The sequence below is a fragment of the Labrus mixtus genome, chromosome 19 (assembly GCF_963584025.1).
Source record: "Labrus mixtus chromosome 19, fLabMix1.1, whole genome shotgun sequence".
Taxonomy (NCBI): domain Eukaryota; kingdom Metazoa; phylum Chordata; class Actinopteri; order Labriformes; family Labridae; genus Labrus; species Labrus mixtus.
Window position 1 is genome coordinate 9,410,069 of NC_083630.1, and position 144,179 is coordinate 9,554,247.

Consider the following 144,179-nt stretch of genomic DNA (forward strand, 5'->3'; position numbering starts at 1 on the left):
TTTTACCTGTCAAAGATGAAGGGATTATCACAGTGCATCATCATTTATTTAAAGCCCCATGTGGAGTTTTTATCTGCGTATGAAACAGACTGAAATGAATACTGATGTCTCCTTGTGACCTACAAAAGCAAGCAAGACCATCAGCGACAAGATTGACAATTTTTACAAGTAAATTGTAAATGCCTGTAAACGCTGCGGCTGGATCGGTATCAGACTAGACAGTTTACAGCACATTGCACAAACAGCCTTTTCTTACATTTTAGACAGCTCATTTTTACAACAAAACCAGGATGAGAATTGACACGTGCAGGACAAGATCAGCAAAGAGATAAGAAGTATCACTAAGTCCACAGGGGGGGCGCCAAAATCGAAACAAACCGAAAGTCCCTCACAGGAGCTTTAAAGGAAATAATAATCTGTATAAGTGAGTTGATGATATTTCTATGGCTCTGTATGAATTGTTGCTGGGATAATTGTTGCTTCAGGTTCCTCTCACTGTCTTCCTCTGTTTGAATTGAAGCCACAGATCTGGTCCCAAGACTTCACCAGCTTCATGATTCACATTTATGAGCATTTACAAATCGTAATATCTGCGATTAACCGGAAAGCAAATGTTGGTCTCTCCTCTTTGAGCTGTTTCAAATCAATACAGAGCTTTGTAATAGCTCAAACGAGAAACATTTTAAAATAGACTCGACAATACCATGCCCCACACACAAACACAAAGACAGCTGAATGATTGCATATTCACACTGATTCGCACATAAACTGGTAAACACACCCTGTTGACAGAGAAGCCTCCCTCTCTAACAAGATGATGTCTGAGGCTGATAGTGAGCAGACTTGTGGACAGAGCAGGGTAATGCTGGGGTAGTGGATGGCTGGTGGCAGACATGGGGCTTGAAAGGCCCTTCTTTGGTATGGAAATGTTGACTGCAGAGAGGAGATATGTTAAAATATCTGACTTTCACATGGAATGCCAGGGGCTGTTTGGACATCTGCTGTGTGCTTTGCAGCTATCTGGCCTTCCTGAAACACTTGGGAAATCAACATGCACACATTATTTCGGGCAGCATAAGCATGGCTCTGTTGTCGACCCACACAGTCGCATGTTTAAAGGCGGAATCCACCCCGAAAAACAGCGACAGGCGACGAACGATGCATCCTTGAACCATTTTGTTCTTGTTCCCACTGATGACTGGCCAATTATAGCTGATGAGATGTCACGACGAGTCATCATGTTGTCTTCAGAATGGACTGTAAATATCAGGTGTCAGTCCCTTTTAGATTTTAAAGACAGATGTTTTCCTTCTGCGCTGACATTCAACAATCATACAGGCAGGAATCCATCAGTCAAGAGGCAGACAGACCTGCTTCTCCACTGACAGGAGCCTTAATAGACCAGAATGCAATGCAGCAGCCACAAGACATGTTGTGTTTGCCGCCCTCGCTATCCTTACAGCTCTCGCTCTAGCCACCTACATGAATAACCCACAGCTGATCAGAAATTCAGTGCAGCCATATGTGCACTATGGACAAAAGGCATGTGAGAACAGAAAGCTGAACTGACTGAACCTGTGTCTCTTATACTTCTACTTTAGGTGAATTTAAGAAGCAAAAGTCATTTTTCAATAGGTGAAGATATTTCATTATCCATGGGCAGAAACTATGTCTTAAAGGAATATTTGCTATAGGAATAGCTCATTATTTTAAGGAAATGCCCTGCATTGAAAGCAGGGGAAACAAAGGTAACACAATGCATTTACAAACACCACTATACCTCACTAATCAACACATCATGTCTCATTTGCTTGAGCCATCAAAACCCTGCCTTCAGTTTATCTTTGCCTGGAGCAGTTGCCAGGTAATCAGCAGAGACTCCAAGAGGTCAGCTGACTGTCAGGTCCTCACTTCTCTGAAAAAATTAGAGAGAAAAACCTTTTTTTTCCCCTGTAAATGACAAGCTTTAATAATGAGAAATGCCATTTGGTGTAAATAAGAAGAAAGTATAGGAACATGGCTTAAAGTATTTAAAGTACCAAAAGTGACACTGATTGGCTTTTAATTTTAAGGTTTTGAAGTTTATTTCATGGCAGAAGATTAACATTTGATCATGTGGGACTTCTTTTTTTTTGCTGGCTCTCTACAAATCAGTGATATCAATTCTAGTGAAATACCTCCCTCTTTTGTTCAGCATAAGAACTGCATCAAGGCATAGAGAAAAAGTGTGATTAAGTGTGTGTGCACGTGTGTATTAATGTTAAATACCAAAATCCTATTACTGTTGCTTTGAAGTCGATGCAAATCATCTACTGTCTTGCATTTAAATCAATTTTTAAGGGTTCTTTTTTGATATTCTAATTTAATGTTATTTATGTACTATTGCCTCATACATATTAGCACATCTCTGGATATACGCTGTCTACATTATGACAAGTCGACTTCTATCTCTTTGTCTTTTGTCTTGTTGGTAACAACCTTGTGTTCATTTGTACTGGTATGTTAACTCAAAGTGAATGCTCTGTGGCTTTGAATATTATAGTTATAATTACACACACACACGACTTGATGTCCCAGATCTGTGTTTCAAAGTTTTATTTGTAAATGGGTTAATATTGGTTGAGTATGCAGCAAAGCTATGTCAATATGGTTACATAGGCACAGCTGTAATGTTGCATATGTCCAGCAGATGGTGCTAAAAGCCCCCTCTATGGAGAGTGTAATATGCAGCTGGCCTCTGGTATGCTCAACAAAGGGTTCATGAGTAAATTCATCCAGATGTCAGCGGTTTGTTGGTCCCTTCTGTGTGTTACATGTTCCCCTTCTCCCTTTAGTCAGCTCCATGAGAAAATGGTAATCCAAGTTTGTTCTGGAAAGACTAAATCAGCCAGCACAGAGATTTAACTTAAACAAATCCAGTTCACTTGAGGTGAAGACCCACTGTGAGCCAGGTCTTATGCACATTATAATTGCTGATCCATCCATGCCAGGTGTTGGCCATGTTCTGATGCAGAAGTAGACGCCTCCAAGAGACATAAATTCAGAGGAAGAAGGTATCCAGCTTTATTGATAGTTAACCACCAGAGCTGGTAAAATAGTTTTTAGATCCAACAAGACTGTATCTGGGAACAAAAGCATCAAGATTTTGTACACAGAACGTGTACACTCAGTCATCAAAAATAAATAGAAAACAAGATATCCGTAGAACAGAAAAAAAAGAAATACATGCCACAGCTGAAACATAGAATGAGGACAGTAGAAGCTGGAGATGAAATGTTCCACTGTAAATGTCTTAAACAATGCAAGAGCAAATGTAGATTTAAACAAATGCACGTGATGAACACCATCTGAAATGAACTGTTAGCATTTTTATTGAGAATCAGAAAACTAAAACAGTATATGATGTGTCCAAAACAAGAGAATTTCTGAAATTGATAGCCAGCTATTAATTTACCTCAACACAAGCTTCTATCATCTGCTCCTCCTACAGAACAAACAGCAAGTCTAGTCATCCTTGTCCTTTTTAAAAGAAATATATAACTATGTATCCTGGAGGTCCGCCCGTATCCATATAAGACAAACACAATCATAAACCGCTACACAATCATCAAGGAAAAGTGGCAAACCCATCCTCACCAGTTAGAATAATCATCCTTGGTGAAACAAAAACCCTTCGATGTGTGGGAAGTATGACAGATCTGGTGACGTTCTTGGGAGAATACACCAGAGATAAGTCAGACAAGTCTACTTCAACTCAAAGCTCGGCCCTCTGAACATCCTCAGTCTTCATAGTGGAAAATGAAACTACAGGTTATTGTCCAATTTATCCCCCAAAAAATAACATACTAGGCTCTGTTCACGTCGATAAGCCAGTTACCAAGTTACATTGTCTGTGTCTGGTTTGTCTGACATCACCAACAGTTATATTTTCATGGAATTAAGATGTATGTATGAATTAACTGTAATTGAATAAAATCTACTTTAATAAGTCAAGTAATCTGTTTAGAGTAATCTGTTTAGAGGTCAGAGTTTGCTCCAAAAGATCTACTTGTATATTTAAAGCTGCCATGAGATGTAGAAACAAGGAAGTCGGCAGCACAGCAGCCTCAATCTCTCAAGTTAAGGGGATCTCCTGCTTATACAGTATTGCATTTCCATAAATGAACCGTTAAGAGTAGAAGGGATGCTGAAAAAAAGAAGATAGAAATCAGCAGATACTTGTGTATCCTGACTTTTAGTACCAGTTAGAAAAAGGGTACAGAAATGTTTGATCTCACATTTCCGACACTGCATGTCAATCACATCTTTCTTTTGACTCTCTTACTGCTAAATTCCACCAGATACATGTTCGCTGTGTGTCCCGTCTACCACGGTAGCAGAGCTGAAAGGTTCTTTTATTCAATGTTTGTGTTTCCGCTGGCTCCGCTCCGCTGCGTCTCACAGCAGATCTGCAAAGGCTGCTATTTTTGCCAGGTGCCGGAGCACGACGCGTCAATTTACCACTGAGCAGAACGAGCGGGACAGGAAGTCACACACCGAAACAACATTAAAATATCCGGTTTATTTTCAGAATGTTGTGTTTATAAGGGGTTTTATACCACATGCATTGTATTATCTCATGCTTTCGGGATGATTTTGTAATTACAGTGGGAATTTCTTGAGTTGACGCGCAACGCACACGTATCTGGTGGAAGTTCTGGGTTATGCATTTCAACTCATCTGTATTCATTAGGTAGTTTGCTGATTCCAATCCTAAAAACTAAGACAAGCCTGTCATCACTTTTCTTTTTCTCTGACTTGACAAAGCTCTACTTGGCCACTGAAGACGTTTTGGAACCTTTTTTGACATGGAGAGGTAACTCCTGAAGTCAATTCTGTACAAAAGTCGGAGTGTTCCTTAAAGTAAATTCTTAATTTACTTCTGAGGGCATGTAGAGGCATGTTCAGAGGCAGGGAGCCACATGTGACCTGTTTGACAAACACTTCCACTAGCTTAGATGCACATGCTGTAAGTGAAATATGTGAACAGTAATGTGAAACAAATAGTTTTAATCGATCAATATGATGAGCAGATGAAGCTTCCTACAGCCTTACTGAATGAGGTTCTGCTAAAACGAACATATGTCAGTTTCTTATTCTTCATGAGTCTTGAGTAAGGTATCTTTTCACAGCACACCGTGTAGAGAGCAGAAAGGAGTGCCGGTTTCACAGTCCTTGAATGTGTGACCTATGTGTCTGTGTGTGTGTGTTTGAGTCCTTTAGGAAGTCCAGCGCCACCACGCCACCTTCATGCGGTCCCAGACGGCGTCTACGGAGTCAAAGGCGGGACGTACATCCAGGATGGAGAACTTGTAGGTTTCTTTGTTGATTTCGCCGTCGTAGTAGTCGATGATGTAGCGCACCTCCTTCCCACAGCGGTCAACGATCCAGTCGTGGCGGTCAAAAGGCAACTCGTAGCTAAAGGACGAGGAGAAGCAACAGCTGTTAATGTTTGAACTGGACGCTGGTATGTGCTTCTTTGAAGCAGCAATGGAAGCTATAACTAATGGGACTGTACGAAAGGGATTATACAATTTAAGAAAAAGAAAGTCACTTCATCTGAGTTGTGACATCTCTGACTTTATTTGTTATTGGTGGTAAAACGTCAAACCAAATGTGCAGGAGGCAGGATTTGGGGTACGTGTGTGGCAATTAACTAATGTGTTGGGTGTGTGTGTGTGTGTGTGATTTGTATTTTACTGTTGCCATCGTCTGCCAAGGGAAACTGATGGAAATTAGCTAGTTAGCTAAACCTGCTACAAAGCTTCTCTTCTCTTCTGAGACTAATGTTTTTGTACAATGTCCCTGATCAAATAAACTAATAATTAATTTAAATGTTGTTTTAATGATGCACACAGCAGCAGCATTTCAATCAGAGTGAAATAACACTAAAACATGTTTGACTGTGGGATCTCCATTGAACATCACAGGATGTTTTTCCCTGAACAATCTTGCCCGGTGCAGTATCAGATCTGTATAGAAGGTACATATAATGTTTCCATGCTTGAAAACTGGGTTTAAGGAAAGGAGAAGAAGAACAGGAAGTAGAACATTCAAACTTTTCTTCAATAAATGATGTCTAAACATCTAACATCCTGCTTCAGGTGGATTAAAGGTTTAAACGTAAACAAAAATAGTTTTAAGTTTAATGTCATCGTGTTAATACAAAAGGAATGAAGACACAAATTAACTATTTCTTAACGTCTTAGTTTTTGGGATTAAAATCAAGGCTGATGTAGTTTGAAGGAGCTCACCCCATCCAGTGACGGACGCGAGCTCTGGGAGAAAACTCTTTGGCTTTTCCACCAAACCTCTTCAAAGTCGGCCCACATGGACATTCCCTGCAGTCAAAAAAAAAAGAAACCATCATTAATTAACGGTCAATATTTCAGGCAGATCATGTACACCCTGAGGTTGTGATGTTGTTATGTTTGTTTGATGCTACGATTGATTCTTCCACTGGACACAGTTGTTTGAAAACAGTGAGGGTAATAATAAGAAAGCTGGCGCCCTTGTTGTCGAGGGCCAGTTGTTGTTGACTCACTTTGCATGCATGGCCTCCCATTTCAGGATCTCCTCCCAGGCCTGCTCATTGTTTGTATTGTGGATTTTAATGATGTTGGTCATGTCCTTAGCAGCAAGGTCATCCTCCCGCCAGCGCCACCTGCAGCACAAACAAGTGAGTGGATCATCATTTACGGCTTTACTGACAAAATGCAACGCCATGGCTCGTCTTATTGTAAATGTCGTGACCATGATCCTTTAACCCAACAATCCCACAACAACAGGTATACAAATTTCACAATAATATTACTTGTTACGCTCAAAAGTAACCCAATATAAGCATCATTTTCTTCAGGAAAAAAAGATCACATCTCTCTCAATGATCTCTTATCATCCTCTTCATGTGGGTTGCTCTGTCTGTATCTGCCAAAACTCAGATTTTGACTTTGATATTTTCTTAATTTTCTGTGTCTTGGAGGGCGTCAACATTTACAAAGTGGTTTTGTAGCCTCCAGCTAATAACATCCTGCACCGTTTGAGGTCAAAAGGTTTTTAAGCTAAGCTTTTGGTGTTGTTGAGGCGGGATGGGGGTTAAAGTTCTGTTCTCAAACCGCAATAGATGAACCTTTTTCATACTGCCTTTAAGATAAATGGACAGAAATGTTTTTTAAAAATCATTTTAAATTCCGTTACAAACTGGGGGTATGTTTCTGTAAACACCTGCAGTGATGAGCTGACATAAGAAAGGCTGAGTAAGGACTGACCCTTTCCGCAGCATGGCGTTCCAAAACATCTGTTCAGAAGGGTAAACCCAGTTCTTCTCGGTGTTGTGGCGAGGTATTTGTGACTCCTCTCTGTTGACAGACAGGCTGAAAGGTTGGTCAGGAGCTGGTGATTGGTTGGGAGGAGGCATCTGGAATAAGAAAAACAGAACAAAACAGGATTTAGACGCAGGACCGCATAGTTTAAAGACACATACGTAGCTTATCCAGCAGAAAATAAATTCAGTCTGCAAGTAACAGCACAAAGGCATGGCCAAGATTGCTGCTTGGAGAAATCAAGAAAATATTTTCTACAAAAAACATTCTTGTTCATAGCATTAAGATCAGTGAAAAGAATTGAGGCTCTATGTTTGATGATTTAACATTTATTCCTGATTTGCTTGTTCTCTCACTCCCCTTCCCTGTCGCTCAACCCCCCTCCTCCCCTTCCGTACCCCATACTGGTAAAGGTACCATGTTTGCAGGGTCGATGTCGCTGTTCGCGCCTTCTGCAGCTTTCATTGGACACTCGACAAACTCATAGGCCCGGTCTTGGTGAGCCGGACCTGCTTCCGCTTTGTGCATTGGACACTCAGGCGGAGGAGTAACTGAAGGACACAAAAGCAACTGGTTCAGACTTAAGAGGGGACAACAAAAAAAAAACTCCAACCATATTAGGCCACAGCTTTAATTGACTGGTAAAGCATTTAAAAATGAACTTTGAGACGAAACAAATGTGTTGTGACAAAAATAATTAACAGGCCTGCATGTCACTGATCTTATAACTGTTACCTTTCACAGGCTGCGATTGATGCATGGGACACTCAGAAGGGGGAGACACTGAGAAAGTAAGATACAGACACATAAAACAACATTATTACATGATATAATATAGTAATATAATGACGTAATGCTAGTTAGGAGTCTCGTAAAGTCACCTTTGACAGGCTTGGCGTCTTGGTGCATGGGGCAGCCCTGAGGTGGGGTGGCCATGATGGCCTCTGCCTGGACTGTAGGGGCAGCTGGTGTAGACATGGAGGCTCCCATCCTGCCCTGTTCTGAAACAAAAACACACAACATTTAGGCTGTCCACACAATTCACCTGAGATATGCTGGGGTGGATAAATATCTAAGTTGCAATAGCGAAAATAATGCTCAGCCCCTTGGACACCCAAGAAAGAACATTTAATTACACAGTTGGTAAATGCACATACACAGTATGTTATCTATATTTAGCCTGTGGTTATGTGTCTTTGAGAACTGAGTTCATATGGCTAATGTAATCGTCACATGTTTGGGTGCATTGAGAAGTGTATCCTCAAATAACCTCAACGATTCAGTCTGGAAGCTTCTACACTCAAGCTTTACAGTGATAATAAACAATTACACACCCAAACACTGTGATTACAATGAGTAAAAGAAACGAAATGCATAAATCAGCCTGCTATTCACGCTAAGCATTTACCCCCATTTACTAATTGTATCCACAGAAAGTCAGACTACCTAGCGGCTATGCTAATGTTAGCGGATAGGTTGACTACATCCTTTAAGATTTAACCTCCTTCTAAAAGTGATACTTCAAAATAACATTTTGGGACACCTCTTTTAGTATCCGTCTGACGGGTTTTCAACATGAGGACGGATATATAACGAGAGCGAGAGAATTAAGGAAACTAACCTTTGGGAGAAGTCAGATGAGAAGTGTTTTCTGTCCGGTTACTATCCCCAATGTCAACGTGCAGGACAGACGACGTCACCCAGAAGTAGTTGCACAACTGAGCTTACGTAAGCCATCACGTCATCACGTCGTCGTCGACGCTATGTAACTCCCATAATATTTAAATAAATAAAACTGTGGTTCTCACACTTTTTCGTTTCAAAGACCCCACAGGAATTAGACTACGGTCCCGTTATGATGTTATATTATCCCGGGGATCAAACATATTTTATAGATTTGTGTTTATATAGTCTATATTTAATTCATAGACTGTAAAGGTTTAATTACATAAAGTGTAGGCCAATAGGCAACCCGCAAAAGTGTCATTCTGTTAGCCTACTTGGGGATGGAATCAGTCTATTTCTTATACAAGAAATGTTTGTAATACTTTGTGACTACAATGAATCTGATAACATATTTACCCTTCTTTTATACATGTATAAATACAACAAGTTCAAAACGTAAGTTAAGCATTTGGCTTTCTTTTACTCTTATAATGTCTTTTTGCCATCAGTTTTGCCAACAATGGAGTGCACTGTAGGATTTAAACCAACTTTCCCATAAGTGTTAAAAGTCCTATTGACATTGTTTACCAAACACGTTCGCACTGACTTGTCCCTGTGTTACTTAACAAGGTTTTCCTGTAGTATATTGGCAAGTCACTAGAGGGAGCCAGAACCAGCGTATGGGTAAAATGTGTGTAGTATCCACAGTGGCACTGTATCAAATCATACTGAAGGGTACACTGCAGTCCTTCTTACATAAGGACTTATTTTTTAAAGAACATTTCGCCAGGTTAATGTAAAAAAAAGTACTATTTTTCCTTAACATCTCTGCATCAGTGGTTCCCAACTTTTGTTCATATGAGCCCCTCAGGACCCACATGAAAAAAAGTGATACCTTGCTGTTTAAAATTTTAAATGTTTTTATTGAAAATCTCCAAACAGAATAGTCCTACACACAACTTTTCTTACTAAAAGACCAACATTTCCAGTATGTGTTTAATCATTATTTCAGTTAATACTGTATGTGCATATAGCCTATCATTTGACAACCTCTGAGCCTTGCCGGGAGTCAATACTCATGAATGATTATGTTTTAACCACAGCTATTAATGAAACAGTAGTGGTACTTTTTGGAAATATATTTCAGTATTTGTAGCCACAAAGCTAATCAATAGGGCTTCATCATTGTATTCATAATATTGAAAATATGTGTTCTTAAATCAACCATTCAACATTTAATCTACCATTAACTTGGACTGAATTTTGCATAATATGCGACCTTTAAGCAGCATTTGGGTAAATGTTCAACTCATGTAGCTAATAATCAGAAAACTTAATATCGACGCAGGGCTTCAGCCTACCATAAAAATAAGGGGTTACATGAAGAGTTGTCTGTACAGGTGAGTTTTTAGTTGCTTCTTGATACTGTTCAAACATTCTTCTGATCTGAAGGTTCTAAGGACCTAAATCCAAAAAAGTCCCAGTTAGTGGCTTAAAAACATGACACAGTTTTGCTAACCTTTTTTCTGTGACCAAAGCTTAAATTTTCCATTTGTTTTATACAGGTTAAGGAAAGTTTATTAAGCCCCTAAAAATACATTTTCTAAGCATGTATGGTAAGTTCATAACATTACAATCAACACACAAGTTTATTCAGAACAATTATCCAGTTGATCCTTGACTTTTTTTAATCTACTTTGCACTGTTAAAATAATTTCCCTCAAACAGCATATACTGTTAAAAGTGTGAGTAAAGTAAAGCCCTATTATGCTTGAAGTTTTTGTGGTTGTGAACGCCCACATTGGAAAAAAAGACTTAACATTGGGACATTACTTGGACACCAATGGATATTGCTTTGGGTTTGGCTCCATTATTTGTTTGCTTGAGTAATTAATCCGAGTCCTTGCTGTGCCTGGAATGAGAACACAAACTCCGCTCACAGTAACGCTCTCCTCCCAAGTGTTCTGCAGGGAGAATTTGTTAAAGCTGTTTGTGATCATACAAAACCGTGATCTTGCATAAAGTTGCAATGTTTTGTATTCAGTATCAATAGGTGTCAGCTGTCTTAATATCGCAAATCCTTCTCTAAAGCAATAGTTGTAGCTTTGATAACGTGACCTTCCTCTCTTCAGAGAATGAACATTTGCGCCACAGACCAAACCTCTGCAAACCCTGCAGACCGCAATTATTGAGAAGTATGTGAAACTTCACACCAGTCACACTGATTAGAACACGGCTGTTCACACAAGTCGCTTCACCCATGTTGAACAGATTGAGGCGGAAGAGTTTCCTAATTTCTTTCAGAGAAATGGAGCACACATACAGAACACTTCCAGCAGTGCCAGGAATGAGACTCTTATCTAATAGTGCCACTTCAATTCATGGAGGCTCAATATATGCAAACTTGTGTCTGACCTGTTGTCAATTAGTACTTGTTCACACATTAGGTGTTCAACTCGCTCATGTCGCTGTAGGACACTTTAGGTTTGATTCATTGAAGTTACAGTCGGCGCTCAACGAGTGTTGAAAGTGGTTTATGTTCACATTTGGCCTGTCACTGTATGTGCAGTGTATCTGTTCTTCTTCTCTCATTTCGTTAGCTGCTATTGTTTGTTATTTTTGTCAGTGTCTTGTGAGCCCATATGGGCTCGGCACCCTTTGGTGTATGGCACGTTGAAATAAATGAATTAACTTAAAAAAAACAGCTGAATGTCTATCTGAGGGTTATAGAGATATATCCTGATGAATTGAATCTATTTGTGGATGTGTTTTTTTATTGACTCAATGTGATTGTGATTTCCCCACAGCTGTGATGCATACTATGAAGTTGTTGCAGTAAACGTTTTATACCCCAAACACACAACCAGCGTTCACTTACAGACATCCGTCATCTGATGATGTGTGTCTCAGGCACAAAACCAGCTTCTGGACTAGCACATACCAAATGGTAAATGGACCTGAGCTTGTATAGGGCTTTTCTAGTCTTCTGACTACTCAAAGCACTTTTACACCATCAGAAGGAACTAATCACTTCATACCCATTAATACGAGGAGCGGGAGCAATTCGGGGTTAAGTGTCTTGCCCAAGGACACATCGGACATGTTGCTGCAGGAGCTGGGGATTGAACCCTCGACCTTCGGCGACTCTACCAACTGCCACAGCCGCTCCAGAATCAAATCAAAGCATCCGTTACATGACATGGAGTAGAACATGCAGGAGGTTCACAATGATTAGGTGTCAGCGTATTAGTTTGGACCCATGTAACAAGACTTGGACACGTCACGCTCAAATCAAAAATCAAATGACTTGAGACTCAACCTACAAATTGAATTTGTCTCATTTTTGTTTGCCCTCATTGTCCTCACCTGTGTTTGATTGCCCCCTGTGTTTCTTTCCTTCTGTGTCAGGTGATTGTCACATTTACCCCGTGTTTGTGTGATAGAGTTTCAGCGTGGCTGTTGGTTTTCTATTCTGGAAAAGTAAGCTTTACTTTTTGCACGTTTGCCTGTTTGTTCAAATGAATCATCAGTTTGAATCTGGATTTGGGTTTACCTTTATTTTTTGGCTCTTGTGACATAACGGGGCTTTTTGAAATTTAGACTTTTCACATTTCATAAAATTGATAGCAAACTAATACCCATTTAAATTATGTCATTCCACTGTGATGACCCCTGATTGTCAGTACTCCTCCTGCTTCCTTGTATTTTGCTGCATTCATGTGGTGTCGGACAAATTGGAAAAACGAGTTTCCGAGTTGTAAAATGCACATGAACACCTGCTCAAGTTGGAACAACAACTCGGAAAACTCGGAAAAGAATGAGCTGTCCGACTTCCCGACTTGACTCATAATCGTCATCAAATGAGGGGCAAAATATGTTTCATTAATGTTAACATACTTTTAATTAATTCAGGTATTGCACATCAACTTTTAGCTCAAATATAACTTTTAACAGTTACATTTCACTGATCTTCTTCATACCATCAACGCTGTTTTGTGTTATTGTTACAACATTCAGACTTTCTGAACTGAAATCACGTGAACACGCTGAAGTCGGGAGAACGACTTCCAAACTCGGAACCTTGGACCACCCGAGCATCACGTGAATGCAGCATTTCTCCCCACTTAGGTTGCCTTCAGGTAGAGAGGGGCGGAGCCACTTAATTTGATATTGTGCACCTGGGCGGTGCACCTCAGTATTTAAGCTTGCTTCTCATGCTCTAGTTTTTCTCTCTTGTCAACTCTTCACACATTCACCTTTACAACCACCACTGATTTACAGATTGCATATTCTTTGATCAGAATGATTTGCCTTAGTTTGCAATAAATAATATCTTAGATCACTTAAAAACTGTGTGCTCTCCCTGTTTGTCCAGCTCACTTGTGACACCACGCTCTCGCTCCACTGTCCTAAACGCCATAAAAGCCCCATTTATTTATTAGACATGTTTTTTTATCCATTGTTCGTATATCAAAAAAATGGATTGGATCCTTAATAAGTATATTGCTTGAACATGGCAGTCTTAGAAGTTTTTACTCTTACCCTGCCACTCAAAACAAATAGATTGCATAATGCTGACAGATCAGGTGTATTTGTGAATTGTCACAGTGTTTAAACCCAGTCTGTAAACAAAGAGGGATTTAGCTGAAGTAAAACAGGCCTCTTCGGGCCTGCATCGCAGACTTTGTTCCTGCTTTGTAGTCCTGATTAATTCCAGTCCATCTACAGCTGGGACTAAAACGATGATGAATGTGTTATTTTCAACTCGCTGTTTTGAGATGTTTCCTTCACTGGGCCTTTTTATCTGTTTTCATTTCCACTAACTCTGCCTTTGATCAGGCACATGGGGGGACAAGCACGTCTGTTTCTCCTGGACAAACTCGACTGGAGCCTCTATTTACACTGTCTGGCCCTTTGGAGGGAGCTCTCATGTGTAGGAGCACAGTTGTGAAGAAAATGACATGCTTTATCTTTACATATTTATGCAGAGAGAACGCCAGAAAGGCCAACATCTGAAGGCAACATTGTTTTATATTTATTCCTTGCCTTAGGACATTATTCATCTTAACTGGTTTATTTAAATGTGATCATACATTAATGTCGATGGCATTATTCATGTATTCAACACTTAGGTTGCCTAATCGAACAATGAAAATATGTTTTCCTAAAAAACATGTTCTCGATTCAGGCTATTTGCCTAATCTTAATCCATAGTTTAGATAAACATTTCCATCCTTCAGTTTAAATTAAAACTGACATCTGGAAACCCATATTTCCTTGAAAAATAGTGATTTATCATAAATGATGTGCACTCAATGACTTACTTGACTTAAGCCTTTTGCTCCTCTTGGGTGCATAGGCCGCTGACGAATATCCTCCATTTCACTCTGTTTGTGGCTTTTCGCTCAAGCTGTCCCCAGTTGAGTCCACTCTCTGACATTTCTGCCTCTACACTTCTTCTCCAGCTGTTCCTGGGGCGACCTCTTTTCCTTTTCCCCTGGGGGTTCCATTTCAGGGCTTGTCGGGTGATGTTTGTGGCAGGTTTTCTGAGGGTGTGGCCAATCCAACTCCACTTTCTCTTTCGGATTTGTAAGTCTACAGGGTCTTGTGCACTCAATGGGCGATGACAATTCCAAAATATGATTCCCTGACAGCAAAGTCTGGGGTGTGTAGTACAATGTGCTGGGTTGTGGTTACACAAAGTTAATAGCAACGCATTTTTCAATAATTAGCTAATGACTTGATCAATGCAAGGGATGAACTGGGGAGTTCCCATCATGAAATGTGCTGCATTGCCTAGCAGAAGAATATAATATATCTCCAAATGGGATGCCAAAAGACCAACCAATACCAAAGGTATTAACCATTTAAATGTCTCTGATTTCACTTTGAAATGAACTTCATAATGTTTGCATTATAACTTGAATAAATTCATGGAGTTTGCATGACTCTCACTTTGTCATTCCTGTTGCTTTTTTAGGTTCTCCGCTGTCTTTTGGAGACATAATAAACATTTCATCTCCTTAGGTGCTGTCTCTTATCAAGCTAGGCGACAGCTTGATGTTCAGCTGTTTTTATGTTTAAAAAAATCTATTTCTATTTAAAAAAATGTTGCTAAAGGTTAATAAATATGTGAGAAGGCATGAGACTGTGCCTACTCAGGGCATCAAATAAATGACACTTGGATGCGTCGGTAGTCCTACTGGAGAAGACTTTGCACACCAATTCCACTGGGCTAAAAAAACACAAAAAAGTCCACAGGTCAAAAATCTAGGTGAAACAGTACAAAAAGGTGGAAAAATTAGCAGCTAACGTTTCAGTCCTTCACTACCAAGCGGCAGAATCTAGAACAAAATCTACAGCACATTAAGATTTAAAGTCAAATTGAAAGCTTGACTTCCCCACTGAGTGGAACATGTTCTCCTAAGTAAGATAAGATATCAATCAAAATGCCTGAAATCATCCACAGAACAAATAAGGGGACATTTTCATCCTGGTAGAAAGTAACAACACATTTCTTTTGGCTGTAAAGTATGTATCTGCCTGCCACAACCAAAGAGAAGACATATGTGTCTCCTCCCTAAACTAGAGCTCTGCTCAGTCATTTTGTGTTTGTTATAGACTTTTGCATTTTGTTATATTGCTTTCTTGTGGGTGTAATGTAATTATCCAATTATATTTAATTTAGCCTTGCCCATTATGTGACTTCAACATTCACGCCAAGGCGCTGACTTGATCTTGACTTTCCTGAAGCAGAAGAGAGCAGCGCTCTATTTGTTGAAGTAAACATGCAGCTTTGGTTTATCTTTTTGTTGTTTGTGATGCTAGACTACATCTTCCAGACAAAGCATAGCAATCAACATCATTGTAAAGAGTCCTTTTCTCAGCATGCGACCTGCAGGAAAAATTATCCCAGCATCAGCAACAAAGGAGAGCACAAATAAAACTCCCTGCTGTGAGGCTCCGCAGCTGCCACTTACCTCAGCTTCAGAGGAGAAGCTGCTTCATAGTGGACCATTTGTCATGACGAGTGACGGATGAGTGAGAGGAGAATGGGGCTTGAAGGACACCTCCTGCCAAAGGGAGAAAGACGCAGACTGTAACTGGGCAAACAAAATAACAAATGTCACTAGCACAGAAATCTGGAGACACAGATGTTAGGGCTGTTGTGCAAAAAAAGGCTTATATGAAAGTATGTGAGTGAGCCATCAGGCAGTTACAATACCACAAGTATAAAGTGCGAAATAAAATGCCTGCCAATAACAACTACCAATCTTACCCAGGTATCATTGATATTGTCACACTTAAAGAAAAAATTGCCTTGCCTTTTTTTTATATTTGTAAAATCTTTAACCCTTTTTTTGATAACTTATTACACAAATATTAGAACAAATTTAGTCAGTCACATTGTTGATGTCTGATACATGAGTTACATGAGACATAAAATGAACGAGGTAAGTTTAGTTTTGTAGGTGACATTGTTTGTGATTGACGTTAAATGCAGGGTTGGTAATTTTCTCCAGATACACTTTTTTAAAATTTGGTTGAGATTGTCTTTCGGTCCTGACAGACATTAATAATTCATTCTGAAAAAGGATCAAAGAAAAACCGTCATCTGTAGCAGTTGTAAGCCTGTAAAAACTTTGGCCAATGTCTGCCACGAGGTACCAATCTGATGAACCAATCAGACGCCTCCCTGTCTCCCTGCTCGTTCCCTACCCCATGCATGCAGAAGCCCACACTCAAAGCATGAGCTGAGGTCCGCTTCTGGACCAATGGTGCTTGAGCATGTTAGTGAGGGGCGTGGCTTTTGAGACATTACCAGCTCAGACTTGTAGCCTACTGCTTGTCTAAGCGTAAGTGTGAGGGAACTTTCTGCTCTGTGAGATTGCTGAGAGAATCAACTCCCTGCAGTCAGGTGTGTGTGTGACGGATTGGCCTTGATTAAGACCAGGTGTGGGGAGCTTATATACTCTTGGACTCCAGTGCTCTGTGCTGACTTATTATCTCACCTTCAGAGGTAGTGAGTGGTTCTCCCTGTGGTTTCTCTTGTGTAAGTCTGGATAAACAGAAACCAACCCTTTCTGTCTTTGCTCTCTGTTGCCAGTCTCTCAGAGTAAACTTCAGGTGCTGGATTTTTGTTACTTCTCCAGCCTTTTGTGTTCACTTTTAAGGTCTCCCTGGCAGCCTTTGCATTTTGTTTAGTGTTTTCGGGGTCTCCTGGACAATTTTGGTTTTGAGTCAGCTGCTTGGCAGCAGTGGTTTAGTTTATTTTCTGGCATTATTTAGATTCAGAAGCTTGTTTTGGCACGGTACGATTAAGGTATTTCCCCCTCTCCAATCTGTTGCTTAAGATTTTTGTGGTTATGCTTCTGGGAAAGCATTGAGACACTCCTGGGTTTGCAGGGTTCGTTGACCGTTGAGCCTAGTCAAAGGTGAATTTCTGTCCCTGACAATAAATGTAAAAGCCTGTCCAATATTTGCTGGAGTATTGCTTCTTACTCAGTCACTCTCTCTTTTTCTCTCCTTAGCTTCATCCATCACTATCGTCTTTTGTCTCTTAGCCGCAGTCATTTTATCAAACATTACAAGACATGCCATACTAGTTTATTTTGGCGGAAGGCTGGTGCGTGTCCTGGTGCCATGAAGCCATACATACTTCTGCAAACTGTGACCACTGCCAAAGTTAGATAGTGTTGAAAACAGGCGACCATGGTGCTCTGTGGATGGGATGGACACCATTCTCCCTGTTGTTTGAAACTACTATTTTTAAGGTGGAACGTTAAATATTGTTGCTTAAAAATGGAGTTAGTCTTTTCACATTAGACTCAATCTACTGGATTAATACTTCTATATTTTTGGTGCCAACAGTACAAGCACAGAACCTTGTGGTACCCCCTCTGATATATGGTTCACTGTACAGATCGCCATTGTTCTGTCAGACCAACATTAAATATTCTCCCAGCATGGTCATCAAATACCGACAAAGACCTTTTTTTTTTTTATCTTGTGTACTTTTTTGTCTTCCTTTTTATTTAAAGATTTATCCAGTCCCTTACCAGTTTTGAATTGATTTCCAGCCTTAACTCTAAGGATTTATTCACTGATTCTGTTTCAATGCAATTTGGCCATGTTTCATTGTACTGATAACTGCAAACTCTCACATGTTATAGTTTATCTACTCTCAAAAATCTTTACAAATGTCATATGTCCTTTTTTATAAATGTGCTTTGTGCATCATTAAGTTCAGTGATGCTGACTGACAGCCGCTTCTATATGTGGCCATCTGATTTGGCTGAAATACATTCACCTTCATGTTGGCAGCTTGCACTTTAAACATCAGTTTTCTATTCATTTTCAAATACAGCCTTGAATGCATCTCAGTTAAATATGATGCTGCTAAAAAAAAATCCAGTTGTCTAAAATATGCATTCCACCAAATGACCTCCACTGAGAACAAACAAAAGAAGAACACAAACAGAAAAATACAATTTGTCTAAATCAAGGCTTTGGCTTATTTCTGGGTTAGAGCGGCATGGCACAGCCTCATTCCACAAGCTTAGTGCTGGTTTAAATATGTTTTTTTTCCTTTTACTGCGGTTTGTATCATTCCAGTTTTAGCTCAGAACTACAGTTTATGTGCTGCCAGTGGATGGCAACCTTGAGGACAAGGGTTTGGCAAAGATGGTGTGGTACACAGCATCAGAGTAACTGTGAGGCATACCTACACTAGTGTGGAAATATAGTCACAGCTATGGTGCATTTTAGAAGAAAACATCAGTCAAATTAGACCCCCACAAACCAACAGCTCTGTGAAAGACTGTCAATGTTAGGTTGCAGATTTTGCTGCCAGTAGATACTTTGAAAATGCACAAATCAATTTATAAGACTCCTTGTCATATAAAAGTTATAACTTGTTGTGTGGAACCTGCAAATAACTTCTCCTGTCCCATTAGTTCTAGCATAGCTACAAAATTAGCGTCTTTTAGCTCTTTGTTTCAGGGCTTTGAATGATAAAGGGTCCTGTTTTTTTCAGTCTCAGTGAACTCATTAACCCGTTTTGAGCAGAGTTAGTCAGCTGCTTCTAAAAAGTTTTTAGCTGCGTCACCAAAAAAAAGGAGACAAACCCCCTGTGCACTAATATGTTAGACAAAGCTAGCAAGTTAACATTTAACATTAAGCAGCTAAAGAGATATTTTATGAGGCACAAGGGCGCAAAGCGGTTGGATTAGGTCCCTTGATTATATGATGGCTACATATGCTTATAGTCTAAAATGAATCAAACCAATCACACGGTGCCATCCCACGTTCCCTTTAAGAGCCAGGTGTGCCTGCAGGCTGGCGGGTCGCTATTTACATCATGTCGGATTGAATAACAAGATGACTGGAGACGAGGAAAACGAAATGCTAAATGTATATATTTTATTTTGTAGCTCTTTTAGCAGATGTATGTTTCCATGCCTCTACAGAAAATATATGTTTGTATTTTTTTACCTACTCTGCTGTCTAGCCCACAAAACACTGGATTTAAGGAATCATTTTAGAGGCAAGGAGTATATAGACATTAATCTTGTGCCATCCACACACAGTGCTAGAATGTCTTCCACACAGACGTGCAGCCAGATGTATCCACCCTATTCATACAGTTAGCGTGCTAAATATAGCCACACACAGAGCAGAGAACTGGTAATTGCTGCCATAAAAGTGTCTTTTTATAGACGTTTTCAAAAAGAGGGTGAAGACTCTGTGGCAAGAAGAATTAGTTGCTGCACTGAATGTATATAACACATGCTGCTGATGTCATCTGTTATGATAAAGCTGTAACCGTTTTTTAGGGCTTGAAGGCTAATCCAAGCACCGCTTTGAACCACCTGAATGGATTACAGACACCGCTATGTTTTAGTTAGCTTCAAAGAAAAGGCACGGTACATTCCTCACCAAATGTCAATGGCTGTATTATAGGAGTCAAAATACAAAATCAAAGTCATTGATATTGTGTATTTGTGTTTTAGTTTTGGTGATATTAAAGCTGAATTAATTAATTTGTTAAATTATATGGCACATCATTTAATCACAACATAATTGAAATCAATTAGGAACATTTTTCACAAACTTTATTTCTTCAGCAACTTTTTTTGACAAACGTTTTGGATATCTCTGCCAGCACTTATTTTTAGATCACTGTCATTCTGTGTCAATTTGCATAACATCTGAGCTTCCATTAGCCAGCTAACAAACAAGGACAACTTTGTACGGAGCTTGTGCCTAATGGTGCTCAATTATATTGCGATCCAATTAATAACTCCTTCATGTGAACGCCAGGGGAGGGTGGTTGAAGGTGTGTTGCTGGAGGAGAGCGGAGGCTTCAGTATGGCGGAGGTGTCACCAAACAGCAGTCTGTTTTGGTTTCTTGCTGGTGCGCAAGGGAGACATCTACTGGCTCAAAAAGTTGCACATTCTTCCTTTTAAATTACAAAATCTCAGAAACGGTTGGAAGACAACTTCTAATACTTTTAGAGAGTTGATATTATGTACACAAGATTATGATTTACATAGTTAGAAGCTGTTTGTGGATCTAGGTTTCCAGGGGCTTTTAGGGTCATTAGTGAGCTACACTTTTTGGAACCATGAATCAAGTATTTTTATAACTCAGGCTACTATAACCTCCAGCTCTTGTATTCATCGCTGGTGTATTGCATAACAGTTTACGATTCCATGCAGTTCATCTCTGTAAATAGAATAAAGCAGTGGACGGCCTCTGATCCCAACAGTCGCCTCAGTTTGAATGAGGGCCATGTGTACGTACATATGTGCTGCCCACATTGCTGTTTTGGAGAGCTGCACGCACATGAAAGGAGGTATTTATTAAGGGTGCATACCACACACACACTCACACACACATTAGCAGATGTGGGCCTCAGAACATTCAATCCCTCTACATGATGTTCAGTATGCTTAGAGGTTTTCCTGAGAGTTATGATGCTTTGGACCTGCTGGAAACAATCAAGAGAACGATTACCTTTTTTCTTTTCCTTTTTTTTTAACACGCTCCTCATGTGTTTTTGCTTGGTTTGAAATCATCCATTAAAGCAGTGTCATTGAAGCTAGCAAGACATTGAGATGGGTAATTCTTTAGTTGAATAATGGAGGGTAGGGTTGTATCTCCACCAGTAGAGCTCAAAATTATAAATAGAGGAGAGAGAAACAATACATCCAAGAAGATGATCAGGAATTCAAAAATAGGCCAAACACATGGGAATTACAGGTGAGTAACAAAGGACAGATAGCAACTGGGTGGTAAAGTATAGATTACTCTTTAGTATTTGGAAAAAATCTCAAAACTTGAATCACTGACTTCAAAGTCCTGTAATTTCAATTTCAACTAGAAGATTGATAAACAAGTTATTAGATCATTTACTTTTGAAGGTTAACTTTGGGCGCACTTACAGTTAGCCCAGTTGCCCTGTAACTGCCCTCCCTCCCCAGCCCCCAGGTGACCTGAGCTCACATTGCTGTAAATACGCCATCGCCTAGTAATACTGGATAGTCTCAGATTTTCCCTAAAGACCTCAGAGTTCTTGTGGGTTATATCCAACTTGAACCCTTCCTACTATGCCACTATTGTTTAAAATGAGTTGACAAGAGGAACGATTAGGATATTCACATGTCCATGTTGTGTACCTGTGCTTGTGCATCAGCAACCATACCAAGCTGAATCACACCTCTTCCAAGTGTACCCGAGCACTCCCACTAGTCAAACAAACTGGACTTTGCGTGTCCAATGCTGTAGGTCACAGTACGGATTGCCTACTGTTAGTGCGCCCTGAAAGCTTTTGTGACAAACTTTGGTTTTGCTAGTAACTTATCCCAGTAACTTATCCCATTCACACACATTCATACACTGTTGATAAAGCAGCATGAGCAATTTAGGGTTAAGTGTCTTGCCCTAGGACACATTGGACATGTGGCTGCAGGATCTGGGGATCGAATATTTATATGTTGGACACTTACTGGCTGGCAGCTGTAAGCACCATTGTCTTAAACCCTGTTAAATAATAGTAAGTTTAATTTCAGGTGGAAAAGCAATGTTTTAATGTCCTTTTTTGAAGTGAAAGCTGTTTGTTAGACCTCTAACCTGTTAATTATGACAAATTTTTTTGTCATATTTACCCTAATGTGAAACCACCCGTAATCAACCCAAAACCATTTCTGATTTAAAAAAAGAAATCAGAAAAAATATTTGGCTGGGTATATTCCATATAATTTCATAAGGAATTACATCCTTTTGGAAGATCTACACTTTTGGCAGGAGTTTGTCAGAGATTATATTCAGATCACTTCACACAGACGTAAAACAGAAACACTGCAGCTGCTGGAACCAGAACTTATTTTTGAGTGTGTTTTTCTCTGGGATCAGCTGAATGTCAACTGACAAGACCCACAAAGAGGGTTAGCCACTTGTTTTTCTGCTCTCAGTAAATGTAATGTGGTTTAAATTTTTGGTTGTCTTTCATGAGACCTCAATGTTTTCAACCCAGCTTCGTAAAAAAACAAGAAATACAGACAGTGAAAATAAACATTTGATGGCCCTAACTTAATAATACGATATCACTAATGTATATTTTTGGAGACTCCTATTTGCTCTCTATTGTTTGTATTTGCGCCATCAACAAAGGTAAGGTATGAGTTTAACTGCAGTGATGTCACAGCAGGTGTTGAGCTGATGGAAAACACCTTCTGTGATGTCATCGACTGGCTTGTCACCAGCAGTGATGCATGCTGGGTTATCAGCATGTACATAGCAGATCAACAGCTGGGCACTCTGAGTTTAGCTTTGATCATCTGTGAACAAAGTGACAAGTCATTCTTAGACTTTACTTTGTAAGCGTTAACTAAGATGGCCTACAGTTGTTTGTTGACTTCTCATTTGCTTAGTAGTGATGTTATTGTCATTAGCCTTACAAGTGTTTTTTTTTTTGTTTTTTTTATCAGGCTTTTTACATTTATCACATGACATCTGTTTGTCGTCCTGTGTCTGCTAGTGACCTTACACAATATAGTTGACTGTGTGTTTTTATGATGTAGCACATTGTGATTGGCTGTTTGTCAGAGAGTTTACAGATGTAGTTTTCACAGGTCTACAGACGGAGAACATGGATGAATGCTATGAATCGTTGGAGAATTTGTAATGTGTCAAAACTGGTGCGAACTGTCATGTGTTTAGGACACAACAAAAAATTAGAGCACATGTTATGTCTGCAAGATGTCAGTATCATTACATGCACATTCAGGTTCTGTTCTGCATGTCCCCATGGGGGGGGGTTAAAGGTTTGCGCTCTCAGCAAAATCTGTGGCACTGATACTGCTGAGAGCTAAGAGCAGAACCAATACCGCCAAATACAACTGTACAAACCATAAGTGCAATAAATGGTTAAATCTATGATGAGAGTATTCCTGACTGGAACACATTAATTTATGATACACTGATGGTGTGTAAGTGTTCAGGGAGAGAGAGAGGAAGGAAATCCCAATAAGCTTAACATGTTGCTTACAGATGTCCTTCTATAATTATCACAGTGCCAGATACCAATAAATGTCACAGGCAGAATGATAAAGTGTTTGAGAAAAAAAAAAAAGATGGTTTGTCTTATCTAGCAGCATTCAGTAAGATATCACTGATAACATTGTTTTCTTCCTAACTTAAATTTTGCATTCTTGAAGCTGAAGCACAAACTAATAAAACAGAGGGAGACATGCTTTATTTATTAAATTGTCTTTCAACCACATCATTAGTGACGTGTCAGCTGGGAACCGCAAAAGACATCAAATCAAAGGTTAATACGTCCCAAATAAGACCATAAACAGGAAGCTGGTGCACATGTGAGTAGACCTTCCATTCACTCTTGCATCAGATGAAATGAGACTCAATCACAAAGTTCCGGTTCATTTATTGGCATCCTGTAACCACAAAGTACAGAGGCCATATTATGGTCTGTGGCCGTGGGCGGGCTATACCTGTGTTTGTGTGTGCACGTCTGCGTGGCATTTTTGAGCACATTTGGTTCACATATGGCCTCAAGGTGTGCACCCCCCCCCCCCCCCCCCCCCCCCCCCACTGCAAAACACATGCAAACTTTACCCACATGCATCTCCCTGTGATTAAAGTGGGGAGTTTGAAGTAAAAATAGCTCTGCTGAGCCTTTCTTTTTTGTTGCCACTAATTTATAGAAATGAACCTTGCCAATCAATAAATATAATATATAATAAATAATATTATAGGTGGAATGTGATAGGTGTCACAGGCTGCATTAGAGAACGATATGCTGATAGACCCATGCTAACTCCACTGTTAGCAGTAAGCTCAATTGGTGGTGCAGAAAACAGATTTAACATGTCAACAGGTGATGGATTTGCATCATTCAGGTTGCTGAAACTTGACTTCACCCCGATGATAAAGATTCTCCAGATTGGATGGTAAATAAATCTGCCAACAGAGAAAGCTATGGAGGCTTCTATAGCGAGGGATTCCATTGTTATACCGCAAATCTTCAAAACCAGTTAAAGTCCAACATTTACTCTTCAGATGTCTGGCTCTGTTTGGTCCAACTCTGGGAACATTTCCATCTCATTAGAAGCTAAATTGCATACTTTCTATGAGAGGTTTTTGGGGGTACAAAATGAAACCCGAATGGACCAATATGGTTCAAATATCCAATTTGAATCAAATATATTTTTACAAAGCACCCTGTCTTTGTTTCTTTCAGTGAAGGACTAGCAAGGCGTGTGATCAAATATAAAATCAAGCTCTAACCTGGAGTCGGAATAACAGGAAAGAGATGGACATTGGAAAGAAGGGGGCCTGATTTCCTTAAGGTGCGTTCCATTTATCTCAGGATCTCAGAGCTGATCATGACGTCTCAGCTGAGTTGACTGCGTTCCAGTTGGAAGTTGGCAACAAGTTGGACAAGCAACATGGCCGCCTCCGGGAGCACCTTTTGTTTTGTTTGCTAAAACCTGGCGATAACAACACAATACATGAACATGTCAACAGATAGAACTCGCACGATCATATCGGTATCTCACACCTGGGCGCTAATGCTGACGCAAGCTCATTTCCTGTTTAAGGATAGGAGCACTGGATGTTAAAATGATAACTTTGTCAGGAGGAATTTAGGAATGACACTTGCGCTGCGTGCCAAGAAACTTTGCTCCGGGTTTGTGACAGGGCCCAGTGTTGGTTCAAATGCATTCCCTTTTTAACCTTATTGTTTCTCTAAATCAATCATTTCTTTGTGTGTCTATCCATTTTCACAATTTCCCTCTTTAGTTCTGGAATACGTTGAACACATAACACCCTCAGCTTACGGTCTTTGCTCTATGGCAGACCACAGGTGGCTCATGTTATTTTCCCTTGCTCAATGGCATTGTATGTCATGGTCTAGCTCAGCCATGTCAAACTCAGCGCCTCGAAACCAAGCAAACAGCCCAATAGTGAAAGAGGATTTAGTGAGTAACAATAGCAAACCATATGTTCCTGTTTCCCATCCATCATGGCTGACACCAAACACTGACAGGGCCCCCCCTTCTTTTCTTTTTCTCTGCTTCTTCTCCCTCTCTGACATGCGAGGGGACCTCAGAGGTTTTACTGTGTGTGCATGTGTGTGTGTGTCTTTGTGTGCCTCATCAACCATGGCGCTAACACGAGGACATACTGTACATGGGGAGCTATCGTGTGAACCTGACAGATGTTGTTTTTGCTTGGGTAAATGCAGGGTTCCGATTCACACCTTTGCTGTAACCCGGGCCTGAGTGCATGTTAGTGCGTGTGTGTGTCTGTGTGTGTGTGTGTGTGTGTGTGTGTTTGTGTTTCCACGTACTGACAGGTGGTGAAAAGCCATGTAATGCTGCCTGGGGGATGGATGCAAAAAACACATCTCTAGAAGCCCGTCTGCACCACCACACACATGCACACACATGCACACACAGACACACACACACATATATCTGTCCTTTAATCACCTTAGTTACTGTACAGGTGTGAATGGAAACCCCACACACCACCACGTCATGAGGAGTATCGCTGTTGACAAGAGAGAAAATGAGGCTTCCTTCACCATCACTCAAACAAGCCTTCACAAGTCAACACACGGGATGTTACTGAGGTGTTTCAACGGCATCACAAAAAGGACTAATGGAGGGCTTTAGTTGATGGATACACCCTTTAGAGGTCATATTGTCGATCCTCAGCTCTTGTGCAATATGGCTGTGAAAACACAGACAGTAAAATACTGTTTAGGACCGGGGGTACAATTTCTTTGGCATGTGGTTTATTTTAAGGTGAATGTTGTGTTGGGAACCAGAGCATGACAAGTTCAGCTTTATGGACTGTTTAAAGTGAAGGACCATCTGTCGGGGGATGATTTGAAGTTGGGAACTTGGAAAGTGAATTTAGCCAGAAAATATATTGTACAGTATGTGTGATGCCTGAGAAACCTTCCAATCATTTTTGAAACATCCCAATACACAAACTCTCCGATTAATGTCTCACCATTAGGACACAACCGGGTGTGAGGTTATAAATTAATAAGGACTGAGTTTATCCCCTAATGAGTCTCTCTTAAACAAAGAGAGAAAAAAAAAATTTCATCAGTGGCACATTAAGGTTAAAACTACGGAATAAACCAATGTGGTTAATTTGACCTCAGTATTCATTCGACTTAAAAACAGAAACAGTTGTTAGCCTGCAGCTTACAAATCGTTTTGTATCTGAAGCCATTGTCACACATTCACTCAGGACAACCTGCGCCTGAAGAAGTCTCCAATCCGCTAAATCAAATGTGTCCCTCACAGAGGGCAGTTTTCCCTGTCGGACCAGAGATGTGGGCGTCTAAGAAGGTAGGACATGACATTAAAAAGATGATGTGGAAATCCAAGCTAGAGGGCGCAGTGAAAGAGTCTGTCACTGTTATGACATTGGTTGTGTTTATATCAATGCTCTGTGTAATTGGATTTAATGGCAGCGTCACTAAATGATTCGAAAAGGACATAACTCACCGGTCACATGATATCAACATCATCACCCCTCTCGCTCACAGACTTTTCCTGAATATTTCTTTCTGCATAATGATACTGAAGATGTTCAGGAGTTAAACCCATAACTGACTGCAATAGCCTTTACACCTGTAACTCTGAATCCTTTTGCGTCTTCTGTTACTTGACATGAGTTGTGGAAGATAGTGACATTTCAGACCACAACTTTGATATCGTGGTTTTTATGTTGACCAAAGACTTTTTTTTAGAATTTCTCGTCAAAATCCTTCATTTTACATTTTGGTTATTTATACACTGGGAAAAAAAATGTTCTCAAGATCTTTCTATGAATTGACTTATTTGCATTCTCTCTGCTTTGTTCTCTTTTTTTTCCTCAATACATTTCATTTTGGAGCATGTATTACTGGGTGCAGATTCTTTTTAAATGTGTTTATTCAAATGTTCTGTCATATCTCAAACAGTTCTTTGTTCCATATACATCCTCACATTCATCATCCTTTTTTCACTGTCCCAAAGAAATTGATCACAGGTAATTTATATATAAAGCTCCTTCAGATTGGAATAATCTTCCCCCCTCTCTGAAATCCATCACTTCATTTATTTTCTTTCCTTAGATTCCTTAGATTTGATTACTTATGTATTTATTTGTTATTTTTCCTGTACTACTACTATAATTCAATGACAAAGCGCTCTATTGCTGCACCTTAAATATGTTGTACTCTATTTCTTTACCTGGTCTTGTTCAGCAGCTGATAGCTGGGGGTGGGGTGGGAGAGGCTGAGAGAGAGCTATGTGTGAATTACTTTGTTTTTGTGTTAGGACCCCCTTGAAAATGAGATGATACATCTCAAGGGGCTATCCTACTCAATACATTCAAATTCAAATATGTGCACTCTGGAAGAAGTCATATAAAGTCGATTTGTACAGACAGACAGACACTTTGTTGATCCTGATTTGAATTCTAGTTTCCTTTCTTGTTACGTTTCTTGAAATAAGATCTTGATCTCATTTTCAGATAACTATCAAGGACATCTTGCTTGATGCTATGGCAGCCAGTTTTACTCAGTACAAACAATTCAGGCCTGATTGTTTTGCTTGTAAAATCTTAAAATCTGGACTTTTCATGTGAATGTGGCTTTTGTGAAGTGTAATAAGATATTTTTGTATAAAAATTAGACAGAGACATTTGGTAAGATATGAGATTTTGCAGTGCATTTCTGCTGATAGATAAGTAAATAGAAAATGTTTATTTTTAGTCAAATTTAAATGCTATACCACCACTTTTGATGTATCTATAAGTAGAGCAGAAATGAGATCCTGAAACTGTGAAGGGAATTTATTGTTTGTTCCATCAGTGAGCTGTGTGTAAGCAGGCTGAGCCTCACATTGCTGAGCTCTTGACTTTGAACATGTGTTTCCTTTATCATTTAGGCCTTTAACTCTTTCCCACTCATGAGATTCATTTCACAATATTCTCTTGCCCTACTGACACCTCGTCAGGGGTTGTGTTACACAGATGCTTATATTTTAAATACAATATAATCAAAAAATCATGAAATTATATAAACCACTGCCCCAACATCAGACATTAAGATGAACCAGTGGTGTATTTTTTGAAGGCCTTTCTTCGTTTTTAGAGGTTTAATATGGGGTGACAATGGCCTAGTGGTTTCCACGCTCTATGAAAGGAGGCTATAGAAGTCCTCACTGACTGTCTGGGTTTGGGTCCAATTGGTGACTACTTTCAAACATGTAATTCCCAAATGTCTCTCTCAAAAGTTCCTGCTGTATCCACTGTCCTTTCTGAATGAAGGCAAAAAGCCCCAAAAAATTAATCTTAAAAAAAAAAAAAAAAGTGTAAGAAGTTTAATAATGATATTTTGACACGTTTATCAAGTTACCTAAGGTAATATTTTTAGTTTTTGTTTTAGAAGAATTTGGGGCTTTTTGGGGGGCTTTATTGGCAATAAAGGACAGTGGACAGGGACGGAAATTAGGGAGAGAGAGAGAGAGAGTGAGGAATGACATGCCAGAAAGAAGCCACAGATCAGATTTGAACCCCGGGCCACCCGCTTGGAGGACGTTAGCCTCCATACATGGAGTGTGCACTAACCACTGCGTCACCAACGCCCAATGTCTTTTTGTTTTGTCTATTTATTTTGGTTTCATTGTTTTATTTTGTACTTACCCTTGTTTCCGTCTTCTAGATCCTGCGCCTCATGTTTAACCGCCTAAGTGTCCTCACCTGCGTTTCATCATCCTGTGATTTTCTGTGTAATCCCTGTGTGTCCTCCCTCCTGTTTCCAGTTTGTTATGCGTTCCATAGTGTTGTTCAGTCAGTACTTATTGTAGGATTCACTAATGGATGACCTGTAGCCTGTTTTTTACCATTGCCATTTTGCATGCACTGATCTGGGCCATGAAATAAACTCACATCTCCCAATCTCTTATCGAACTCTGCCCTGCAGTTTTGGGTCCGTCATTCTTTCTGGTTCTGACATATATATACATATATGCATATTTTCATTCACGTACATGGCATGAAAGACATCCAAAGGGATCTTTCAAAGGACGCCTTTAAGTTATTTATTAGTTTTATGACCAAGAAGAAAACGTGTAAGTTGTTTTACAGCAGGAAATGAAGTAGTAAGTACTCTCTTCTGACTGTTTAATAAATGAACACATTTCACCAATTAGCTGTTACAGAAAGTAAACATGACTTCTATCACAGATGGTGTTTGCATCAATGAACATGTGGTGTTTTAAACTGCTCATCTTGAACAAGATAAAACACTTTCAACAAATTCTTAATTTCAAAGGCCAACTTCTACAATATGATAAAAATCCAATATCCGCTTGGTACATGTTAATTCAGACACCCACACAGTCCACACACACACAGTCACACTTACGGCAGACATCTGTGGACATCAGGGATCTGCTATACACGTAATAACTGAAATTAAGCATCTGGTTAGCGAGGACAGGCACAGAACTAATGGAAAACAACAACACTGAGTTTATCATGATGTCTAACTACATCTGCCTTGACAATGGAGCTCTGTGCTGAAGCTGGGAGCCAGTTGGGCAGTCAGTGACGGATGGAGCCTCAGGGTTTGTACTGTAGGTCTGACTGCAAACAAGAGACTCTCTCTTCTGCAGACACTTTATTCTTCCAGGATGCCGTGTCTCTGAGCGACTGCTGTAGGCACAAGTGTGCCGGGCCTTTACTGTTTGTAGTGATTTTAAAATCAGGGAGAAACACAGCATATTGACATACAAATACAGTGCCATATATTTTAAAAAATGCAACAACAAAAGACCCCCCTGCAATTAATTAAATATTCTTGAATATACAAAGCAAAGAAAAGAACCAGAGCTGTTTAGGACTGAGTGGTGGTGGTGGTGGTGGTGGTGGTGAAGCATCAAAGAGGGAAATTCCTCTTTTAAAATAATGTCAAAACTTTGGCCAAACCTTAAAAATGCTGTGGTAGTACAATGACATGAGTACTGCAGGCTCAACTGAGCCATGTCCTCCTCCACCCATGAGTTGGAGTGATGTTGGACTGGTAGCTTTCCATTTGAAACACATTCATCTGGCTGGGCATCAGGACGAGGTCATGGACTCTTCTAGATGACTTGAAACAAGGAATACGAGTAATATTGCACTGCACTTAACTGCAATTTATCACAGTATGTGTTATTGGAGGGTTTTGTTTTCAAGATATAATAAGCTTAGTTTTTATATGCATTGACGGAGAATAAGTAAATGTCTGTATTATATTTTTCCATGAATTACATTCAGCTGCTGTACAATACTCAGACAATTAAATACAATATTAATCTTACAATTCTACAATTCGTTGAGCAGACGCTTTAGTCCAAAGCGACATACATCAGAGAGTAAGAACAACACAAGCAAGGGTCTAGAGAGGAGGAAACAACGTCAGTAAGTGCAAATGAAAAGCTTTAAGTCTGATTGGACAAACAGGTGCTGACAGGAAGTGACCAGAGGCAAAGCACAACATCAACAGATGTTCTTGAGAGTTGTAATCAGCATAGAAACCATCTTAAAATTGTTGTTATCAAACAAAACATTGTCATTACCATCATCATCATCATGTAAAAACCATCATCATCATCATTAAGGTCGAAAGGTGTTCATGAAAGAACTGGGTCTTTAGCTTTTTCTTAAAGGCGCAAAGGGACTCATGCACGTGGAATGGAGTTTGGTTGTTCATTCCACCACCTGGGGGCGTCAGAGGAGAAGAGTCTATGTAGACGGAACTGTCCGACGGAAAATCTTTTTTTTTTTGTGAACAACTTTTGAGGTAGCAGCGTGTATACATTCACATAAACATGCTCAAAATAGTTCAACAGAGAGTTCATTAAATCGAGTATTGAACATTATCACAGGATCAACACGCAATCATAAAATCAAAATAAATACACAACTTAGCTTGGAGCATACAGTATTATGCAAGTAGTTTGCAGATATGTATTTTCATCTGTGAAAATAGGCAATTAAAATACATCATATAAATCCATGTGAGTGTCCACAAGTACACAACAAACCTACAGTCCAATATACACAACCAAATGCCAACCCCTCATTTCCTTGGTGAGTGACACACATGGACGGAAAAACTTTAAAACTTCTCTTGCCTGAAATCTCAAACTAAGATTCAGTGATATCAAAAGTTCTAGAAATAACTATAAGCTTACTAGGTTAAATTCAAATTGACTCATACACTATTGACCCAGTGCGCCATAGTAGCACTACAACAAAGTGGCTTGCTGGCAAGTAGGGTGCTGAAAATGTTCAATATAACATCATCAGCATTGTTTTTTTGTCAGCTTTTCTTCAAATAAGCTAAATGATGTGGTACAAACTGCCAATCTGCAGCAACATAACGCTTAACTTCTGTGCTGGCATTCTGTTTCTTGACAAAGGTGCCGAGCTGACCAACATCTCCTGTGGCTAATGTACTTACTACTGACAAGTACCTCATACAACCACACTGCAAAACTACACAACTATCCCTTTAAATTGGCTGTATGTGTTCTCAGTATTTATCTTAAGTGGAACTATAAGTATTTCTAATACTATTTCTAAGTGAATGCTTTAAAATAAAGTAATGATGCCGTCAACATGGGACTGAACTTCATCCTGCATCACTTCGACTCCCTGGGGACCTATGCTAGGATCCTGTTTGCGGTTCGGCGTTCAACACCATCATCCCAGATATCCTCCACCAGAAACTCACCCAGCTCACAGTTCTGGCCTCCACCTGTCAGTGTATCACCAAATTCCTGACTGACAGGAGGCAGCAGGTGAGGCTGGGGAGCATCACATCCAGCACCCAGACAATCAGTGCCGGCGTCCCCCAGGGGTGTGTTCTCTTCCCACTGCTCTTCTCCCTAACGACTTGGTGGATTCTGATTCTGAAGACCCTCAGAGAACATTAAAGCTGATTATTATATTATATTTGATAAATGAATAACAAGTCACGTCAAGTCAAAGTTTACTCAAAGATGTGTGTTTTTAAGAGCGGTTTAAAAGTTTCAGTGAATGTAGCGGTTCTGATGTTCACAGGTGAACTGTTCCACAAGTTAGGAGCAGCTGCCAACATAGTGGAACATCCAAAAGCATCTGGTGAGTTGACCGCATTGCTCTGACTGGATCATGCTAGCAAAACAGCCATGATAAGTATGACAGAGCCAAACCATGTCAAGTTTTAAAAAGAAGTTATACTATGCAGTAATCTAAATGACATGTTTATAATGCGTGAGAAACAGTATATTGTTTTGAGTTCATACACTTAATTACATCAGAGTATACAACTTTGTACTACAACTGTGTTACATCAAAATAAAATGTAGTATTTCGGGTATCATGTCATATGTTTGAGCTCAAAGGACTATCTATGTATCCCAGATGACCTCAGTGCATCTGTGTGAATAAATGATTCATTCTCCTGCTCTCTGCCAGCACATGGGCCCTCCTCCCTCGTGGCCCCTCACTATTCATTCCTGTCGACAGCATGATGTAGCCACATGGGGCCAAAGTGCTGACTCCAGCCCCTGACATCCTCCTCACTCAGGACCTTTGACCCGTTACAAGAGAGGATGTCTCCCTGGACAGAGATTTTCCTGCTGTTTGACGTCTGTGTGGCACAAAAAGCCGCCTGGCCCTGTTGACACGGGCATTATGAGGGACAATGAGGGGACAGACTGGGAGGCCCCCCCCCCTGGAAATCAACACTTCCTGTCACTAGATGAATGTATCAGAAAAATCACCATATCATTCGTACCTGGATGGTTATCTTCTCAAGCTGTTTTTTTCCCCTTTCACCAAAATAAAATAACTTTTTAACTTTGTTGGCTGATAGTTGAATTAATTAATTGCATAGATTAATGATTCATTCAGAGGGAGATTTGTGTTTCCTAAGTCCTTTTCGAATATGAACTCTGAACAATTACAAGATAATTTCTAGAAATTCAGGTCCTGACACTATTTGGACTTTTCCCTTTTAGATATATTCCACACAGCAGGAGATTGTCTGTTACGGATCTGTTCTCTCTTCTGGTAATACTCCAATGGTTTAGGTAAGGGATACTGGGTAAAGTTTTTTTTAAGAAAGAGGAATTATCCGTTACTGTAACTGAAGTATACACAATTTAACCCTAGAACACTAACTAACAGTTTTGTAACACCATCACTAATGTAGTGTATATTTTACCCGATAGAATATACCCAACAAAACATACTTCACATCAAAATGTATTAAAGTACAACAATACATGGCACATTTAAGTTATTTTATTTCCCCCTATACAAAGTCTAATAAAACGAAAAATGGGAGGACCCTATAACAAGTCTCTAAAATTAAAAATTATTATATATTATATATAATATTATTAAATTATTATGAAAAATTAGGGAATCGTTAATGAAAAATTCCTAAAAAAATAAATAATGGTCCACTTGTTCCTGGGACATGTGAGCCTTGTCTGGTGAAGGATACGTCTCTCACTGCATTACTGACATGTGTGGGAAATATTTTACTCATGATCAGTAACGTCGGGTGAAAATCACGGGAGCAGGTGCCTGTTGAAAATAAACCAGGGATTGGAGCAGGGAAACATGCCTACCTTCAATGAAGTCAAGGGTCAGCCTGAACCTACCCAAAGACCCACACAACTCAGACAGCAGCAACACAATGACATTCACCTGACCACAGTCGCATGGGTGAAAATCACCCAACATTAGTGTTCTAAGGTTAAACGCAATAGTGGAAAAGCAACTTGTGGAAAATTGATGAGAGCATTAACTAAAATAAAACTTAATGCCCACGTCATGCAAAACGACGCCTCTAGCAGGAAAACTGCGTCAAGTTCAAGCAGATTGGCATTTTGACATGCAGCCTACATGGATAATGTCTGGGTTATTGACTCTTTTACACCAGCTGAACATGACCCTGTTGTTTATATTTGAGCAGTTATAAGTTCAGAGCTTTAGCACAAGAAGGGCAAAGGTTGAAAACTGGATGAATACTTTATAATCATATAAATTATTATATTATAAATATATCCTACGGATAATTCCTCTTCATTTTTCTTGGTTGACTTTCATTGACAAATTTTGGTTTTCACAGCAATAATTCACAAATGATTTGCAAGGCAACAAGAGTGAATGGTTTTAATTGGGGTCCCCTTATGGAGATTTCCTACTGTCATTGAAACATTTGCACATTTTGGGTCACTGCTGTGGTTTAAAGACCTACTGGTCTGGGGTCTCCAAGCAGTTGCCTGCGCTACCTGTTGACAAGCAGCGCTTCTGGGAATGCTGATACAACACACTGATCCTTTGATGTGTTAAGGCAGCAAAACATTCATAATAATGTCTCATCGTTCCATTATTCAAAGTAGGTTTGTGCCGGTGTGTGATGACTCCCAAAACACTCTCTGAAGTCTCTAACAGATTCATGGGCAATCTTCAAGAAAAGAACAGAGGAGAAATGACTCCTTCAAATAAATCAGTGCAGCAGGAACAAAAGCTATGTTGTATGTATAACAGTGACAGAATTCAAAAATATTTATACTGATTGCATGCTTTGTCTCTGTGTGTTATGCGTGGGTGTCCCTCGGGTGCTGCAGTTTTGTGAGTGACTATGTCTGTGTGTTAGTGGAATAGGAACCTGTGCGAAGTGCTTCAAAGTATTTTCTAGCAGCGTAGAGATTGAAGCTCCCCTGTGACTCTCAGTGGAAAAAAGTGTGAATGGAAAAAAAATGGTTATTCACTGATTAAAATGTGTGGAAATCCTCTTTGGATTTTAAAAAGAAATGAAACTATCTCGCTAAACAAGTTCACAGTGATACATTTCAGTCCTGTAAAATCCATGCCGGTTTATTTTATTTTTTTAAACGTGCAATATGTTTATCGCTTAAAAAAACAAACTACTGTACTTCAGAAAACCTTTGTGGACCAAGCAAACCTAACATCTAAAGAACAACACCAATAAGAAATCTCCTACAGATGATATCAAGTGCATGTAAAGTTGATGCCTGTGATGCATCTTTTTTCAACATCAAATGATACATTATGCATCGCACATTTATTTAATACTATCCCCTTAATCCCTGCTGTTTGTATAGGCTATTTACACGAGAAAATGATGCTAATGTAATCCTGTCTCCTGGAGATATGTTTGTTTAACATTTTGTTGCCAGAAATATTTTTCAGGAAGTGTACTTAGAGCCTGGATTTAATTAAGTGGAAAGATTTGTTTATTGAATTGAATTAAATGCTGTTTGTATCAAGCCATTTGTTTTTAAGGGTAGGGAAAGGTCAGTTTCAAGAAAAGTCAAAATGTCATGTCTTGTGTTTAAGAACACTTCTTTTCAACAGGCCAGTTTTCAACAAGAAATATCGACAATAATTTTCTCTTCTTTCACATGGTGCGGCTGTGGATCAGTTGGGTTCGATCCCCAGCTCCTGTACATGACACTCAACCATGCATGTGAATGGGATGAGTTACTTCTGGGTGTGACACTGATATGGCAGTAAAGGCTCTTTGAGTAGTCAGAAAACTAGAAAAGTGCTATACGAGCTGAAGTCCATTTACCATGCAGTCTGTATAAATATTTATTTTTTAGTTGGTGTTTTGAGACTTTCCAGCAGTTAAGTCCGTGAATTTAATGTAATCATGCAAATCTATTGTGTTACAGACAGTCAAAAATACATTGCAAAATAGGTAAACTACATCAGTCAATTTAAAAACACTTTCCATTCATTTGTCACCGTTAACTGGTATGGTTTCCCTTTCTGCGCATGTCCTTAGTGGTCCATACGCACACCGGGGGCTGAGAGAGAGAGAGAGAGAGAGAGAGAGAGAGAGAGAGAGTTAACAGGGGATCTATGGAGCGTGTCACAGTACAAGTGTTTTCTATGTCTTCTTGTCCACGATGCACTTTAGGATTGCAATAAGATGCGTGTGTGTTTCCAGATAATCAGTTTCTTCCTCTCAGTAAACTTTTACTGCCAGCCGCTCCGAGCTCAGGGTGAGTAGTCTGTTTCCATGATTCCAACTTCAGAACTGTTCGTCTACCTCACTCTGTGTCCGCTTTCATGCAGTGCTACACCCTTTAAAAAGACAGAAAAGTGAACATCTTAAGCCTGAATGCCTCTGTTTTGTACGCTTAAAGTTTGGACTAACTTGTTGCTTTAGTGACAGCTGGCATCCTGTTGGTACGATAGATTTCGCTCTCATGTTGTGAGGACATCAAGCCAAACTCCACTCAAAACTCTTGGAATTCAATATTCATTTTACTATCAGTGAACGTATCCCCATCGCAGACAATTTATTCAAATGTTTCTGCAATCATTTAAGTCCTTAAGTCAATTCGGGCCACAAAATGTCCAGCAGCCAGTTATTGTATCCAATAAATCATATACATTTGAAGTAGTTTACAACGCTAGCTACCGCCCACCACAGAGTGTCTACGTTAGGTGTGACAGGACTGTGGGAATAACGGGGGAAAGAAACATTGTTAAACTTCTAATGTATCGTCATTGGTTTATTTATTGCACGCCGAATTAAAGAGTTAATCCTTGACATTCATTTAAGGTTTCTAGTGTTTATTGTTGTGGTTTTTCCTTTGTTGAAAAACACAGCAAAAAAAAAAAAAGCATCAGTAGCATGACGCTGTGTCCGTCGCTCGACGTATGGGGTTAACATCCTGTGTAACAAAAAACATGTTTGAATGAGCCTTAGAAGAAGTTTGAAGTATGGCCTAGTGAATATAAAGTCCAGCCTTCCAGCTTCTGTCGTTGTTATTTGGCTCCCGGAAGGCTGCTATAGTGTTGGAACAAGATTTTTGTTTCGGTTCATTGTGTGACAAATTGCTGGGGATAGGAAGGAAAAAGCTCGTATAGAGATTGAGGGAAAAAAAAAGTAAAAGGGACCGTTACCTCTTAGGACCAACCTCATGTAAAGATGTTTTACAAATAACACACGAGTCTTAAAAAGTAGCCTAAAGCGCTACTATGAACAACTTTACTACATTTTAGGAATCAGCAGACTATTATGCATTTCGGCATAGCCTGCATTTTATAGCCTACTTTAATAATGACGCATTCACTCGCATTAGATACCAGGTAGCTTGTAAAGGTGTGTGTCCAGGCTGCAAGTGTCTTCACTATGAATAAGCCTATTTAAGGTTCATTAGCTTCCATAGTTGAGTTACAAAGAAAACCTGGAAGTAAAACTGCCTCTCGTTTTGAATAAAATCTAGTCGCTAAAAGAAAGAGCTGCACAGAAGCTAAATGTGTATGAATTGCGACGTGTTTACTTTGAGGCTGCAAATTAATTCACTTGGACTTGTTAAGCGACTCAGACAAACACAGAGGTGTGTTGGTGCTGTTGTAGGACAACTAGCCTTGGAGTTGCTTTCACTTGTTAATTGACTAAGGCGACACGGAGTTGCCACATTCTTCAGCCTTTTGGCTAGGTGTCTTCTCAATAGACCTTCAGCAGTTGTTACTCATTGCTATCATTTTGGTAAGTGTGTATTCAAACGTCCTATAGCGAGTGTTTAAACGGGCTCCATGGGCAGGGTTGTAAATTGGTCTAACATGCTGTTGGGTAGCTCTTTGATCTTCAGTCCACATGGGTGCAGGATGTGGATTTGCTCTGGTTAAATATCACTTTGTACAGATTTTTTTTTCTGACACATCTGCCAGGAACATGAAAGAAACAAAGCTCTTAGATCCTCTTTCGGGGTGCACATTGTCTCCGAAAGGCTTGCGACAGTATTAAAGGTCTCAGAAAAAAAAAAACACAAGAACATGTAATGTAGCACCATGCGGCAAAGTGATCAGACAGTAGTGCCCTAAGGAAGAATATGGCTCTTTCTACAACTTCCTCCCACTATTTTGCGTAGGAATTCCATACATTTTTCCCCCCTACAAGAGTTTTGCTAAGTTCTCCCCTTCATTTCTTTCATGTTGCGATTTGGTTATGGAGGCTAGCCGTGAGAGAATGCATCTGGAACCAATTTGACTCCTCAAAGCAGAGGGGGAAGAGGAGGGGAAGTAGGGAAGTGAACGGCAGCCCTCTTCTCTCCATGTCCACTCGGAGCAGGAATGGGCCTGAGTCCCGCAAACTTAATTATAGTTTTGTGAACACAAGATTAAAGTGTAGTACACCCAGTTGAATTTCTTGGCCATCCTTTGGTATAGTGATTGTTGAAGTAACTATGAAATATAGGGCTACAGTTTTTCCAACCAGCAACCCGTTACCCTTGTTTTGTCAAAGCTAAATATATAAAAAGTGAAATACACACAGTGAAATTACAAAGAGTTAGGGTCAGTTCCTTGGTTCGAAAACGTCTCATTATGGTCAATTGAGTTCTATTTGGAACTGGAAGGTTTCAGGATATTCTAGTACAACAGGGAATTTTGCTTAGACTGGGGCTGCTGACCCGCTGCGCTCCCTGGAGACACTGAGTTCAAAGCACTTTGCTATCGAAAGGCAGCATCAGCAGTCTCGTCATAGTTGAGGTTTACACATGCTAGTAAACAGCGCGCAGCAGACGTTTTCAGGACAACAGGAAGACACTCAGGGTGCATGTAGCTGCACATTGTTCAGGCTACATCATATCCAGGTGCAGTTGTAAGGCACAAGCCAACTGCCTGCAACAATCAGTTTAAGATATACGTTATGCAGCTCATTAGTCCTCAACAATTGTGTAACCAGTTTTATTCAATAAAAGTGATGTTAACTGTTGCATATCTGAATACGCTTGGGGGTTTACTGATAACATTTTGGAATCACAACAGACAAACTCTGCTTTTTACGATTAGCTCCACATTAAGCAGATACAGTTTTTTTTTTTCCTACAATCGAGCACTCTGTCCAGGAAAAATAAATCTACTCACACAAAGAGTTTTTCGAAATAAGCCACAAGTCCATGATATTCATTCATGCAAATTATTTTGGCTTACCAGTCACTCCCTGGTAAGTGCTAAGACTAGCTCTTTAACTCAGTAGAATGCCAAAAAGACCAACAAGAAATTCAGCCATTCCCACAGATGACTGGAGTAGATCCTGAAGTATGTATTCAAAAATAGACTTTGAATAATGAATCCAGAATAGTTTTGAATCGAAAATCGTGACCCCAAGAATCAAAAGACACCCAAAGACTCACAGCCCTAATATTCATAAAACGTCTACTTGGTGCTTGAATGTGTAGGGGGTAAAGACAGCTTATTCTGAATGATGGCAGTGAGGATCAGGGTCTGTGTGTCAGTATAATGTGAGGAAAAGCTTTATCGTTGTCATTGTTCTTTGATTTTATGATGAACTGTATGCCCCACTGATGTAGTTTTGTTGCTTCCTATCTGGCTGAGTAAAAAGAGATAAAGAGCTCTTTTTATTTTTCACATTTTCAGACTGTAATGTTTAAATGTTATACCTTTGTTACCCTCAGTCAGTAGACAGAGATGTACTGTAGTCTGACTATTAAAGCTGAAATACATCAAGGACTACTATTCCCTTAAGTCCTAAAAGTGTAGGGACGTCTTTGCCCTTCAGCTATTTATTTTATTAGATATAAGGAAGATGTTCCAGCATAACATCCTCAGCTCATTTCCTGAAAGTCTTCCTTCACTGCATTTATTGTATTTTATATATCCTATTTATTGCTCGTTCTCTCTGATAAATTAATTGTTTGGAAATTGAGTTCCCACGAGTAGGAATTCAATTAAGCAGGAGCTGTATCTGTTGGACCGACTGGGATGAGACTGGTGGAAGGCAGACCCTAAAAAAACAAAATAGATAACATATAGTCCGTCTATAAGTTTATTGTTTGGAGACTTGGAAATTAAAACTAACAGGAAGCAAAGAAAGAAGGATCCCGCTATCTTTTTTTAAAAATGTTATTAGATTCTGTCTTGTTTTTGTTTCACTGCATACCCCATGGTATCAAAACAAAGCCTTGTTTGGTTTGTAGAAAATATAGAAAGGTTATAGTTTGGAGCCACTGTTGTTTGTTTTAGATGCTATTGAGTGTGAGAGCTGGGCATAGACGAAACCTCATCATCTAATTCCTCTATTAGATCTATTCAAATCTGTGCTTTAAAAACATCTGTGATACCTAGCTTGCACAGAGAAGTAACCGCTAAGCAGCTTCCCTGGAGCAGCTGGAAGATACGGTTCTAGTTTTAGGAGAAAGACCAGTACAGAGAGAGAGGAGAGAGTTACAGTATAGGGCTTTCACACTCTATATTTCCAGGAGGAAGTTTCTCCAGCCAGCCCCTTATAGTATTTTTTCTGCAGCAAGTCTGAGTGAGCTGATGTGAGAATGCAGCAGGATATTCTCCGGAGAATTCACCTCCAGTCAATAGCCTGGTCAGCACCGGAATTATGAGTCAGTTGAACAAATTAAATATTTTTATGTGTTGGCCCTCTATGCCGGTTAAATTGAATGCTCAAACTGTAACCCCCAATTCACACATACTCCGTGCACACCGCGGTCCGTCAGCGCCTCGCACTACGGCGTACTTAGCTGCCACTCTAGTCAATCATTGTGTTCACACAGGGCGCGCTGCGGTCCGTCTCCGGGCCACCAACGGCACTACGTCTCTGCTCCGTTTCATATACGCAGCGAGTCTATTTTCGCCGGAGTACGCTGCAGGCACGCGTCAAGCTGGACAGAATATGACAGCCCGGAGAGGAAGTCAGACAAGGAAACGCTCAGAGCATCCGGTCAATTTCAAAATAAAACACAATATACGGACTCGCGATCGTATTTTTCATCACTTTATCAACATTACGTCAAAACAGGAACCGAATTGACAACAATGCATCCTCAGAAAGACAAAGCAACATGTTGTTTGCATGTTTTTGTCTTTATTCCCGCGGGATCTTGTAGTTCTCCTGTGATGTGTCAGAAACGGATCCAGTGTGAGTGGGCGCGAGCCGTCCGACGGAGCAAAACCGTGGCGCTGACGGACCGTGGCGCTGACGGACCGTGGCGCTGACGGACCGCGGCGCGCACGGAGTATGTGTGAATTGGGGGTCACGCCGCGCAAGCTCTGGTCAGTTGGCCTGCTCTCCATGCTCTACCACCCGGATGTAAACAAGCACAGTAGGAGCAGTGCGGTTTGGCTGTATTTTGGTTGAGAAAATTGAGATAAAAATGTAAGTATGGCTGTGTCAGGTTAAATTGGCATATCGACCAGAGCAATGTGTAATTAGCACAAGAATGTGGGCGTCAACATTCAATGAGAACTGAAGGCTGGTGGGGCTAGCCACTGTCAGTCAGAACATTAGCAACAGCAAACACCATTAGGTTGTTTACCAGAAGACACTTTTATATAAATTGTGCTAAATGTTGACTGTTTTCTTAACTTCAGACTGGTCGGTTAATCTGAGTTTAAATTACAGTTTAATAGTAATAGCTAGCTTGAAATTTACCTAGAAAATGTAAACAAACAAAATAACATTCTGTTCTGGAGTTAGTGTGTTAAGTTGGGCTATTACTGGTGCTATAATGCCATAGAGCAATATTTACAGCACTATCTGGCTCCTTGATTCTTTTGAAGTGAGGCTCTGTCGACAGTTATGTCCTTTGCCTGAACAAACATTTCTTAAAGTTTTGTAAAGGAGGGTCCTTGGTTGTTGAGATCGGTGCCCAACATTGCTAACATAAGGCACACATAATTGTACAATTAGGAAAGGAGTCTCACCTTGGTTTTAAGGTGATGTGCTTAATTGGACCAATTTCAATTGTAGTTGTCGTAGACCTTAGCTGAAAGTCATGTTGCATCTTTCAAACCTAAATGGCTGAATGTGACAGAGACACTGAACCTCCCCAAGTCTTCCTCTTTGGTCTCTCCTCTTTGCCACACTCTTCCTGAACACGTGTGTCTCATTATGTCATTTCCCATTACACACACGAGAGAGTTGGTCAGGTCTGCATCCTCCTTTGATTCTGCTAATTGAATATGAAATCAGTGGGAAGGGCAAAATCTGCCATCTGGAGGTGTGTGTGTGTGTGTTTAAGATCTGCTCTTTCTCTGATAGGAGTCAGGTTTTTTGTATTTGTGATTGGTCTGCGATTTAGGTTACACACCTGGTCAGCATTTGCCGGGACTGTCTACTCCAGCGTCTTATAAAACTGTAAACACACTTACACATCAGAAAGTTACTGTTGATTACCAAACAAAAACAACACAATTTCAAATAGGAACTTTAATATAAATACATAATTTTAAAATAATTTTGCTGCTTGTGTTAAAGGCTTTATATGCGATTTTTTGATCCTGCGCCCTTGAGCACCAGCATGAAACCAAAACAACTTGTGGTGCATTGTTGGGTTAGCATGCTAATGCTAGCGATCTTTATTATGCTCGTATCTTCACACTGCCTGTAAATTTACCTGAAATAAGCGTGATCTAGAAACACAGTTAAGCAGTGAGTACAGTATGTTATTCTTCTTTTCTCTAGTCCCTCAATTAAACAACTTTTATACGCGAGGGGATGAGTCAGCCGTCATCCCGGCGATGTAAACAAACTGAAAATATGACTCGGAAAACATCACAGACAGTGGGACTCGGGTGTTACACCCATTGTAGACAGTCATGACTCACAGATTCATTTTCAGAGGATATACTTGATTTCTATTATATTTAAGAGTGAAAAATCACATATAAAGCCTTTAATAAATTTTTTTAAAAAAGATTACATATGGCAAGGAGCAGGAGCAGAATGTAAGGTATTACTTTAATTACCATATTTGGGCACAATCTTAGCAAATGCTAGGTTAGAAACAAGTATTAGCGCTGGCTTGGTTAGCAACCTGTATTGGTATTTAATGTATTAATTGGGCGATCTGCTAATCCATCTGGGATGCATCTGGACTCACCAACTTAAACAGGCTTGACCTCATGAATACTCTTATTTGATGTATTAAATGAATATCACGCTGTATTGAAGAAGAAGTGATCTTGTGTGTCTTTGTATAGTTGTACTTTCTGCAACGATTGAAGCACCATTAAAAAGAATGCAAGTGAAAGGCACTTCAGCAAAGGTGTCCCTTTTTCACAGCCAGAGTCGCATCTATTTATAAGCTGCAGTCTTGAGTGTTACAGTATCAAAAGAAAAAAAAAAATGGACACAGAAAATGTGTCATGCCCATTAACTCCCTTTTTCTACAAACTTCTTGCGCGCCACAGTCCGTAAGTGCCGCACACTATGTTGCCGTTGGCTGCCAGTTTAGTCAATGCTTTTGTTTCCACAGTGAGCGCCGCGGTCCATCTCTGGATCGTGCCAGCAGCGCCACAACACTCTGCCCAGAGTCTATAGCTGGACAGAATAGAACGACCCGGACAGGAAGTCTGATGAAGAAACACACAGAGCGCCTGGTCAATTTCAAAATAAAACACAATAAACAGACTCACAATTGTATTTTCCATCACTTTATCAACATCAAGTCAAAACAGGCACCAAACGAACAACAGATCATATTCAGAAAGACAAAAAAAACATGTTTGGATGTTTTTCTCTTTATTCCTGCGCAATCTTGTAGTTCTCCTGTGATGTGTGTACAGCTGTTCATGGCTGCAGTCTAGTTCAAGAAATGGACCCAATGGGGAAAGTGGCGCGTCGTCGGACAAAGCATAACCGTGGTGCCGATGCACCGCTGAGCGCACATAGTTGTGGAAATGAGGAGTTATGCTGCAATCATTTGTGGAGCAAAAGTTAAGCACTGTGGAATCACCTAAGTGGGTTATTGGCTCACAAAGAATGCATCATATTGCTTTCAAAGTAAATTACGTTTTTATCACAGAGATGACATCAGCTGAGCTGCGGCACCTCACTGTCCTTAGTGGATTACCCATTGTGCATACCTCTCACTTTCTTTTCACCCCGTCTGTTGTTTCTTGACGTCTCTAAAAGTGGAATTGTGAGCTACCCAATCCCACCCCAACCTGACAGGAAAAGTGATGCGTTGAACACAGTTCTGTACATTTGAGAGTCATAAACACATTCACACTAACAGTAACATATCCTTCGGGTCCTGTTAATGTCAGATTTTCACAGAGTTCCAATATTTAAACAGAGCAGGACATTGGCTGGTGGGGCTGATCGTATCTCTCTCACAGATGTCTGGCAGACGATGTAAGTTCTGTATCAAGAGCAAGTAAAGTTCCATTCATCAGAGTCTCCCATTGAACACTGTCAGAGAGGCTTGAAAACCCTTCACTCTACAGCCACAAATATTTTTCAGAGTTGCCAGATGTTACCAAACATCAAAGGTAGAATCAGCTGTCTGACATCTGACATATTTTATGAGATATCTAGATCACTTTCAAATCTTACAGTCCCCTTGATGTTCTCCATGCAACAAGCTCCAGAAATATCTGACCGTCAGGGGCCACAAAATCCTGGAAAAAGAATACATCAGTGTAGTTCATCAACAGAATTTTTTATAATTGGAAAGACATTCTCCTGAATTCCTCTGCTTCTCTAGCCCTGTTGATCCTTCAATGCGCCTTCAGCTCCTTATGGCAAATCTCAATTAATCAATTCACAGGAAGTGACCTTTGGCCTCCATCCATTAAACTCTCCCCCACAGAGTCTACTGCGACTCTGAGGAATGCAGGAAGAGAGTAGGAGCTCTGTGCATGTGTGGCTCCCCACATACTAACATGCATGTCACTGTGCATTTTGTCTAGCGTAATCTTTAAGCTAAGATAAATCCATGTTTGTTGTTTTATTTACCCTTAACTTTGGTTTAAAGCTAAAAACTGTAATGTAATTTGTCATCTGCATTGGTTGTGTTTTCAGACGTACAGACACATTTGCTAGGGCTGAACTTGTTATCTGTTTAGTCTCTGTCTGAATGCTTCTTCTGGCTGATGATGACAACAATGTCAAAGAGTTCTTATAGTTGTCCTCCTGTCATGGAGTGATCTCTTCCTACCCAACCCCGAAGTTAGTCATGACATTTTTTATGACACAGGAGTACAGTAGTAATTTAAAGTGTGTAACTACAGAAGAAAGAATAGCATTCTTGTGTTTTCTCTCTCTCATTTCTCAAATTAATTTGCTGACCAAACAACAGGATTTACCCACTATGTTTCCCCAGGGCCAAAATGTACTATCAAGGCCCTACTCCCTGCTCCCAGTGCACAAGGCTTTACCCATTCTCAGGTGGTCAAAATGAGGTCAGCATTCTTTAGCTAAAACTATGATAGTTTATATAGACTTCTTTTGGTAAGAACAAGTGTGAGTAGCCTTCATCTTTTGGGAGTTTCATCTTCAAAAATAATTGGAATTGATGTTGATTTTTGACAGCAATATATTCGTTTTGTGGGTCCAGGGTTGGGGGTCACCATCTCAAACTATACCCTCCATTCTTGTTGAAAAATCTTGCTAGCTGTAGCTTGTGGAAGAGTCATCCTACACAAGTTACTTCATGCAGTCCAAAAACAATGATTGGAGGGACTGACATATCAAACGCCTGCAACATCAGGAAATTCCTTACAATGTAGGAGACCATCTTTAGTGATCACTGTCGGGAGTAAATGGAATTTAAGCAACAAAGACTTTCTATGAATGTATTTCCTTCCTTAGCTTTACCAAGATTACAACCAGACATGATGTTCTATGAGAGGGATCTACCTATGCTTCGAAAAAGCCACAAGAAGAATTTTTACATTTTGCAGTTAATAAGGTTGAGTTATTAGCCTCTTGTTAGGAAATAAAACCTTTGTAAGGAATGCTCTGGAAAATGTCTGGCAGTGGTGTTTAATATTTATGCACAGCTATAGTAAAGGAATAAAAAAAGTGTTTTTATATGAGAAAACAGTCTAAGACTTGCTATGTGTTTGTTGAGAGTTAACCCAGTTTTAAAAACTGAATGATTGAGAATGATAATAGTATAGTATTTTTTACATTTTCTGTTGGGGCACTCACTCCGCTCTCTGTTGATTGATTATTCTTGACATTGATTTATATCCTGTACCAGTTCATTTCCTACAGTGCTTTTGATATCTTCCCCTCCCATCCAGTGCAGTTATTCATCACCAATGCCCAATGGCTTTTCAGTCATTTAAACAAAACACCATTTCCTTCTTTTTTGAATCCTGCCAATGCCCTGAAAAAAAACGAGTGCCAAGCCTTACGTTCACCTCTTAGCTCAACTCCAACATTACGTCCACCTCTTAGCTCAACTCCAACATAAACATACAGGAAACTGGCTGGCAGGAAACCCAGGGTAATGTTACATTTAAATAGAAGGGGGTGCACTTGAATTCCTTCCCTTATCGTCCCAGCAGCTGGCTCCCAGTCAGAAGTGTGGCTGCTATTTCCAGATTGTTTGTCACAGTTGAAAAAGTTCTTTTTGCCCTGGCCATTTGAAGTGTGGCAGCCCGGTGCCTCTAATGGGTGGCACTTGGAAAAACAGAAGTGAAGAAAAAATTGCTTTCTTTAATAGTCTGCACGCTAAGATGTTGGACTGGTAATAATAAAAACAGAAAAGGCACAGTTAAGTTGAAGTGTGAAAAACCCTTCCTTTTAATTCAATCCTGGTTTGGTTCCTTTTCTGTTCTTATCTGTGTCCCATTTTTGTCCTGGTCATAAAGTTCCTGGAGCTTGCATGTGAGGCACACCACACTTTTTTATAGAACAGTCAGACTATGTTCATTAAGGAAAAACTGTTACGCAATGTAGGGTTGTCATGATACCAGATTTGTAAACTTTGAAACAGATCTAGTGAAAATCAAAGGATACCGCTTTGGTTAACGCGGCAACAAATGTTAGAGAATTTTTTGTTTTTAATTACCAATACGTCAGCAACATGTGATACTGAAACGTTGTCAAAGTAAATTTGTTCAATAGGGACTATTCTCTCTCTCTTCACATACGGCAGCTTCGGTTCAACAATGACTGAAGATCTGAGGCTTTGAGCTTGTGCTGGCTTACACAAAAAAAGAGGGGAATTGGTGTAAATATACATAATTATGTGTAGTATTTAGATTTCAGGACATATGCTTCCATGGTCCATGAGATCAATGATAATCCAACTTTCATTTTATTTTGGCCTTATTTAAATAATAATAATACATTTTATTTAAAGGCGTCTTTAAAAGCACTCCAGGTCACTTTACAAAGCAGAAATAAAAACAACAACAAAGTAACAATCACCATCACATCCTGAACACAATATGCGTCTTCTTTTGGCTGACTGAATATTTCTTTATTGCCACTTCACGCAAAGAGGCAGTCAAAAAAAAAAGCTTTGCTGTTAGTAGTGCTGTGGCTCAACCAACAAAAAGTTGAAGAAATGTATTTTGACAGTTACATTTTCCCCCTGACAAAGCTGATTAATGATCAGTTAAATATTTAATAGGATATTCTGTGGTTGAGAGGATATAACCCATGCTGTTTGTATTTATTGCAGTGAGAATGAATAGACAAAGCCAAACAACGCATCTGAAATGTGAATGATGAGTCTTTCAGTAATCAGTTTACTAAATCAATTAGACTGTGGTGGACTTGTTAATGCATGCTATAAATTACAGCTCCTTTTCAAGTAGAAGTTTCGACTTAAATTGCTGACTTAGCTCAAACTGTGCTCAACTTCTTCCTCTGCAGAAAAAGTTCCCACAAGGACACAAGGATCATAGGGGTGAGATTTCTGTGTCAGAGTAGGAGAAAGAGGTGTGTCTGTAGTTTTGCTGAGATGTTTGTAGAAAAGTTTTGAGTTTTCCAATTGTTCTATCAAAGTTGCAAAATGGATTCATGCAATTTTAAATCAGAAAATGTAAGTTTAATGTGTTTTTTTTTTTAAAATCTGTAACAGGTTACATCGTTAGCCAATGACATGTCACTTTCTGTATCAACTATGTTGTTAGTGTTTTTAAATAAATGTCTGACACCTGGCATATTGTGCATGTAGCCAAATTTACTAAAGGCCTCAAATCTGTTCAGAGTGTTAAAGTAGCCTGTCATGTTAGCCTGGGAAGCTAAGTCTAACACTGGTACAAAACTGGTGAAAACATGTAAAAAATCTCAGGGACTAAATCACTAAGAATCGATTGCAGCGGCTTGAAGGTCCAAAAATGGTGCATCGTTTTGCTCCCACCATCTTCTCCATCTTGAAACCTCGACCTTCTCGCCTCTCAACCAGAAGGTTGAGGGCACGATCCCCAGCTGAGCAGCATGTCCGATGTGTCCTTGGACAAGACACTTAACCCCACATTGCTCCTGCTGCTTGCTGGTGGTGTATGAATGGATTAGTGTTGTACTGTCAAAAGCGTCTGATAAGTGAATTGTAACATTGTAACATCTCAAAATTGAAATTCACGAAACATATAGTGCTAGTAATATTCAGGAGCAAAGACAAAAAGTCGTCCTGCTCTGTTCTATTAACTCTTGTTTTGCACCTGAATGTGGAGAAGAGCACCTTTACTTAACAGGGAGATGACGGAGCTATTTTGTCCACATAAAGATGATGAGCTAGGGGGGGTACGGGGAGAAAAATGTCAGGGTTAATTTTGATTCCAGAAAAATGCTATAGGTGTTTCACCTTTTAAAAACAAAGCTTCCTCTCTGAATGGAGCAAGCAGGGGCCTGTTAAAATGACAAACAAAAACAACTCTTAATAATAGTGATGTAAAAGTAATACAGACTTTATAAAGAGATCATTTATTTATAAGCCATACAGAGGCAAAATTGTTTTCCTGATCAATGCAAAATTAGCCTGTGACATCTCTCATAAATGCTGCAGCAGACGTGTTTTTCTCTTAACTTGTGTGTGTGTGGGTATTAGCGCCAGTTTTTGTGAATAAGGCACTTTGCAATGATAAATATTTGCATTAGAAAGGGGACAGTTTTTCCCCAAATGACTGTGTAATTGCACATTCAAATACGCCCAACCAGCACCGGTGCACAAAGACGCTGTTTGCTCTGCGGCGCAATAAGGGTTCCGCTTAACCCCCTTTGTGTGTTTTGTGAACCAGACGGTTTCTTTTTGATTCATTTGAGCAGGTTAAGCGAATCCTTTTGTGAATCAGGCCCTCAGTCTGACAGTATTGTCTGAAGGAACTTCGCAGCATTGCACAACTCTTGGAAAAGGCAAAATTTGTCCCAGCCTCTGTGAATGTTCCACTCCACAGGAACCACAGTCATGTTTTCCATCACAGATCAAATATTTATCTTGATCAACACTGCAACGATTCTCTTGCTTCTATTTGGCTCATAAATGGCCCGCAGCTGGCCTCGTTCACCATTATGCACCACATTTACGCCACATCCGTGTCCCCATGACTCCACTGAGGGTTTCCGATTCGGAGTTAATGTGGAGTTCTCATGCATGCTTGTCGACTGTCATTATCGGATGCTCTCTTCTGTCTCCTTTATGCTGCATGGTATGGATGTGGTGTTAGATTCTTTACACATATGGCAATGGTGCAGGCCAACATAAAAGCAGAAAAGAGTGTGATTGATGGTGTTATTAGTGGTTTGCAAATTTCACCATAAGGTGCTGAGATGGAAAAACAACACTAATTTAATTAACAGGTGTTACCTTGAAAACAGACACCAATGTTTTGTCTCACAAAAGACATTATTTACCCCCTAGTGTTTTGATTAACCCCCTACAGATGGGCCACATGTCCCTCCCCAGGAGAGCTCTCACCTCCTGCTGCTGCATCACTTATCTTAAGGATGAAAGTGTGTGTGTGTGCCTGTGTGTGTTTTTACTGTCATGGTACATTTGTGAGACATTACAAATGCGACAATGCTGGCTTACCATTAAGGTGTCACTTTTGGTTCCAGGCTCACGCAGCTCACTCCTCGCAGTGCATTGATTTTTGCAGTTTTTTATTTGATCATCTTTTTTGAAAGCATTTTTCCAAATGGATGGGTTACCCCTGGATAAGGGACTAACTTTAAAAGGTTTACAGGGCCCATGGATAAAATGCAATCAAAAATTAGAAAATTAATATTTTCATCTCACTAATCCAACATGAGCAGTCTCCGTCCAAAAGCATGAACTTGCTCATAAGCAGTACCCTAAGGGCTACTAAATGTGTTGAATTAACAAGACATGATTGTTAAGTGATCACATTCATTGTACTGATAAATGAACAAAGCATTATTTGCTCTCTCTCTCTCTCTTACTGGGGCGGCTGTGGCTCAGTTGTGGCTGCTTTGTCGGCGGCGTACAAATGCAAAATGAATGGGATTAGACTTCTGATGGTCTCACTATAGCAACCGCTGCCACCTTAACTCTTCCAAATGAGTTAAAAAGAGCGTTTGATGTGTGCAGGAATCCAAAAAATAGCCGACCGCACATTGAATTGATCATCATTAGGCCTATCGGACCAAGTTTTCAATGGTTGATCTTTTTTTGAAACTCATTGCTTCACCTTCTCTGATGTCTCTGTTACAAATGTCTGTACTGTAAGAAGACGAGTTGTTACCTTTGAAAAAGATGATCTTGTATTCTGTAGTTCAACGACAATAGTCTTGTGTGAAAGCAATGAAGGGCGCACAAACACTGAGAAAGTGAGAAATGCTTTCCACATGCTGTTCAGTTACAGTAGTAGACATAAAGTGTCCAGATAAACACAGAGTCTAAGTAAAGTGATTGTTAAAGTGCCATTTAATGTTTCCTTCCCTGAGGGATTGAATCACGTATTTCATCGTCTCCCGACCGTTCTGTATTATTCTTTAATAGTACGTTCAGTCCTCAATGTATGAGTAACAATCCTGTATTTCAGGATCCAGAAGGCTTTTTGTATAGAAGTATACAAGAAACTGTAAAGTGCAATTTAGATGGCTGAATGAAGTATAACAATGCAGCTGAGAGGTTGACTACGCTGTGCTTTATTCCAGCGACTGAGTGTTACAATGTAGCTGAGGGGGAGTTCTTGTTCCTGTTGTGTGTATGCTGAGGCAGAATGGGGCCAGCGCTCATTAGCAGCCAGCCAGGGGCCTCATACTGTACATGACTGAATGGCCTCCATCATCCCTCCCCTCCCCCCTCCCTCAAATTATTATGTCACCTGCCATTGTTTGAATAAGCTGTTTCAGTGTGGGTGTGAGCGACTGAGAGAGAAAGACAGGGAGAGAGAGCGATGTTTTTTTTTTTTCTTCTCAGTTCATTCAGGCCAGAAAGCACGCCGACAGATTAACAAAATCAGTAAAGTAAGGTCAACAAAACTTGATATTTAGCCTTGCTAGCAACACGGGTCAAGGGAAGGCATTGCCCGTCAGTCAGTCAGCCCTTTGGTGATTCCCTTTATTGAAATCCCTCAGGAGCTGTTAGATGTGTTGCCAAGAAACCTGTTGGAGGATCGCTAAGCTTTCTAGTGTTCATTTTGAGGGTAATTACAGAAGTGCCATGTCCTTTAATCTTGTACCATTAACGTCAAATGATACCTGGTTATCTTACATTGCATTAAGCAGTAGTGCTGGGAGTCTTTGGGCGTCTCACGATCCGATTCGATTTCAATTCTTGGGGTCAGGATTCGATTCAGAATATATTTTTGATTCAAAACGATTCATGATTCAAAGTCTATTTTTGAATGAGTAGGCCTACTTACTTCAGGATCTACTCCAGTCATCTGAGAGACTGGCTGAATGTCTTGCTGCTCCATTTGAGTTAAAGAGCTAGCCTTAGCACTTAGCTTCGATTTTTGGAAGTTATAAATCTATTTAAAATCTCAGAAGATAAAAGTCTTGATTTTTTCATAAAACTATTTTTTCCCCACCTCTATTAAGCAGCTAAAAAGCATCTATATTCCTGGGAGTTAGCAGTTAGCTTTTAGCAAAGAGGTCTCGTAGATATCCTATACACTGAACCCCAAATAGATGCTAATGGTGTTTTTACCTCTGCTGGTTGTCTAAATAGACAAAAGCTTTCTATCATAAATCACAGAGATGCTATTTAAGAAGTGTTTGTAGCCACCGTTATGACACTTATGGCTTTTGGACTGCTTTTAAAAGAAATGCTGTTGGGAAGTGTTGCTGTCTCCATGCACCTTCATTTTAAGGATAACATATTTGGATGTTTGGGTAAAACTTATAATAAACATCATCAATAAAGAGTAAATATATAGTTAATTAAACTGTAGTTATAATTAATAATGTGTAAAGCTATAAGTTATGTTAACAGTTTATTGTTGCACACATTATACACAATATTTTTTTATTGATTACCAAATAATCTGTAAACATTTAAGAGATGGTTTATAAAACATCTATAAACCTTTAAATATTGACTATACAAAATTTTGTAACAGCACAGTATTTGGCCATGTTTTTCGGTTCGGTCCTGACGTCCGGCCCGTTGGAGGAATAACAAGGGGTTTATTACAAACCAGTTATTTATTTTACTTTTAAGCGAAACATCTTCAAGACTGACTTGTCTTTGGAGTAAGAGCCTGAAGTGACCTATCAGAATTTGACATGTCGATGTTAAAGCTTTATGAATGAGATCATTTTGTTGTTGATTATATGTCAGAGGTGTTATCTGCCTGCTCCGCTGACCCCACATGGCCACCATGTAACTTCATTTGCAATGCAGATGAAACAAACACAGAAAGAGAAGAAGACAATCCAAATAACTGAATGAGCATACATGATGATCTGCAGAAAATGACTCTTGAATGATGATGTGAAAAACATAAAGAAGGTGTAAGTGTGAACTTAATGTAGTCCATTCTTTATACACACTTTCCTGTTGTTCTTTAGAGCAAAAGCAGAGATGTAACAGACTCAGTGATTGAATCCAGGAACCCCTGTGTCAGACGGCTTAAGACACAGCGGTGGAGGGGTTGCTGCTGTGCTGCTGCACACAAACAATCACACACACACACACACACACACACACACACACACACACACACACACACACACACACACACACACACACACACTGATAAGAGAGTATAGTGGTGTAATGGTTTAGATCAGACTGTGTCAGGCCTGACAACAAGTACACTCACTTTCCTTTAAGTCTGATAATGTAAACAGTGATTCACGGACAGGGCGCTGCTGGATGGAGGAACTTAATTAGTGAAGTTGAAACTGCATCGCTTAAATTCGAAGCTTGATCCAAAGGCACCTCGATAGGTCAGAAGATCTTGAGAACATTTCACCTCTCCTCAGAACCAGTCCAGTTGCCTTTGGATCAAGCTCCAAATTTACCATAACCTGGATGACTGAGAACCTGCACAGATATCCACCACTTAAAGGCCAAACATCGAACATATCATTTCAGTCGTCACCCAACTTTAAAGTAAGGTTTCATTTCAACAGCCCTACGACTCTAGAGCGATGTAGTTGTGAAAAGGCTTCACTGGTTGTATGTTGCAGCACAGAGGGAGATTTTCAAAGTTGACAAACGGGACAAAAGCTAAAACACATTTAGCTTTTGTCACAGTGTGATGTTTCATGGTATTAATCCTGTCAGGTGGGAGAAGGTTAAGAGCGCATTTCAAATGGAAAACAGAAAAAGTCATGCTTTCTCTGCTTATCAACACAGTTACTTCAATCAACACCAGTACGTGTAAGCTACAATAACAAATGTTATTAACCTACCCGTCACAATTGTGAGGTTCACCTTATTTTGGGCTGCGGTGAGACAATAAGACAATAAGTGCCCACCTTCCATTATTTGAACTGAGATTCTATTCTGAATCAAATGAAGTAGATTCATTGTTACCTAATTGGTCCTTTATTCTGAAAATACAGACATTGCCTTTATATGTATAAGCCCATCTTATTCTAACAAAGAGCAGCATAGTGTACAAGCACAGAGGTAAAGATAACTTCCTGCTCTCTGTTGAGGGTCTGAATGCAGAAGCACAACAACAATCCTTAGGCTTGAGTGACATGAAGTATCTCTCATATGGCTCCATACAGTTAAACATTCTTGTTTAAAAAACTAGAACTTTGCTACATGTGGAAACCATATCTAGTATTCAATGCTGGTCTTAACTTTGGCCATTGCTGAGCTTGTTTTTAGTACTTTGTGACCAGAAATTTAGTCAAATCATGAGATTTGATTGTGTATTTGTATGGATGTGAACTTTTTTTTCGAATTAAAACACATTATTTTGCCGTTAGCATGAGTCTACAAATACTTCTCACCTGTGCTGCTGTTGGACAACAGAAACAGACATAAGATATATGTTCTCTAAATAAATAGAGTTCACTATTTTAGATGAACTCTGTATTATTGAGCTTCATGAACAAAAGACGAGTAGAAACAGAGAGACTGGACTGATAACAGAAAGCTGTTCCATTGACTGCATGTTTGAGTAATCTTTCTGTTCCTCAATGGAAGAGTGTGGCTCAGTATAATGTGTTAAAGTGTCTGGTTTGAAAGTCCACTTACAAGGAGGGGGAAGCAGCAAACTGAGCAGTTGACAGCAAACTGAGCCAAGTCTCTTACTGGAACCCTGGGCTGGGCTGTGGTTTGGAGCCTAGTTGCTAGCCAACATCCCCTGTCTGTGTGTCTTTATTACTCTGGTTTTGCTGTGAGACACGTACATGTTATTTATAATGTTGTGCTGCATCTCTGTGTGTACAAACAAGTCTTTGCCACAGTATTTAACATCAAACTACAGTTTGACGCAGTTTGAACAATGATTGCTTTTATCCATTTTTTAGACAGTCATAATTTCTGCAGTCATTTGTGAGTCATAAGTTAATGGTGAATCAATCTGTGGGGCATGACCACCAAAGGGACGCACAGAGACATGACAGGGGGGATGCTGATGCCTGGGCAGGGGCTAACCATGGTGTGCCCCCCCCCGATACTTTAAACCAATGGTAATGCTCTAAAAGTGATGTAACAGCTAACCTGGTCCATCTCTTTGCAGATCCCTCCTGTTGCCACCATGCTGCCGAGCTCTCCCCTTGCAAAGAAGCTTGTGACCAGGTGAAAAAAAAACATTCTCACACTCACACACACACACACACACACACACACACACACACACACACACACACACACACACACACACACACACACACACACACACACACACACACACACACACACACACACATGCAGACAGAAACACTTGAACACACACACAACAGCCAACTGCTCAGCCCATTATGGTCGGCCTATGAATAGAGGTTTTTGAAGGGGAGTGGTGTTAAGTTTTTTGTTTCTATGCGCTTTGAAGTGTTGAATAAAAGTTCTGTCTCACTCCGTTTCAATTGGGAGCAGGTGATGCTCTCTCTTTTTCTCTCTCCCCCTCTCTCTCTCTCTGAAGCTCCCATGTTCTTCTTTGCGGCAAAGAGACACAAAAGAGATGGTAAAGAAGCTTTGCTCTCCGAGCAAACAGGCGGAGAGTTCAAACCTCCCTCCAGCTTTTGAAGTATACTCTGAAGAGGGAGGTTGACCAGAACTTATTGTCCTTTTATTGGCTGACGTCATCGTTTTGCTAGCCAAAAAAAAGAAGAAGGAAACCCAGAAAAAGACATTACATAAAAGATGAAGATGGACAAAAAGATGTGGAGAAATGGGAGGGACATTTCATAAGAGTGAACGAGTGGAAGACAAATGAAGAGATGAGAGTGATCAAGATCATAAAGATGGTGGAGAGAAGATAATGGCCTTTTAGAAGTGTAATGGCTTCAAAATAGCCTTCAAAGGTGGTTGTTAGGTTCAGAGTATGGGTGGGTTCTTTGGTTTGGGGTGTAGGGGGGTTGGTGTCACACGTTGTAATCACTAGGACGTATTAAGCTCTACTGGAAGCTGCCTTGTGCCTGGTCGCACCCGGAAAATAAGCGGGTCTTCAAAGGTTCTGGTGGTTATTTGTAGAACCAAAATGGCCCACATAAGACCTAATCCTTAAAGGCCTACATGGTGTGGAGCTCACTTGTACATATGAAAAGGGACATAAATTGATTTCTATTGAGAACATTTAGTAAATGGTTCTTTAAATCAACTCAACCTGTAAAGGATTTCAGTCCAAATTAACACCATTTTGATTTTCCTTGATTAACATTTAATTTAGGAGGGAAGTCATTGAAATTAAAAATCAGTTTTTAAAGAGTATCCTGGCCTAGTTTATGACAAATAATAATCAGCAACACATACAATTAGTATGTAAAATACATGATAATAACAAGACATTAAATAACAACTAAAACACAAAATATTTCTTAAATCAACCCCAATCAAAATCATATTAAACATCACATTTACAGCCAGGTGTTCCTGCCTCCAAGTCATTTAACATCACCTTAAAAGCCTTGGATGAAGCCAGTTCCGTCAGTTTCAGGTGTTTTAATTATTCATTCCTAAAAGGTCAGAGGAGGATGGAATAAAGTTACTGTTTTAAAACCTAAATTCAGTGTGATCAAACAAAGACACAAAAGACACAAAAGCCCCTGCAGAGTTCTCTTTGAAGGGAAGAAGCTCAAAATCAACGTGGTGATAAAGAAAAGACTTAATAATACATCTTTCAAAATTAAACATCCTCAATGTAAAGATAAGAAGAAACTGAATTCATACAATGGTACTGTAAGTGTGGACTATGCCAGCAAAATTGCAGCAGTACGCTTTTTTCAAATAATTAAAATTAAAATCAATGAAAGCGCAGAGACACAATGAGAGCAGCAGAGACAAGGTGCAACAGCAAAACTTTGTTTGTTCAGCAAACTGTTTGCCACCACCAGCAAACACAGAGCTAGCATAGCATAATAAGCATTCAGTCATGTGTCATCCTGAGGATTTCAAATTCAATATTTACCCCCAATAAGCACATACGCGATGCGGTGCGTCAGCGAGCGCCGCGGTCCGTCTCTGGACCGTCCGTCTCTGCTCCGTTTCAAATATGCTGGGTGTTTATTTTTGACGGGAGTACGCTGCAGGCATGCGTCAACATTACATTAAAACTGGCACCAAACAAAAACAACAAATCATTGTCAGAAAGACAAAGCAACATGTAGTTTGCACGTTTCTCTTTATTCCTGCGCGATCTTGTAGTTCTACTGTGGTGTTTGCTAAGCTGATCAAGGCTCTGCTGCGCTCACCTTCCAGAAACGGATCCAGGGGGGCAGGGCGCAAAAAGTCATGTGTCTATTGTGGGTTACGCTCTTATTGCGCCAACTTCTCACTTCTTTATCTTTAAAAACGGTCCCATTTGCTGCTTAATGTTCCGCTGTGTTCGCCAGCTAGTCGCTGAGTGTGTCTGGTTCTTAGATGTAAGTGCACAATGGGATTATTAGAGTCTTTTCACTCAAACCAGCTCGCTCTGTGCTACACCAAACAATGCACTGCAATCACTGTAATGCCTAATAGCTGTGGAAGAAAATAGATGATCCACAAAAACATCCAGTCCTCCCAGCAGTCTGAGTGTGCGAGGCTGTAAATCTCACTCACTTGGTTTCATGACTTCACACTTCAGCCAGAGACTGTTGGCAGTGGGTGCATTCTCCCAGGCTCTCGCCTCGTATGTTCACACAACACTTGGATGGCTTGGTGGGTGTGTGTTCGTGTGTGTGTGTGTGTGTGTGTGTGTGTGTGTGTGGAGCCACACCACAAACTTGGATGCCTTGTTGACGTCTAAGTGAGCATATCTCAGAAGTGTTGGGATTGCCTGCACTATCCAAAACTTTCCCATGGCCTGAACACATTCCCCTGTGTAGGAAAACAACAGAATACTTGGGGAAAGGTGTGACACACTTTACTCTCTTAATGATTCAAATGAACATAATATATTCTGCCATGTGGTTATAAGGGTTGGATGTGTGAGGAGCTGCTGGTTCTACCCACTGTGATTTCCAATGTCACTGAGGTATCAGCAGAGTTCCTCATCTTAGAAGCGTCGGTGTCTTTAAGGTGATTTGAAGTAGGGCCCGACCGATATGGGACACCAATATCGATATTGGCCGATATCTTTCTTAGATCTATGTTTCATCTATGTCATAGATCTGTAGAGATAGATAGATATTGAAATACACATTTATTGTGTTGATCCCGCTAATGCAGTTATCAAACACTTGTGGAATGATACTGAAGATAAGATGGTCACTCAACTGGAAAGTGACTGTGCATGTACGTGCATCACTGAGTGACACTCTGCAGAGTGATAATGCTTGTTGTAATCTATAGAGCGCCCTCTGCTGGTGAAGGAGAACTGCTAGTGTGATACAGTGATACTCAAATTAAATGCTATTTGACTGGTGAATAAATAAATAAAATAAAAATAGTAATATCGTCAAAATCTGCGATAGAATTAGCTCATACAGATAGTCACTGGATATGCTAATATTGGCCGATATTGGACGTACACCATCTTGTATAACACCTCTGCTGAACTGGACCATTGGGCCTACCACGCTCGCTCTACTGACTGTCTATTGCTCCAAGTCCTGCGGGTTTACTCTGAACTTGGAAAATCTGCTTTTAGCTTCTTAGCTCCAAAAATGTGGAACAATTTACAACACTCTCTCACTCAAGATTGACACTTTCACTTGGGCAGATTAAGACCATGACCTCAAACCACTTTACCACAGTGTGTAATTGTTTGTAATGAGAATCATCCGGACCTGTCTTTGTTGTTTTATTTGTGCCCTGTTTGATCTGTATCTCGACATCATTGTAAATGAGGGAAACCTCAATGATTTTCAAGGCTTAAATAAAGGTTTGAAATGAAATTATCGGCTGGCTGATAAATCATGAATCGGCCTGGCTCTAATACAAAGTTAAAGAACCATTTGTACTGGGAAGAATTAATCGGAGGTGTTTATCAGAGCTATAGAAAGTTTGACCTTTGATCTAAATGCGTATTTCATTCATCACTGGCTTCATTTTAAATGTATTTTCAGATTTACAGCAGTGGCCTCATGTTCTACAGTTATACCCTAACCCTAACTTCCAGAATAATATTAATATAAATATAATAAATATAAATATTAGTATGCATGAAAGTTAAACATCTTCATGTTTTTTTTTCAAGCTCCTGTGAGAAACTGTTGCTTCTTGGGGATTCGTGGACAATGCAGTCTTTGCTAATTTTCTTCTGTCCATGCTTTAGTCATTTTAAAGTATGAATATCATCCTGAACTATTTGTCAGTCAAATGCATCACTCACTGTCAATCTTTGTTTTGAAAAAAAAGCTGTTCCAGCAGAATGTTTTTAATAGCTTTGTCTGACGCCTACCCTTTGGCAGCAGGTACACACATGAATCAACTTTTAATAGAGTTATTGTGTGCTTGTGTAGTTTGTAAAGAGGCAACAGTATTTTGTTTCATATCCAGATAAGAAACTCCTCATTGGAGCTTTAAGTTACTTGGCCTACCTGATTCGATTGCATGGAAAAAACCTTCTTGTTTACAACAAGAGGATTGTTAATGGGACAGCCTTAGATACAGTTATGTAATAGATTTTTCAAATGACTCTTATCCCATTGTTGATACTTTTTTTTGGAGAAAAAATAAAAAAGTTGACTTCTTTTTCTTTGATTTTATAATAAAACTAATTTGGTTTTTGAGGAGCTGAAAATTCTTGTTGCAATTATGAAAACACTAGGGAGCGTCTTTGGTCCAAAATCAGATTTATAGATATTTTCTAATTATGTTGTTGGAGTGTTGTTAATAAGAGAAAATAACCATTTGTCCCTTACTCTGGGAGTGTGTGCTTTATTTTTGTGTGGGTTTATTGTTTACTGCATCTAAATTCTGAGAATCTTTTCCTGCATGACATTACCTACCCTCTCTTTCTCTCCCCACATTTCTGACTCTACTGTCCTATCTCTAAAGAAAGGCTAAAAATAAATCTCTAAAAAAGTCAAATGAATTAAAATAATTTGAATTCAACCCTGCTTTTAGTATTTAAATAAAGTAAGGACCTTGTAGTTTTGTACAGGTTTTCTAAATTTGAGGAAACTAAAATATCCAACCCGTCCTTCAGTTGGATCTGGATCAAAACCATCTCGTACTTGTTCTTCATATGTTTTCCGTTTTAATACTCCTGCTTAATGAGCACATTAATGGTTTTAGATTGTTTGAATTAATTCTATGTTTTGCTCATGTCTTGCAGCTCGCTACGATAAAGAGCGAGTCCCGTCTAAAGCATCTCCTCCAGAGGTTACCTGGTTACTGTCCAGAGTCCATGGTGAGTCCACTCCCTCTATCAAACCACACTTTCTATATTCACATGAAGAGACTTTTCCATGCTTTACCTATTATGGATATCATATTTTAGAAATCAAATGGATGCAATAAGATAAATCAATAAAAATCAGATTTAAATGGATTCATAATGGAGCCTTGGCTTGTTAAGATTGGATAAGATGTGATGAGGGGTTATCCATGTTGTTTTGCTTTGGTTTAAGTGGTTCATATCAGAAGGTTGTCTTTTCATTTAGGTTAGCTTTTGGTTTCTGGTCAACAGTAGTAGACACAGGATAGCTCTGCGTGTCAGATCCTAAGTAAGAAGCCTTAGGAACAGGTAACTTAAAAACCACAATAATATGGCAACATCCCATTTGTTTTTGTTTTTACCAACTAATACAGCAAAAGTGTCCAATGATAGACAAACAGAGCCCTGATCATGTCGATGTCTTTCTGACCTATGGTTATGGTAACATGAAGAATTAGCCACAGGTTGTTAGTAACAAAGTTTTAGGTTAAAGGGACAACCACTAAGATGTTGGAAAGCAAAATTTGGTAAAACATTCTAGGTTTCAGTTCCCTTCTGGGGCTTGTTCTCAAACGTTTCACGATGAGTACCACCTCAGAAAATTGTTGGCTCTCCAAGTACCGCCATTATAGCCAACATTGAAATAAAGTAGCGTAGGGCTTTAAACTACACAGTTTATACAGGAGGCCATTTGATTCCTGATATAGATTATTGATTATTGACGGCACACGGCCGAGGCTCATCCTCTGTGCCACTCCAAAAATAATCTAAACTTTTTAATTTCCGTTCTTAAGTTTTTATGTGTTGTGATGCTACAGCTAACCCCTTAACCTGTGTAAAGTTAAAACTAGTGTCAACTCTCTTATTAGAGATCTGCAGGAAGTGGGTCGGTGGTTATGGTTACCAAAACTCTAGAGCACCTGGTTAAACCACACAATCTCACACACACACACACACACACACACACACACACACACACACACGTGTCAACCTTCCTCCTTCCATGGTTAATTATAAAGCAGCGAGGTTGGCTTGGTGCTTGATTCATCTCTGTGCAAGCAGCCTATTTGAACATGCAGCTCTCATTTGAACATGTTTCCAGGTCTTATTCAGCAGCTGTTATTGATGTTTTTACAAAACAAACACAATGCATGACAATAAAGCCACATGTTTTATTCAACATTGGACATTGTGGCTGCCAAAGAGTTAATAATAAATGTGTTCCTGTGAATCTCAAACAAAACTCTAGATTTTCCATTAACATTGCTTAAACAGATGAGTCTGTATTTAGTTGAATAATTAGGTTTGGTGCTTAGGTTTAAAGCTGCCACACTGTGCTGTTGAGGGGGTCTGTTTCCCGGACCCTTACTGGTATAGATCAGTGGTCCCCAAACATTCCAGCCGCGGACCCCCACTGTCCCTACTTTCATGATTTATTGTAAGAAAGGTGAAAAGTAGAAAACAAGTAACCTACATAAACTTGAGGACTGAGTGTAAATTTAATAAACAAAGACTCAGCTGATGTCTGTGTGTATTTGTATTTTTTCAGGGGGCATATTTCAGCATAAATCTTACTTAATGACTATAGCTGCTTTTTGTATGTTCACAATAAAGGGTAAAATATTCAATTTTAAGTCACTTGATATTCTTATTTGGTTATGGAAGGTATCTCACGACCCCCCTCTCAATTGTCCTATGACCCCACTCACTTTGGGAACCTCTGGTTAGAGGTGGAGGGAAAAAAAATCGAGATTCTTATCTTCTAAGATTTTAAATAGATTCATAAAGAAATTCAGCCAGTCTCACAGATGACTGGAGTAGATCCTGAAGTATGTACTAACTTAAAAATAGACTTTGAATCATGAATCCCGAATCGTTTTGAAACGAAAATAGATTCTGAATTGAATTGTAACCACTTGAATCGAATCGTGAGACAACCAAGGATTCCCAGCTCTACCACCTGAAGGAGTGGAGCCTTATTGTTTCAGCCATATTCATATAATGTAGTTTCAGCATGAAATAATCACTGTTAATTGGGACTTGTGTTAAGATGCTGAATTGAAAGCAGCTTCTAACAAAATGTTTTAGCAGCTGTGTCGAACAAATGCCCTGTCTCTCTGTAGACCGGAGGGCTTTGGCTTGTCTAAACTGCAACATAACTCTTCTAGTTCGTATTCTTTGCTGTATTGGCCCCTGTTTCATCACAAATCATGTTTATGCTTCATGTAAAGAAACTGTTACTCCTCGGCCTGCCTCATAAATGATGCCGACGCCCCCTGACGGGAACCTTTGTTCCCCAGCCAAGAGACACGGGTCGGGGGTGTTAACAGTGACGTGTGTTTATACAAATGACTGTCCTGTAAAAGCAAAAGAGCTGGAAAGGGATTTCTAGTCTCTACCACTCTTTTAATTCAATCTCTTTACACATTCATATCAGTGTCTCTGTCTCCCTTACTCAGAGGAGACACCAGGGCCTATTTGTGATGATTAATCCCACAACATTTCACCACATACCCAACGGAAGTTTCATGGGATTTATTTGTTTTCCTGTTTTTCTACACTGTTTTGATCTGGGGAATGTAAAGCTTGTTCTGTATGAAATTAGAGAACCTTCTCACAGCTTCTTACCAATTTCTCAAGTCTCTTCGACTCCCAGTCGATGGTTGAGTATGATTATTTCCAAAATGAGTAAGTGCTGGATAATGAGTTTGTCCCTAGCCCCAAAGTGTTTCTAATCACATTCCAGACAATGTTATTCTCCTAACAGAATCCCTTAGGATGGACTTGATATATATTTTTTCATGTCAGAACTTCACTATACATCTGAAAGTCCATTAAGCCTGAGCCAAAACTTCATTGCAAAGCTTAAAGTAGAGCAAATGGAGTGTGTACACAGTTAAAAGCACTCAGTTTGAACATACCCGTGCTCTCTTCCAAGCTGGACTCGATATGAACTGATTGAAATTTCTCTGGCCGATTTGCACTTCCAATTTTTATCTGGCCTGACCTGACCTGACTTGATACCAATTTTGAGCGATACTGATGTTCTTTCTTTAATAATTGACAGCCAAAGCAAACAGTTTCTGGAAATGTTCTTTGATTTAAATTGCATTTATGTTTTATAATAAAACACTGAATGTTACCGTTAGTCACAAAGATCTTGAAAACTGTATAAACTGACCATCTCTCATTCTCACTCAGACTGATCTCCACTAGAACATTTTGAGAGTCAAACCCTTTATTTCTGTATTCTCCTTTATTTGTATGCCATCATCTATGGTGGAAGTGTGTATAAATATGTAAATTAAAACAAACAAAAGGTTTTAAATGACAATAAACATGAACTGATTTCTCTGCATTTACATTTCCACCTAGAAAGATTCAAACAGCCATTATTAACTCTCTTGAGTCCAAGGTTTTGAAATGTAACTAATAAATATTTCAAATTATAGAAACAGAGAATTTCACAGCTTCACACTATATTCTTCCTGACTCCTGAAGAAATCATCACATACAGACTCTCCCCTGTCTGCCTTGGTGAGCGTTATTTGTTGTTGTATAGAGTTTTAATCATCCATTAATTATTGATATTAATCTATAATATTTTCTGCAAAGTGATATTTCTCACATCAGGTCAAACTTTTCAATAACTCGCTCATCCAATTAGGTTTTATCATTTATACTGGATTACTTAAGTATTTAAACGTGCTGCGCTCACCCTTCCCACGTTGAAGAGAGAGAGAGAGAGAGAGAGAGAGCGGGAGTGCACACATACGGGCAGAGCAGGAAAGAGTTTGTGGCCTTTCCCAGGTATCGTCTGTGTGTGGGAAACACTGGAGCAACACATGGTTGTTACAATAAATGGTCAAACAAAAGACTACAAGGAAAATAGACATCTAAAACATTCACACACAAATAGCCTGGACTCTAAAGATTTCTCTCAAGATGAAAAAAACGAACACAGTGGCTAAGTTGTGCAATCTAAAGCCAGTCTGTCGATTGTTCCAAGCAGTAGGTGCAGAAAAACTAAATACTTCTTTTCCAATCCAGTACTAACCTCTGGGACAACAAGTTGCACAATGTCGACCGAACAAAGGTTGTGAATTCCATCGATGAGGATTGATTGATTATTTATTGATATGTTCAGTGCACCATGCTACAGACAAACAGCACAACGTAGTTATGATTGTGAAGTGCCATTGGACATCAACTGTATACTTACATAAACTTGTGTTTGGCATGAAGGGGGAATACCAAAAGATTATTTTGTACAATGCCAATTGTTTGGTGTCATGGCATATCGTGATTGCCTGCCATGGTGCACATGTCTTTGTTTGTTTCACACATCTCCTACTGACACTCAGTGAGAAGCATTTACAGATGGACATGAGGCAATGTTCTTTAGACAATACAATACTGTTCTCTTTGAAAAGCAGCTGATTGTATTTGTTGGTCAAACAAACCAAAGGCAAATCAACAGCGGCACAATCATGAACTCTGGTGTTTCAAGTATTGAAGTGGTGGGGTTCAGAGCAGAACACCAGACGCAATCCATAATTGCTGTGGTTTGTGACTGAAAAGAATGCACTGCAATTACTTAAATCTCTTAATTTTGTCCTTTTGAAAACAATCAACTTTATCCCAGTGAAAATGTCAGAAATTGAATTGTGGTACATTACATTTAGGAGCTTATTTGCTTCAATAATGGAAAGTTCAGCTTGTCTCACTCAGTCATGGTGGCTTCACCTCAGCGCCAACAACCAAACTTCCTCCAACTTGAACATTTCTGTTTCAGTGAGGCTTATCAGATCCTCAGTGTTGGGCTTGAATAAAGCCTCAAAGATATTCATGGAACTGTGGGTGTAGCCATAGTCCCTGCGCCCAAAGCGTTTAACATCCAATTACTCCATCTGATCATTTGAGAACCTATTTCAATTCAACAACTTTTGCCTGTTCACTGTTCTAACCTCACATTTTTACTGGTTTGATCGGAAAGTCACATTTTGTAGCTTTTCGAACAATCAGATTGTATAAAAAATGAGAAACATTTAACAATATGATACCTAAACATGTATCATCTTTCAGGAAAGCTTCAACATAAAACTTACAAGTGACATCTGACTTACACCTTTTCATTCCTTTTGGATTCTAGAATGAACTTTGGCTGTGCATCAACTCTACACTCCCAGGTAAGAGACACATTTCTGACTTTGGCATGAGGTCTATGATGTTTGACTTTTAGATCCTCTGTCAACGTCTGTTCAACAGATCATTATTCCTATTATTCCTATGTATTGAAGAGTTTGCAAAAAAAGTATCTCTATAACTCCCGTCCTTTTGTGCAAATAGAAATGGTTCTGGTAGATGTTATGTTATCAAATACATAAAAGTCATCCAACAAATCTGGATACTCAATGTCCTGGACAAGACCCAATGTCTACACAAGGAAACAAAGATATCCAGTATTCAACACCGGCCACTGTAAGGTTGGTCATTTAGATGGATCCCTGACCCACTGACTCGAGTGAGTACAGGTTAGGACACCTCACATCATTGAGTTACTGTAAGACAAATTGTTTTCTGCTTCCAGATGGTCCATCATTTTTTGATGGGAATTGACTGCAAGCTATGGCTTTCTTACTTTCAGCCACATGTTGGGCTCTGCCAACAAACACGTCATCACTGTGTAAAAACACCAAAATAGTCCACTGAGAAACAGACAGACCCTTTTATAGGCTAGATAGATATTTTTCTCAGGAGGTGGTGGAGACCAAACCATAGGTAAAAAGAGAGTAAATAAAGGATCAGGTATGTAGTTATTTGCAATTTTTGCTTGTTTGTTTGACTATTAGTCAATCACGCTTCAAGGCTTTCATATGACCCACATGAGCAATGATCAGCTTGTCATGTGGCCAAAGAAAAATGAAAATATTCAATTGCTTTTAAAGACAAACAATCAGGTTAGTAGTTCACTCTTTCAATAATGCAATGCAAAGGTTGCAGAAATTCGCTTAAGAGGGACTTGGAGGGATTCCTGATTGATCAGATCACATGTATTTGAACCCAAAGAATGCACTTAAAATGAATCAAAAGGAGACATTTGGACTCTTAAACTGACATGAAATATGAAATCCAATAGAAGTTGTATTTACTATGTAGGTTTGGTTTTGAGGGGATGGTAGCAAGTGTAGCTGTTAGAGCTGTGTGGAGTGACCCGAGCAGAAAGCAGGCAGTAGATCAAAGGCCTACATGCTGCTGCCTTTGCTTGGAACAAATGTACCTGTCAGTAGCTTGATAGCCTCCAGATTGGGAAGCATTGTTATTCTTACCTCTCTGTACCCTATGAACACTGGAGTCCAGACAACCTCAGGAGTCTGTTAAGATTTAACCTGTTAAGAAACTATCCTCCCTCACATCCTGTAAAAGATATCATCAATTCTCTTGAGTTCACTGCATTCCAGCAGCTTTAAGGGATTTACTCTGTTTGTGTAACCACTTCTCCCAACATGCCAACTTCAATTAATGATTTCCTTCACTTCTCAAAATGCCTCCATGCAACTCTTGCACAATGTAGAGGATCTTATCAAAGCCCATCAAATTACATGATAACATTAAATTGAAGCTCTATGACTTGGATTCTTATTATGAACCAGGCTTAAAAGTTGGCAGTGTGTGCATGTGCCAGTCATTGGACCACCAGCAGCAATGTTGGGACAAAAATCTGAGATTTTAGCATATTTGACATAGGTAAGCAAATTAAATTTGATAGTAATGCAAATGTTTGTACAAAATCTCTAACCTTTGTAGAGCCTCTGTCTGGTAACAGTTTTTCCCCCTGGTATAACCCATTTCTATACAAAACCAGTGCAGTTCAGCATTTTAAGCACTTAGCACCCTAAGCCCAAGAACGTCCTTGTCATTCGTGTTTTTTTTTGTAGCTGCAATTCCCCATGCTCTCAGTTGAAATAAGTTAAACTTTTGGAACACCACCTTGCTCTTCCATGAGCTAGCAAAATCAAGAAACAGCCGGACTTGTAATATCAACTTTGAGAACAGCAGCGGCAGAAACAAAACTCATTTTACTTGTGTTTAAAAATTCTAAGTCTAGAGCTGCTGCTAATGCCTGAACACGATTCCTTTACATTGTTTTTTTATGATTTATTGGTGGAATTTCCTTAAAAAAATGCAAATATTAAGCATACAGAGCAATTAAAAATGGACCTTACAGTCACTACTGAGGGAAACCAGAGTGCTGTGAGCTAACTTTTGTAACCTAGCAACAGTAGGCGCCTCTGAGAAGCGGTCTGAAATTGAAAACCGTTAGTGGACAATGGCTTTTTCAAATATACATTTTTTAAAATGTCCTTTAAAAACAAGTGAATTATCTAATTTGGTTTTCAATTTACTGTAAACCACTTGGAGCCACTAGTAGATTTTTACTACTTTTAGAGTCAATTCATCAGCCTGTTTTGGATATCTGATGAAGCTTAAATGTGTCTTCATTTTGTACAGAGTTCAGTGTGTCTTTCTAGATCTGGATGTCCACCCATTTTTTAGTGAGTCATCGCACATTTTGTATCCAACATCTGTATCCAAGTGAAAAATCACAACACTTCCAAACAATAGATCTTAAAGATACAGGAGGTCTTTGTGCTCTGACTTTTCCTTTTCTTTTCCCCTATGAGCCACACTCACATGAAAAATGTGAAGTTCTAGTAACGATTGAAGTATAAGTACACTCTGCTGCTAGACAGAAATATTAGAAAGACAAAAAATAAGATGATTTGAGATGAGTGCAGAAGGCCATGCTTTTTGCCTTTTTTTCTTATAAATACACATTTGATTTAAAACATAATCTAAACATTTAATAATTAGAAATGAGTCATTTATCAGCAATGATGGGTAATAGACCAACCTAAGCACCATTACTGTCGCTGTAAGTCAACATTCAATCATTCCGCTTAGATCCTGTATTTGATCATGCCTATAAACCCCTCTATTTCAGCCCTGCTCAGAACAGGCTGTTTCTGTGTCTGTAGCTTTAAATGTAAGTGAGCTGTGTCTGACCACGCCCCTCTGGTGGTGAGAAGGCAGACTCAAAGGGCAGAACAAACACCTAGCTGTGGGAGTTTCACCCACCTGGGGGAGGGGTTACTGCCTTTTGTGATGTCATGAAGGGGAAATCTCCAACTGGCCTGTTTGAAGACACATTTTCTGAAAAGTGGAGCAGACAAAAGATGGAGAGGATGGACTTTTCTCCTTATAAGGGGCTTTGTAGACAGACTAGGGACACATATCGGTGTTCAAAAAAACCTGGTAAAGACCTTTAACAGTGGGAAACACGACAGCCAGTGCCAGTGTCATCATTTGGTGTAGAGGCAAACCACCCTTAAAATTGCCACACGTATAGCAAGTTGATTCTGTGGTGTTTGATTTGTCTCCAGGTGTATCCAGGAAGTCAGACGGCTGGGTGGGGCTGGGCTGCTGTGAGCTGGCTATCTCATCTGAGTGTCGCAGGGAATGTAGACAGGTGAGAAAGAAATATCCAGCTTTTTTCTTGACTGTGACTATCCAAAAATAGTTTGACCAAGGCTTTAATAATGTTGTGAATTTCTGTTGTGTTTTATGAGAGTTTACCTGTTTTAATGTCTTTTCTTTTTTTCCCTAACAGGCTACATCTAAAAATGACATAACAAAAGTATGCAAAAAAGTCACAGAGGTGAGTACAAGGGTCTTAGAGAAGTCAAATGAATTCAGTGGCTGCATGTTAAATGTACAATTGAAGAACTTGAATGTCGTCTACTGCACATGTCATGATCGATGCTTTGCAACCATTGCAAACCGTAACTAGCCAAAGCAGTTATCACACATGCACTCCTGATCATTTCTTGAAAACTTCAGGACAACCTGCAATCCCTAAAAATCTTCCTCAGTTGCTTATTGACCCATGTCCCTCATTGCATGAAGTTTTACCTGTTGGGCAGAGGGGAGCGGTCAGGAGGCAAGACATTTAAAAGACGAAACAACAAAGTCTAACACTATAATGACAGTTGTTTGCCACGTGTTGCACGATTATCGCACCAGTCACGCTTTGCATGTGTGATATGTCACCGCCCTCACAAACTTGCCCAAGGTAAATTTTTCCTGAGTGTTTCCTGTTGTGTGCTCTCTTAAATCAGGCAAAATTTGACTAGGGGGCTGGCATGAAAAAGTCTGGGTAATGTCTGTTTGAAAAATGTGGCATTTTGCTTTTACACATGACGCTCAGCCAGAAAATTTCAGGATAGTTTCTGTAGTTTTGTGCATACGGGAAAACACCCCAACTGTCATGCTAGTAGTCTCAGTTTTTGCCTCTTCAAACTAAAAAGCAACCCTAAAGTTGGCGAACTGAAACGCAGTCAGCTGCATTTCCAAAAGCCTGCTGACACTGAGGGCTTCTAAAATGCTGTAGAGTGAAAGATGGCCTATATGTAGCTAAACATTTGTGTTATCAAGTGACATTTTTAAATTGGGATGTTGCTTTTCATTAAGACATTTCGAGACTGAGAACCCCTGAGGTGGAGCTGTAGTTTATTTGTTGCTTTATTCTATGATGAAATATTGAGTTAGAGTCTAACAGCTGGAGTCAGTATCACCACAGCTTCTCTCTTCTCATTCTAGACATCCCTCTACAGCTGCATCACCAAAAATGAAAGTAAGTTCTTACACACACACACACACACACACACACACACACACACACACACACACACACAAACACACACAGTGAGGAAGCCAACACTTTGTTTATCTGTAATGTCAATCCAGCCAATACATAAATAAGGACCCTTAAGATCACCAATATTGTAACAAAATAAAGGCATCTTTTTGTTCTTCCTCTATCCCTTTCTCTCTTGGTCTTAGTCTCACAGACTGTGAATACGCAACATTCACAGATGCACACACACTCATACAGCAGAGCCTTGTTATTTGCTTGGCAGGATGATAGGTCAGTTACTTCCTGTTGAGAGGTCTAATGTTGCTCAGGCAGCTTTAGAAAGAATAATAAAATACAAGGAGTGTTTATCTGCCTGAAGGTCAGATCTCTGAAGGTACACACAGCGTACAGGCCAATCCATTGTAAGTGAAAAAATATGAGGAACCAAAAGTAAAACAAGGCTTAATAATAATAATAATAATAATGATAGTTTCTGTTTGATGCAGAGTAGATATACGTCAGTTAAAAGACAGCTGTCAACAGTTAAAGGTATGCTGACATCCACTCACTTTAAATGCAGTGGGGGTTGTCCAAAGAAATGCATTATTTTTTATTTTCTTGCAATCCTGGCATGGACCAAGCAGATAATGTTTTTATACAGGTGCCTTCTGCACAGAGTTAGATAATGAAAGGGTTATCACTCTTATGTCTCTATACTGAATCTAAAATTGTATCCTACCGAAGCCTAGCTTGGTATTAAGAACAAGTGAGAGGTGAGGGGTTTATGTGCTCGGTACAGTATTGTTCACTTTTGCATGCATCGTGCATGTTTATCTGACTTCCATAAGGCTGCACTAGCAGTGTGTTTTCAGGTGAATCACTCAATATTGGACATTTAAACTCATCTGACTGAGCTTGTTGATGGGTTGAGAGTGCACTGAGAGATTTATTTTATGTTACAAACTCAACAGCCAATCATATGCCAGTCCTTGGCCTGGTGAAATAACATAGCTCATACGCATTAGAGAACTTAATTCAGCATTTTTTCTGTATTTTTTGTATTTTTTTTTTTCACGTTAGATAATCATCAAAATGTGTCCTTCATTCCGAGCCTTATTTTCAAGTCTTTTCAAATCAAAAGATGCCTATCTTTTTGCCCATTAGAATAATGTTTATGCCTTTTCAAATAATAATATTTAACACCTTTTGCAACAGATTTTCAGATTGAAAGAACAACATAGGATGGTTTCCTATGAATATCATGTCATAGGCATCATTATGAGGGACTTATGCACCATCACAACAAAAGCAGCAGCATGCTCTGTCATAACAAGTTTTAATAATGGGCAGACTCACCACTGGATGTGTGTTTGTGTGTGTGTTTGTGTTTGTGTGTTTTAACCTGCGTACATTTTCCTCCAGTGGGCTCCACATGTTGCAGCTATGCAGGGCGTCACACCACCTGTAGGGAGTACTGCCAGGCCATCTTCAGGACCGACTCCACCCCCACCGTGTCCCAGATCAACGCTGTCAAAGAGTACTGCCAGAGTCACAGCACTCAGCTGCTCGGCTGTGTCAGCAACTTCACCAAGTCCTACCCTATACGCAGCCCTATAGACAGTAAGTGAACCAACACTGCAGACATACAGCTGACACTCCAGGTGTTCTTTGAACAGCAACACTGGATCCCTTAATGCATCACAGGTTCATATGTTTTTATGCTGTTAGTTTACAGGGGCTCTAGGTTTACCTCGGTGTATTCTGAGCAAAGGCTTTGTTTGTGTTCCTCCAGCTTTTTAGATACGTTTGTTGCACAGCTTACTTTAATCCATTGCGGCCAGTGTTAATGCAATTCTGTTTGGGTTGCTTTAATCATTTAACACACTATAAAAAACTGACATCATTTCTTTCCAGTAACACCTCTGCTGTTATTTTTGGTAAATTACACAATACATTATCAACATGTTTTATGGGGACTACTTCTATTACTGTCTGGAACAGTTCTTGAACCATTTTGCAAAACCAAGGCCATTGGCATTGACAGTTAGGAGCTCATCGAGGAGTAGTTGACTGAGAATGAATGTCCAAAGTTCTACTTAACCTCTTGTAAGCATACTGGCAATTTGTCCCCTTTCATATTTACTTTTTATCACTTATTAAATTCAAAGTGATTCACTTGGTAAAGACAGCAGATTGGAGCCTCCTACTGGATAATACTGTTCACCTCAGTGGTCTAAATGTACTGTAACTATGGCTTGGAAACTTCTTGATTTTCTATCACTTTGACATCAGAATCAGGCTGTCATTTGAAATGAATATCACAAAGACGTTACAAATATCTTCTACAAGCCAGCAACTCTGTTAAAAAAAGCATCTATATCCTGAAGATTATCTACAGAAACATGTTGTATTTTCACAAGGGATCCATTTTTCTTTTTTCATATGTACATTTACGAGGTGAGAGCCAAATATTTCATGATATATTACATTTTCAGCTCTCCTCAGCCATCTGTCTCGTCTTTCCAGGTCTGTACTGCTGCGATCGAGCAGAGGCCACACACTGCCAGGTGGCATGCCGGAGGATACTCCGCACCATGAGCACAGAGCACGAGATCATGGAGGGTTTGATCGAGGAGTGTGGCTCCCAGCCTCTCCCTCAGGAGCCCATGTGGCAGTGCTTTCTGGGCAGCGCACACCCTCCTTCCCCACCTGAAGAGGAGACCCCCCACCCTGCTAAGATGGACTGTGCAAAGCTGCACTGCTGCGCCAAAGCTAACACCTCCCTCTGCAGGTACAGCGTGCCGACATCCACTGCTTAGTGTGAGCTAGTACATCAATGTCATATACTCTAGTGAAGGGGTTCTGAACTGGTGGGACACGGAGAGGTTTTCAGTGAAGCGCAAATGTGTCCCTAGAAAAGTCGATGAAGATTTTTTTTTGGTGCTATTTTTCTGGGGGCATTTTGGGTTAGGGGTTTATTGATCTGAAAGCTGAATAGAGACAGGAAATGTTGGGAGGAGAAAGTGGATAATGACATGCAATCGACCAAGATCAGACCTGAACTCACTGCTGCTGCAATGAGGACCACAGCCTCCGCACATGGTGGTGCCCCACACAACCGCCAGGCCATGCAGCACCCCCTATGAAGTGCTTTTTTAACAAGTTTGTTTTGTTCTGTTTCTTTTGCAAAACTGCATCAATTTCTATTAAATAAATCTGAAAATGTCAGTAACTTGGGTCGCAATTTCTCTTGAGGAGTAGGTGGTGGGTCATTGTGCTAGAGCAGCTCAGAACCAAGTGCTCTAGTGTAGAGTCCGCACTGAGGTGAAATGTGTTTTCTTCCACTAACACACACTGTGCTCTGCTCTGACAGGGACATGTGTCAGGAGATCAGCACTAACTGGGGCAGTCAGACGTGGCAGGACTTTGACCAGCTCTGTGAGTACAACCCTGTGGAGACAGAGCTCATCAACTGCCTGGCTGATGTCAGAGAACCGTGTCAGCTGGGCTGCAAGGACCTCACCTACTGCACCAACTTCAACAACAGGTCAGGCCCCTGGACACTTGCCTGTTAAGATCACGGACATATTCCATACTGGCCAACTGCCATCTCTCTGTGAGGAGACGAGTGCTTTACCCATTACAGTGTCTAGGAATCTAAGACAGCAACTTTTTCCCCTACAAAAAAATCTCATTTGGATACAATGCGATTCTTAAGTGTTTCAAAATCTTAATCTTACTGTCTTCAAAAGCTTCTTCTTCAAGGCTCAACAGTCGATAAAATGATCCGCTTAACACTCTTATCAGCAACAAATAACTTCATCCTTTCTTTTGAAAGTAAGGTATTATAAAGAGTATATTAGTATTAGTATTGTTATCAATTGCATGCACGTTTAATGATTTAAAAGATAAACCTTACTCAGTCACTTAAAAGCAGAGGTGTTGACTCGAGTCATGTGACTTGGACTTGAGTCACAGATTTGATGACTTAGGACTTGACAATATCATAAAGGACTTACAACTCGACTTGGACTTAAACTCAGATGACTCGTGACAAAATTTGGACTTGAGCCTAATTACTCGAAAACGATTGAGATTTAAATTTGTTATTTCAGAGCCCTGTGATTTCTGCGATGCGGAAAGAACGGACGGTATCCCAGAATTGACAATGAAAACGGAATCAACTGTACAACGCAGAATATCGAGGGATTTGCCTCAACAGGGGTGTGATTTATATAAAAAAAATTAGGTGTTTCATACAAAATGTTTTTTTTGTTTTTGCTTATTGCTGCTCCTTTGCTGTCTGCATGTTGCAGGGGCGAGCTGACACACACACATACACACACACACACACACACACACACACACACACACACCGGAATGCCAGCTATCAAGCACACCTGTTTACCATTAGCACAACAGAACACAGTCCATGATCTGTACAGACCAAATCTTTATGGTCGGGAATGCACGTGATCCGGTCAAACGATTGTTTCAACTTTTATCCGCTCACTCTCAGTCTGTCTTCTTTTATCTACAATCAGTAACGTAACCATAGTAACGGTATCCCACAGCCTGCTGTAGTCTGTGAACTGTTCCAGACAGACTGTCAATCAGGGGGAGCGGGGTTAGCCTGGGCACTACTACCTTTAAAAAAATAATAATAGGGAATACATTTTTTATAATATTTCAATTTCCTGAAGTGATAGATTGAAAGGATCCATGACTTTAATCTGTGATCTGATCCAATTGAACACATCGTTAAACACAGAATTCAGAAAAATTAAAAAAGGGTAAAATTGAATTTGGGGGGAAAAAAAAAGTCACACTGGTGTTGTTGTTTTATTTTAAGAAGTAGGCTCAATCAAATCATCCAAAAAGCTTGAATGATTTGTGTAAATGTTACAGATTATTCCTTTGTTAAATTGGCACTTTATTTGGTGAAGAGTGCTAATGACTTGTGTAGGACTGAAATTCAAAGATTATGACTTTGGACTTGACACGGGAGTTGCCTGTCTTTACTTGTGACTTGAATTGGGACCGAGAACAAAGACTTGAAACCAACTTGTGACTTGCAAAGCAAGGACTTTATCCCACCTCTGCTTAGAAGTATGCTTCCTGACCTATTCCTACATAGTTTTTGACAGATGAACTGCTTTCAGTGTTTACTCTTGAGCTGCTAACTTCTGCTACTTTTACAGTTTACAAGAATTTTACTGTACGATATCTTCTGCTGACAATACTTGTCAGCCATTTAAGCTGATTTACACAGTTTTTAGCTGGTACATTCACCTTGTAATTTCAGGTCTTTTGAATTTTTCTATTTTAACTATGAATTCATCACATGCAAATAATCCCTATGCTAATCTTTTCACTTTGAAAGCACCTACAAACAGCCCAAACTAGCACTCCTACAGTCTCAGAAAATGTACCCACTCTGTTTTATGAATGTATTGATTACATTCTATCTTCAGTCGTTAGACTCTTTGCCTCTGAACACACTCCCTGTGTGGTTACAACACATTAAATTCCTGTGTGAAAATGCATAATTTAGAGCCTGAAGGAAAGAAATCGTGAGAGAGGGAAACATGAGGCAGATTTACACTGAACCCAGTGTGACCCTGGTGTAATAAGAACCACAGCATGTTTTACACACTTTCTACAGATGGGGCCAAAAGCCAAATGGAGCAGCTTCAAAGGCTGCACTGGGAAGTCACACTAACACACACATCAAAACAAACCAAATATATTTCACACATACACACAGCAGTCTGCAGGTCACCTGGTGAGGAAGGCAACCACAAACTCCCAGAGCCACTTGAGACTGTAGAGCAATCTGCTGAGATGAACTGTGACATTTACTGTCTATCTCTTGAAACATAAAGTGTTTACTTAAGTAGAAATTCCTGCAGATTAAAAGTAGAGCTGCTGCAAATTTAAAGAGGTCATATTATGCCCTTTTTGGGGTTTGTATATTTAATCTATGTACTAAAGTACGTTCACAATAGCTAAAGTTCTTAAAAAGTGTCTGTTTTCATGTACTGCCGCTCCATGCACAGGCTCACTTCTGACTCTCTCTCTAAGGCTCTGAAGTGCCCTCGTTCAGAATCCCCACGTGTGCCAAGTCCTATCTGATTGGTTGGCCTGTCGGCTCTGCCGTAATTGGTCAGTCGCTCAGCACGATTCTCGGAAATGTCACGCCCCTTTTACCATAATGGGAATGCAGCCACTTTGGCTCCGAGGGCCGAGCAAAAACATTAGCACCTTAGCACTACTGTGCTACCGCAGACTACAGCATATCGTGGGTGTGCCACAGAAGTTAACGGGCGTGCAACATGAGCTGCTGGGCTTGCCACAACGAGCCAATGGGCTTAGATCAGTGATCTCACACTGACAAGACGTCACACTGGAAAAAAAATTTCGAGGGCGGCTAGAACCGAGCGTTACATGCAGCTAATGCTGCAGCTAACAGGAGGAGGTAGGAGAAGCCGCGTTTCCGCAGACTTTGAATTTTTGCACATAGATGTGCCTAAACATGCACAGAACACAAAACACACTAAAGAGCATATAAAACCAGAAAAAGCAGAATATGACCCCTTTAAGCTTTGCTCTTTTACTATTTTATTTATCTGTGGGTTTTGTAGCATTGATTGTCTGTGTCTTAGTTGGTGTCATCGAAATGTTGCTGTATTAAGCTCCAGAAACAACATCTGTAATAGTATGGATGCTTGTCAAGATAATCCTTTTTGATCCCTAGAGGGGAAATTTAGTTGTCACTACAGTACAAAGACAAAAATGAGCCCAGTGTTTCCCACACATACAAGATACCCTAGGCGGGATGTCCAGGTGTATTTATGGCTGCCCAAGTATATTTCTAACCTGTGTTTATTGATTTTATATTTATTCAAAAAATTTTGCATCAAAGAGAGAGAGAGAGAGAACGGGGGAGAGTGTGCAGGCGCACAGATTTCTAAATGGTGCCTGACAAAACTCAGAGAGAAAAAGAGAGCAGAATCTCATCAGCTTCAGAGAGAGAGAGAGAAAGAGAAAGAGAGAGAGAGAGGTCAACTGTCTGTGCATGCATGGGTATATATGAATGACGACAGCACCTGATTCAGGTTTTCTTCCCCATTGCTTTAAAAATCTCTTGGCAATTCTTCTTCCAGCAACCAGCATTTAGACACAGCCAGCCCATACTATTTTCAGTCAAGTGTTTACTTCACACATCCTCCAAAGTTCTATATATTTCTCTGTACTGCAGCCCTTTTCATTTTCAACCTCTCCAGCATTTTTAGCGCTATTTTTGTTCTCGTTATTTTTCATCCTCCTGGGATCATGTATGTCTAGATGATTTCTTGTCCTGAAAAACAAGTGAGAGATAAAACATGTTATTGCATTCAGTATTGCAAGCACACACATAAGTTAAATTCTTATAGATTCCCCCCAAATATATATTTTTCAGATAACAAATGCTTGTAGAAAATTGTAGACTGGTTCTCAGTAGTGGCTGAAGCTCTCTGTACGTGAGCAGCTCTAGAGAGGGCTGTTCCCCCTGCAGTATTTGAATGTGTTGTTCAGCTTACGACTGGATTTTACACTAAGCTTGCTGTTGTTACTTACAAAGAAAATAATTTGACAAACTGTGGTTTCAGATCATGGTGTATGGAGTTCACGCTGTGGCATTGTGGGATTTGAAGTCCAGGCAAACAAACTTATGTGTAAGGCTCTTTGAGTTTCCTTTGATGGGCTCCAGGAGAGGCTTGTATAGATTTCTTGTCCCCCTGAGGAGTGCAAACGCTGAGCTGTGTAGCCGGGAGCAGCAGGGAAGACAAACACTGATCTGGAGTTGGTGTTTCAGGGCGAGGGAGCACGGGGCTGATAACTGTGCATGTATGCGTCACTCTTACTGTGTCTGTGTGGGTGTAAAGCAAACATTCTTGAACCTTAAATTAGAAACCAATGCCTAATCCATCATTGCAGCCTTGATTTAGAAGATGCTCTCCAAAGCATGATGGTCTTTAAATCGCTCCATCATGTCATTTTGTTTTATTCGTTCATTCATTCAGTCACAGGTTCTTCACCTTACTAATGGTTGATCTATATGCCATTTACATGTTGTTCTGATTTGAATTAATGGCAAATGTTGGAGCGACTGGGCAATGTCCGTCACTTGTTTCCCCCAATTACCAATTGTGAGCAGACATGCTGCGAGGTATTGTGTGCAAATGTCTCCTGCTGCATCTCACTGCCTCCCTAAGTGCGAACTCTTTTTGTATTTTTACCATGCGAGTGCCATGACAGGTGTAAAAACACAGGCGCTGGATTCAGAGACTGTGTGGGTGTCCACAAACATGCGTGGTATTTTTGTACCTGCATGCATTGCTTCAGAGTAAAGTGGTTCAAAGGCTTGGTGGAGGGGAATATGGATCAGTGGATGTGGTTATTGTGAATACTCTAAACCAGTCACAGGAAAGAATCAGGTTTTCTAGTAAATTATAGAGCTGTTTATGGTTCAGAGAAGAATATTGTGAACCCGCAGTGCAAATCTGCAGCCAGTGGAAGATGGTGGGTTAAACTGCAAATTAGTAGAATAATGATTCAATTAAGTAATTTAAAGGAAAGTTTGGAAAGGTATTATTATGATCGCATCATTCATGATTAAACTTTTTTCTAAAGATTTATTTTTGTGCCTTTACTGCAGAGATAGGATAGTGGATAGAGCCACAGGTCGGATTTGAACCCGGGCTGCCCACTTTGAGGACCACATCTTCAGTGCATGAGGCGCGCACACTAACCACTATACCACCGGCGGCCCCCATGATTGTACTTGTAAATGATTCTGTAATATCTTTATGTGTGTGACACAGCAGGAAAAAGATGAACTGTGATAATGAGCTCATATGAGTGCATCTACTACCTGGGGACTGTGTCATTAAATCTGTTTGGTTAAGTTGAAGAATGTTGTTTTTCTGTATTAATATTTACATTTCTCGTGTTGAAGGCGTGACATGCAGCTAATTGACATTGCTGCAGAACAAACATTGGTAACGGATGTTTATTCTCAAGTTTCAGACTAAATGTGCACTAAAATGTAAACCACTCACTTTGTGAGAAATCACAGAGGTTGACAAAGTCTTTTTTTATGCCTGGAATGTACAAATCTGTAATAGCTTGTAGCCTTGTATTGTTTTTGCACCAACACAAAAAAGGGTCAGTGGATGTTTTGTGTTGTTCTTGTTTGCAGTGTTGTACTGTGCATACAGTCAGTACATAATGATTTTTCAAAAACAATGAGAAACCTTCATGGTTTGTGCTGCTGCAGTCATAATAAAAACTTCTGGGAAATCACTCCTCTGTAACTAAATTCAGGAGAGAGCTGTCGTGGTTTGCTCTAAATAAGAATCAGCTGATGGCTACATTTAGTTTTGGTTTGAGGGAGAAAACCAACGTTGACCATTTTGGGGGTTAAAGAGTTAAGAATTCAGCGATTTACACACACACACAGGCTCACATGCCTGCATAGACACAGACAGACCCAAAAGCGCACACCAGGTTTCTTAAAATAAACAAAGCATCCACTCATCAGCAGCAAATGGAATGACGGAACCACACCCAAAACTTCTGCCTGTAACCTTCTTCCTTCAAACCACCAATTAGCTGAGTCACTTGAGACCGAACCCACCAATCAGACATCAAAGACACTTCCTGGTGCAGTGGAAGGGGAAAACACTCTTCACATTACCCAGAGGGACTCTGTAAGGCCTGCAGTGCAGACGGCTACAAGGCCACAGTTTTAAGCAGAACTTATCATGCAATCAGCGGGTTGCTCATGTTGTATAATGTTCGATTCAAAGCACAAACCCACTTTTCCTCCCCACTTGAGTGTTTGTAAGGTATCATTTTTGTGTCTCCCTCTGCAGGCCGACAGAGTTGTTCCGCAGCTGCAACGTCCAGTCAGACCAGGGCGCCATGAATGACATTAAACTGTGGTCAAACGGAACGATCAAGATGCCGTTCATGAACATCCCTGTGCTCGACATCAGGAAGTGTCTGCCGGACATGTGGAAGGCCGTGGCCTGTTCGCTGCAGATCAAACCATGCCACAGCAAGTCCAGAGGGAGCGTCATATGCAAGTATGTGTCCTCCCAGCCTACAAGTGACATGCTATTAACATGTACTAACATGCAGGAGTGAAATTAAACTTTTCCTGTAACTAATATTGACTATTTTTTCTACTTATCCAAACTTACAGTAATTAAATTAACTCTTTAATGGAGACACCTTGAATGCTCTTATAGTTTCACCTTTTCTTTTTCTGCAATGACAAGTCAAATTGTGTGAGACAAAGGTTTTCTAGTGCTGGTTGTCCTGGTTGTCTGGACTCAAGTAAGCCAGATTTCCTGTACAAGAGAAGCCCCGTTCAGACTGGATTTACATCTCTAGTTGAGACGGGGGATTTTAACAGAACCTGCCCTGGTCTGTGATGTTGATCCTGTCCAGAGGGCATCTGTGGGTAATTTTAAACCCCCAAACCAATAATAATTGAAGCCGCAATTACCTACTGTTTTTCAGGTGATCTCACTGATCCTCCTGTAATTTAAATCCCATCTGCAGCTGCCTCTACGCAGTTTAAAGCAAATATCTTTAATTTTGAACAAGTGCATGGCTATCTTTTTATTTCTCAGCTCAATAGTAAATACAACTTTTATTTGAAGATGGAGTACCTTTAAAAAAAAGTCTAACGAGACAGAAACATAAAATCCCAAAGGTATAGCAATGTTTCTGCTTTGTATTCAGATTTGCAATATCTTTGCCTATTTCTCTCCCACAACCCCTGGAGAACTCGTTTTTTTGACATTTTTGATAATTTTCTAAAATCACCTCGGGCTCATTGTTTCCTCCTCTCCATTGTTTCTTCTGTGACTGCACAAAAAAGAAACTGCAGTCAGTGATGAGCGATGGGAACATCATTTCATGGGCCTGGGATTTGACGGACAGGTGGAGGCCATTCCCTTCTCCCAAGATCTGCTGTGTCATGTTTGAAGTGTGTGTGTGTGTGTGTGTGTGTGTGTGTGTGTGTGTGTGTGTGTGTGTGTGTGTGTGTGTGTGTGTGTGTGTGTGCGCTGCATAAGAGCACTCCATTCCCCCTGGGCAATAAATCTTGTTCAGCAGTTTGTCAAGTACAACCTTCCTCTGAGGTTTTAATCTTCCACTTGTCTTGACTGACATTACACCATGACATGTCATCCACATCCAGCTGCAGTCAGTGGGTTTCATCAGAGCCTCTCTCCCTGCATAGAGCCCGGCCTAGAACCCTCTTCACCTTGAAGTTACACAAGACCACTTTATGTCGATTCTTTTTATACATTTATTTGAAGTATCGTTTTAAAATCTGTTATCTGTGCTCAGGTCAGATTGTGTGGACATCCTGACCCAGTGTGGGGACAGGAAACGTTTCCATGAAGGCCAAACTCCAGAGAGGATCTGTGAGCTGCTGTCACCCATCGATGACCCTGAACGCTGCATTCCCCTCCACAGATACCTCAGTGAGTAACAAGGACAGTATTTATAGAAATGGAAATGAAAAACCTTATCAAGGTACAACGTTATTACAAAAACAGCTAATGCCCTGCAACCTGTCAAAGAGTGCATCCAGGTTAATAAGAGGTTAGTAGTTTGATAAGTAGGAGACTGGTCATACAGCAATCAAGTTTTAAATTAAGTGTGGATATGCACAAGTAGCCATGCAGGGAGGCCCAAATAAGTGCTATGTGCTCTTGTTTTATGAACCAATGATACAATGTACAAGCAGAATATTGGACAAACTAAAGAATATAAAGGAAAGCCGAACATCCGTATAGAGGACATTAAAGTATTCCAAATGGGGTCAAACAAAAGGGTACACAACCTCATGCAGATCCAAAGATTTCATTTTGGAAATTTGGAAAATAACTTTGAGCATTTGCTTTTCCCTGTTGTGAGATGTAGCAGAGCCCAGTTATATACAAAAATAACAACAAGATGCAGTAAAACTCCCAACTTCCATAAAACATTTTATGTTGTTACTGGTGTCAGTCCCTCAAAAGTTCAATTTGCCAAAATGGCTTGTATTTTCACTTTAGGCCATCAGGGGGCTGCGCAACACTGAAGATGAGAAACTCAGCGACAAAGCATTTTTAAAAAAAAAACCTGTTACGGCTAACATTTTAGCAAACAATTAGCTATTTATAATTTTTTAATAGACACAGTACAAGCTAGCGTCTGATTTGAGTTAAGATTCTAACTATGTGATAAGTTTAAGACAAACAGTCAGGGATCATTAAGCCGTGAAATTTGTTTTTTGATCGGTGATGCAGTAAGTGTATGTGTGGTGAGTGCATTTGGTAAAAGCAGCAACCTGCTTCTGACAAAACTGCTCAAAAAAAATTATAATAAGTATATAAGTATTCATTCTAATGACTTATGTGACTTCTCTTGTATTAAAATATCTCAGCACAACTGTATGTTGCATTATCATAACATTGTATCATACATTCTCAACATACATTTAATTAGTTTTATGATCCCTCAGATTTTCATTTACTGCCATGACCAGGTCTTAATTATCACACACTCTCTCCAGCTCCAAGTTCCCTTGGCAACAACATTGTGGAGGAGGTCATCCATCCATGCAACCCCAACCCATGCCCCAGCAACCACGTATGTCAGGTCAACAGGAAGGGATGCCTTGATGAGCTCAACTGCCAGCCATACCTCTGTGTTCCAGGTACGATCAGCTCCTACTACAGTTTGAGGAACATCTTTATTTTTCTTTCAGAACATACAAACTGCAGCATGCTAGTCATCCTGAGTGTGTGATGTGTCTTCAGGCTGTAAACTAGGTGAGGCCTCGGAGTTTCTGGTGCAGCAGGATGCTCGTATCCAGGTGCCGACTCGCGCTGGTCCCGCTGGGTGCTTCGAGGTCTGCAGCTGTGGTCCCAGTGGGCGTCTGGAGAACTGTGGGGAGATGCCCTGTGTGGACACCAACAAGCCCTGCATCGTAGGAGGACAGAGGAAGAGTAAGACCTCCTGTATATCTCTATAATTTAAGTCTTAAGAAGAACAGTAGACATTATGGAAATGGTTATATGACGTCCCTGGATGAAATAAGTGGTTTGCCGTTACTTCTTGGGGAGATTAGATTTAGAATGATGTCTCTACAGCCACACAATTGGAGTATTGCCTCACTCCTGCTTTAATGTCATATTGTTTCATTAAAAGGAAGAAGGTGTGGTTTGCTAAAAGTTGCACAAAACTTGGCTTGAACAGACTCCGACTATCTACCAATCAGTTATTGCCTGACAACAATTTAGTGTCTGGAACTGTCAGGTCATTTTTGGGGGGCTTCTGTTGTAGCCAGCAGTCAGAAAAATCTCCATAGCTTTCATTTTTGACAGCTCTTGCATGCAGATGTCCGTTTATATGGAAATAATAATGGTAAATCATCATCAGGATCCAGGAATGCATTCCTCCTCTTTTGCATTCCACATGAACTTTCTTTTTTTTTTATATATATGTGTACATATATATATATATATATATATGTATATATACAACCAAAACACTAGTGATCAATTATACCCAATCTACAAATTACAGCTAGTAGGCTTCGGATACCTTAACACATACAGTATCATATATTGAACCTATAATCATATTAGATCCCATATTTTCAATGAAGAATCTGTAAAAAAAAAAAAAGCTTACCGCTCACTTAAACTGTGTACTTCAGTTAATGACAACGGATCTGACACATACAGTCTCTTCTATGTACAACCTGTGTGAAAGTGTGAGAAGCACTCACTCTGCTCAGTGAGATTGCTGAGAGAATCGACTCCCTTCATTCAGTCAGGTGTGTGTGTGTGTGTGTGTGTGTGTGTGTGTGTGTGTGTGTGTGTGTGTGTGTGTGTGTGTGTGTGTGTGTGTGTGTGTGTGTGTGTGTGTGTGTGTGTGTGTGTGTGTGTGTGTGTGTGTGTGTGTGTGTGTGTGACTGATTGGCCTTGATTAAGACCAAGTATGGGGAGCTTATATATACTCTGGGTCTCCAGTGCTCTGTGCTGACTTATTATCTCATCTTCTGAGGTAGTGAGAGGTTCTCCCTGTAGTTTATCTTATGTAAGTCTGGATAAACAGAAACCCTTTCTGTCTAATTTGCTCTCCATTGCCCTACTCTCAGAGTAAACTTGGGGTGCTGGGGAGTTAGTTGCTACTCCAGTCTTTTGTGTTCACTGTTAAGGTCTCCCTGCAGCCTTTGGTTTTTGTTAAGTGTTTTCTGGGTATCCTGGACAATTTAGTTGCAAGTCAGCTGCTTGGCAGAAGTGGTTTAGTTCCTAATTTTCTAAAAGTCCGGATGATTTTCCAGATTTCTCCTTAGTTCATGAGTGAGAACTGCAGTGCAGGTCAGAAGATAGTGATTGGATGGATTTCAATGTTGAAGACTTGTGAGTCGTCACATATTCTTAATGTTTGGACACCTCTTTATGAATTGTTAAATGTATTATAGCTCTCATGATATCCAACTTTCAATTATAATCATGACTTGAAGGTTGGCAGGATGCAATATACAAGTCAATAACATATAAAACCCCACTATCTGTCACCTCCTGTGAACAGTGTGTGACGGGAGATGGTGAGCGCTGTATAAAGAATAAAACAGCAGTTTTATACAGCTCATCATATCTTTGGAAGAGTATTTCTGTGGCTAATAAAGCATGACAAACGTCATCGGAGTCGGACACACATCTCGCTTCTTTGCACATCAGCTTTCAGATGCTTTATCTTTTCCGTCAGATTTTTTTTGTTCCCATTGCAGGATGATGATTTATGGTATCATTACAGATGTATGGAACATGTGCATATCAGTATTTCTGCAAAAGAACCCAGAGGCACTTGACAATTTCTGCAGCCCTATGGCACAGAGTTTCATCATTTATAACATTGTTCTCATCATAAAATAGAACTGAAAGAAGAATTCATTTCCAAACTAATTTATTTCTGTTTACAAAGACAAATTCAACCGTTTCCATTTAATTACGGGTGTCACCACCTACTTGTTCCTTCCTTCACAGGTTTATTGCTCCTTTAGCCTTGTGCTTTTATGTTTGTTTTCCGCCTGCACCTCTGAGGAGTGAGCTGCTCTTCTGTTATTGAGGACAGATGCTTTCTTTGAATTGGGCTCACACTGTTCTGTTTTTTGTCGAGCCAACTCCATTCTAAAGTCTGCCAATTTAAAGTCCTGTTGTCTATCCGCAGGCAAGGACACATCACAGAACATCACTTACCTTTTCAGAATCATTTAAAAAAATAAAATAAAACTCTTCTGCAGCTCAGTAGGTACATACTTCACCAAGCTTTTCATGGTGGACTTGTTTCTTAAAAAGTGAGGGAGAACTCATGCTCAGAAAGTGGCAAAAGATGACAAAAGCTTTGCCATTATCCAATCTTGCCAGTTCAATCTTTTGAATTGGATTGCTCCTAGTTATCCTGTTGGCCTTTTACAGGAGAGTAAGAAATCTAGAGAGGGTCATATTTTTACGCTTTGAGTGCTTTCAAGCATTTTGTAGTTTTTATAACCACAATTTCCAAGAAGACTCACCTTATTTTTTGGTTGCAGAAGGTAAGAAACAATTCCTTGTTGATTGAAGTACTGCCTGGTGGAGTGTAAAATTGAACAACTGTGAACCTGTGAAATAATTCAAGATCTTTGGGAATCGATTTGGTATAGGAGTTATGACACAAACTATCTAAAATATTATTCCGTCCAGGGTATTCCTCTTTCAGATAGCATGCTGTGTGCGCAGAGGGGAACGCACACCAGCAAAAAGCAAGGGCGCACGATGCTAGGTGACCAAAAAAATAGTCGGGGAAAGTATAGCTACGCTATTTTGAGTATGTCCACTACACAGTAAAAAGCCCTCATCTTTCTACTGCTGAGGAGGAGACAAGCAGCAAAGAAGGAGATGGTGTGTGTTCATGAAATCCTCATGGAAAGACAGGATTTGGGAGAGTTTAGGTTTGTCCAGAAGCTTTAGCTCTATAATGACCACTTCATTATAGAGTGGCTGTGTTTCAGTTGGTAGAGTCATCGTCTTTCAACTACAGATTTCTCTCCAATGTCCCGTTAGGTCTGTGAACTAGAGCTCAGAAAATGTGAGTCACACAGTTTGTGACATCACGTTTGTGCTAATTGAACATTTTTGAAATTCAGCAAGAACCGCAAGCGCAACCTTGCCCTGTGCTCATCTCAGCGGGGTACAGGTACGCTCTTGCGCCAATGTAACACATAGAATGGGTTTGAGAGTGGCATGCAGTGCCCACCGCATCTGAAAGGCCCTTCACGCTGCTTCCCATTCTAACTAGTCAATTTTTCATCTGTTCTCTCCCCTTTGCTAAAATACAAAGGCATGAAATGGCCAAATTAGAACAAATTTGGTTCCAAAATGTAAAAAAAACTTATTAAGTGGACCTTGAGTTATGATCATTTTTTTAAACTATCCGATTTCTAAATGCTCAACTGACTGAACCGAACAAAGCAAACATTAGCTCTCTTCAATAGTCATGTTCATTCTCAGCCAGCCGAGTTCTTCAAACACAGGTCAAGTTTTGATTTGCTCAAGTTGAAAAATTTCCAACTCTTGATGGAGAAATATCGCTAAAATGATAGACGAGGTGTTCAAATATTCACCTTGTGTGTTGAATTTTGACTCTGTGTCTCATAGCTTGGCATAAACCACTGCTTCTCAAACAGTGGCAACATGAAAGGGGGGGTGTGTGTGGCCCAGGCAGGGGCGTGGCCGAATGGGTGGCCTGAGCCCCCCTAGAAATCTGATTGGCCACCCCAGGTGCTTAGCCCAAGATCCTAAACTATGGGTGACTATTTTGCCTTGTCAGAAGGCGATTTATGTTAAAATCACCTATTTGGGCTGTGTTGCAACAGGCTGATTGTAGCTTTCTTTGTATGTGTCACATTTCCTTTTGTTTTGAACGCTAAAATGTCACTTTGGACCACAGACTGTAAATATTAATGTACGAAGCCTGAGTGACGTCAGCCATCTGTTACGGCAGGGGGCTACAGAGGCTCATCGGCAGCAGCCGCCATGTTGGAAATCCTGTCTCTGCCTAACTTTCAGTCAATCTAACGACAGGTTGAGAGCTGGAGCTGAGGCGGGTTTTAAGCCTCTTGTCGAACCGTTACATCGGGCACACCTGTCAATCATGTCAGCAACGCGCCTAACTATGGATAACACACATCGTTTTCAAAATCAAAACAGAGCCCTTTTAAAAAATCACCCCCCGTACAGTGTGTGCCAGTGATGACAAAAAAACGTATGTGTTTTTTTTGTACCATGGCTGTAAACTTGTTTATTTATGCTGTAAAAACGACTTTTGCCAGTCATGTGTATGTGACTTCCGGGGCTCCTGGACGAACTGCAGGATTTTGCACTTCCGCATCGGCTTCTTTTTAAGACCGGAGATTGCCGCTTGCTTTGGACAAACATCTTCAATCAAGTTCAAAAAATAAATAAATAAACCTGGAAGATTTAAATGTTGCAACCTTTTTTTTTAAGTTAAAGTCAAATAAAACACAGGAATGTAAGATCTTTTGGATACTTTAAGATTAGCTTGAATTAGTTACAATTTGAATATAGAAGAGGTGAATGAATGTATCCCTGTGTTTGCACTCACATTTGTAATGGATGCTATTTTATAATTTTTACCTGGCCCCTTTAGTTACCATGTTGTTCGGAAGGGGATTTTCTCCATCCTAGATTTAATATTAATATATAATTTGTTTCACTCGTACACAAACAGAAAAATTATTTGGTTTTCACGGGGAGTTATGTGCTGGAATGACTCCTCGCCAAACATCTGTTGATCAATCTGCGAAGTACTCAGGGGTGAGCCTCAGCCTTGGTATCTCACATTTATCTGTTTTTAAGTCCATGCATCCAGCTGTTTTTCACCTGAGTCAGGCTTTAACTTTCCACCTGCTTTCAGTATTTACAGTAACTTTATTGTCCCTGAGGGGAAAATTTGGTTTGCAGCCAGGTGAAAACAATAAACATAGACAGGCACATAGACTCAGACAATAGAAACAACATACACCGTGAACAACGGTTAATACAAGAGTTAACCAGGTTAACCAGGTGATAAAGCCAAATGTGAGGACAGACTCCAACATGGAGTTATAAAAATGTGTCATCATTTTACTGCACACACCAAACCAGTCTAGCTTATGGAGAATGTACAGACAGTGCTGTGCTTTATAAACTGCATCTGTGTTCTCACTGCCTTTCAGGCTGTTATCAATAACAATACCCAGATATTTATTACACTGAACATTCACCCCCAGTGAATTTGGGGGGATTTACATTGTGTTGAAACGTATTGACAATTGAAATGATGCAAGGCTTTGAATGCTTTGATGTGAAAGCCCTAAATAAGGTCAGGTGCAACCAATTACCTTTCAGTTTAAACATCTGTTTCCTCATGTCTGCCTTTTGGATTGTTCTAGTGTGCGTAAGTTAAATGGTAAAGAAAGCCCAAAAGACATTTATCTGAATTCTTTGATGTAACAGTAAAAGTCTGGAGTGATTAAATAAGCTCATCACCTCAAGGCTCAAACATCCTAGTACAGGGGTTCCAAACATTTCAACTTGGGACTACCACAATAACTATGCTTAGAAACTGGGGACCTGTACTGTCCCCATATCAGTAATTCATGTAAGAAAGGCTAGAAGCAGAACACGTGTAATCTCAATGTAGGACTTTGTGGACAAACAACATTTAAAACACAGACACTCTGGGGATGTCGGTGTGTACTTGTGTTATTAGGGCACATCAGACACCTACATTGTTGCAGTTATTTTCAAACTTACATTTAAAGGATTTGTTTTTACAAATCATTTCGGTATAAATCTTAAACGACTTAAGTTGTATTTTAATTTCAACAACTATTTTGTATGGTTTTTTTTTCTCACAAAAATGGGTCAAATACACAATTTTAGATCATTTAACCTTTTCATTCGATTATGGAAGGCATCTCGCAACCCCCCTCTCAGTTTCTCACGACCCCCCATCAGGATTCCACCCCCACTTTGGGAACCACTGCTCTAGTAAGTGTATTTGAAAACAGAGCATTCAAACACAGTTTTAAGGATGGAGAACTGCAAAAATCTCTTCTGAAGCAAAGTAAAGAGATATCCTGCATCCTAACAATCCTTATTTAATACAATACATAAATTACTGGATGATTTAGCCTGATCTTAGTTTGCATGACAACAGCTCTTTCATTTGCATCAGCAGCTGTTCAGACAAGAATGTGTTTTAAAACAACCACAAATAAGAACAAAAAACTGTAATTAATTTGAAAACAGTGAAAAGTTTTAGTCTATCCCTGCCAGAGGAAATTTAATAGAGCTATTACTATGCCATTAACCTTTTGCAACTATTTACTTCCCTCCTCATCTAATTGTCTTCTTTCACTTAATTGCAACCAAACTTGGCACCAATCATCTAAAGGACATTAAGGACTTATTGGGGAAGTAAACTTTTTCTTGTGTAACACGAGAATTAGAAGGAGGTCGGCTCCTCTGAGTGCAAATATTCCCCAGGCTTGTCCAGAATTTTAAACAGATGAATTACTAATGTGAAAGAAAGAAAATCCAGCCTGCGGGGCGGTAAAAGCAGTAATGAGTCACTGCTTTAAAGTGGGAACATGGTAATTTAGAATCATTTTGATAACAATAAAAACACCATATTACATCAAAATTATTGTAAATCCTATAATACTGGGTTAAGAAGGATTGGAGTGTGTGTGTGAGTGTGTTGAGGGGTTTGATTGGAGATATTTTCGATTGATTGGTTTATGCTTTTTGCTGGACTTGATCTCAGCTGTCATTGGGTGAGAGGTGGGGTACACCCTGGACTGGTTGCAATCACAGGGTTGACATAGAGAGACACACAACCAGCCACATTCAAGGACCCAGAGGGAACCCATGCATGCACGGGGAGAACCTGCAAAGGCAAAACAGAGAGGCTACTGTTCAGGGATTTGAACCAGAAACCTTCTTATTGTGAGGCAACAGCTCTGACCATTGCACCACAGTGCAGCCCCCATATTAAGCATCATGTATTATACAGTGCCATACAACATTATATCTGTCTCATGTTTTACCTGTAGGACTCACATTTATAACTTGAACACATCTCCATAAAACAAAAAATAAAACATTCTCTTTCGTGTCTGCAGATCTTTTAAAAATCCTAGCATCTCTCCTGCCTGGCTGCTGATATTGATGTTAGCTCAAAACTCAGTTGCAATCCTCCAGAGCAGAAGAGCTCGTATCAGCATCAGGGTCAAAGCAGCTAAGCTGCCATCATTGGAAGTCAGACGGGGGCTGCCCTGTCTCATGCAGACCAGCATTGGGCAGCCCTCTGTACCCTTCCCTATTTTTCTTTACAGCTGTTTTAGGGTGGAGGTTATTTCAACAAAACTGGAGTCTCTGGGTCTTCTAGGATGATGACCCCAATCATTGACTCTTAAAGAATTGGCAATGCTTTAACTACCAAACAGTTTTACACAACAGCTTGTCAGCATTTTTGGAGGCCAAATCATAAAAACACTGAGGCCTTTGCAATTAACCACGCAGTTATACAGCAGATCTACCTGTAACGCAATCCTTATTTTATCCATATATGCGATTAGATGAATGTTTTGTAATTGATTGAATACCAAATACGTAATAAATAACTCAGCTCGGGTGTGTTTTTTTGGAACTTAAAACACAGCATCGTCCATGTGCAGTACCATTCTATTCATTTGTGCTGTTGTTGTCTTTCTAAAAGTGTTGCTGTTGTGTTTTATCACCAGGCCACGGGACATCTTTCATGGTGGACTGCCACACCTGTTCCTGCTTCGCTGGTGACTCCATCTGCTCCACACGGGAATGTCTGGGCTACGACAGCTCCGATGAGGACCGCCGACACTTCACTGGTAAGACGGCGCGGATGTTTGTTTGTTTGGCACATGCTATTCGTGCACCTGTCTTTCAACAACATGACAGGAAGTGACATCAACCAGATTTGAACATAACTGTAACTGGAGCTGCTTACAGTTCAGTTCATTATGCTTTAAAAAGCAGTGGCAACAACACAAACTCATTCTCTAACTCTGGCCTGAAATTCACAAGATTTTTTTTGACTTCACGCAGTCAGCATGGTGTCCATGGTTACTGTAGTTTCTTTACCGTAGGTTGAGACAGAAAAAAACGATTTTTCTAAGAACATGGAAGTCAGTAGCTTTTATATTTGTTAAATCATGTTTCACTTTTTGGTTTTGTCAGGTTTAGTCAACAAACAAATCATACGTTTTGTATGTGTTTTTACATCTTGTGAGCTTATTAAGGCAGCAACTGTTGCTATCCCGGTTGCTATCCTCGTTTCACACAATCACAATGGTTACAGGTGTCACTTCAGTCTGTTGCAAGGTTAGCGGAAATGTCACCATTTACTTGTTCAGAGAGTAACTGTCAAAAGAAGTCCTTGAGTTGTACCTCAGGCTGACTGTGCAGAGTGAATACAGTTCTTATTATAAACTCTGTCTTTTTGAACAGACCTGCTCTATCCCTCTCTCTCTCTCTTTGTTCAGCCTCACATAGCATTACCACAGAAAGCTGTTCTCTCACTTCAGAGGAGCAACCCATTCAGAGCCTGGATTCACACAGAAATGCTGCTTTTTGTCGGGGTTAAGTTTTGAAAGGAAAGACTCAAATGTCAGAGAATGTTGTCATACTTTTTAGATAGGCGTGGAAGAGTCAAGCTTCTTCCCATTCTGCAGCACACCTACATGTATGTAATGAACAACACCTGTCTGGCCCTTCTTTGGAAATGTTCTTCCATCACCGGGAGGCAGATTAAGATGGATTACAAGTAATATTTATCCTGGCAACTGCTACCCCTTGTGTGAGAACTATCCTCCTCTCCTGTCCTCCTGTGTCATTTTTTTCTTTCACCAGAATTTACAATGTTTGTCCCTCATCCTCCGCACAGGTCTGCCTTGTAGCTGTCCGGACCGTTTTGTCCCAGTATGTGCCTCAAACGGACGGACCTACCCCAGTGCCTGTGTGGCTCGTTGCATGGGATTCAAAGACCATCAATTTGTCTTCGGCTTGTGCCGCCTCAGCAAGCCCTGCGCCAACAAACCCTGCCAGAGAAACCAGAGGTAAGCTCTTGTTGACGTTCACCTTATCAGCTGGTAACAATGAGCTCAGACTCATCAAGAAAAACGAATTACAACATTTTCCCTCCCATCCTTCATCCTTCATCATACCCTTTTCCCCTTTATTTCACTGACAGCCAGGTTGTAGCTACAGGTGGTTATGGTTAAACTGAGGGGGGGTTGACTAACCACAAAGCTCTTGTCACTGTGGTGTTATTCCATTTCAGTCACTCATCATCACAATCCATCCATAAGCTTTTAACTTATCACCCTTGGTCTGACGCAGTTTCTTAGGCTGCACCTGGTTTCTTAGGTTGGTTGCACCTTCCATGCTAGTTTACCGTCTTTCTCTTATTTATTTATATTTATTTCTGTTTTATGGCGTTTGTTGACCCTTCCGTTCTTGCGGGCTTCCCCTGGGTATCCTATGTTGCACGTCTCAATGCTATGAACTATGGGTAATTCCCTCCCGCTAAGTCTGCAGATATGCCCACTTTTGGACAGGGTGCATAAAGGGCTCGTAAAGTCAGCCAGAGATCCCTCACAAACTTGACAATCCGACATTGGGACGGCCCCGAGCCCTCGCAGACTTAGCGGGAACGAGCATCAAAGTCGGTGAGTGTGTGAGGGTGGACATCGAGATTGGGCCTTAGTGCATGTGTGCTTGATTCGTCTTCCTTTCCAGTGATCCAAGTCTTTCCTTGTGACTCTTCTTTTCTCCCTGTGGATTCTTTTGTCTGATTTTGATGGACTTTTTCTGTCTTTGGCCTTTTTGTTTTAATACATATTTTCAGTTTAGAATCTGCAGTTGGGTCCCACTCCTTGTTTTTCCCTGACATGACACACCGAGAGTTCATGCTGGCCATGCTTTTAACTGTTGTGCTGAGAGGTTGCGTTAGATACAGCTAAATATTTAAACCGAAATGAACTCTTATCTTCCATGCATAAATGTTCCTGTAAGTGTTTCATTTATTTTTCCACTCGGTGATGTGGTCTGGAAGACATTAAAGGCAGGCGCACACGTAAACACACACACAAGGCAGATTTACCACCTGCACTCACAAGCCCTTCACGATCAGGTCTTTTATCCTACAGCACAAACTTTCATAAACCTTTTTTCCTGGCCCTCTGTTCAAAGACTCAACACAATTATCAGAAGAGGCATGTGTGGAAACTTGGCGGTTGCTGTGGTGACAGGGCAGGCTTTGTTAAATCAATTTGTTCTAATTGCCTCGCTCTTTTATTGGAGGTTTTTTTTTTTTTTAAATGGTCTTGGTGTGAATGTAAATGTTATGTGTAATGGTGTATTTCAACTTCATGCGCAAAGAATACCCAGATACTATTTGTTTTATTTATATAAAGTGATAAGTATAGATATATAAAGACGTATTATGTGTGTGCTTACAGGTGCCTCCCAAAGTATCGTGTGTGTCTGAGTGACTCATCAGACTGCCCACAGTACGAGTGTGTAGGTCGTCCCGGACCCTGTGATAAGAACAGTGTGGAGCCGGCCTGTGATACTGATGGCCTGGTCCACCCCAATCTGTGCCATTTGCAGCAGGCTGGGAAAACTCTGGCCTACATGGGCCACTGCCAGGTAGGTTACACAGATCAGCAGGAGGCAGCGAGAGGCAGAGACCGCTGTCCTCGTGTTGTTTCTGTTGACGAATCGTTCTCTTAACCCTTAAGTGTTTCTAGAGCTAAGACGAACTGATGACGTGACAGACAGCACAAGTGATAACCATACTGCGCAAAAGTTTACAAGTGTTAAGACACAAGTGATGATTTGATTGAGAGTTTGTCCGTATTGATTGGGAGGACCAGAAACATGCTGAGCACAGCCAGAAGATTGGAGAAGGAAATGAGATGATAGTTTGACATAAGTTAAGATATATTTATTGTGACTGTACAAGTACAAAGAAATACTGTTGGAGCAAGCCTGTAGATGCCTAATATCAGTTAAATATACAAATATACAAATACTAAAACACAAAATACTAACCTTGACAAAATACAGATGTACAAATGATTATAAAAATACTTAAATCCCCCCCCCCCCCCCCCCCCACACCACAGGTTGATATGGAAAGTAAATGGCAAAGCTTTTAAGTTATCTGGTGTTGTGCGCCACATGTACAGAGGCTAAAGCCCTCCAAGCAGGCGACCCAGGTTCAAATGGCCGTGTTGGTAATTCCCTAGACTTTCTCTCCCTAATGTCAAACTCTATCCACTGTCATATCTTCAAATGAAGGCATAAAAGCCCAAAAATAAACCTTTAAAAAAGACAACATGTTACCATTTGTAACCTGTCTGCTGTAAAGGAGGAACAATTGTCTGTATTGTACTGTAGAGTTTGTACAGCTATGACAATAAACTCTTATTAAAAATCATGAACATATGAAATATTCAGACTATATACGTCATATTAGCAACATATAAACACACTGTATATGGATGCAGGTTTTATACTGTTTGTGTTTATTGTCTTCAGGATGCCTGTACGAAGCCCAAGCAAGTTTGTGGCCACAATGGTGAGACCTACAACACGGTGTGTGACGCCTTCTCCGACCGCGTGGCTGTGGATTACGAGGGCCCCTGCCAAGCTGTGGGGGGCGTGTCTGACATGGCCCCTGACTCTGCATGCAGCGGGATACCCTGCCCTCCTCTGTCCACTCCAGGCTGCCTGCCTGTCACCCCCCCTGGTGAGTGTCAAAAAATCTGTCGAGTATAAGAGGCATGGTTCTTCGTGGTGGAATTGAAAAAAATAAAAAAATCTCGGTTCGATTTTCAGGAGCCTGCTGTCCAATATGTGCCAGCATGCTGCAGATCCTCTGGAACAAAGAGCAGATGAACACTTTCTCAAAGGTATGGCTTATTTACCTTTCTAGAGCTGCTATTTAACCACTGTCAGCTTAAATACTCTAAAACAGTATATGTGAAACATGTTAAGTATGGAAAATATCAGACACTGTGCTGATCCATGATTGTTGTTGTTTGGTTTGTATACAGGTACAGTCTCATGGAACAGTTTAAGTACCAAAACAAGGCTTCTTAACTTCAGTGACAAAAAGAGCTCACTCTGGTTTGACTGAGGTTTGTCAGTGTTCTCTATGTGGCTGCTACAGATAGTTTGGCATGTAATTACAAGTGTTGACCACTTGGGAGAGCTGTAAATCCAAACAGGTTACTTATTGCGGCAACATGCAAATGAACAAAGAACACAGTGCTGATACTGAAATAATAGCAATAAGGCAGTTTTTCAATTAAAGAAAATACTTTCAAATAAGTTTACTTTTGATCATCATTTTTAATGTTTTTTTTATTTTTATTATTTGTCCACTTGAAATCTGATCCATGCACTCAAATCAGTAAACTGTAGAGAAATGAATGCAGTCACAAAATGGATTAATTCAACCTTTACCTCGACTATTCACTGTCCATTTCCTTGTCAGTCGGTTAGTATTCCACACACCGTGTCACAGATGGAAAAGAGAAAAGAACACCCCCGAGGGTTTGCTGCCAAAACATTTTATATTTCATTCAAAATGAGGTCCTACATTTTAGTGAAGGCTTTCCTCCGCTTCCTCGTATCACACACTGTCTCTCTGTATCATGAAGAGAGCCGAGCTTGAGCTGGTAAAAGTGGGTGCTTGGCCGAGGCTCATGAGGTAGGGCAGGTCATCTAGTTATCTGCTCTTCCAGTCCACATGTTGAGGCGTGAGTGAGTACATGAACGTGTGTGTCAATGGGGTGGAAGTGATGTAGTGTAGAGTGCTCTGAAGTGTTGGAGAACCATAGAGGCGCTCTATGAGTCCAGCTTGTTAACATTTCATATAAATTGGAGGCAATTTTGTTTGTGCACATTTTGATGGACTATAACAGTTTTTCTATCATGTATTACCTAAAGCTACTTTATACTACTTTCTACTACACATCAGAGGGAACTATTCTACCTTTAGCTTTAAACCACAGTTACTTTAATTATTGCACTTTTAACATTAGAACATTTTATATTTATTAGGACAACAATTGATAGGAAAGGAATCTACCTTTATTGCCATGTTTATCTGAAGGCTGCTGTTGATTTCACAATAAACATTTGTGGAGAGGTTTTTTTTGAGACTACAATACATTTTTTAAGAATAACTTGTGGACCTTTACAAAAAGTCCCCCTATTTGACCGCTAAAGGGTAAAAAGTAAGATTTTTATTTCCCTCCCATCAGCTCAGATTTAAGTGTTGACCCTTTTAAGAGACTCAACTCCTTGCTGTACGCTGGCAACTACTGAAATATATCACACATTACTAACTGTAAATAAAGTACTTAAAACTGGCTCCTGTGGTGAATGGACTCGAGCTTGTATAGCAAAAGAATTTTACACTGCATGTGTCCACTGCACCTACACATTCACACACTGAGGGCAGAGGCTGCTATATAAAGTAAGAAGTAATTAATCCCATTCATAGACATTAATATGGCGCCAGTAAAGCAGTGGGAGCAACTTGGGGTTAAATGTCTTCCGTAAGGACACATCTGACATGTGCCTGCAGGAGCTGGGGATCAAACCCCTGACCTTCCGGTTGAGAGACGACCGACTCTACCAACTCAGCCACGGCCGCCCTTTTCTATAGTGAATTGCATGATTTTTTAAATTATAATTTGATATTGTTTTTGTTTAATATACTTTGAAAGGAAAAAAACAAACAATTAAAAGTTGCCAAAAGTACAGCTGTAGCTCAGTTGGTAGAGTCGGGGGTTCGATCCCCAGCTCTGCAGCTACATGTCCGATGAGTCCTTGGGCAAGACACTTAACCCCAAATTGCTCACGCTGATTAGTCGGCAGCATATGAATGTGTACGAATGGGATTACTTAATACCTATGGTTACTTTACTCAGTAGCCTCTACCATCAGTGTGTGAATGTGTAGCTGTGACCTGTGGTGTTAAAGCGCTTTGACCATTTACCCAAAGGTGGCCCATCAGGCTTTGGCCGACATTACATTTTCCAACACACATTCCTTTATACAAGTCCAGTACAGTGTACGTAGTGATACTTGGTTATAATTTGCCTCATGTCTAAGCTACAGTTTTACTTAAGGTGAGATGCTGAAAAGCAGTCAAGTGAAATGATGCAAAGACCATCCCAGTGCCTTTGCTCTGCTGTGCATGTACACCAACATAAAAGTTGACTACTGTTCTATAGGAAGTCCCCAAAAGGAAACAATTGATCTAAAATTCCTTAAACAATAATTAAGTGCTAATAGTAATAAAGTGCTTACTTCCTTCCACCCTTTTGCCGCAGCTTTCCCTCACATGGCTCCGCTGAGCCTCCCTGGATGTATGCCCAGCCTGTTGAACAGCAGGAGAAGCCTGAAGGCGGCTGATGCCTAAACGCTGACATGTTAGCAGCTAATAAGTCCCTCCGGCATCTCATTCTGATCAGCTTAATCATCAAACAACAAAGCACCCCCCCTTGGCTGTAAATCAAGTTGGCTATAATCCCCCACACAGGCATCATCATCATAGTAAGACTCAGCATTAAGCCTGTTAAACCCAAACACAAGCAGAGCTGATTTGATCTGCAGCTGCTAAGATACATGAGAATATGAGTGTAACTCCACTTAAGCTACAGCTCGGCCCGCTGAGAGGCCCCCTGCCCTCTTCATGAAGCAACAGGCAGCTTTTACAACACCAGCTCTTGCAAGCACCTTTTATTTATTCATTGTGTAAACCATTAATTCATACCATAAACGCATGACGCCTGTCACCCCTTAGGTTGGAGCTTGAACATCAAAGAGTGGTTCCTGGTGTTCGGAAGAAACAGTATTGACAAAAGTTGTATAAAGCTGTTAATGTCTAACAAAAGATTTGTGAAGTATAACAAGTATCCTCAAGTGATGTCCCTTACGTCAGCAGTAATTGGTACTTAAGACCACAAAATTTGCAATGAAAACAATGGAGCTATAAAGAATTGACTTCCCCAGACCTCTGTAGCATTATTTTTATTTCTCCATGAGAGTACTGACTAGCCCGAGCTGATTGGCTGGTACCACTAAATTGGGATTTGCTTGGAAAGTCAAAAGAGCAAAAACGTTTATGTCCCATGTTAAACCAACCGTCATCACTGACTTAATATGTAATATTGTAACCAAAAGATCAGGGGTTCGAAAAGCCTTTTGAGTAGTCAGAAGAGTAGAAAAGCGCCATACAAGCTCCATTTACCATTTTGCAAAATGTCCAATCTTCATTCCGTTGTTTTGGTTAAGGCAATGTTTTCTACCATTATTCTGTGCCACAGCTCAGGCGTTGGTTCAAAACGATGTTTTGAAGTTTCTGGAATGTAATTATTATTTTTCTCTATAGAAATTCCTCTTAAAACATCAAATATCTTTAGTTCCCTCTCTCATTAGGTGGTTGTGTACTTGACATGCACCTGAGAAAATATTTATTTGCACAAATCAAAATTTAAGTTTTTTGAAAGTTGGAAAAAAAAAAAGTTGGAACATTGTCTAATCCCTCTGCCTCTGTTTAACTCCTGTGTACAGCTGAATAAGAACCAGCCAGTGACGGTGCATGACGTCCTGCAGATCCTCCGGCTTCATGTCTCAGTGCCGCAGTGCGACGTCTTTGGATACCTGAGCATCGACCATGAGATGGTCGTCCTCATTGCTCCGGTGGACCAGCAGCCAACACCACTACAGGTAAAACACTCATACAGAACATTCATGTCCATTCTGATCACTTTTCAAAAATTGTAGTTTCTTAAACAGCGCTCAGAGTAAATTGTCAATCAACTAAATTCATCAATGATCTTTATTTGGGTAAAATGTCTTAGTGACCCAAATGAAAGATGAATGATTTATTATAGTGGATTGTTTCTTTATGATGTCATTTCCCTTTATTTTCATCTATGAAATGAACACATAATAAATAAGTCCACCTTTATCCTTTCTGTTGGAGAATACATCAGTATGGCTGGTGATTTTTCACATGTCTCCTATTATCTAAAAATCCTGTTTGAAGACCAAAACCAGCATCTGAATGTTTAATTCAGATTCCTGTCAAGAACTGTTTGGATCCAAAGCACGACATGTCTTATTCCTGTTTGATATGACTCGTTTATCGTTTCATCACTGAAAACTCGTCCTGCTGCCCCCGAATACATTCCAGAGCTTTAAATGTGCTCTCTGTAATTTCAAGGTTGATTTATTTGTTATTTTGCAACATAGTGTTGCAAGACGAAATGTTAGTCGAATCTGGCCCGTCCAAACTGCACACACATAAAGCTTACAGTAGATACGCCGCAATCAATTTCACATTTATCGGTCACATACACAATTACATACAACTGAGTAGTACAAGTTTTATATGCATTTTTGGTAGCTGTTCAACCAAGAATTATACACATTACATACATGAAATCCATTTAGAATACAACAGAATTACTTCTGAAGAGTACAGTAAAATTAAATAAATATATGTATTTAAAGCAACCAACCAGACTGACTCCCATACTTTGGACTTGAACCAGCAGCCCTCCATTTCCCAACCCAAGTCCCTACAGACTGAACTTCTGTCGACCTTAGATACGGATACATGAATACATAACGATCTGTCAACTTGATTGTGTGGTATCTTCAATGATTTCAAGGACCCAACCTTCTTCGTTGCAGGGTTTTTTATTCAATAATAAAATGAAAAACCAAATGATGTGACAATGAAGTCTGCAGAGTCCAGAACTGAATAATACACACATACATGATTTTGAATACATTGTCACCCTGCCCTCAGTGATCCCAGCATCAGATCTCACATCTTCTCATATGCTCCTCAATACGCATTGTATAGGTAATATGTATATATGTGTTTTAATATATCACTGTTAAGGTCATCATATTACTTAATGTCATTACCAAACATACCTTTTCTTACTTGAACATCTGGAAACATGAAGATAGTACCCCACCATTGTGCATACATTAAGAAACATACTGCCCGCTCTGTATGGATGATTTTCTTAATATTTGAAGAAGTGTGGAAACCAGAAAAGACTCTGTCACAATGTAAGTATCTTCATCGGTATCATTGCTTGACTGATATGAACATGACAGATAATAAAAAAAAAAAACACACTTTGTGTTCACAACAAGCAGCATCCTCCGGTGTTGAAAAAGAAGCCGATGCTGAAGTGTAAAATCCTTCAGTTCGACGAGTGTCCGCTTGAGGCTGGCTGTGGAAGGACTGAAAGTTGTACACACCCCATTCAAAGCCAGTTTTTTCAGCAGAAAAATTACATGTTTACAGCCTCAAAAAACTAAAGAGGTCTGATTAGCTCATGTCTCGATCTGCACACACTGTACGGAGGGATGCATTTTTTGATAACTCCTCCGTTTTTATTTTTTTGAAGGAGAAGCGTTATAGTTGCGTAGCTGACCTGATAACCTGCTCATAAGATCCAACAACTTTTGTGAAAAGTGAGCCTATAGTTGTTTTTTCCATAATTCTGTTGATAAACAGACAAACAAACAGCACCTAGTCCGGGGGGCTCCGGTTGTGGGCACTAGAATTAAGGCAGATCCGTTAATCCAAAGAGTCTGTTCTCTGTTTACGAGGAATTCGAAATCTCCCGTTGAAGAGTGAGCAACTCAATCCTGTAGTGCTTGATTACATCATTTTCATCGAGGAGAGTTTTTTAAAGAATGCTGAGCTGAAAGCAACAAACAACAGTCCTGTGTAGGTGTGTTTTTGAGGTGTGTGCAAACATATGAAAGCTCAACAAACCTGTGGGAAAATTGTGGAGCCTTTTTTTAAAGTTTTTAAAGATTCATATTTTCTGTAGAAACAAATGGGCCACAGACAGGGTGGAGAATGTGTTAAAGTCTTGTAAGATGGATTCACAGAATGCTGCTTTGGGTCTTTTATGGGAGTTTAGTTAGAACTATTCAGAATAAACCGACTTTACTTCCTAAATATACTGAATGTAGTCGAATCCAAACCCTTTCGATGTGGCTTCATTTGAACTAAACGGTCTCTGACCACATACATGTACATCTTCCTACTATAATGACTCAAAATGAAAACTTTTTCACTAACATATATTCCTGAGTAGTTTCACACAAGAAGTTGTTTTTCACAGCTACTGTAAAATAGATTACAGTTACCAACTCTGTGGAATAAATAAGCTGTACAAATTCATGTGTAGGTGTAAGGAGAGCCAGGATCCTCAGCCCCTTTGACATGTGCTGCGAGCTCCACTGTGTAATCCGATAAACACATCATTATCATAAATAGAATTAATTTATAATCGCAGCAGAAGTTAATTTTCCAGGTTGCGCAGTGTCTGCCTTACAACGGGACTTCTTTCATCTTCGAGTTTCATTTATTTTCTTTTTTTTTTTGACACATGCACACAAACATAGACACACAGACGTGAGCAGCTCCCAGACACCGCCGTGTTTAGCTCTGCTAATTACCCGCCTCACTCCTTCTGGACATAAATATTCATGCCTACAGTGATTACAGTGGTAAACTGAGGGGGAGGACTCATCTGTCTCCCTCGATGTCTCCCTTCACTGTTTCAACTTCATTTCAATTCTTTTGTTGTCACAGTTGTTCATTATGAACAGTGCAAACTAAATACGCATATATTAAAAATAAAAACATAAAAACACAACTTATATTGGCTAATTAAGTACAACGTTATGATTCATGATGTTTGTATCATTTTACGATCATTATAAATAACAATAACCATTTATATAAACCGTGTTTGCTTCCAACACATAACAAGTAAAACTAATAACTGCTCATCATTATCAGATCACTAAAGATGCTAAATGCCAAGTGTATCAATTACATGCTTTTTTACATGTTTGTCATGTCTTTGGGAGTGTGTATAAAATAGGTTTCTCTAATAATAACTTTTAACTTTATATAGCACCTTTAAAAACAAATGTTTACAGAGTGTTTTGACAGACAAAGCAAATACATCAACAGACGGGTCAAACAGAGAGTACACAAATAATATAAATGCAAAGAACAGGAACAAGAGCGATACAACAGGCAGATATGAAGAAGCAGTTAATGCTATAAAATAATACAATGAAGGAACATTAGTTTAAAGTCGACCAGGAGAGTACAAAATAATTAAAGGAGTGAGACGACATCACATCACAGGCTCTAAACACAGAATGAAGATAAATAGAAGGGATAAATGAGAGACGCTTAAATGAATATATAAAGCAACAGAGGGAGTAGGAATAAATGAAGACTAAGTATAGGTGCCCCCCTGTGAACTTGCTTCACATGTGTTTTACAAATGTACAGGTCAACATTTTATTGGTCTTTATCTGATCTTTTGTGCTTCACTGACTCAAGCACATATCTTTTTGCTGAGCCTTAAATTATTTACAAGCTTATAGCTCTTTAATTAGTTTTTGCTCGTTATGATTTTAGCATCTAAGCAATTCGCTCGGTCCATCCTTGTCCAGCCATCAGCACCTTGCATCAGGTTTGCCGTGCTCTAACCAAAGACTGTATGAGACATGGACGTAGCCTCAGTGACATCACCCAAGTTTGGCCAAAGTGATGCCTAGCTCTCAGAATTCATAAAATCAAAACTGATTCATAATTTAAAAAATATATACATATATTCATCCCCTGTACCATTTTAACAAACTAAAGCATAAGCTATAGAGACCAGCACCTTTTTCTTTTTAACCAGTTTGTTAACCTGTTTATTACTGCTGTAAATATCAGGATTTGAAAATTGCGATCTAATGGGGATTCATACTGTAAGAAGGAGATTCCAGCCGCAAGTGGATACTCAAGGAACTGCAGTTTAGACTCTAACACACACAAATGTAAAAGGTGTATGCCACCACATGTCTTCAGATCTGTGTAAAGTGTTTTAGGTTATTAACCAACAGGTTCCCTTTTGAATGGATCTTTTAAAATGTGTGTGCCTGGTTGCACAATTTGTCCTGTTGCCTCGTTTGCCCTTTGTTTCTTTTCACACTGACATCTGATTAACCACTAAAAATAAGCTCATTAATGATGCTGTCTGATTACATTTTCTTCTTCATGCACTAAGTTGATATGAAATATCACATTTCAGTTTTTAAGAGTAAAGACATGCATTTTTTTCTTTTGGGATTTAAAGTTGTACCGCTGATTAAAAGTGACTTAGGGGCCTTTTCAGCCATAAGGCCGTCATGTATAATTACATCATGATTATGTAAGGCTGCTATTTTTGTACACAAGGATGTTTCTACCCTGCTCCGTAGTCTAAACATCCTTCAGCCACCTCTGTATATTGGAGCTCTTCAGCTGTGGTAAACAGTTTACCTCCACAGAGTAAATATCCTACTGTGATGCTTCAGAGTTCCTCAATCAGCACTGCTCTAGAGTACTCTCTTCATCTGTAAGAGCTTATCTATTGTAACATGAAACTCTGTAAGTTTTATCAAATGCCAGTTATGCTCTGGAAATATTTACACATGTCTCGTTTCAGAGTATGAGTCACCAGAGAAAAGGTACAGCAGCCTGCACACTGCTCAGACTCTACCTCTGTTTTTAATGCACGCTCTTTATCGTGTTCAATTTGTAGCCTTAGAGAATGGGTTCTCATAATTGATTCTGCCTGTACGTGACACAAAAATTCTTAATCTCTCCTTTGCATATTGTACCCTGAAGCCATGTCAGGGGATCATGTGAGGTTACTCTAATAAGAAAAGGTCTATGTGTGTCACCCATTAAGTGGGTTAAAAACACAGAAGTTACTGCTGCGTCCTATCTGGAGCTGAGACGTCTCCAGGCTGCTGTTTAACTGCTGCTGGTAACAGTCCTATCTAATCTTAGATCAGAATCAGTTCATGCCGAAAATCATGGCACATGCTTCATACAAAAGCTGCTGATAAACTGATACTGTGTGGTGGACGAGTTGAAGGATGGGAGGAATACATTTAGATAGAAACAGAGATTTGGAACCCTCCCTGTCGCGATCAGAAAGACATCCATGGATTACAACATCAAAGCCCCATGAGAACATTTTTCTACGTGCATGTACGTCTATTTGAAATGAAGAAAACAATGCGTAGTTGGAATAGATAAACATGTAAAGGCAGCGTCCAAGTTCTGCTTCTTTAACATCTTCAAAAAAAAACAAAAAAAACACACTTGATCAGAGTTCTCAGCCAACCGTATCTGATCAGCCTGTTTGAGCACTCTCTAAGAATCTTCCTCACCAAATATTTCTAATTGACAACTTTTTTTTTTTTCTAAAGGTACGCCAGAGTATCCTCTCAACAGCAAAAAAACCAGCATCTATTAACATCAGAAACAGCAGCAGAATACATAATTCACCAGCATCCTCACAGAGGGGAATGTATCATTGAAAAGTTTATATCGGTCGTGACATCTCTGTAGGAATTGTGAGTCATCTCACGATAGCAGATGAATCTTTTGCATGAAACATAAGAGCCTGTATGCGGCCTGTGCAGGTATGACGTTTACGGTTTTTGTTAGTGTCCGTGCCTTTTTTTAGCTCAAGGTCTCTCTGTCCGGATGCACAAAGGAAGGAACGCTGTGATCTCAAAGCAACAGTATTTCCTTTGAAAGTTCCTTTGAAAGAGCTATACATATTCTTTAAAGAGCAGAATAAATGAGAATTCAAATTAAAGATTGGCTTCATTTATCAGAAAGATTCAAACCTGTAGTGTACCAATGCACAAAGCATTTCAAAATATAACCAGATTTAATTTAGGATCTATGATGACAGGATGTTAAAAAGTTTAAAATTCATTGATGTCTGAAACGTTACTGAAAATATTTTCTTCCTTTTTTTAAATTGTACTGCTGTGAGATTTGAAATGTAGCCCTTCAGATACATCAGTCTAGGATGACCAGGTCTGTGTATTCTAGCAGAGCACACTTTGAATTCACTGATTGATCGATTCCTTTATTTCAGCATGTAAAAAAAAAACAATAAACAATAGCTGTAGTTAATAATATGAAGCAAACAAATACAATTAAATTCACAGCAAAAGAAAGAAAAAGTCAAAGTCCTTCATTTGCTCTTTCCTGCCAAAAAAGGAGTAGGAAGTTCAGACGTATTTAATCCTTTACTCAATTTAAAGGAAGATTATGAGATTTTTCACAATGTAGCAGAAATTAAGTATGTCCGATGTATATAACTCTGTGAGTCATGACTGTCTACAGTGAGTGTGACACCTGAGTCCCGCTGTCTGTGATATTTTCTGAGCGTGTTTACATGGACGGGTCGGCCGGCCTCCTCATCCCCTCGCCTATAAAAGTTGTTTAATTGAGGGACTAGAGAAAAGAAGAATAACATACTGTACTCATTGCTCATTTGAATATTAGTGCATTAGTTTCTACAGAAGGGTTGAATCCAGTCGATGGTCTCTAGATTGGAAATGCTGTCTCAACATAACCTTTGATCAACAGGCTAAAGAGGTGAAGTCAAGGTGGGCCTTAAGTCACAAGTCAGTCGGATCAGCCACGCCCCTAACTAAGAAAATGTGTCCATAGCTCTTAGCCTTAATAAAATAAAATGATTTATTTATTGTGTGGGGAATAAAATAAATAAGATATTGAGACTAAAACCATTGTTGGACCTCTGCGGTAAAGATGTTTAATTCTGCTGTCAAAATGGGTATTTTAATATGGGACCAGATGGGGTTTTCTTGGTTTTTGCAGCCAGCCTCAAGTGGACACTTGAGGAACTGCAGTCTCTTTTTTTTTTTTGCACTTCTGCATTTGCACAGCGCAAGTTGTCGCTTGTTATGCATATAAATAGATCACAATTCATTTAACACCAAAATGCACCTTATCGTCCATCTTATTGCAATCTGTGATATTTCCCCCCTCTCTAAAATCATCCTGTGTTGTTTTCAAAAACCCAGTAGTGACCTGGCTCGTATAAAAAGCATAATTTTCTACAACACCTAAATCAATCTAAATCTAAGTTAACAGTTATCCTGATTGAAAATTGGCACTGCTATAATTGGTCAACTCTGCAGGCTGATTGTAGCGAGGTAACCATTTATGTATTGTGCCTTATCAGGGAGAGGTCAGTCGATTCAGAGGATGAAGTGCAACAAAAGTCAGCAGCATGATTTAAACAGGGAGACGCCAAGGTTTGTATGGTCAGCAAATTTAGCCCTCAGGCCTCTTTCAAAGTAGATGTCTTGACATTCATCAACCTCCAATGACCCACATCAACATCAACACAGCATACACTGTGTTCTCTCAGTGTCCACTTCTCTTCATTCTTACCCTGACGACTGCTTTTTGTCACCATGACGTATTTGGAGCGTGTTTGTAAGCTAAGAACAAAATGTCTCCGTGCTGCTGCAGACTCAGAGTTCAGACCAGAATAAGCATTGTCAATGCATTGTGGATGGAATAAAGAGAATTGTCTCAACTTTTTCATTAATGTCTCGTAAAACTATTTTCTGTGCCTCATCGAAGCATTCATTAAGCCTTCACACACGTTAAAGTTAGCTAACTAGCTACGCAGCTGCTTTATCCTCTAAGCAGTGAACAGACTTGGCTTGGAAGCTGTAGGAAGTTTGTTAACATTGTGTCCTGCGGTCAAAGGCAGCAAAGCTTTAAGTTGGACTTGAAGGCTCTTCACACCTGGTATTTTTGTTATCTTTGTCAAGAAACATTATCGGAAGAACTACATAGAATCCATTTCCATTCCTATTACTACGGTTGTGATAACCTTTTGATCAGATCCCAGTATGTGTTAAAGACATCGACTGGTAAAGGTGTGGCAAATTAAACTGGTTAATCCAAGGCCAAGTCGGCCATTCTGTTGATTGTTTTCCAGCAGCAGGCTGGGAGTTTGGTACACTCTGATGTGTTGGTAAGAATTTTGGTCCTTTCGTACAGACTTCATTGAGCCAGACTGAAATTTGATTTCAATAAGAGCGAGATTGTTTTCATAAACATGCTCTTGCTAGTCTGATGCATTCTACTAAAATTAGCATTTAAATATCACAAACAGTTTGAAAGAATCTACGACAGGTTGCTGGCAAAAGGAAGGTTCTTATTTTGCGAACACTATTCTGTTCCTTATGCCACGTTTATTTGTTTCAGCTACATTGCGTTCATCAGTGCGATAATGAAAACATTTTGGCAAATAGCGTATTGGAGAAGTGTTGTGCAAATTGTTTTTCGTGTACTCAGTTTGTCATCCACAAGTTTGCTTCTCGATGTTCACATGCTGGCTGAATATGAAAGTCATTCAAATAGGCTGAAATTGTTTCTTTTTTCTAAGGTGCTCATTTTGATCAGTCATCAGTCAGGATGAGGAGAAAAAAACATCTCCACATTTCTCTACAGCAATCTTATCTTGTCACTGATATGAAAGAAAAAATAATGATACCTGCTTTTGACTTAATAAGCTGTTATGTAGCCACTAGGGACCCTTTTGGATTTGAGAAAATATAATATTTCAATAATTCTTCTGATTCTTAAAACTCATTAACCGTTGTGGAACAATGAGATTTCAGGAAAATAAAAACAGGCGATGAATGGGAGCGAGGGAGCGGCAGAATAAAACTCTCAAAGGAGCAACTGAAAGAGAAGATGAGGATAAACACAAAGTAAACACAGAGCTTGGTGGCAAAGGGAATCTTCTTCTAGTGGATTTTTAGTCGAGTTTTGTTGTTACTAGGCAACAGCTTCTTCCACTTGTTTGCGAAGTAAAGACATTTTCATCCCCAGGTTGATAAAAGCAGTGCCAAAACAAAGTTTCTGCATTCGAATCACATCTGAGCACTGTACTGTGAATTTGAAACAAAGAACTGCCAAAGTTTCCTCGCAAAACAACGTGTTTGTTCCCCTCTTATCCGTCGGAGAAGGACGGCGCCAAGAGTTGAAGGGGGGGGGGGGGGGCACAATTAGCATGAAAGCTCGCCCTCTCTGTCAGAGTCATAACTCAGTCAAATAATTAGATTCAGGTTGGCTTGCACTTTCCAAAGTCATTATTCCTTGTGTCCTCTGCAAATAAAATGAGATAATAAAGAAATCATAAGGCTTGTCTCACACTGAACAGATACACTGTGTATCAACGAATGAGGGTAAAGAACATATTAGCATGCACAAAAGTGTTTGGATCCGCTTCATTACATGTATGACACTCATACTAGTTTTGAACATTGACACTCTCCTCTGTCATCCGAGGTACTATGGCATGGCGGCTGTGGCTCAGTTGGTTGGTTATCTCTCAACCGGAAGGTTAGGGGTTTGATCCCTTGCTGCGACTTGTCCGATTGCAAGACACTTAACCCCAATATGCTCCCGCTGCTTTGGCGGCGTATGAATGGGATTAGTTACTTCTGATGGTCATTTACATAGCAACCTCTCCCATCAGTGTGTGAGTGTGTAGGTGTGACATCTGGTGTAAAAGCACTGAGAATAGTCAAGAGTCTGGAAAAGCGCTGTACAAGCTCAAGTCCATTTACCATTCATTGTCTGTGTTGAAACACAGACAATGTGTTGTTTTGTCTATGATCAAAAACGTATTGGGTGCACCCAACAAGTCAGACTTTGAAAAACCTTGTGTTAACCCGACCTGAAGTATACTATATATCAAATATCAAAGCCATTTAATGCATTATTCTATTTTTTTATGACAATTTCAATTCATTTGTTCTGACAGATTCAGAACATCGTTTCCCCTTTCTGTTTTAATTAGTGCTTCTTGGAAAATAACCATGTGTTGGTGTCCACAGAGGCACCAGTCAACAACACTAACTGCTGTGATGTATCTGTATTATGGGACTGATTATGAAGTTCATGTGTGCCATAATTGAAAGTACCGCACACTAATAGGAGGGTAGGGACGGTCTTTCAATCACTGACAGGGAGATTGATCTGATTGTTACAAAGCTGGTTTTAAAGTTCAGATAAATTAACTGCAACTTTCACATCATTCCTCTTCCCTTCAGAACAACATGAAATCTGTCATGTAGCAGTTGTAAGCCTGTAAAAACTTTGACAAATGTCTGACACGACGTACCGATCTGATGAACCAATCAGACGCCTCCCTGTCTCCCTGCTCATTCTCTACCCCATGCACAAACCCACACTCAAAGCATGAGCTGAGCTCCGCTTCTGCACCAATGGCGCTTGAGCATGTAAGTGAGGGGGGCGTGGCTTTTGAGGGAGCCCAGAGGGGAGGAGGGGGTGGGTGCAGACGGAGCACTGAGGGAAAGCTACTTTCAAAATCATGCTAGTGTTCGAAAGTGACCAACCCTGCCTTTAAAGGTTACATTTTATGGTTACTGTTCTATGAAGAACAACAGTTCCTCTTTAAATAAAGTAACCCAAGTGGAAATACAGCTCTAGCAGCAGCTTTAGTAGCAAACATTCTGAGAGACTTTAACCACTTAAAATTTAAACTGTCCCTCTCTGGCTTTAAACAATAAGGTGTAGTGTGGCACTCGAGATAACAAGGTTTTAGATTAATGATGTGGAAACGGGAAAAAATACCTACAGGGCTGTAAATGGTGTTGGTGGATTGTGATGTGCTTCTATGGACACTATGGCTCTCAAATATTTACTTATTTATTTGCATAAAGGAACACAATGTTTAGAGCCTGGTCGTGAGTCTTTCTGCATCATAACTCAGCACCTAAATAAGTGGTGCGTGTGTCTGCTGACTTTTTCTGGGCTTCTTTGTACACATGTGGGTTGTTGTTTGTTTCTACTGTTTTTTTTATTTATTGAGTTTATTGCAGAGGCAGCTAAATGTGTGGAGTACTAAACTCCAAGACTAATTTCCCCAGAGAACAGAAAAGGGTATCGTATGGCAACATAAATCAATGGAAAATACACCATATGGTCCTGGGTCCATGCAGAGAACAGATTTTTCATTGCATCGCATCTCATCGTTCTGTTTATTGTCCTATCTTGATGTTTAGTATCGTATCCTATGGTATACTATGGCATTTTGATTTGCTTTTATCTCTTTTAGTTTCTCACATCTTTTTAAATCTTTGCTCCTCTTGGTCTCAGCTCGTGTTGTTGGGTTCTTGTGTTGCCTGGGTTCTTATAATGGTTCTTGTGATGGTCGGGTTATATATGTCTGTTGGGTATCGTGCACTTTGGGTTCTTTTCTGTTGAATTGTATTTAATTATTCTTAGTATTTTGCATTTGTTTGTTCTTGCTGTTGTTTATGTTCTTCTGTTTGGTTTAGTTTGTTCTTGTTTTTGCTGTTTGTCAAAGCACTTTGTAAACCTGTGTTTTTAAAAGGTGCTATATAAATAAAGTTATTATTATTAATATTATGTCAATGGAAAATACACCATACAGTCCTGGGTCCATGCAGGTTTTTATACACATCTTAAAAGTCAGATGACAATGACTGTGTGACATCCCCTTAGTGGTAAAGTTATAATATAAACAAAAGTCCACTCAAACTTATCAGAAGTTCAATAAAGAAACAAAGCCTCCTGTGCTGACTCAGAGGGGGATTTTTGGAATTCTGAGTATTAAGCGTGTTCTTGTATTTTCCAGATCGAAGCCTGCAGCAAGGAGGCCGAGAAGATCGATTCCCTCATCAACTATGCCAGCCCCACTCTGGTCTCCCACGTCCCCCTCTCCGCCTTCCTCACCTCTGAGATCAGAACCTCCTCCATCCACTCTTCTGCGAGCGCTCAGCCTCCACCTCTGTCCGCCAGCCTGTGCTTCCTCCTGGGCGTCGTCATCGCCGCAGCAGCCCCTGTCCTCCACCAGCTCTGAGTGCCTCTAATCCCCAGCCCCAGCCCCTCCCTCACTAACTCCTGAGTGCTTCCAAAGATTCCCTTCTTCTGAGATGGCGGGGCTGTCAGGAGGTGAGTGTGTTTGTGCGACGGCAGCGCAGGGGGGAAGCAGCGGCGACATCTTTCGACAATCATTCCTAATGACTCACCTGCGTGTCAAACAATCAAGATGGTGGAAAAGCTATTAACGTTGAAAGCTTTTGTATGAACAGTATTATTCGGTGGACGAGTTACTCACTGGGTTTCCCTCCGTTGAAGCGTGTGTGTGTGTGCGTGCGTGCGTGCGTGTGACCTTTAAGAAGCATTTGACTTCATACCAGCAGTGTTTATCCATTAGTTCCAGCAACAAGCTCTCCTCTGAAAGCTGTTGAGTGGGAATGTAAATTTCATGACTCACTCTGTCTTATTTAGAGGCTTTGTGTGTGTGTGTGTGTGTGTGTGTGTGTGTGTGTGTGTGTGTGTGTGTGTGTGTGTGTGTGTGTGTGTGTGCTTTTGTGTATGTCTGAATGAGTTTTGGAGACAGATAAGGACAAAACATCCCAGTCTGGCTGAACATCTGTCTGATAAATTACCCCAAAATTCCCTCGGCCACACACATTATCAAATGCACTCGCACACAAAGACTGGTGTCACTCCATCCAGAGTCCTCTGTTCAGTTTAAATCCTGTATCAGATGGAGTCCGATCATTTAGTGTTGTGTATCAAGACTTCTGCACAGTCTGTAGGACAGTGCATCGTGTATATACATGTGAGGTGTTTATGGACCTATAGTGTTTGAACCTCTAACCTCAGCAGTGTTAGCGCCATGCTCATATACTGAGCCAGCTCAGATGAAACTAATCCAGCCTCCAAAGTTGGTTGGAACTACAGTAATGACCAAACAAAGTGCCAAGAAGTCAATTGAAAAGTATTCATGTAAAGGGAGCCACGTTCTGTTGTGTTTTTCCACAGCGGTAGAGTGAAGCCGAACTAAGCTCAAAGTGTGATCTAGGATCAGAAATAGATGTCGCTTTCCCCTGAAGGCATCAAACTCTCTCCCCGAACAAACCTGGTGACACTTTTATCTAATGTGGTTTTCATAAAATGTCATTTTCTAAATAATATTTAAAAAAAAAAAGGATGTTCATAGTCAAATTTCACTTCCCTTTCTATAATCCTTCCCTCTTTCAACAGGGTAGTTTAACTTCTTCAGGCTTTAGAAATCACAGCGCACTAATCATTGGACACATGCAGCCTGTGACCAGGGCTTCTTAAGGGGATATCGCTTTGCTCTGATAGTCGCAAGCAAACCTCACAGAGTCAGAGTGTTTTTAAAAGCATCAAGAGATTTAGTCCCTGCTTGCAGCTTCATAATACACAATCATTTATCACTAAAGATATAAAGTGTTCATTGAGATAAAAGAGCCATCTTTTTTACTGAACAAGTTGTTTACATGCAATGAAATAAAAGTGAAACAAAGCCTGGAAGGGAAACAGTCTTTCAAATCTGACTGGCTAGGTTAGTGTGATTTGTATAGACATCTCTATTAAATCGTTTGAGTGCTGCAGTTCCAAAAAACAGAAGTCAGAGGGCTTTCAAATGTATTCAAAATAAATATAATGAACAGCATTGATGATACAGACACCATTTGAATTGCCCCCGGGGTCAAATAAAGTTTTTTGAATTGAATTGAATTGAATTGAACCAAGGTTTGCTGAGTTTAACTGGGATTCTTGTATTCAAGTTATGCAACTTTATGACTTTATCTGAAACCATTGGCCTTATAAAACTCTGCATCACTCAAAATGAATGCTGCTACTTCAGGATGCATACTCAAACGATACATCCACAGGCTCCTACTCCAAGCTGACATAACCAGAGTAGTTCACATGCTGAGTTATACAATATCATGTCTAAAGATCTGCCGTTAGAGCCAGACCGATTAATCGGCTAGCCGATAATATCAGCCAATATTAGCATATCTAGTGACTATCAGTAGAGGCTAATTTCATGATAGATATGCGCCGATATTTTTAGATTCATTCACCAGTCAAAAACCATTTCATTTGAATATCGTATCACACTAGCAGTTCTCCCTGTCACCAGTAGAGTGTGCTCTATGGATTATAACAAGCATTATCACTCTCCAGAGTGTCAAGCAGTGACATGAACAGTTTTTTTTCCAGTTGAGTGACCCTCTTGTCTTCATAATATATCTTTTCCAAAAGTGTTTGATAACTGCATTAGAGGGATCAACACAATAATGTGTGTTTATCTACACCCAGCTATCTCTACCGATCGAACATAGATCTAAGCTAAGAGAGATATCGGCCGATATATCAGTAGTTTTTTTTCTCCCCAATATCATCAATATCGGCCCCCCCAAAAAAATCACATATTGGTCGCGCCCTAATCACCACATCTTGTGTCAAGTGCTACCAGGTTTGTTCCCCCGCGCCGCAGGTGAACCATTCTGAGATAAAGCATCTGAAAATCCTAGATCCCCTCCCTCTGTGTGTGCGGCCAGTAGCTCTGACAAGCATTAAAAGGGATGCTTCCTGTCTGTACATATGAACTAGAAGCCATTTGATAACAAAAGGACAATCACATAGTCACTACCCACAATCCTCTTTGGGTAGAAATGATTTCCACAGTATGCCTTTGCATATAGTGTCTTATATGAAGTAATAATAAAAATGCAATAACTTTATATTTGTTAAGAAATGTCTCTATATTTGATATGTATCTGATTGAGATGATGATCACCTATGTGCCATGTTTTTTTTATATATATATTAATATAACAGATAGCTGTTATTCTTATTGCATGATGACAATTATGAAGTGTTTGTACTCCAGAATGTATTATAGTGTGTTGTCCCGTCTCTTTGTGTTCGTCTATCTGCCTGTACAGCACAATGTGTCCCCGTCTCTAACAGTATTACTGTGCTAGGCAGCTCTGTAGCAGGGAACCCTCAACACGGCTCCTCCATCTATTACTATTATTATGTATTATTATTATGATTATCATTATGAATATGATCATTTTTTGAATGTTTGTGACCAATGGAGCCAACAAAAGTGTTTTTACTTGACAAGCTCGTGTCGGTGTTTGATTTGATTCCGTGTTACTTAAGAGGAGAGTTCAAACGGCTCCTGATGAATTATTTCTCAGATGAAAGAAAAGTTCAACTATTTGAGAGAAAACGTGCCCTTCTTTTCTGAGAGTGAGATGAAAAGATTGAATACTGTTCTGACTCCAGCGCCCCTTTTTTTTTTTTCTTTCCAAACAAAGACGTGAATTCCATACCGATGTTCTCATTTCATCTTCAGAGGAAAATCTCCCGAAAATGTTTAATTATTCATACATTTTGATCATTTTTTTAAAGTCTTCCTGCAACATGGTCCTACTCCCAACTTGTCAAATACAACCAGCTGTTTGACGGCCTTGTGCTTCAAAATAAATATGTCGATCTTAGTGCCCCACAGGGTCATTTCTGTACGTGTATATTCAAACCATGATTAGACTTTCCCCCCCAAAAAAATCAGTCAAGTAGGAGATAAAAAAGTATAGAAGGTTCAGAAGTGCCAGCTTCCACAGATGCACTTCAGTTTGACTAGGTGCAAAAAGATCTCAAACTATCATGTGACTTATGTACTATACGTACTGTATGATTCTTTCTTGCACCTGAATTTAACCCCTTACGTGAATAATTCATTTGATTTGATAAGGTTAGATATACTTTGCTTTGCCTTGGGCATTAAAGTCAAAGAGACATGCAGCTCTGATCAACATGAAGTTACATAAAAACAAACTCACACAACCATGAATACGAGTCAAGCCTTAAACATTTTGATGGATTTTATTTTATAGAGTTGGGTCACTTTCCTGTTGTGTTGGATGAGTTGGGAGAGAGAAATGTGAGAAACTTTTATTTCTAAAAGGGAGCTCATTCATCCTTTTCCATATTTTGTAAATGAGGTACTCTGGAGTGAAACTGGACCAATCAGCTGTCCTGAGCATGTGACCCTCAGGATGAGTCAGTCCAATCAGCAGAGCAGGTTTTTCTTTCATCACAATGACTGTTGTAACTCATTCTAGGTTTTTTAAGGTTGATTCTTTTTTTTTTACCAAATTGTCCAATGGTTTGTATGCCCGTTGAGTGCTGTCCTCTCCTTTTATCGTCACTGTGTTTGTCAGGAATCTCAAATAGAAAGAATTCAGCAGGATGCATATTTCATGAAATATAAAAGAAGCAATACCACGACCAATAATGTGTTGTTGTTTATTTCTGTGTTTCATCACAAACCGCAGTGAGTCACAATCCCAGCTCAGCATTCACACCTGGAATCTAAATCTACAACAAACACACAGCTTCAGCAGAGAAAGACGGGATTTGACTTTTTAATCAGACTCATTCTTGAAGCTTCTGATCCGACAAACAAATGATATTCAGCCACAGTATCAGTCACTAATGTGTTTCTCCTGAAAGCTTAAGAGGAGGAACACAAATGCATCCCTCGTTACAAAAACCTGTCATCTTACAGCTCTGAGATTTCAACATATAAGACGTGTGAAGAGTGCTGAAGGAAAAAGGCATTAATATTTCATCCGAGGAGATACAAACACAACAGGGGAGTGAGGTTCTCTGTGTTTCACATATACGTTCTCAGCTTGCGCATGGTGTGAATGAAGCCATTCTGGTGTAAACTGAGCATCTGCCTCACATGTCTTCATGTCGTTTTGTCAAGATAAATGACAGGGATGATAAAGGCTTTAAACACAAGCATCGTATGGAGAAGTTAGATCATTTTTGCTAAAGTATCAATTCCTAATGAATCTAGCTTTGCTCCAAGGTATTACATATTTTATAGTGTATTGTATCACTCACTGCATAACCTCCATTTAACTCAAGTTTGGTGCTTTTTTAGAGATGTACCAGTTAGCTTGATGTCTGTGACAGTATGGTGACACTACAAAAGGTTATCTAATATGCAATATTAATCTTTAATATTATGACCCTAAAAACTTCATGCTAGAATCATGTAATACAGGGAAGTAAGAGATGAAAACATTTTAATAATTAAATGCTTTAATCATACAGGACAACTTTGCCAAGTATGTGAGTGCGCCCTTAATCTCAACTGGACCAACATGGTTAAATAAAAAGAATGAAAAAATGTTCAAACAACCAAAATGATATGGGTTTGAGTATAAACGGGTAGTCAATAGAAGAAGAAGGGACTCAGAAAACAGAGAGATTCATTTTTTAAAAATAGACCTACAGTACATTGAAACCGAGAGTGTTAACTCAGCCAACAAAGATGTGAACGGTACAGAGTCCTCTATTCAAGTGCAAAGAAGTGTAACGAAGGTCTCTAAAGACATATCTGATGAGTATTTCAGAATTTTTGAGATGCACTTGCATAGGCCTACCTATTTTTTTCTACCATATTTTTATAGGCTTTATTTGTATATGGAGCTGCTGAATTTAAGTAACCCTACACGTGTTGCATGAGAGTATTTTTAGCTTTGTGTTTTGCATAATATCAAGGCAAGGCAAGTTCATTTCTATAGCACATTTCAACAACAAGGCAATTCAAAGTGCTTCACACAAGACATCAAAAGCATCATGACAGAGGAAAAAAGAAACATTAAAATAGAACATTTAAAAATCACTGAAATTATTCAATCTGAAGGTATGTTCAAATATAAATAATTAAAATGAAATGAATTGAAATAAATAAAGTAAAAATATAAAAAGAGTTCAAAGTTACAGTGCAATTTTTATTAAAGTTGTTTAATTAAAGGCAGCTGGGTCTGTGTCTGGTCGTGGCACTCAATCACACTCCGGCTGCCAATCCTGCGGCACACCTGGGACCCATCCAGTCGTCAAACTCCTGCAGTATATATACACACTAGTTTTCACCTGATTTCCATTTACAGATCTCTGATCTGTGTTCAGTACGTCTACAAAATATCTCTGAATTTAAAACTTTGGGAACCTAATGATTTAAGTGTTTGTTTTGGGAAGTTAATGTACCTCAAAATAGTGTATCTGTATTTTTGGCATCATGTGAGCCTGCACTACCAGGTTCGGCCACCATGTAAAATTGGCTTCAATGGGCGGCACAGTTCCTGGGGTCTTGGCGTACAACCTCTATGCTAAGCTAGGTCTTCTATGTCCTAATTGAGCTCTCTACCTACAAACAAGCAACAAGAAAGTAAAGCTTCCAAAAATGTTAAACTGTCTGTTTAACCAGAGAGCAAACTCGACCCCTGCTGGAGATCTGTTAAATCACGTCTCTCTGTAGCACACACTGCATCCGCCATACGCATTATTCTAAAAGCCCTAGTTTATATGAGCAAATTAAGCCTGTTGGTGTTTTATTAATTGCATTTTTCTACACATTCTTCATTCTTGGGTTACTTGATCAATGTCCTACCAAACAACAACATCTGCTGATTTTAGTTTAGTTCTCATTTGACAAGTGATATGGATGAGTGTTGTTTGCCAAGTGGCACAGTATTTTGATATTGAAAGTCTTAATGGATTTTCATATATCCTGCAGAGCTCCACAAATGCTTCGAGACGGATTATCCCGATGCATCATTTTGTTTTTCTGTGAACAAATATGAGGAGGAGAGTAATTATGCTGAGGATCGATGCTGACACACAGAGTAGAGCCTCATTCTGAATCCCAAACCTCTAATCTCTGACATTCTAATCACAAAAAGAGAACCGGAGGTAGGAATTAGAGAGTACACAGTGCTCAGTCGACAGGTGGTGGAGATCAGTAATTCAATGTGAAAGGGCTCTGGAGATACTTTGAAGACTACTCTGAAAATGATTATGTTGGAGAAACTCTTTGACTTTAATTATGCTGAAGAGTGAACAGGGCATCTATTTAATAGTCCTCATATGTACAATGTTTTTTTTATCCAATTGTTTCTTTGTACCATGCCATGCTCAATTGTTTACGGTGAGAAGGCAGACTCAGGCTGAATCTCGATGTCCTCCCTAAGCCCTTACAGACTTAAGTGACGTCACCTGGAAAGTGATCGATTGCACGAGGCTGCGATGGCTCCAATGGTTAAATGCGAATGGGACAGCACTTTGCAACTTCTCTGTAACCATGACAGCGCGACGTCATGTGGCAAAAGCTCGTTTTATGTTCTTTACTTTACTCACTCATTACTCACACACTTAAAACAGACAACACAACAGGCTTGAAGACGTCAGACCTTAACTATCAGCCCTTTAGTGAGATGTTTGTTAATTGTCCAAGAGAGTTAGCGTTCTATCACAGCAGGAAACTGCCCTGAGCATTCATTGCAAACATGTGGTGAGTTGATATTGAAGTGTACTGACTTTTCTGAATGCCTCAGTCGGCTGTTTCCAACTCGTCATTTTTTTATTTGGATAAATCTCTTGTATTCATAGTGATGTCAAAGTAAAAAACTGTCATTATTCTGAGTCCTCTTTGACCTCCTGCATATGGTTCCCCAATGCCACCTGTCCTCTAAACTAAACAGAGTTTTACCAGGAGATGAGAACAAGTCTCTCACAGAAAATCTTCCACTGTGTTTACTTAAGACAAAGGCCTATAGTGAGGAACATGTCAGACTTCATGTCCACAGTTCACATGTGTAAAAAAACGTCTGAGATGTCCCTCTTAGTACCCATCATCAACTGTTCGAATGACGGATGTTTGTGTCCAAAACTCAAGACCATTTCAAATGACTCGTTTTGATAGATGGTAAAAGTTTTGCTCCAAGCTCCCACTGAATGCCAAGTCTACTAAATCTGTCCGCCCAGCCCGGAGCGAGCAACTCACATTTCTTGCAAAGTACCATGGATTAGATGTGATGATTCTTACCATCATCACTTAACATGTCACTGCAAATCAGCTCTAATGGACACCAAATGTTGTGATGTGATGAAGCCAACAGAGTTTATATAATCTGTACAAAACTGAGATACAATGGTGAGGTCACCAGACCTGACAGTCTTCATCACTTGGCAGCGCCCTGAGGTTCTGTCCTTTAAAAATCTCAAACTGTGTGACGAGGCACAACCCTTAGCTCAGAGGCAGCACATCGCTCACTTTCCATTTCATTTCCTTTGTTGTTATTATCTGACAAGAAATTATTCAAACAGCAGGTTCCTGTTCTGCAGCACATAAAAAAACAAAGATCACATCAGACGACAGAAATAGAAACAGATGGAACAGCAACACTGACATTCAGAACGGAGAAGCTGAAATGAAAGGCTACAAGAGAAATCAGTGATTGCAAAATTGTCCTTCCATCAGGTGTCACTTACAGTATATGCCTGCTTGTACTTGAAAACACAGAAAGTTCAAGTAAAAAAGTAGGCCTCTCTTGGACTCTAAACTAGCATGAATTTTGAGGTTCTTTTTTTCTATACATTCAATAAAAACATCACATAGTCAGAATCAAACTGGAGGTTGAACATCATTTGGTTCATAATCTTGTTTAATGTATGAGTGCATATGGTGATGGTTGTTGACTTTTGTTAAATGAAATATATTTTTCCTAAATTAGAATAATCCAGATGCTTATTCTGTTTGCCAGTTATTGACATTTTCCAGTATGTGTAAGCATCAAGCTAACAAACTACATCCAGGTCCTTCTATGAGAAATTGACCCCACCCTGGAAATCATTGCACCAGCCTCCACTGTTAGGGACACTGATTTGGATGTTGTGGTGTCGAGAAGACAAATGATAATAGATTAAAATGAAGGTTATGAATGTACTGAACTTCCCTTTGCCATAAAAAAAATACAACCCTTTTGCCAGTGGTGGCCACTCGTCACCCATATTAGAGGTATTAGTGAACATTCAACAATTATTGATCACATTAAGACATACTTGTGGTTGTTATATGAGGCAAAACACACTCAACAAGATGTTGTGTGGAGGTAATTAACTTGTATCTGAATATATGAACTGACCACAATTCAGAAATATAATTCATTTAAATCAAAACTAAACTGTGAATTAAATTCCTTCGCAAAAGCTATTCTGTAAATGTATAGGGATGTTAGGGATGCTGCAGCACAGGCAGTCTGCCAACCTTGCCCTGTGTGCTTGCCAGCTTTTCTGCCAGCTTGATTGCTTTACAAGAGAAGCCTACTTGCTCTGATGGACTTTCAAGGCTCGTCATTTACAAAGACGGAAGTGACGTTCAGAGATGAATAAAAAGAGAAGTAGCTGCCTGAATTTTATTTAGACTGCGATTTTCTAAGAAAGAGAAAAGACATACACTGTTCCAGGCTTAATAAACCCATTTATTTTGTCCACAAAGCTTGCACCTGTAAAACCAAATTATTTTTATAAGCAGCAGATCAGTTTGGGGCTCGAGCAGGCTGAGGTGAATACCGCAAGGAAAGAATTGGAGTTTTTTTTAGGCTTTATTAAGCCAATACCAATCCATAACAAAACAATCTCAAGGACCAGCTCAGACACAAATTTTTCAGACACAGCTCGAGACAGATAAAGTTATTTTTAACTTAGTAAAGTGTTGGTGTTGCTGGACCTCACATCCTAAGCCTTACCAAGGCAGCTTTGATGCAACATAGAGGAGGGAAGGAATAATTGAACAACAAGATGGCAAAGTTAATGTTCAGCTTAAGATAAACTGAAACTTCATGACATGAAAAGTAAAATGATTTTTTACCTTTTCAGCTATATTCCCTTCTGTCATGATTACTGTCACTCGAGCAACTTTAATCCTTTGTAGCCACACACAACAGGGGAATAGGGTTTTATACTTTACTTTCAAAAGGGGAAATATGCGTTGGGAAATAGTGCTTTTAAAATTCTGTACTTAATAAAAGACAGTACACCGACATAATGGCAACTAAACGAGGAAAAAATACATTGAGTAGAAAATTAAGCGCTGTAAGATAAAAGACATAAATATAGATGTTATATTTAATAAATGAATGGCGTAGGGCTGAAAGGGAATCTAACACAATTTAAAGTGCATGATATACCAGCATGAAGCCCGAAGGCACATACAATACTGTCTATAGGCTAACATGTCAAAAACACAAGGTAACATTTATATCCAAGCCCACATATCATTGTTAACACTTATTTGCCTGGCACACATCCCACTTAAATGTGTCTCGTGGTGAAAGAACCTCAAACTTGATATTCCTCTCAACATCCTCATCAGGTCACACTGCAACATAGATCTTGCTGCAACTTCATTTAATTCTAAAAACCAGTATAGTGCTGATCAATAGAGGCACTAAGGAACCTCTGTCCATGCATTGTATTGAGCCTATCCTTCTGTTTCTTGAAAATCAAACTATGACAACAGCAGAGTCCGTCTTTGAAGTCCTATGTCAAATAATCTTCTTGACTTGCATTGTGTGGCTGCTTCCACCCACTTAATGCAGTGTAATTGATGCCCGGTGATTGGTGTGAACATCACTCAGTACATCTACATGCTCAGTAAAGTCGACGTACAGTTATAGCTCTTTTACGCCATTTAATTGGATAATTGTAAATGTCCCAGTTTATGAGCACAAAAGGAGAATCACATTATTGATGTAAGTATGTCTAGTTCATTGTTATACCTAAAGGCAGACGACAACTGTACTTATATGAACTGTGCTATGGTTTATGCTGTTCAACTGTTTCATCTTATTTTCAAATCTTTCTTTTTTTATACTTTATTGTGGGAGAAAGTATTATTCTTATTTTCATGTTTTCTCTGCTCTGCTTCAATTCAACAATTCAGTTAGCAGACGCTTTTATCCAAAGCGATGAACATCAGAGAGTAAGTACAACACAAGCAAGGATCTAGAGAGGAGGAAACAGCGTCAGTAAGTGCAAAACGAACAGCTTTAAGTCTGACACACAGGTGCTGACAGGAAGTGACCAGAGACAGACCAAAAAAACAATATATATATATATATCGTCATCAACGACTGTATCGACAGCTTTTCTTCAGAGTTCTAGTCAGCATCAAAGCCACTAAGTGAAGAAATCAGTTGCTTGCTTACTACATACATTTAATTCACATATTCTGGACAATCTTTAATGTATGTTGTAATAATATAATATGTTGTCGGCCATATTTAACTGGCTTTTAGTTTTTAGACATGTTGGCTGGCCTTTAAATAATACATGAGTTTAATCAGAGTTTTACGTTAATGTTACTAAACTAAGTCAACCAATCTTTTTCTTTCCCTTGCTCTCTCACTCACTGGACCACTTATATGCACGAGTGGGAATCTATGCATGAAAGGTAATCTATACATGCATGCGGATGAGTCTTGTGCGTACTATGAAATATGATCCTGCTGACTCCGACTTATCTGAAAGGAGTGATGTAGCTCCATTTAATCTTTACTTGATTACACAACAATCACGTCTTTAAAATGTTAATGATGGATCAGCGACCTTTCATATCACAGTGCCAGACTCAACACATGAAGGATGCAGCCAGCGTATAGTCCAGGGCCTCCCTCTCTGATTAAATACAAAGACAGGATTTGGGAAATGGTTTTAACTCGGTCTCTAATCAGTAGCCAGAGGGCCGAGCTGCTCGTGTACAGCTCAGTGGTGGCCTTGGCTGCGGCCTTGACTATCACTCTGCTACCGCATACACAAGTAATCTGTTGCTTTTTTCTATCATTGTACGTAGGCAGACATGCTGAGTGTGCGTCACGTTTACCTGTTTGTCATGTACGAATAATAAATACACAGATCAGTGGAGCCCTGTTTCAAATCAGTCAATCTTTAACCCACAAGCTAAAGAGCATCTCTTAGTTTTACTTCAGACTGAAGTTAGATTTCTGTTTTAAATGACTGTGTTGCTGTTTGAAGGTTATTAGTGTGTTTCACCTTTCTCTGTGGAGGCATTGAGTATACAGCACAGGGTACCATAGTGCAAAAGAATGAAACCTTTTACCGTTCCTCAGACCAACATCAGTTCTTTGTGTTTGTTCCAGGCTGGAAGCCACTCACCTTTTTCCTAGACCTGTTTCTTCATTGATCAAAGGGATCATAAAAACACCAACTCTACAGGCAAAATGATGTGACTCGAACAAAAGCTTTCGTTTGCTGGTTTTATTACAAAGCAAGCTGCATGTAGGCTGTTCATTTCCTCTAGCTCAGCGGTCGGGAACCTATGGCTCGCGAGCCATATATGGCTCTTCCGGTGACGGCATATGGCTCCCAGACAATTTTGAGTTGAAAAAAAAAAAAATTAAAAAACAAAAAAAAAAATCAGTTTGGAACTGATTTTAAAATACTTGTGATATTTCTTAATAATACTGTGTCATTTTAAAGTAAACAGAAATTAGTTTTGATTTGAATTTCACGGGTCACCCGTGGGTCAGGTCGGGAACCAATGGCTCGCGAGCATGTCCGGGTCATTGTAAAGGTGAAGAAATCAATTTTATCAGATAGCCAACTAGTTTATCCGCTTCAACCCTTGTAACGGAAAAGATGGCGAAAAGAAAAAAAGACGATGATTACCGTGCATTCCAGGCTGCGTGGACAGAGGAATTTGCATTTGTGGAGAGAGCAGGATCTGCGGTATGTCTAATATGCAATGATAAAATTGCATCGATGAAACAGTCAAATATAAAGCGGCACTTCGATACGCACCATGCTTCATTTGCATCGAAATATCCAGCGGGGGACAGCAGGAAAAGGGCATGCGAGGAGCTACAGCGGAGAGTTCAGACGAGTCAGCAGCAACTACGTGTGTGGACCAAGCCAGGTGACGGGAATTCCGCTAGCTTTGCGGGTGCTTTGGCAATAGTAAGGAATGGAAAGCCATTCACAGATGGCGAGTATGCCAAAACATTCATGCTTGATGTGGCCAATGAACTGTTTGATGACTTCCCAAATAAAGACAAGATAATCAAACGAATAAAAGACATGCCCCTGTCAGCAAGAACTGTGCACGATCGTAGCATCATGATGGCAAATCAAGTCGGGGAAACACAAATTAAGGACATAAACGCCGGGACATACTTTTCTCTCGCGTTAGATGAGTCAACAGACGTTAGCCATCTATCTCAGTGCAGTATAATTGCCAGGTATGCTGCAGGTGACACACTGCGTGAGGAAAGCTTGGCTGTTTTGCCAATGAAAGGGACAACAAGAGGAGAGGATTTATTCACGTCTTTCATGAAGTTTGCTAAAGAAAAAAAACTACCGATGGATAAACTTATTTCTGTCTGTACTGATGGTGCACCCTGTATGTTGGGGAAGAACAAAGGATTTGTAGCGCTTCTCCGTGAACATGAAAAGAGAGCCATCCTAAGTTTTCATTGCATCCTGCACCAGGAGGCGCTTTGCGCTCAGACGTGTGGCCAGGAGCTTGGTGAGGTGATGTCGCTGGTCATTCGAGTGGTCAACTTTATTGTTGCCCGAGCTTTAAATGATCGCCAGTTTCAAGCTCTGTTAGAAGAAGTTGGGAATCATTATCCCGGTCTGCTTTTACACAGCAACGTGCGTTGGTTGTCAAGGGGGAAGGTGCTCAGCCGTTTTGCAGCTTGCCTGAGTGAAATCCGGACTTTTCTTGAAATGAAAGGCGTCAAGCATCCTGAGCTAGACAACACTGACTGGCTCCTGCAGTTTCACTATCTCGTGGACATAACTGGCCATCTGAACCAGCTAAATGTGAAAATGCAAGGTATTGGAAATACAATCTCATCCCTTCAACAAGCAGTGTTTGCATTTGAAAGCAAGCTGGAAGTCTTTCTCAGGGACATTGAAACAGGTCGTCTTCTGCACTTTGAAAGACTGCAACAATTTAGAGATGCATGCTTAGCAAGTGACTCCACTCAACATCTGGATCTCCAGCAGCTAGCTGGCTTTACGTCCAATCTCCTGCAGTCATTCAAAGCACGTTTTGGAGAATTTCGTGCGCGCACTGGTCTTTTCAAGTTCATCACTCATCCACATGAGTGTGCAGTGGACAAAATCGACCTGACATGCATCCCCGGGGTCTCTATCGGAGACTTTGAGCTGGAAGTTGCTGACCTGAAGGCATCAGACATGTGGATGAGTAAGTTCAAGTCACTTAATGGAGAGTTGGAAAGTCTTGCGCGACAGCGAGCAGAGCTGGCGAGGGAACACAAGTGGACAGAAATGAAAAATCTTCAACCTGAAGACCAGCTGATTCTTAAAACTTGGAACGAGCTTCCTGTGACATACCACACAATGCAGCGTGTGAGTATTGCCGTATTGACCATGTTTGGCTCTACATATGCATGTGAGCAGTCATTCTCGCATATGAGGAACATTAAGACCAACCTACGCTCACGTTTAACTGATGGAAGCCTCAACGCCTGCATGAAGCTCAACCTCACCACGTATGAACCAGACTACAAGGCCATCAGCAAAACCATGCAGCACCAGAAGTCGCATTAAAAGTAAGACATATTTAATTTATTATACGTTAAAAATACTATATGGCTCTCAATTAAATATATTTAGAAATATTTGGCTTTTATGGCTCTCCCAGTCAAAAAGGTTCCTGACCCCTGCTCTAGCTGGTTCCATCTGCACAAGCTGCTGTTGACAACAAGTAGACGCTGACTTAAAGTTGTAATGCATAAGGAAGTTTGCCAAGAAGTAACAAGTTACAACTTGTCCCGCGCAGTACAGTAGGCTGAATGAATTGACGAAATATATGTCAATCAATCAATTGCTATAAGCTCAAGTCCCTTTACCATTTACCATTATAGGATGTCGAAGTTTTAGCTTGACAGGCTTGAACTACTGACTCCTAGATTTGACTCATAGATGGTTCTCCTTTAATGCAAAATTTGCTGTTATGTACATTGTACTTTGTCTCACTTTGTGTGTCTGCTGCTGACTGTCTAAGTATACTGTCATGTTCTCTTTGTAGTTCTCCTGATATGCGGACGAGGACTCGACCGCAAGTCCCCTTTTGTTTGTTTTATTTTTTTTATTTTTGAGTCTGTCTGTCTTATTAACTTACGACCTTATGTACAGGAGGTAACCGTGCTGAGGCCCAGTTAGTCCTGGAGCTGTGTGTGTGTGTGTGTGTGTGTGTGTGTGTGTGTGTGTGTGTGTGTGTGTGTGTGTGTGTGTGGTCGTGGCACTCAATCACACTCCTGCTGCTGCCAATCCTGCAGCACACCTGGGACCCATCCAGTCATCAAGCTCCTGCAGTATATATGCACACAAGTGTTCACCGGATTGTTCAGTTCACCTTTGTGTTTCTGTGTCTTAGTAAACCTAATTCTTAATTTTGGGATTTTATGTTGTTTGACCTGAGAACTAACTTTGCTGTCGTTGTCTCAGGATCTTTAATCATCTGGAATTTTGAAATCTTGTGCCTCACACTGACGTCTTCTCAGCTCCTGCCATCCACAACGCCAACTAACATTATCGCACATCAACTTCACATCAACAGGGGGTGTCATCTTCTACATAATATCATTGTAAGATTCAGAGAAAGTGAAGAATTCTCTATACACAAACAAGCTATTTGATGGCTGTGGTCATTGGGCCCTGTGACAGCGCTGCATTAAAAACAGACACGATGCTGCGGTGGGCATCACTGCATGAACTCAGGAACACATCACTGAGCACAGTTGGTCACTGCATCCACAAATGCAAACTGAAACGTGATGCTGACATCCAATTAAAAAAAAAAAAAAAAACAACAACAATGACATTTCTCAGTTCCAACATCGAACGAGTTGTCTTCATGCTATCTTCAATTAAATATGAGCTTTCAGTGTTTTGAAAATCATGATAATACTAGTTGTAGTCATGTTTGCAAAGTGCTATGACAGACTAAGCAAAGGCATGAACTCAGGACAATAACAGGACAGACATCAACAGACAGGCCTACGAAGTTGTTTTGTTTTTTGGAAGTCCACAAAAATAATATAAATGCAAATACAAGGAACAAGAACGAAACAACAGGCAGGTCTCAAGAAGAAGGTAGAGCTATAAAGCAATACAAGTCAAAGGACTTTCATAAAAGATAATGAAAAAGTTTACAAGATCATGAGGAAGAAGACAACATTCAACACTGCATTTTGTTACATTTAACATGTGAGACAACATCCCAACTCTTTGGGAATTGAGATGTGAAATGAACCATGTTAAAGTGTGTTACAGTGTGCTTTCAATGTTCGGTATCACTTTAAATTAAGGTCACAATATTCACCATTAACTAGTTGCTTATAAGAATGATAATTAGAAGCATGCTGGTTTCTTAGTCATTAGTGATGTTGCCATCGACTAGTTTCCCTATTGATTAAAGGAGTCAAAATGAGTGCTGTGCTGTTTACATCCAGGGAGAGGAGCATTATGGCTTAGTCAGCGCCTATTTGCATTTTATTCTACATAACCACATTCTAGCTTGATGTGCAGGTACTGAGCTTCTGAATATACTGTTAGAAGTTTTGTCCAGTTTTTGGTCCCTGTACTGTAAGTCTATGAATCCGAAAGAGTCATATCCATGTGTAAAAAAAAAAGTCACAGACACTTTTTCGTAAGAGCCACTGTTTTTACCAATTTTTTTACCCAAAAACCACCATTTTTTAAATAACTATATGTGGTTTTCAATGAGTCAATCAGTATTTGTAACCACAGTGAAGAGCTTCAATTTATCATTCCTCTACATTTGCACTGCCTGTAAGATCATTTAATAAATTCAAGGCCTCTGCATGTCATTTAGACAACTCCCACACACGATTCAGTGGCTATTACCTGAGCTTCTGTAAGCCTGCGCCCACCGGATGAGGCAACCTCGTGAAATTTAAGTGACAGAATGACACCGTAAACAGCTACATTATTTTTTTCATCCATAGAAAGCCTTACTGTACCAATATGGGATTCGTGTATTAAAAAAAAAACATACATTAGAAATGCATCCAAGCTACCACATATGGTGACTTATAATGGTGTGATTTAGTAGCAGCTGTAAAAATAAAGAATGCAGTAAGTATAAAGTGCTATTTGAAGCTTTAAATAACAAGTTTAAGTTCTGTGGGGGGATTTTTCTGCTTTTGTTGGGGTCCACTTGTCCCATTAAGTAGAAGGGTGACTTCAAATCAATACAAATCTGTTTTGCATTATTACCTTTATCCTATAATGAACGGTTCTATTCTGAGGGTAGTAATCTTCTTCAGGTTGGAAATGCCCTTATTGGGTTAGGGTTAGGGTAGGGACAGGGGCTCACATTTAGGTTTGATGACCATGAAAATTATGTGAATAAGACATCAAGGCATGTGTTTCCAACAGATCTCTTCACCAGGGGATTTTGCAGCCACTTCTTGGACAGCGCTCTCCATCATAATCGTCAGAACACCAAATAAGAGAAGATCAATGCCAATAAAAATAAAGCAACCAGCCGGTTTTTACTTCCAAGTCCACAAAAAGAGCAGCTTGGCCCAACTCATCAAATATGACTCTATAGGTACCCCTATAGAGTTCTTAGAGGAAGCTTTCTAGCAGCAGCTGTACTCTGGCTTACTATTTTTTCCGCAGCAATTCAGAGTGAGCTGATGTGAAAACGCAGCAGGACGGGGTGACTGCTGCACGGTGCATAGAGTGTCTGCATGTGACCACTATGATCTCTGTGCACATAATTAGCAGCTGCATTATGTTTTCTGTTTGTCAGTATGTTGTTCTCCACTCTTTTGTTGATGTTATCATGCCGTTGGACTACACATAGCATTGATATAAAGGCAAATATTGTCATTACAGCGTTGTGTCCTTCCGCGTTGTTTTTTTACATCATGTCTTACCTCAGGAGACCCCCCTCCCGTCTGACAGCAATAGTCTCCAGCTGTGAGGAGCATATGTGAACAGCCAGGTCAGGAGAATCTCCGGAGCAGTCCTCTCGTAATTATCTAGATATTTTCCGGAATGCATATGTGAAAACGGCTTTACACATGTACAAGACAGGATGAGTAAAGAGATAAGATGTTCAACTTTCTCCACAGAGGGCGCCAAAAATAAACACAAATTGAAAGTCTCCTCACAGGAGCCAGGCATTAGCTTGAAGGTTTACCTGGATGTTGCAGTTCTGCAGGTGCCATAGACGTTATCCTAAATAGTTGGCACCAGAATTACTAGTCGGCTACTTACAAATTATTTTTTGTGATTTAGGCCCTCAATGCTGGTCAAATGTTGTGTTGAAGCTGTAACGCAGCAGCTTGCCACTAGCTGGGGCTGTAGCTTCAGTGTTTGGCCACTGCTATACTGCCATCATGCTCCTCTACCCAGATGTAAACAGCACAGCGCTCATTTTGTCTCGTTTAATAAATAGAGAAACGGGTCTATGGCAACGTCACTTGTTGAAGCAACACACAGTAAATGTGACTTTAAGACTCAAGTCCCCATTTGAAGATTGTAGCTGAACTGTGTTAATGTGCATCCAAACATAGAAAATGTCTTCAACTGACCTTTAGTGGCCTTTTAACATTTATGTGAAACACGACGTCAGAAACATAGCTTAAAGATTTAAACTAGTGATCTGTGGGCTCTTGTAGGTTTCTGTGTTGGCCTGCATGCATTTCTTTCTTACATGTTAGCATCCAAAGCTTTGACACAACTGTGTGATCAGTGTTAATACAAATGTTTAATGTCCATCCTGCATACACACTTGAAGTGATATAACTACAGTACAGACTTTAGTAAGCTGTGCCAAAAGATCTCATGTTGTAGAATGTTGTTTTCTAGTAGAGGAAGATAACAGTTGATTAGTTACACACCTTTAAGCCTGGCTCACACTGTGCGATTTTTCCCCGATTGTATAAAAGTTGGGGTGGCATGTCAGCTCACACTGTACGACTGAATTGTTTACGACGCCCGACCAGACCTTGTGATGTACGTGCTCACACTGTACGAGTGAAATTGGGACGGAGCGTTGACAATTGTTTCATTTGAAAACTCCAACGGAAGAAACGGTGAAAGAGAAGGAAGAGGAAGTTGTTGTAGGATTTAGGAAAGTTGATGCAATCGTAGATATATGGATACAAGTTTTAGAAAAGTGCTGCATTGATGATCTGTACTGAAAACTCAAAAAAAAAAAAAGCTGGGTGGCGTCCTGCCGCTGGTCGCCATGACTACAGTCCTCCCTTGTCTCTCGTGATTATATTGTAGTCACAGACAACTTCTGCCGGGCCCTTTAATGACGTAATTGACAAGATTTTAAATTCTAAATATCAATCATGTTTGAAATAAATCGGGGACATTAAGATTGGATCTTTGTACGACTCACACTACAAGATAATCTGAGCAGATAATCAGTTCCAAGCAGCCTTGAGCCGGGAGCGACCCTGCGATTGTCGGGAAGGAAGAATCAGAGCTCAAATCGTCCCGATTATCCTACAGTGTGAGCCAGGCTTTAGAGGCACCACCCCTCCCCCCATAAGTAAAATCTTTACTCATTACAGCACCATCTTATGATCACTGTGCTCTTCCTCTTCGTCCATCATCTGTGACTCCCGTCTTACCTCTCTCCTCTACCCACCTGTGAGAGGATTTTCTGAGCAGGTGGCTTGGGGAGGTGGTGGTCTGCCCTTTGGTAAGAGTTAATTGTACAAGTATCCCCATTTGTCCCAGAAGCCACTTGTGAATCCTGGAAGCCATCTGTTGCCAACAGATCCATCAACATTAGAGACAGGCAGGTTGAAGGGGAGGAAGAAGAGACAAGAGGGACAGAGATGAGAGAAGAAGATGGAAACAATTCTAAGAAACGACATGAGGGAAGATGACATGAAAAATAACAAGTAAATAAATATAGGTATTAATATTGCTTGTAGCAACACAATGTAGGCTTTGATAGCACATCTGTTTTTTGCATAAATCACTGCTTAACTGCTGCAGTAATCGTGTTTCCATTAAGACGGTTTGGACATTCTAGCAGAGATTTCTGAAAATGGTCAAATTCAAACTCATTTATATGTGCATTTGCTTCCACTTTGGTTAAAATGAATATCTGCAGTTTGGTGAAGATGGTGATCTGCAGTTTATTTATTTTTGGTGGTGATTCATTTTCCAGGTGCCATTCAACTCAACTAACCTCATTAAGTGAGGAAGATTACAGTGCTCACAATGTCCTCGTTGAGTCAATGCTGCTTTTGTAATCATTGACTCAACTGCCAAGTATCAGATATTTTAATTAGTTTCTTTCATGTTCGGGTGTTGACAGGGATGTGCAAAATAATGTGCTGAACTGTCTTATTTAAATAAAATGGAATTCACAAGTTTGAGCAGTGGCATCCATCAATTATATTATCTTTAAAAGTCTGAAGACAACTTTTCTATTTGAGTACCTATCATCCCAAGAGTATTAAATATTAAGAAACAAATTGTATAATGTTCTGTGTAAACGTTCATCTGAACAACATTTAGAATTTCTTTATGTTATGATGTGCCAGCTCTCGGGAAGTGCTGGGAGAAGATAGCCCTATGGAAATCGTTTCACAAGCCAACGTAAAGGCTTGAAGCCTTCTTGTGAAATGCTTGGTTTCATATCGGGGAACAATCGCCTGATTTTGCAAGACAAGCTGCTTACTGCCCACTGCAGACTAATCCTGGGATGACTCCAAAATACGTTTACCTCATGAGCTGAAAGTTTGCCCATGTTTAGTGCATCCAACATTGTAACACGACAGGCAAGTTTTAAAATGGGGATCAGCAGAATAGGTCAACTTTTACATTACTTATAACTTTCATTTTGACAACGATGTGAAAGACTTTGAGAAGAACATGAAAACACCCCAAGCTTTTACTTCTTGGAGAGTCACCCTAAGGCAAAGATATTCTTCAGAAGTGGATTCATTATTATTACAATAATGTTGTTCCTCTACGACATCATTACCTTGAGACCTTGAAATGCCATTTTGTTGTTCATCACCTGGAAATGAATGAAATTTTTTTTGTACATGTCGTTCCTTCATTGGACTAGCTTAAGCTTACACACTACACGATTTTTAAAATCTTAAACGATTTTGATAACGGGAGAGACCCCACACATGACAACAATCCTGACTGATTAACAGTTCAGATCTCAGTGTGTGGTGAGCAACGAGACGATCAACTCAGCACACCACACACTGACCGATTCATTCACCGACAACCAGAGTCTCCACTATCAAAAAGTGTAATCTCGCGTCAGACATGATTTAAGAGTAAACAAACATGACGGGCAAACTAAATGTGGCTAGCTTTTAGCGGGTACATCCATTACAGTAAACATTTTGGTCAAACTCCTTTCCTTGTCAGTGGGATTGTGGTTTGTTTTATAGGACACGTTGTAATATAACTTGTGTTGTTACCGCAAATCAACAAGTTGGTCCTGAATTCATGACATCCATTTAACTTTGCTGTTGTCGCCATGATAAGTTTGTTGCGCTTCCTGCTTCAGTCAGCTTGCTTCCCTATTGGCTATTGTTCCGTTCCACGTGACAATTCACAGAGTCCGTGCTCAGCTGTCCTCGGTGTTCTCCCCATACAACAGGATTTCCGATCGTAAATGTTGAACATGTTTAATATTTACGATTTCAAATCGGGGCGGCCCCGATCGTCTTCCGGGCAGGTCGTGGAGGTTAAAATCAGTCTTAACACACCTCACACCACAGGAGAATCTGGCAAGATAATCTGTGGAACATCAGATAGTCGGGCCTTTGCTGACTTTTGTCGGAAGGGGGGAATCGGGCCCAAAATCGCCCCGATTATCTTGTAGTTTGTACCCCACTTTAGTCATGTAAAAGCTGCATGTAATCATTAAATACCAGTTGCATTGGCAAGAAATAGACAATAGAATATGAGCGGCCGTGGCACAGTTGGTTGTCTCTGAACTGGACAGGTAGGGGGTTTGATCCCCAGCTCCTGCAGCCACATGTCCAACGACATTCAAATAAGCAGTGAGTACAGTATGTTATTCTTCTTTTCTCTAGTCCCTCAATTAAACTACTTTTATACACGAGGGGATGAGCCCGCTGTCCCGTCCATGTAAACACGCTGTAGATACGGCTTGGACAACATCACAGTCATGACTCACTCTGAGTTATTTTCAGAGGATATACTTGATTTCTTTCTAAACGAAGGCTGTAGGTGGGAGAGTCATTTTCCACAGCAAAGCGGTCCACTGTCAAACTCAGTGTCATCATCAGTACAGTTGTGCAACACAATACCAGACCAAAGGAAAAAACAAAAACCGAAGAACCAGCAGCTTCACTGTCATACCACAGAATAATGAATGCCTTCATTTCAGCAGCAGTTGGATTGCTGACCTGTTGCATGATGACTTTCAGAGATACTGAATATGTAACACATATAACTTCAATATAATTGTATGTGATGTAAAGAGTTACCATATGATGTATCCATAGAAATGTAATTGCTTTTTTTGACTCGTGATAACACTTTAAAATCTCTACTTTGGGGTTTGCACACACGCACAAAATTACTTACATTTTTCAACCTGATTATACCAATCACAGTTGTTACTGTAAATAAGTTCAATCAAATAAGGCATCCATAGCATCATTATAGCAGTCCTGTTGGCCAGTAAGGGGGCCCCGTGTTAAAACATAAGCTTATGGTCTGGGAAGTCACTCATTAGAGTGATTGCCTTCTTTTACAATTTAAATCTTGAGTGTTGAAACTTTTACATGCACTGATTCTCTCAGTAAACTATGTGACTAAACAACTGAAGCCCGTATGTGTGACGTATGTGTGTGGTTTTACAAGTCAGCTACAGTTAAGGCACTGGCAGTACCTGGCTATGGTTAAGATAATAAGCTTGGTTTAATACAGAAAACAAGTCTGCAGGAGAGTACAAGACATGCCATTAATGAAAGTGTTAAACTGAAACCAGTATCGTTCATTTCATGACCAGTATCTTTTAAATGAACACAAGTAGGCTCACCACCCTCTTTTACACCTCATGACTTCTGTGTTGTATATGTTACATTTTAAGAAAGCTCCTTGTGTACTGCGGCGGCTGTGGTGCAGTTGGTAGAGTCGGTCCTCTCTCAGCTGGAAGATTGGGGGATCGATGCCACATGTCCAATGTTTCCTTGGGCAAGACACTTAACCCCAAGTATCTTTGTCAGCGTGTGTATGAATGGATTAGTTACTTCTTATGGTCACTTTACATAGAAACCACTGCCATCAGTGTGTGAATTGGTAGGTGTAACATGCGGTGTAAAAGAGCTTTGAGTAGTTAGAAGACTATAAAGTGCTATACAAGCTCAAGTCCATTTACCATTTACTTTATCATCACGTTGTTAGGTCACTTAAACATAATATGGGAAAAGACAGACATCAACAACATTTCTATGAGGACAAAACTCAGTCAACCAGCATCAGGGACCTGCAAATACATTTTGTCTTGTTGGTTCAAGGCCAGAGCCAGGCTAAAGTTAAATCATGTTTTTAAAAGAAATGCTACATTCTGCTGTGACGGATCAATATCTCATGTTTAATGATAAATATCATTGAGCAGACCGTCCAGGTACAAGCCGACACACGCTCATAAAGCGAGATCATTTTTTCACGGGCAATCAATAAGGCGGAGATTACATGCAGTGATCCATACAGCTGCAGATCAGTGCAGATTAATCACCAGTCCAACAGCTACTGGAAGATTGAATGAAAAACACCTTTCATACCAACAAAATGTAAAAATCAGAGCCACACAGTATCATTAAGATGTGTAATATTGCACGCTCAAAAACAGGCAGCACTTCCTCGAAGTAAGTATGAACTAAAGTGCATTATATCAGGAGGCAAATCTATAAATAGTCTAAGTAGGTCTGTTACATGTGTAATGTGCTTAATGCTTATAGGTTCTGATCACATACTAACTTATTCATCAGCAAGAATATACATTTCTGAGCTTATATTAACAGCCTACTGAAGTCTGATGCACAAATACCTACAGTTACAGCTGCATGCTCTTATATACAATGAAGCAGACTGAAATATAGAATATGAATGGCATTTAAAAAGAGGATAGAATTGAAGAAATAAAGCAATATGTGCAAAACGCACAGCATTGAACAGTAGAGACTGTAGACTCAATGAAAACAGTTGTATCAAGTGAAAAATCAATATTGCCCACTTGTGTTATTGAACAACTTGTTGTCACAATTCCGATTGGCCTGCATGTTTGAAAATGAATAATAAATAAAGGAGAAGTTATCAGCAGTCAGGGTCGACATTAGTCCAGGGTTAGACAGAGTGACATTCAGAGGGAGGAGCTGTACAGTCTGATGGCCACAGGCAGGAAATGACCTCCTGTGGCCTTCTGTGGTGCAACGTGAGGAAATGAGTGTGGCACTGAATGTGCTCCTGTGCTTTACCAGCATGTCATGGAGTGTGTGGGAGACATTGTCCAAGACGTATCTTGGACCGCAACTCTTTTTTAGTTTTGAATTTATTTCTTGTGTGATGAGGAGAACACGTCTGCTCCTCTCTGACACCACCGTCAGAGAGTCCAGCTTCTCTCAGCACAACACCAGTGGCCCGGGGAAATCGGTTTGTTGAGTCTGTCTGCATCCACTACCCTCAGCCTGCTGCCCTGTAAGAGTCCAAAATGTAACAATGACCCAAAATGTTTTTAACATTTTTTTTTATAAAACCCGAAATGTAATAACTGGTCGATAATGTAACAAGATGCTGAGCCCAACACTTAATAATAATATTTTTCTCCTAATAGTGTAATCATTTTATTACATCATAGAGTGGGTCAATAATGAATGGATTAAAGGGCATGTTGCTTCAATGAAGAGTGTAGTATCATACACATATGACCTCAATAATGTAACTATGCATAAAAAAAACACAAGCCCTGCAATTTAACAGCTGAGTAGCCTCATATTTTCTCCTTTACATTTGGGGTATCCTCGCTGAAATAAAAATTCTGCCGAAGGAATGCTACAAGCCAGTATCATCAACTGCTGCTCAATATTTTTCAGCTCCAACTCCAACATTATACACTCAGTTTCAGTTGCCATGTGTGTTTACACAAACAAACAGAGAATGTGGCGGTATTGAAAAATGGCGATATAACGATCATCATGCAAATCAGAGTGCCAACTAGCATTTGTAGGTGAAGAGCAGAGCTACGCAGACACACCAACCCACAAGTATGTAGTATGCGATTCAAGAAGTATAAACTAGCGGGGGGCTGGTGGTGCAGTGGTGAGTGCCCCATGTATGGAGGCCATGGTCCTCCAAGCCTCCTGTCTCTCCATTAAAGGCACAAAAAGCTCAAAAATAAATCTTAAAAAAAATAAAAAAATAAGTATAAACTAGGCTTTCGACATTCTGTAACCATGTGCACGTTGTCAGATTCAAAATTGTCACCTGCTTGACATTTATAGAACATTTTAATTGGTCTGTATTTAGTGATACATTTCTTTGGGCAGCAGAAAATCTATATGCTGCTTCTAGTTGCACGTACACATTGAATCATTGTAAAGTACAAAGCAAGAGGCAAAAGACTTCTCCATTACAAGCATGCCTAATTAAGCATTACAGCTAATTAAGCATCATGGCTAATTAAGTATTACTTATATTGGGAGAAAGCCTTCTGGCCACCATTGCAGGAGATTTTATTAAACAGAAGTCGATTTAAACTAATTAGAGGATGCAAAATCACTTTCTAGGCTAAGTATGCTGAATAAAATATGATGCTGGAATACTTCTCTGACTGTGGCCTGAAGGTTAGTGAAACAAACTTGTGACCGGGGGTTTAAGGGTTGTTTTGTATGCACACACTGACAGGAAATGGGGGAAGTGCTGTAAGGGGGGAAAAGCATTAGACCCCAGAAATACACTTGAAGTATATTCATGAAGCATCTTTGGATCACCTAGTGTGTACATCAATCACTGAAATGTGTCAGATATTTTCTGCTTGGCCTCCTTCCATGTCTAACAGAAATCATTAAGTGAAGAAAAAAATGTGCTTGCTGGCTTGAGTTTAGTTTGGCTGGCACAGTGATAGAGGAAAGACATCAAATTGAGATAAATGACAACAACTGTTTCCTGAGAGAACGGCGTGGTGAGGACGTAGAGGACACACAGGACTGAGAGATGACAGGATTTGTCAGTGTGAATGAAATCGAAAAAATAAAACATTGAGATCGATAAAAAAAAAAAACTGTTATGAGAAGCATTTTAAGGATGGATATATGCTAGAAAATAAAGCCCTGGTTAAAGCCACGGATGGTCGGAGTGTCTGCTGTTCAGTGCAAAACTCAGACAATGACTAACAGCTTCTTGCCAGGTCGCGCAATGTGGCTCGAAACATATATCTAATGAGCTGTAGGTCCCAAGAATAGCTGCAGTAACACTAACAGTGATCAACAACAGGCAGCCCATTAACTTTAGAAGTGGTCGATGATTCTCTGACAAGTTGTCACTAGAACTCTTGAATTCAAAATGAATTTGGAAGAACAATCAACATCAGCAAGAAAAAAAACAATTCCTTTTGACATTTTGACAATGTATTAAACGTGAGCAATTAGATTGTTTTCAAATGTGGTTTGATTTAACTAAAAACAAATACACAGGAAACAGGAGCCCTCAGAGTTGACTCATAATGGACCCCCAATTCAGCTAATCACACATAGTAGTGTCAGTTATTGCACAGCAGTAGTGACAGTATCAGAATCAGCTTTGTTGGCCATGTATGCTTACACACAAGGAATTTCTCTTCAGTCACTGAGCTCTCAATGTACAAAAAGAAAAAACTTAAAGACTAATATATACAAGGCTAAATAAGATAACAGTAATTGTATAGTAGTAGTGACAATTATTGAACAGTAGTGACAGTAGTAGTGACTTTCATTGAGTCACCGAGACCCCAACATGATGCTGGCTCCAAACACTCTTCAAGGTTTCCCCAATTCAGCGACACTCCTCCTGTGAGATCTGTGATGTCATAACTTAATTAGTCAGAAATCTCATTCTGTAGGCCACATCCACATGCAGCCAGGAAACATAAAGAGTGTTTTGCACTCACCATCCACTTTCTATTTTGCTCAACATAATTGCCCATTTAATGATGCAGTGAGGCAGACATCAGCTAATTAACTTGTAAAGCTCAGGAACACGGTGTGACCATGGTGGTCATCTATTCACAGGATATGTGTCACTAAAGGCACTCAGAAGTGCTTGAGTAATATTTATCTCCATCCTGATGTTAATATTTAAGCCTCATTCAACCTGTGGCTCCTCTGCTGAATTTCATTACCAACACTCTCTATCCATGAATTCTGACTCTATCCACTCTCCTGTCTCTGAAATGAAGGCATTAAGTAAAAAAGTAAGCTGTACAAAAGAAAAATCGGACAACCTGAGGCCACTCAAGGAAATTAACCTCTGAATAACAGCTTGTCCATTATCAGATCACATGAATACTATTTTTAAACAAACAGCACGTTTACTGCACTTTGTTTTATTTGAGGTCTAATGTAAATTATATATACTTTGTCAAATCAATCAAAACTAAATCACAATCAGGTTCCAAAATAAACACTTTACTTGTATCATGTACATACCGGGTCTTCTGGTGTAGCTAACAGGTATCAGGACGTGGCTGTTTTTCTCTTTCACCTTTTAATCATGTCCACAGCTGACCTGCAACCTTAGAAACTCAAACTGCGTTGGAGTTCTGAGGCAACATCTATGGTTCATTTCTTCATATAAGTTTGCATATGGTGGCAGGAAAATTAGGAAAAAAGTTTTTGAAAAATTAAATTGTAACTTTGTTACTGTATCTTTAAGAAGGTAGCTGGTGGGTTCCAAGATCATATTTCGGCAATTTCCACTTGCCTCTTATGCTCCTCTCACGGAATGATATCCGGCATGCAACAACATTCAAATGCTACGAGTGGATACTCACAACAAAAGCTGAAATCAGGACTCTTGGAAGTGCACATTTTTTTTCCCAGGCCAAACAATGTATTTATACAAAAGGGTTTAGTCAAAGGGTTTAGTCTCTACAACTGGACAGCGTGACTCAGCCTTTCTATCACTGAACAGGACGAAGCCATTGACGAGCGCTGACATTTAGTGAATATGCAACGAGAGTCTGTGCAGAAGGGATTGGCTGGAAGAGCCGCGGTATTAACGTCATGCTGCTTCTTATTACATAAAACACAAAATCACACATTTCACTTATCTATGAAGAGGTAAAAATCCCTACAGGGTACGGTTCATAGCGGAACAGATTGTGTCAGTTTAAAGCAGACCCTCGGTTATGGGTTTTCCCTCATTGTTTCTGTTATTATGGTGCACACTGTACACATTACACCACATTGCAACGGTTGACTTCATGAGAATGAATCTGCTGAAGCTCTGCAGTTGCACTCTGTGGTGTTTGTCGGCAAACCTGCTGACTCATGGCTCTGTGTGGCACAGAGTAGCCATGGGCATTATTTTGCATTCCCTTTTCTTTAATAAACTGCCAACAAAAGCTCACATGAGAGGAAACAATGCTGAGGAGAGTTCCTCACTACAGAAGTAGTAGCTGGCTACAGGGATGTGGGTGGAGGGCCTTCCTCTTATCAGCCTCCCACAAGGCTTGTCTCTGTGGGAAGCTAAACAAAACCTTGCTGCTGGATACTCTCATTACCAACGTTGATCATATCGACTTTTGTTTATTTGCTTTCTGATTCAAAAGGAACACACTGTACTGGCACTTTCCGGACCAGATAGACAGATTTTTGTTTCACTTAAAGATAGTGGAGCCATGGTTAATAGCTGTTGAACTTCTATTACTTGGGTTTTTCCATTTGCCATCTGGTGTACTCAGGCCACCAGGAGCAGCCATTAAAATAATTAACTCATTGGTAAAATAAATGGAAAAACTTCTAATGGATAAAAATGTCACATCCCCCTGTGAGTGACAGACAGGCTATTAAAATAAACTCTGACAGAGGTATTGTTATTGCTGAAGAAAAAATTAAATTATTTGAAATCTAAATTGAGTTGTCTGCCGTCATGGCAACAGATGCTCCATCATCCCGTCGTCCCTTTTCTGTCTCTGGCTCATTTGATTAAAGTTTGTGTTGTGCGTACAAACTTCTCCAGTCGCTCCAGAGCTTCACACCTGTCCACCTGCTGGCATCATTCAGTTTCCCACCTTATCTCAACAGATGACCCGGTCACCTGCCCGCCCAGATGCTTCTTATTGCCAATCAGCATCAGTACAAAGAGGTAGACTATCAGTCAAATCTCCGCTTTTGGCTCAGTCCTCAAAGTCTTTTGAGATTTTGATTTAAACAACAAATTACACTTTTTGATGTCAAAATGTGTTTTCACATTCAGGTGAAGGGAAAGATATATGGATAGGTGACTCACTGGCCTGCCGATAGAAAGACATGTTTCACCTATCGTTAACTTCTGAGTTCTCTTAACCTCCATTTCTTTCCACTCTTGGGGGCCAGAAACTAATTATACCATAAACAATAACTCAAGCAGTCACACCCACCCCTCCTCTCTGGTATTTGTTTATTTCGAAAGTTGCGAGATGAAATTGGTTTTGCAACAGCAGGAAAGTTCATACACAGCTCGGCTGCATATCAGTGCTGGCAGAGATGTAGGCTATAGCTTAAAATAGTTAGTAGAGCATCCATAACTTTTTTAAACATGAGATATTAAAAAGCTATTTTTCCTACACTAAATTGTATTCGAGAAACTTAGGTACAAATAGAAACTAGTACCAGCAATAGTAAGTAATCCATCAATTTGTTCTTTCAGTCTAATTGTTTTTAAATAACACAAATTTCTCATTAGGTGTTCTTGGACCAAACTGTTACGGGGACTTTTTGAAAGGAACTATCCCCTAGGGAGTTCCCTGAAAACTACACTATTTGGGGACTATTTTTCTGACTGCATTCACACCGCCACGGTGCTGTGAGAGTACCTACTCTGAAGCAGGAGCTAAACAGGTTCCTCTAAACGTGGTTCTAGGAACTAAAATAGTTCACAGTTCCTGCGGTGTGGAATCAATAAAAAAAGAAGGAGGGTCATTCCAACAGTTCCTAGAATATGAAAAAGTTCCCGCAGTCCTAAAATGCCTATTATTGGTAAAGGAAAGCTGAATTACCATTCTGTCAATAAGTTGATTGTCTTACCACCAAAACCACAAGTTATAGTGAGCCCAAATGTGAGTTTAACATGATATCTTCCAGGAAAACACAGACTTTTTTAGAAGGGCCCCAATCCTGTCCTCAGGTTATTTCAAAAGTTAGGTTGTGAGATTGAAAGTGATCAGCAAAGAAACTTCATTAAATGATTTGTTAATTGATGTGACCATTACAGACCTATCCATTGATGATGATGACGATGATGACGATGGTCAAACAGTTAACAGTTGATCAGTGTGAAGCAGGTACAGTTATGTGAATAGCGTTATGATGGCAACATTTTCACCACAATAACATGAGGACAACAATAACCACACCACAATCTTAGGAGGTAACGGTGGACTGCTCCCTTCAGGTGGGGAGTGAGTGTCTGCCTCAAGCGAAGGAGCTCAAGTATCTCGGGGTATTGTTCATGAATGAGGGAAAAATGGATCGTGCAATTGATAGGAGGATTTGTGCAGCGGCTGCAGTATTGCAGGCAATGTGTCGGGCCGTCGTGGTGAAGAGGGAGCTGAGCCAGAAGGCAAAGCTCTCGATTTACCAGTTGACCAAAGTTCAAACCCTCGCCTATGATCATGAGCTGTGGGAAGTGACTGAAAGAATGAGAATCGCGGATACAAGCGACCGAAATGAGTTTCCTCCCAAGGGTGGCTGGACCCAGCCTTAGAGATAGCGAGGTGAGGAGCTCAGACATCCGATGGGAGCATTAGAGCCGCTGCTCCGTCACATCGTAAGGAGCCAGCTGAGGTGGTTTTGGGCATCTGATCACGGGAACATCCATCTGGGAGTAGACCCCGGGGTAGACCCAGGGCTCGCTGGAGGGATTATATATCCCTTCTGGCCTGGGAATGCCATAGGATCCCCCAGGAGGAGCTGGAAAACGTTGCTGGGGAGAGGGAACATCAGGGGCGACTTGCTTAGTCTGGTGCAACCGGAGAAGGATGGATGGATAGACCGCAGTCTTACCCTTATCCTTACTGCTTCTTCCAACAGTATGCCATGTTCTGGAAAATGCAGCTTTGATATGTTGACAGGTTTTCTGACTCTATCCACTGTCCTATCTCTCCAATAAAGCCCTTAAAAGCCAGAAAATAAATCTGTGGGTGAATCAGATGAGATTAGACTATTTTTCAGAATCTCTGGCAGCATTTTTTGTTGCAGAAATTTGCAAATAAGTCAGCTTCATTTTCAATTATCCTAACAGCTCAAATAATTGACACAGAAATCTCTATCATACCATATATTCTGTCATAAGTTTGAATAAACTAAGCATCAAATATTTATTAAGGGAAGGTTTGAAATCACCCTTGCAGGAGTCTTCTTTTATAAAAGTGATTTCTACAGTCCTGCACAGAAACCTTCAGATGTGGCATTTTGAAATCCTTTTAAAGATGCAACTCACTGTATAAATGGAACTGAAGTTTTGGCTGGCTGGAATTCAAATCCATTGCACACAAGTTGGTTCACTTTAAGACAAACTCGCTCTTTACCTAACTTTACCTCAGTTATATAAGAACAATCAGCATGCAACAAGCAGCATCTAAATGAATACATTCATGTTTTATCACTTAATTCCATCCAACAATGTTATTGAAATAAATTGGAAATGCTTTTTTTCATGGGTCTGCCTGGGGAAATCAGAAGCTGCCACTGATGTGTGAAACACTTCAGTCATCACAAAATTAAATAATTTCAAAGTCTAAGAGGTTATCTCTTATTATTTATCATTGCTTCTCACATAGGACCCTTTTTGAATAAAAAAAAAAACAATTTTCATAGTAGATTTATATTTAACTTTTTTTAATTTGTCCTGAATAATTGATAATTCTGCTATCAACATTTGCTTGTGTTTAGGTTCACACTCACAAACCAGAGTTTTCTGTGAAATTTGTAATCTTTAATGGCCGTGTGCTGCAGCTCTGCACGCTGCAGTGGTTTTTTTTATCTTAATCTGAGCACTGCTCTTGAGGCCCCAGGAACCATAAACAAACTTTTTACATCTAAAGCAAATATTCAATAATTTAGCTCTGTTGGTTTTTGGGAATATCTGTGGATGTTTTTAAACATAAAACATTGCTTTACTGTTTATGTAGAGCACAGTGATGGAAAAAGGGATGACATTAGCCTACTTGGAAAGGGGTGTAAATAATGCAATAATTCAATTTAAAAAACTTTATTTGTCCCCGGGGGCAATTCAAAGGCAATAATTGAACGTTTCTACTTGTCCTCATCTGTCACGATTAACCTAACTGTATCTGTGGTTTGGTAGAAAATGTAATATTAAAGTGGAGATTTTTATTAAATATTTACTTTTTTGATGTAATTAATAAGAAACATGGATCTCCACATCCTGTAGGATTCTACCCTAATCAGTTTTCTGGCAACATGTGCAGCTATGTCTCTTTCACCATTGAGGCTTTGTAAATGTAATTTTACAAAGAGCCAACATTTATTCACCGTGGTTAGGGGAGAGGTGGAGAGGGGAGGGAAAACATTAAGCTGGGTGAAGAGGAGTCATA

At 39.9% G+C, this 144,179-nt stretch overlaps 2 protein-coding genes across 2 annotated transcripts; one reads left to right on the top strand and one right to left on the bottom strand.

Moving 5' to 3' along the window:
- Positions 1 to 3,039: 3,039 nt before the first annotated feature.
- LOC132994532 (holocytochrome c-type synthase) lies at positions 3,040 to 39,925 on the bottom strand. Its single transcript, XM_061064930.1, has 8 exons — positions 39,922 to 39,925; positions 8,243 to 8,357; positions 8,097 to 8,144; positions 7,779 to 7,912; positions 7,308 to 7,456; positions 6,584 to 6,703; positions 6,294 to 6,380; positions 3,040 to 5,457 (listed from the first exon to the last, which is right to left on the bottom strand). Exons 2-8 carry the CDS (start codon positions 8,349 to 8,351, stop codon positions 5,259 to 5,261), a joined length of 846 nt encoding a protein of 281 aa, XP_060920913.1. The 5' UTR covers positions 8,352 to 8,357; positions 39,922 to 39,925; the 3' UTR covers positions 3,040 to 5,258.
- On the top strand, positions 36,451 to 115,772 carry reck (reversion-inducing-cysteine-rich protein with kazal motifs). The gene is made up of 21 exons (XM_061064928.1): positions 36,451 to 36,641; positions 55,486 to 55,544; positions 60,667 to 60,741; positions 65,921 to 65,957; positions 69,213 to 69,298; positions 69,440 to 69,487; positions 70,429 to 70,462; positions 71,888 to 72,085; positions 72,992 to 73,256; positions 73,839 to 74,012; positions 80,386 to 80,598; positions 81,875 to 82,011; positions 83,088 to 83,231; positions 83,335 to 83,523; positions 91,377 to 91,499; positions 92,555 to 92,726; positions 94,131 to 94,320; positions 95,215 to 95,425; positions 95,515 to 95,588; positions 99,268 to 99,423; positions 111,273 to 115,772. Exons 1-21 carry the CDS (start codon positions 36,569 to 36,571, stop codon positions 111,495 to 111,497), a joined length of 2,883 nt encoding a protein of 960 aa, XP_060920911.1. The 5' UTR covers positions 36,451 to 36,568; the 3' UTR covers positions 111,498 to 115,772.
- Positions 115,773 to 144,179: the final 28,407 nt, after the last annotated feature.

Coding starts and splice junctions, on each gene's coding strand:
- reck (XM_061064928.1), top strand. CDS start 36,569: ATGCGTGTGTGTTTCCAGATAATCAGTTTCTTCCTCTCAGTAAACTTT. Junction 65,958..69,212: donor CATCAACTCTACACTCCCAG/GTAAGAGACACA, acceptor ATTTGTCTCCAG/GTGTATCCAGGAAGTCAGAC. Junction 92,727..94,130: donor CCCTGCCAGAGAAACCAGAG/GTAAGCTCTTGT, acceptor GTGTGCTTACAG/GTGCCTCCCAAAGTATCGTG.
- LOC132994532 (XM_061064930.1), bottom strand. CDS start 8,351: ATGGGAGCCTCCATGTCTACACCAGCTGCCCCTACAGTCCAGGCAGAG. Junction 7,457..7,778: donor ACATCGACCCTGCAAACATG/GTACCTTTACCA, acceptor TTCTTATTCCAG/ATGCCTCCTCCCAACCAATC. Junction 6,381..6,583: donor TGGGAGGCCATGCATGCAAA/GTGAGTCAACAA, acceptor TTTTGACTGCAG/GGAATGTCCATGTGGGCCGA.